The 111,100-nt window shown below is 43.8% G+C and overlaps 1 protein-coding gene across 1 annotated transcript; it reads right to left on the bottom strand.

Annotated features, from left to right (window-relative positions):
- Positions 1 to 28,000: 28,000 nt before the first annotated feature.
- Positions 28,001 to 110,674, bottom strand: SPNS3 (sphingolipid transporter 3 (putative)). Its single transcript, XM_029614030.1, has 12 exons — positions 110,392 to 110,674; positions 102,103 to 102,168; positions 100,823 to 100,959; positions 99,518 to 99,669; positions 99,242 to 99,308; positions 97,919 to 98,061; positions 88,449 to 88,598; positions 76,675 to 76,864; positions 66,531 to 66,596; positions 39,893 to 39,991; positions 31,630 to 31,801; positions 28,001 to 28,528 (listed from the first exon to the last, which is right to left on the bottom strand). The coding sequence occupies exons 1-12, from the start codon at positions 110,597 to 110,599 to the stop codon at positions 28,464 to 28,466; spliced, it is 1,515 nt and encodes a 504-aa protein (XP_029469890.1). The 5' UTR covers positions 110,600 to 110,674; the 3' UTR covers positions 28,001 to 28,463.
- Between the last annotated feature and the right edge of the window lie 426 nt (positions 110,675 to 111,100).

The raw sequence follows: 111,100 nt of genomic DNA, 5'->3' as shown, positions 1-111,100 counted from the left end.
GAGATCAACAGGATATTAAGGAAAGCACCTTAAATATAACTGAGTTACTGGGGACCTCATTCGAATCTCAAGTAGAAGGAAGGGGCACCTTGCTTATAAATTTTGTGTTACCCCTAGAAAGGGATAACATATTATAATGAAATAATTTCTTCAAAAGAGAAGCTCCCCATACTTGGGGCAGAGAATTTAGGTGAACCCAGATGTGGCTAAAGAGACACAGAGAAGAAGAAAAAGGTTTCTGGGCCTAGTTGCTCAAGCGAGGCAGATGGGGGCACAGATAATAATACGTTTCCCATGTAAATGTGTTATGAAAGTAGAAGGAGTTAGATATGTTTTCTATGATCCAGTACAACTTGAAAAATATTTGGAATCACATCAAAGGACTTTAGAACGCGTTTGATAATAGATCGTCGGTTAGATATATAGTCTGCCTTACTCTCTTAAATATTCCTTGAAGTATTGGGGCAGATTTTCAAAGCCTACACTCGCCAAGCCTATTTTGCATAGGCCCGGCGATGCGCGCAAGCCCCGGGGCGTGTGTAAGTCCCGGGGCTCGAAAAAATGGGCAGGGCGTGGGCAGGGCATGGGCGGGGCTAGAGGCCTCTCCACTACTGCTGGGCCTGGGGATCGCGCGCCGGCACTTGGCCGGTGTGCGCAACCTACGCCTACCCAAAGGCAGGCGTAAATAACAAAACAAAGGTGGGGGGGATTTAGGTAGGGCTGGGGGGGGGCGGGTTAGATAAGGGTAGGGAGGGGAAGGTGGGGAAGGAACGGGGAAAGCCATCGGGGCTCCCTAGGGCTCGGCGCGCGCAAGGTGCATAAGTGTGCACCCCCTTGCACGCGCCAACCCTGGATTTTATAACATGCGTGCAGCTGTGCACGCATGTTATAAAATTGGGCGTAGATATTAAAATCCGGCCCATTATGTTAAAATTTCTGCTCAGATGTATTCTTAGGTTTCCCTATTGTTGAGTAACCAAGGTAGAAGGTTAAAAAATATTTTGAAAAGGAAATTGTATGAGTAGAAGTGTGTGTATTGTATCTACCTAATTTTCTACTGACATTTTTTTTTATGTCTGCAAAATTGAAATTGAGAAATAAAAAATTATATAAATAAATAGGTAGTCAGAAAATCAGGCAATAAACAGAAGTTTGTGTATTTGTATTTCCCAACCCTCCCATCCCTCTCTCACCCACCTCTAGCTCATCCTTTAATTTATAGGCAGGTGTCACTTTCACACTTAAAAAGAAATTTAAAAAAAAATCAGCCTTTTAACTTAAACTCAGAAATTCCGCACACCTTATCAAGAGTTTGATCATTCCCTTGTAGGTCATTAACAGATATATAGTGAATAATACACTAATACATTTAAAGGACTCTAATCGTATGCAATCCTACACCCAGTCCAGCAGGAAGAGGGGGACCTCCCAGTCTTTTGCATCGAGTGTCACATGTGTGATTTTTTTACCCGCCAGTGAGAAGTTGTATGTGCGCACCCGATGCAAAGAGCTCCTATCTCTCAGAGAATGAGTCCGATCTCTGGAGGCTAGAGTGAAGCCTGGGAGGAGCTGAGGCAGACAGAGCGGTATATAGATGAGACCTTCAGGGACATAGTAGCCAAGTCTCAACTCCAGTCTGGCATCCCTGGTGCTGCCTTGGAGGAGGAAGGTCTCATGATCAGAGAGCATCAACCTGGTGCAGCAGGAAATGATCCTGTAGCAAGGACCTACTCTCCAGGTGGTGCATTGTCCTCTCGCTCCAAGGATGTGTCTCCCAGGGCTTCTTCCAAGAAGGGAAGGGTTAGGTCGGCCGACATAGTTGGTGATTCAATTATTAGAAATGTAGACAGCTGGGTGGCTGGTGGGCGTGAGGACTGCCTGGTGACATGCCTACTTGGTGCGAAGGTGGCAGACCTCATGCATCACCTAGATAGGAGTTTAGACAGTGCTAAGGAGGAGCCGGCTCTCATGGTACATGTAGGCACCAACGACATAGGAAAATGTGGGAGGGAGGTTCTGGTAGCCAAATTTAGGCTCTTAGGTAGAAAACTGAAATCCAGAACCCCTAGGGAACCAAGAGACATTATAGTTTGCTTCTTCAGATACTCTGTGAAAGAAAAAATCTACTTAGCAGCTAGAAAAAAACCAAATTGGGAATGTAAGTCCTACACTATCATGATCTTCGCCGACATCTCCCCTATAACTTTGCGAAAGAGATTGGACTTTAAAGATATTACTATGGTCTTAAGAAAAGAGGGGATACGGTATTGTTGGCTCTTCCCATTTGGTATTGCCATAACTATCCAAGGTACCCCAACAAAGGCCAAGTCTTTGGAGGAGGCGGCTACCATTCTGAAAGAAGCTGGGCACATGGTGGAAATTGCGCTACCTGGCAAGCAACACCCCTCAGCAGCTCCAGTGGACACCCCAAGATGGCAGAGAGTCCTTGATGGCGGCAAGCGGCTATGGAGAAATCATGAGAATGTCATATTAGAATAGGATAAAGGAAAGGGATGATCATACCTGACTTAGAACTTACAATGGATATTTAAGTATCAGGTCTGGAGAGTCTGTTCGGAGGAGTGGTTTCGATTTGGCTATAACCAAAATTTAACAGAGGTTCCAATTAGGTTTTATATGTTTTTCTGTGCACCCTTTTCTGTGCACCCTCTGACTTAATATCATGGCGATATTAAGTCGGAGGCCCCCAAAGTTAAAAAAAAATTAAAAAAAAAAAGTTAAAATGGGCCAGTGGCTCGCGGGTTGAAAACCGGATACTCAATTTTGCCGGTATCCGGTTTCCGCACCCGTGGCTGTCAGCGGGTTTGAGAACCGACGCCGGCAAAATTGAGCGTCGGCTGTCAAACTCGCTGACAGCCGCCGCTTCTGTCAAAAAAGAGGCTCTAGGGACGCACTAGTGTCCCTAGCGCCTCTTTTTACCGCGGGCCCTAATTTAAATAAATTAACTTTCTGAATCGCGCATAGAGGAGAGTGGCCTGTGCGTGCGCCAGGAGAGCGGGCGCTCACTCGCTCTCCCGCGTGGTTTACTGTATCGGCCCGTAAGTTGATAACTGTATTGATGGAGATTCCAGCAGGCAGAAGTAGTTGGATTGCAGGCACCAAGGCAGGGAGAGCTGGCCCTCGAGGAACGAGTTCCTGGTATCCCAGATAGAAACCTGAAAGTAAGCAAAGGGCCCCCGAGGAGCGGGTGCACAGGTTAGATGAATAACCCCAAAGGGTAGAGAGAGCTTCCAGCAGCAGCATGGAAGCGACACAGTAGCTTAGACCGGAGACATTTCAATCCTTGCTAACTCGAGTTGTTAGCAAATGAAGGGCAGGCTAAATACCCGTATGGCGTTACGTCACTCGAGGGGGACGCCCCCGAGATTCCCGCCATGACGTGGATAAAGACGTGGGTGGCGTGCGCGTGCGCACCCTAGGAGACTCTCAGGAGAAACATGGTGGATAGCCTTGCCATAGCCGTTCTGGGGATACCGGAGAGCGCGGCATGAAGACGTGGCGGTAGCCATCTTTTCAAGGCTAGAGGAGAGAGCAGGAAGAAAGGTGAGGCACAAAGGATGAAGCCGTCTGAGACCGGACGCAACAATACCCCCCTTCAAAGGGCCCCCTCCAGACCCCCTACCTGGTCTTGGTTTTTGAGGATGCGATCGGTGGAATTGATGAAGCATCTCTTTGTCCATGATATTAGCCAAAGGTTCCCAAGAGTTTCTTCAGGTCCATAACCCTCCCATGACAGGAGGTATTCCCAAACTCTGCCTCTCTTTCTTACATCAAGGATGGCATCAACCTTGTACTCAATGTCTTCTTCTGCAATAACAGGAGTAGGTTCAGGTGTCTTGGTGGAATACTAGCTAAAAACAAGCGGTTTCAGCAGCGAAACATGGAACGCATTATGAATCTTCATTGCTGGAGGAATTTTCAGACTGTAAGTGAGCACACCCTATCGTCAGAGGATATGAAAGGGTACGACAAAGCGTGGAGCAAATCGAGCTGATGGTAGTTTGAATCTCAGATGTTTGGTAGACAGCCAGACTTTGTCACCAGGCTGGAATTCAGGAGCCTTGCTATGGAGAGCGTCATAGCCCTTCTTAGCTCTTTGTCCAGCTTTTTGGAGCATCTCTTTAGTCTTTCTCCAGATTTGTTGGATATCTTTGGCAGTGGATTGAGCTGCCGGGGACGACACTGAAAGTGGAAGTGGTAAAGGTGGTAAGGGTTGTCATTCATAGATCACTTCAAAAGGTGTAGATCCAGTAGATGATGCTGGATGTGAGTTGATGGCGAATTCAGCCCACGGCAACAGTTCAGCCCAGTCATTCTGATGTGACCCAACATAGGCACAAAGGAAACTGCTTGAGGGGTCTATTCATTCTCTCAGTTTGGCCATTCGACTGAAGATGGTATGCAGAGGTGAAGTCAAGTGTGATGTCAAACTTCTTACACAACGCCTTCCAGAACTTTGCTGTGAATTGAACTCCTTTGTCAGAAACAATGTGTTTAGGCATACCATGTAGGCGAAAGTTGTGTCTGATGAATAGTTTAGCGAGCTCCATGGCTGAAGGCAAGCCAGGGAGAGCCATGAATTGAGCCATCTTCGAGAAACGATTCATTGTAACCCAGATGGTATTGTTACCTCCAGAAAGTGGTAAGTCCACCACAAAGTCTGTAGCAATGTGGGTCCAGGGCTCATCTGGAACTGGTAAAGGATGAAGCCGGCCCCAAGGACATCTGGGCGGAGGTTTCTGCCTGGCACAATTGGAACAAGAAGCTACGTATGCAAAATTGTCTTCCTTCATGGTGGGCCATCAGTAGTACTTCTGTAGCTTAGCCAGAGCTCTTCATTGACCAGGATGTCCAGCCAGTTTCGAATCGTGAGCCCATAATAACAGTTTCTTTCTTAGATTACAGGGTACAATGGTCTTGCCCGGAGGTACCAGATGTGTAGCTATCAGAATAACTCTCTTCAGGTCAATGATATGCTGAGGTTCATCAGGTACGTCTTCAGAGAGAAAAGAATGAGATAGTGCATCTGCTCTAACGTTCTTATCTCCAGGGCGATATTTCAGCACAAAGTCAAATCTGTTGAAGGACAGGGACCACCTCGCCTGTCTATGGTTAAGGCAGTGGGCATGACGGAGGTACTCCAGATTTTTGTGATCAGTGTAAACAGTGATCTGATGTTGTGCATCTTCAAGCCAGGGGCACCACTCTTCAAATGCCATCTTTATCAACAGTAGTTCTTTATCCCCAATACCGTAGTTCTTCTCCGCTGGTGAGAAACGTCGGGAGAAGAAAGAACATGGATGTAAGATTTTAGAGTCACTGGTCTGGCTTAGCATGGCTCCTACGCCTACATCCGAGGCATCGACTTTCACAAAGAAGGGCCATGCAGGGTCCGGATGGTGGAGGCATGGCTTACTTGAGAAGGCATCTTTTAGCTTCTGAAATGCTGTCACAGCTTCTGTAGACCAACTGGCGATGTTGGCACCTTTTTTAATCATCGCTGTTAATGGAACAGTCAGTGAAGAGTAATTCTTGATGAAGGTTCTGTAGTAGTTGGTAAATCCCAGAAATCATCTAAGAGTTTTTAGACCAGTGGGTTGTGTCCATTTTTGAATACTCTCAAGCTTCTGAGGGTCCATCTGGAACCCTTTGTTCGAAACAATGTACCCTAAGAAGGGCACAGATTCCTTGTGGAATTTGCATTTAGACAACTTGGCGTATAGACAATTCTCGCGAAGTCTCTGCAGCACTCTTTTGACATCTTCAAGATGGGTATTCAGGTCCTTGGAAAATATCAAGATGTCGTCTAAGTACACAATGACACATTGGTAGGGTAGATCACGCAGAATGTCGTTCATCATGTTTTGGAAGACAGCTGGGGCGCTGCACAGGCCGAAGGGCATCACTAGGTATTCAAAGTGCCCATCCCGGGTATTAAAAGCCGTCTTCCATTCATCGCCAGAGCGACAACCCTCTGGCACTTGACCTTGGACTTCTTCCGGACTACCGTCTCCAAGGGCCCGCCTAAGTCCCAGCGGTCCGGATCCCTACGGGCTCCTCCCAGGGGGACCGCGGGCTTCCAGTACGAAGCTCCAGTCAGCCCTTGCACCGATACCTTGACCTCCCAAAGGTCCACCTAAGTCCCAGCAGTCTGGGTCCCTACGGGCTCCTCCTGGGGGGATCGCAGACTTCCAGTGACGAAGACACAGGTCCTCTTCTCGTCTCTTCATCTGCCTCCGCAGTCGCCTCAGTCTCCAGTGCCGAGGGTCAGCTGGTCTCGTCTTCTGCTCTGCCTCGCCACCCGACGAGAGAACCTACGGATCTTCCGCAAGGTATACCATCCTCCCGTCGGCCCAAGGGTTCACAAGCCTGAGCTTAACTCTAAGAAAACTAAAAAGTCATAGGATAGGAGGTGATGTCCTTTTGTGGATTGCAAGTTGGTTAAAAGACAGGAAACAGAGAGTAGGATTAAATGGTCAGTTTTTACAGTGGAAAAAGGGAAACAGTGGAGTGCTTAAGAACATAAGAACATAAGAAATTGCCATGCTGTGTCAGGCCAAGGGTCCATCAAGTTCAGCATCCTGTTTCCAACAAAGGCCAAACCAGGCCACAAGAACCTGGCAAGTACCCAAACACCAAGAAGATCCCATGCTACTGATGCAATTAATAGCAGTGGCTATTCCCTAAGTAAACTTGATTAATAGCCGTTAATGGACTTCTCCTCCAAGAATTATCCAAACCTTTTTTGAACCCAGCTACACTAACTGCACTAACCACATCCTCTGGCAACAAATTCCAGAGCTTTATTGTGCGTTGAGTGAAAAAGAATTTTCTCCGATTAGTCTTAAATGTGTTACTTGCTAACTTCATGGAATGCCCCTTAGTCCTTCTATTATTCGAAAGTGTAAATAACCGAGTCACATCTACTCGTACTTGGACCGGTGCTTTTTAATATATTTATAAATGATCTGGAAAGGGGTACAATGAGAGAGGTGATCAAATTTGCAGATGACAAAAAATTATGCAGAGTAGTTAAATCTCAAACGGATTGTGATGAATTGCAGGAGGATCTTGTGAGACTGGAAGATTGGGCTTCCAAATGGCAGATGAAAATTAATGTGGACAAGTGCAAAGTGATGCATATAGGGAAAAATAATGCTTGCTGTAGTTACACAATGTTAGGTTTTATCTTAGGAGTTACCACCCAGGAAAGAAATCTAGGTGTCATAGTGGATAATACATTGAAATCATCAGCTCAGTGTGCTGTGGTGATCAAAAAAGCAAACAGAATGTTAGGAATTATTAAGAAAGGAATGGAAAATAAAACAGAGGATGTCATAATGCCTCTGTATCGCTCCATGGTGAGGCCACACCTTGAATACTGTGTGCAGTTCTGGTCACTGCAACTCAAAAAGGATATAGTTGCAATGGAGAAGGTACAGAGAAGGGCAACCAAAATGATAATGGGCATGGAATGGCTCCCCTATGTGGAAAGGCTAAAGAAGTTAGGGCTGTTCAGTTTGGAGAAGAGACGACTGAAGGGGGATATGATAGAAGTCTACAAAGTCATGAAAGGACTTGAACAAGTTAATGTAAATCGGTTATTTACTCTCTCAGATAATAGAAGGACTAGGGGGTACTCCATGAAGTTAGAAAGTAACTCATTTAAAACAAATCGAATAAAATTCTTTTTCACTCAATGCATAGTAAGCTCTGGAATTCATTGCCAGAGGATGTGGTTACAGCAGTTAGTGTAACTGGTTTTAGAAAAGGTTTGGATAAGTTCCTAGAGGATAAATCCATAAACTGCTATTACGGTAATTAATAAGCAATAGTAGTTTGTGATCTATCTAATGTTTGGGTACTTGCCAGGTGTTATTGTTTGTAAGGTTGTGGGTGGACCCTTGGACACTGTGGCAGATGACCACGCCCACAGGGTGAAGTCCCGTGAGGGGCCACAGGTCAGGCTCAGCTTTAGGACACACAACACAGAATTATCTTTTATTAAACAGAGTTGAGAAGCCACCAGAGATGGCAGTAGTGAGTAGAGATGAAGCCCGGCTGGGCTTGAGGTCCCTCAGAACACTGGAACAGCGATCCCTCAATAGCTGTGCTGTAGTGGAGAGAAACTGAGATAGTGAGTACAGTGGAGCATACACAGGGTTCTGGTATAGAGCCTCGTTGGTTGATTACTCACACAGCGGTCTCTCCCGGAAGGTAACACAGAAGCTGGAATAGAGGCAGGACCTCAAGGAGCGAGCACCTGGTTCCTGGGAGCAGCTCTGAGAGAATATAGATGGTAACTCACTGATGGTGTAGGCAGCGGTTTCTTCCAAGCAGAAGTGAGCTCAGGCAGCAAGTCCGGGAACATGGGCCCTCAAGGAGCGAGTACCCGTCCCACCAGGTCTGTTAACAAAGGAACCCTGCAAGTGCCCTCTCTAAAAATAGCACATCTCACCTCCACCAGGGATAGAGCTCTTTCTATAGCAGGCCCTATGCGATGGGATTCCATGCCCATGACGCTCAGATTAGAATCCTGCCCAATCAAATTTAGATCTAAACTAAAGACTTGGCTTTTCCATCAAGCCTACACTGACTAATCTAACTCCCTTGGTTAATCCCAGAACTGCCTTTGTATAATACACCTTTCCTTGTATAATACACCTTTACCTGACTCCCTGTATAGCATTAAATTCTTGCCCCCCTCCATTCGAGTATGTAATTCAACATTGTTGTTTGAACTTATTTTTATCCATATTTATTAGTTGCCAGTTGTTGTTGAACATTCATGTTTTACATTCTTGTTTACATTTCTATTTTTCTTGCCTCTGCCTTAGTTATTATATTCAACCCTCTTCCCTTCCCCTGTTACAATGTATTTTCTTTGCTTTTGTTAATATGTGAACCGGCATGATGTGCCTTTCTAATGTCGGTATATAAAAATTACTAAATAAATAAATACCGGTTCCAGACAGCAATCTGAAAGAAAAGAGAGAGGCCCCCGAGGAGCGGGTACCCCAATAGAGTAAGTCCAATTAAGGAGAGGCAGAGTAGCTAGGTACGGAGAGCGAATCCCATCTGTAAGGAGCCTCTTGCTAACTCAAATAGCTAGCAAACAGAATAGGCTTTTGTATCTGGGATGCGTGACATCATCACAGGGGGACGCCCCTGAGGTTCACACCAAAGAAGGAATAAGAAGCAGGGCCGCACGCGCGCCCTATGGTAGCTGAACATCATGGCGGGATGCAGCGCCCAAACCGGATCGGGGATTCCGGAGAGGACGGCAGGCAGACGCCGCGGCAGCCAGACATCCATCAACCGCGGGAGGAGTCGCCAAAGAGATAAGGAGGGCGGAGTGGAGACATCGGGCAGCGACAGTCGTAACACCAGGTACGTGTGACTTGGATTGGCCACTGTTGGAAACAGGATACTGGGCTTGATGGACCCTTGGTCTGAACCAGTATGGCATATCTTATGTTCTTATGTTATGTTTTGGTAACATGATTAGATTGCAACCACTGCCAAAGAGAAAAAAATATATTTTTAGGAGTTCATGAGGGCTTTTTCAGTTGGCAGTTTGCTCCTGCTTCTTTTAGGATGCCAGTTCAATTGGAACCTGCCTCAATTAGGTCAACAGTGCCTTCATTCACAGGTAGCCAGAGGTTTCACCCATTTCTCTTCTCTCGCCTGCCTTTCTCCATAATTCAGCTATTGCAGTAACATCCTTTAGGAAGTGGTCACAGATTTTGGCTCTCTTTGGGCTCTGGCAAATGCGCACCCTAAATCCCATCCATAGGTTTTGGCTGCTGTACGATAGCTGGGCACAGCCGCCCCAGCTGCTGCCTGCCCCCAACGAACAGAGGCTGAGGCTATGCAGGTCTCTCCCATGCCAACATGCACTGCTACCACACTAAGCTATCGGGCTGGCCCAGGTCTTCATGTTAATCACTTAAACAAACACCTGCTTTGTTATTGCGATTTCTCAATTTTTTCCTGTTTTGAGAGGGACCAGCGAAGTTCTTGAAAACTTAGATTCAGAATTGCTTAGAAACCCAAACCAGCAAATTGTAAGTGGTTTTATGGAAAAATAAATATGCATTTTCTTTTTTCTTCTGTGGGTGGGGGGGGGGAGGGGGTCAGAAAAATGGTTCAGATCAATAACAGAATAATAATATTCAAAGTGTAAAAACAAATGTATATTGGACTACTTATTTGGGATGTGTGCCCCAAGCTTTAATTTCTGCTACAGTAGCTTTCAAAATGTTGGCTGAGAGAAGCACAGCTGCTTAAATTAGTTATAATTTTGGAAAAAGTGTGAAAACTTGACATACTGTCTGGTGTCTGGAACTTCACAGACAAGAATTTCACACTAATGCCGCCTAATGATCCCAAACAAACAGCAAAAAGAATAAACACAGGATGGGTGCAAAGGCAAAGAGACACCCATTGGGGAGGCATCACGCTTTCTCCATTTCAGTGGAGAGCCCTAGACAGACAGGCCCATACAATGCCACTTTACACTTATACAGCAAAGGCCCAGAGTTATCTGGAATGATGATGTAATTATACTAGTTACCATTAAATAAAAGGATACATTTCATAAAAGCACACACACACACACACTGTATTTTATATAATTGACTATAATGTGTAAACTCCTAATCTGGTTGCATATCAAGTTGGCCATTCTTTTCCATTTGCATGGAATTTGGAAAGGGACTTAGAACACTGGAATGCGGTGGAACCCGTGTTCCTGGGCAAGAAAAGAGACCAGGAGGTCAATATTCAAAGCCATTTAGATGGATAACTTGTGAGTTATCCATCTAACAAGACATTTCTAGAAGTTAATGTTTTTTATTTGCATACAAAAATACAAAAAATATAAACACAAGACAACTGTGAAGGGACATGACCAACGAAGTGAATTGCTTCAATATATGAGCAGGGATACAATGATGATTTGTAAGTTCATCGAACAACCTCGAAGTTGGTGAACTAACTATGAGATAATCCCAGACTCTCATATTTATTTCTCATTTATCTTCTCTCACTTTGAGTGGACAACGGCCTTATAATTATAGTGAGTGATTATCTGTATATATAAACTTGTGAGCTATCCTTCTAAATGACTAGATTTGAATATTCCACATGCTAATCTGGCTAAAAGTTAGCCGCATACGTTTTTATCCAGCTGAGATTTAGCTGAATAAGAAATAGGTGTGTTGGGGGTGTTCCAGGGTGGGGCAGAGTTAGGCGAATAATCTGATATTAGGAGTTAGCCTGATAAATTATTTGACTAACACTAGACGTGCCCGGGAGCAGGTCTAAAGCTATCTAGGAACGTGGTCCTGGTTAACTTTAGTCATAACCAACTGTATTCAAAAGAATATAGCCAGTTAAGTGGTGAGGTGAAGCTTTTAATAAAAAAAAATAAATAAAGATCACAGGTCTACAGCCCTAACAGCTCCCCTTTCCTCCCTCCCACTTGAGATCCAAACTCTGTGCCTGCAGCCCCCTCCTAAACTCCCTTCATCTAATATTTTTTAAAAAATCTAATCACCGGGGCCTGTCCCAGTCTTTCCCCCTCCCCCCCCCCAACTCCCATCCCAAGTCTGGTTGAAATAAAAATAACTATGCAAGCTCCTGGCCCTCCCCCCCTTCCCCAACACCTGCCCTCCTCACCAAACCTTACCCTCCCACCCCCCTGGTATCTGAATCTCCTTTAATCTGTGGCCTACCGCTTACCTGGGCACGGCACTCCTGGCGTCATAGAGCGCCTACGCTGGAAGCTTGGGCTTTTGGCACCGCACTTTCTAGGGAGCCATGCTGGAAGTGTACGCTTCCACTCTGCCGCTTAGGAATGCCAGAAGCACCGGCTCCAGGCTGCGGCAGGCCCGCCGCCACCACAATCCAGGCCGAAGTTTAAAGGAGATTCAGGAACCAGGAGATTGGGAGGGTAAGGGTTCAGGTGAGGGGGAAGTGGGTGGGCCTGGAGCTTGCACAATTTTTTTTTTTTTTATTTTGACCGGACCGAGGAGGGAGACCAATACGGACCCCAGCAGTTAGATTTTTCAAATTTTAAATGAAGGGGGATTGGGGGGGGGGGGGAGCAGAAAGCTTCTCATTGTCACTTAACCAGCTAGCTATATTCTTTAGAATATAGCCGGTTAAGACTAATGTTATTCGGTTAATTATAGCCAGATAACTTTATATCTAACCAGCAATATTCAAAAGAATATAAGGTTAGGTTTAAAGTTATCCGGCTACCGTTAGCTGAATAACTTTAATTGGGGATATTCGGTGGGAGGTTTATCCCACTGAATATTCAGGACAAGTTATGCAGCTAACTGTACTCAGGTAACTTGTCTGCTCGCCAATTTAGAACATAAGAACGTAAGATGTGCCATACTGGGTCAGACCACCAACGGCCCATGAAGCCCAGTATCCTGTTTCCAATGGTGGCCAATCCAAGTCACAAGTACCTGGCAAGAACCCAAACATGAAATACATCCCATGCTACTAATGCTGGCAACAAGCAGCGGCTATTCCCTGAATATTATCCCCGAAATGTTTTGTCCCAGCTTATAAAAGTATTCTTAAGTCAGGGGATACAAAACAGGTCAATGATGTCATCAATAAAAAAAGAGTCCCTGTGACGGAGAGTACCAACAACTCCCTCATTCTACCTTAAGGAGCTCGGTTCAGGTATCTAACCCAGTCCCCCTTATGGCAAGGGATTCTGGGTGAAGGGAGGTTCCCTTCACACTACAGCAAGAACCCAGGCCTAGAGATCTAGAGGGGGCCTCAGTGGAGCTGGTAGGACCTCACGGGATATCCATATGCTGTACGTCTTTCGGATAATAGAAAGACTAGGGGGGGCACTCCATGAAGTTAGCATGTGGCACATTTAAAACTAATTGGAGAAAGTTCTTCTTCACTCAATGCACAATTAAACTCTGGAATTTGTTGCCAGAGGATGTGGTTAGTGCAGTTAGTATAGCTGTGTTTAAAAAAGGATTGGATAAGTTCTTGGAGGAGAAGTCCATTACCTGCTGACTTAGAAAATAGAAGTCCATTACCTGTTGACTTAGAAAATAGCCACCGCTATTACTATCATCAGTAACATGGAATAGACTTAGTTTCTGGGTACTTGCCAGGTTCTTATGGCCTGGATTGGCCACTGTTGGGAACAGGATGCTAGGCTTGATGGACCCTTGGTCTGACCCAGTATGGCATGTTCTTATGTCTACTTAACATGTGTACCTGATGCAATGTAAGCTATTACTTTGATTTATGCACTTGTGTGATGCACTGTAAATAAATAACTGCACCCAAACCAAATTAGTCAAGGCTTGTGGTATTCCTGAAACTGTTCCTGTGGCCACAGCTGGCCTGAATATGCTACAGTCCCAATCTATTAAAGAAAAGGGTCAGATTAGTCAAATTCTACTCCTGTTTGTTTGGGGTTTTGGTTTGGTTTTTTTTGCTTCTTTTCTCCAGGTTCTATTAGCAAATATCTTGAACGTTAAGAGTTTGATTTAGCAGTTTGTCCTGTTGGTACCAGAGCTGTAGAACATCCTTGATAGGTAGTGGTAAAAGGTCAACGAACCTTCTATGCTGGGTAAGTTTATGATTTCACTGCTAAGGGAGAGGATAACGGAGAAGCTTGAATCCAAGGGGGTTGTAGAATAGGAATGGGCTCTCATTTTAAAATGACAAGAAAACACCAAAGATATTTCATTTCTTATCCAAAACAACACAAAAAAAAATAATAATTTTGTTTCATGTCGTTAAGTGTTTTTTCCCTCTTTACATGTGCCAAGACAAAACCTATGGAGAAGAACATACGCAGGGAAACAAAATGATAGGAATGACCCAAAACAACCTTTTCTTTCCATGAAGGCTCCTACTGCAGGATCCAAGGCAATCTGGTTTTCTCAGAGGGAGGTCATGCCAGACGAATCTGATCGACTTCTCTAACTGGGTGACCCAGTGATAATTTTCTGGTCACAGCCGGCGGCAGCCTCCACCTCCTGCTTTTACCCAGTGGGGGAAAAGGAAGCAAAGTTCAAAAGAGTTTCAGGTCAGTGACAAACGGTTTCAGGGCTGCAGACTGGCATGACCTGGCAAAAAAAATCACCACCGGAGTGACCACAGAATGAAATCAGGGAAGACTGCTGGGGGTAATGTACTAACATTTCACGAAGGCTTTTAACGCTGCCCCATGCTTAAGTAAGCTGAGCAGCTCTAGGGGTAGATCCTAAGGTGGTAAACAGGGGTTAGAAACTAGGGATGTGCTTTTATTTCTTTTCAGTTTGTAAAGAAAGGAAAAATGAATTAATTTCATTCATGTTTCATTTACAAAAAAAGCCCTCTTCCCTACCAGGTCCATGCACTGCATTAGTTACCAAAAACCACCCCCTCCAATCTTGCCCCAACCCCTCACCCGAACCCAGACCTGGACGGAGTAAACACATCTTAAAGCTTACAAAAGAAAGCCCTCCCCCAGCCTTGCCTCCAACCTCCTAGACCACCTGCAGACCCTCTCCCTACCATCTTTTAGCACATCCATGGGGGTCAGAATGGGGAAGGGGTGATCTCCACTCACGTCTGTCTCACCAGTGTTTTCTTTCAAAATAGCACCGGTGGAAAAGGAGTGAATGAGGATCATTCTGACCCCAAGGATGTGGCAAAATGTTGGGGAGGGGGCATGGAGCATGTCCGGAGGGAGCCTAGGGGAATTGAGTCAAGCCCAGAGTATTAGGGTACCTTTACTCAGTGGGGCTGGCAGCTAGGTTTCAGAACCCATCCAGTCTGCCGTCCACATCACCTGCTCAGCTTTATGGTTCCTTCCACTGACTGAGATTCTCCGTGCTTGCACATACCAGGTCTCCAATTAAGCTCTGGAATTTGCTGCCAGAGGATGTGGTTGGTGCAATTAGTGTAGCTGGGTTTAAAAAAGGTTTGGATACATTCTTGGAGGAGAAGTCTATTAACTGCTATTAATCAAGTTGACAGGGAAAAGCCACTGCTATTATTATCATCAGTAACATGGAATATACTTAGTGTTTGGGTAATTGCCAGGTTCTTATGGCCTAGCTTAGCCACTTGTTGGAAACAGGATGCTGGGCTTGATGGACCCTTGGTCTGACTCAGTATGGCAATTTCTTATGTTCTTATGTTCATTGTGGTGATTCTGAAACTTCAGCTTGCTCTGGGGTCACCAGAATAGGTTTGGGAAGTTATAACCCAGAAAATATGTCAATAAGATTTGGAAGTACTCTGTCCTCTATACTAGCTCATGTTAAACAAGATAAAAAAATTGGAAATGAGAGATTTCTCACAGTTTAGTTGTGATTATTCTGTGTCGCAACAGAGGGAGGGAACGCCACTGCTTTCATAAGCGTTTGTAGTGTATAAGGAGAGACAGTGAGAAAAAGAAGGGAGAGAGAGCCCTGGACGTGATGGTACTGCTGATCCTTTGGAAATGTAAGCTTTTTACATCTATGTAGCAATTGTTATTATCTACCATTACTTCTTCTATACAAACTTATTTTATTTGTTCAATCCTCCTATTGCTCAAATAAACGTACTTTCTTACTTGGAATCATGATGCACTGAATCAAAGTGTGTGTGTGGCTCCTTGTGTTGGGAATTAGCTCCCAGGTATAATCTTGGTAATTGTGTGTGGCCATTTGTGTAGGGGATAACCTCCTGGGTTCAAGCCCCCAGGTATAATCCCAGTAATTGTGTGTGTTTATATGGGATAACCCCCCCCCCCCCCCCCCAGGTCAGAGCCCCTGAGCAGGATACCAGTGTGCACGGTCTGAAACCATAACAGCTATAACAGGAATACCAAGAGACATCCAATTGAATTGAATCTGCCAAAGCTATCAATTAGTACTACAGGGATTGTTCTTAATTAGAATAAAAAAAAATAGTTCCTACTAGGATGGTTTTCCGGAATTTACAGGCATTTCATAAATATTGTGAATGGGATGTACTCAATCATCTTTCTGTAGAATACCAACTTAGGGGGTCCATATTCAAAAGCTTACCCAGCTATATTTAGTCTTTATCTGGCTAAATTCTAGCCAGGTAACTAGTGGGTGTGCAAGAGGCGTTCCGAGGAGGAGCAGAGTAAGCAGCATAAGTTAAGCAGACAACTCCGATATTCAGAGTTAGCCACTTAACTTATGTGGCTAACTCTAGTTGGACCATGTGTACTCAACTCACGGGCTAAAGTACACATAACCGGCTAACCTTAAGATAGCTGGGTATATTCAGCGGCTGAAAATGGACCCCCATATTTTTATAAACGTGTTCTCTCCACCAAAGTCAAAACAGAGTGCAGTGCAATATTCTTCAATTATCCTAATTTGATCTTTTAGCAGGGTTTGTAATTGTTAAAAGAAAAAGCTCATAAGTTGTATTATGTTTGTATTGTATATACAATTACAGAAAACCTATGGGTAAAACATTATTGAATGTATATTTAATATCATTTAATTGAGACAGTAAGTCAATATTGTGATTATTGGTCATTTTTCAGGGACTATTCTTTTTGAGTGCATTTAATCCAGTTGAATACATTTCCTAGGATAACAGGCCTGAGCACTCAGTGGAGGAGTAACCTAATGGTTAGTAGTATAGTAGGCTATAAATGCAAAGGAGCCAAGGTTCAAATCCCACTGCTGTGCCTTATGACCATGGACAAGGCCATTTACTCTCCATTGCCTCAGGTACAAACTTAGGCAGTGAGCCCTCTGGGGACAGAGAAGTACCTGAATGTAGTGTGCTAAAAAGCAAAGTATAAATAATAATATGTCCAGCACACAGGCATAGCTTGGGAAACCAATTGCAGACTTCTCCATAGTATCTGCCAGCATTTCCTCAGCCTCTTTCTGGAGAGATCAACACCATGTGCACTCAAGTTTCCATTCTCCTTCAGTCCTTGCCCTCTCAGCTTGGACTGTCAGTGCCCATTAAGGCCCTTGTTTTGCTGGTATAAATAGAATACATTAGAAAAGAATAGAATATGCCTGAAGGGGGAGGTTTTCACCACATGCTATATTGAACTTGCAGATGCAGGTATTGGCTTGTGGTCAGCTAATAAGACACAATAGAATCCGTGTGATCCAGACACCAAGTAATCAGAAAAAATGCAATTTCTGGTCCTGGCAGTCTGACTGGGCTTTTGCGAGAGTTAATGTGTCTTGGGTGCTGGAGAATGCGGGATAATATAAAGGCAAGAGAGGATGGGCAAAAATCTGCCGGCAGCTGAAATAATGATGTTTGCAGGGTGTAGAAGGGACCTTTTCTCTGGGAGGTGTGATGTATTTGGTAATTTTCTAGACTTTTATAAGCTGAAAAGTTGTAAATAGTCTGGTGACTAGGAGCACCTTTTCACAGAAAACATCTGCTTCCTGCACTCTGCCCAACACGCAAATTCCTTCATAATGATTTCCGTAGCAGGGATGAGTTACAAAGACATGCCTGCATGAGACAGCCCACCTTGGAATACGAGGATTCATTTACTTTTATTCGAATCTGATAGACAATGTTTTTGATTTTCCATGTCTGTCTCAAAATTATAAACCCTAGTCTTCCCGAGGGTCTCGGTGATTCAGAAACATGCCACAAAAAAAAAAAAATAATGTGAAGTGATTTCTTCCGGCTCCGAGGGGAATAAATTTCCTTCCGGCTGTGAGCGCGTCATTGGAATGCGCACGGCATCACACCGAGGTCATCGTATTGTCAAGAAGACCAATGATGGAATTCACTGTTTGGGGCAAAGCTTAACTCGAAACAGTGATATCACTCACATCAGAAGTCTTAGCCGAGGGCTGGCCTGGTGGCTATGCTGCACCCTTCCAAGTGTAAGATCCCCTTACTAAAAACATTCTTACATTTTCATTTTCATAAATATGGTAGTTTCCTCCTGTTCCTTTGGGCCTCCAACTCAGGGGGAACCAGGGTTGGGATCTGGCATGGTTATTTTGCAACCACCTGGGAATTATTTCCCCCTATTTTAATATCCCCTCTCAAATTACTTGGGTTCAGTCATTGCAGTGAAGGTTCTGGGCTGGGGGCCATGCACCAGGGCTCCTTCTGGAACCTTGCACTTATAGGCACTAAATCTGGTCACTGGATGTTGCTATTGTGTGATGACGTGGGCTTCTTCCTCCAGGAGGATGGGAGAGCTGTGTCTACAGCATTCCCAACCCTCGTTGACCTGAAGACCAGAAGACCAGGGCCAAGAATTGAACCCAGATCCCTCTGCATGGCAGTGCTGTGCACTGCCACCGAACCATCAGGCTGGCCCCCTCCCCCATATCATTTAACAAATTCAGAAATGTATATGAATTACTTTAATGGGGCTGTCGATCCCCAGGCCTTGTACACAGTAAAAGAAACAGTGCCAGAGGGAGCTGCCAATAGCATTAATGCAACATTTCCGCTCAGGATTCTTTGTTCTACAGCTATTATGATGCTGCAAAAGGACTTTGGAGATTACGCTGGTATTTTAAACACTGGTTTGCAGCTTTTAGATCTAACAATTAGAATCTAAATACTTAAGTTCCATAACTGAACCACACATTCTAATGAGAGTAAAGTACTGGTTTGGCTAATCCTAGTGGCTTGGTGGAGCTGTTGCAACTAGTGTTCATGTGCCACATGTTTTCACAAAAATAGAAACAGACGCTTTTTAAAAGAGAAATCAATGGAAGACTGGGATAGAAAAAAAAAATACCAGTGAAGCCGTACAGCCTAAATATTCTCACTCGTAACCTCTGATTCTCACCCTCTAGAAGACAGTGTTTGAGACATACTCAGCTCATAGGCTAAACACCTAATCATGAAATGCAATTTGAACAGCAACCTTCACAAGTTATTTTGTCAATTCAGCAGCTTTTAGTTCCTTGTGATACTCCTTATTGTATTTCCAAATCATCCACGGACTTTTTCTTCTTGGTATCTGGAGATTATACTGCTTCCACAATGTGCCATGCAAGATAAGGTGGGAAAACACCAAGAAAACTGCAGATCTAGAGTTGGTTTCCACCAAATCTTGAGTCCTGTGACCAGTTTATCATCAGTGAGGGAAGCTAGGTGGGCTCTCTGCTCCATTTGTCCGGCGAGGTGCTTGTACATGTGCCCTTCTCCCCTCCATCGCCAACTCCAGACTCTACGCTTTCTGTCTTGAGGCACCATGTGACTGCAGTGGCCTTCTTGAGTTGGTGCATCTGGCTCTGTCTCTGGCCATATTCAAGTCCTGCTTAAAGATCCACCTCTGAGACTGCTTTTAAAGTCAAAAACCCCGACTCTTCCTGATCTGGGCCCTCTCGCATTAAGCAAGAATTGTACTTAAGTGATTGCTAGAAGTTATTGGAGAAGGGACGGTGTTTTATATATCTGACCAGCACTCCATATGTGTAGTAGCTCTACAGAAAGGTTAAGTAGCAGTTGCAGCACTTGGTTGGAAAGCTGGAAACCTCTTGAATCCTACCATGGCTCCACCATTGACCCTTTGTGTGATCTTGAACAAGATTCCACCATTTGTTTTGTTGCCTTCTCCTGGGTCTTCACCAACACATAAAGAGCTAACCATGGGTAGTTTTAAGAAGGATGGAATTGGAGCACTAATGTCTTTTTTTTTTTTTTCAGCCAACTAGGTACATTTTCACCTCCTTCTGTCTCAGTTGGGGAACACTTTTCATCCTTTTTAACCCAACCAGCAGGAAGGGGTAAGTGGGGGCCACAGAAGGAAGTCACCAGCATAGGTGATATCAAGCTGCCCCTCAGATGCATGAGAAACTAACGTTAAAAACAAAATCTGTGATGTCATCTTTTATGTGACCCGGGCATTAGTTCAGCTTTAATTCAGTTGCAAGTGATTGGCGATGTCTGCTCAGCCCTGTGTTCTCGTTCCTTTGCCTATTCTGCCTAGCACATTTCTGACTGTAACTGACCCAGCCCTTTGCTCCTGGAAGGCTGAGGTGCACTCGGAGATGGATTGTGAGACGCCATCTGCAGTTTTCTTAAGTCTGGTCACTTTCCTTCTTTTCTGCATTTTCTGTGCCCTTCCTTGCATGCAGCATCAAATCCTGGACGGCTCAAAGAGAAGAGATAACAGAACCACTCTTCTCCCCGGCCTCAGCCAATGGGCCTGGCTCCCCATTATCCGAGCTCTGCAGACAGATCACCCTTTTCAAAAACAATGACTCCGGCAGCAGAGAGAGATATCTCCAGATGCACCTGCAACCGCGCACTGCTGTGTTCAGAAGTCCCCCGAGCCGTGGCAGACTCCCAAGGCATAATGCAGTGCCACAGGGGAGCATCCATCAGTACTCTGAATCAGGAGGCGCCTGGGCAGTCCCGAACTGTTTCATTTCAGCTACATTTACAGAAGGATTCAGGTTGAGCTGGCTTCGGTCTCCGGCCTGTCATCTGCTTGCTTGCACTTAATAGCTCATTCAGGCATATTTTAAAAGTGCGGGGGATTCTAATGTGCAACACACATTTTCTGTTAATTGATATATATAGATTGTGTCAAACTGGAACAAGACGAAGAGATTACTGGAAGCAGGTCGGTTGCAGAACCCGGGAACAGAGTCAACGCACATTCAAATGCTTTTGTGAGTGCAGTCAAAGCCACCCTCAGTGATGCCTGTGTTTGAGAAAACTGTTGTTTGTTTCCTTGTCGACTTTTATCTCTTTCAAATTGAATTATTTAAGCATATACCCTGAAGGAAAAATAATTCTGGGACATCAAAAGCAGCGTCCTTGGTTGCAGGAAGACCTGCGTATCTGTCACTGGCTTAAAAGCCATTGAACACTTTTTTCCAATGGCTCAGAATATCAGAAGGGGTAGATACCGGTATTTCTAATCTCTTTATGTAATGATTTCTGTAAGCTTATTTGATTAGCAAACATAATCAGAGCCTTCTATTCAAAAGATCTAGGCATCTAACTTCAAAAATAAGGTGTCTAGATCTGGCCAATAGAAATGTACCCCTTACTGCGGCCCTAACTTTATGTGCCTTGAAAGTGAGCAGGGATAGGGTAAGGGCCAGGTCAGAGGAGTGAAGCTAAGAGTTCAAAAGTTAGGCCCTAGCATTTATATTCAGCCCAAGTTAATAATCCGCGTAAAACTGATGGAATAGTGGCGCATAAACCAGATGCCTACCTTAGGTCCCTAAATGTTGGTGCTGGGCATCCTCTGAAGATACTCAGGTTTGTATCATTATGAAAAGATGAATCTCATTTTTTTCTTTCCCAAGACCCTGAGTTAAAGACGCCCCACTGCAACACTCAGGGGCTGCTCTGAGATTTCCAGCAATCAAAATACTGAAAAACAGCAAAAGCACCTAAACAAAATATGAAAAAAAGGCTGGGATAAATGCTGCTTTCCACAATGGGTCTTTGGACATTTTGATTGACTGATTCTTTTGACCAAGAAATAGGGATTTCTTTTTATTTATTTCTTTTTTATTTCTATTGCTGGATTAAAGGATGTAAGTAAGGTGAAGAGTCAAAACATGGCTCAGCCTGTGCTGCCCTCATGATTTATAATTTAGGGAGTCCCAGCCAGCCCTGCCCATTTTGCAGAGAAGCAGAAACAAAGGAATGCACCTACCCAAATCAAGCCAATTGCTGTCTTCCAAGCCTACACACACACGCACAGACGCACACATGCACACATATACGCATACACACACACATGCATACACACACACACACGCACGCACATGCACACACACACACGCACACACACACACATACACGCACATACACACACGCACTTATACACACATGCACACACACACATGTCCACACACGCACATACACACGCGCACACACACACACACACGCACATACACGCGCACACACACACACGGCCTGATTCATGGAGGTCTTGTCCCATAGGTACAGAATGGAAGAAATGCCCTGGGCTGGATTTTCACAATAATTCAGCTATCCAGCTATGGACCCTTTGAAAATTCTCCCTAATCGACCAGCTAAATATAGAAAGCTGTATTCAGCTGCTCAAATTCGGGGGGTAGTGGCTTGGGCTGGAGGAGATAACTCAGCCGGCTAGCGCTGATTTCCAGAGCTAGCCGGCTAACTTGCACGGGAGAAACCTGACTTAACCAGCTAGATTCAGACAACATTTCAGCGACAACTAAGCAGGTAGGGCTGCGGACAAAAATGGCCGTAAGCTTAGCTAAAACATGGCCAGCTAAGTCGCCACTCGGCAGTTTACTGGAAATCGGCCCTTCTGTGGATCAGGCCCCCATAAGCCATAATATGAATTTGGGAATGCAATTAGTGGGAAAACAACCCAATGCAACTGACAGGCAATTTACACAGCTCTCGCACACCAGCATGTCCCCCTGGCCATGCAATTGGCGGTTTATGATTTATTTCTGAATCACCTCTTCCCGACTGCCTTCTGTTTCAGAGAAGGACCTTTATGATATCAGGCTCTGCACAACAGCAATTTCGGCTTGCAGCAGAGAGGTCTCGAAAAGTTGAAGCAGAGCTGGCTTATGGTACATCTCACAAAGTGGCAATTCGGCTTTTCCAATACCCAATCATGCTGTCCTGTGAAATTGCTAAAATGATGCAGTGTGAGGACAAGGATTATAGGACATTATGGGAGTGGCTCATTAACTGCAGGTAGTGCTAGAATTTAATTGAGAATTAAATCTGAGGAGCTCATATAGGAAACTGAAAAAAAAAATAAATTCTCTCTGTTATACTGGGAGCTTAGATAACATTTTTGCTCTGATAATGGAGTAGGTGTGGTGTTCAGTCCTCTCTGGGGAAACCCATTAACCATCTGCTTCAGTACTACCAGTTCGAACCTGAATTAATGTAGAACTCCGTGGGCAGTGCTTTTATAGCATGTTTTCTATATATCCATCCTGCTGGGTTAATGGGAAAAGGGAAAACGCCCAGGTGTCCACTCTGCACTCTTAAGATGGGCTCTTAACACAATCTGCTGAGTAAAGGATAAGGCAGCTACTCCCCATGGCTCTCATGCCAGGTGCATCTGTCAGGAAGGGCAAAAGGTTGCTTCTCTAGATGCCTAGGCTGGCTGATTGAAGAGGATTTACAGGAACAATTTGGAGGGTCATATATAAACGAAGGATATTGGAATGATGCCATTTAGCTTTGCTCCAGGGTACGGCCCCCTTGCCTTGCAAAGCTATCCCATAAAGCAGGGAATGGTACATTCCGGTTACCCCTCTGGAACGTAGGGAGATGTGCAGAGAATTGTGGGTAGTCAAGAGAGGGAAGGGGAAAGGAGAAGAGAGAGAGAGAGATCTCTCCTAAAAGGCGAAAGGAGAGGGAGCGAAGCTGGGGAAGCTGGAGGGGCCCAGGTTTGTTTGTGGACTGAGCTACCGTACATAAGACCCTGACTCATCCTCTCATAGGACCAGCGAGTAAGCTCCATAGAGCGAAGTGTGTCCGACCTAGAGGATTCTGTCAGGGGAAGAACGAGAACATTCCTGTGTTTTTCAGAGGTGGCAGGAAGATGCCACCCTCCTGGAGAAAGCCTCCTAGGGAGGACTTTGTGAGCAACCTTTCAGTGGCACCTGTTGTCAGCTATAAAAATTAAGAAAGGGTGGAAAGTCTGCCCTCAAGAGAAGAGGATCTCACTGGAAGAAGAAGAAATATTCTAGCTTGAGGCCTTTGGCTTGGAGTAGACATAAATAGATTGTTTTCTCCTACTATCTGCCGTAAAATTACTCCAAAACAAAGCAAATCCCTTGGAAACAGCAGCATATCAAGGGACGTGAAGTTACTCGTTCTTGTAGCAAGCACAGACTTTTTCCCCCGCGTTCAGTAAAAATTTTATGAGGCTGAGGCAGGCCCTGAGCCAGCCTGAAGAAAACCTGACTACGCCAGAAAAGACACCACACCCGTGCACGAAGAGGGAAAAAACAGACTTTCTACTTCTTCACTTGCAAACCCCTAACAGCTAATATTATTAGAAGAAAGTAGATTAAGCAGAGGGTAAATTGCAGGCAAATTTGTAAAAATAAATTTATACTAAATGCATCAGGATTAGATAGGCTGGATTTCAAACCTCATTCATGTACAATGGTTTCAGCAATTATGAAAGCAGTTCCCAGAGCTTCAAATCATCCATACTACTGTAAGGCAATCTGGATCTCCCTGAATGTTTCCTGGCATCCGCCCAGGGAAGACAAATTCGGCGTGGCAACAGCTCCATCCTGAATTTTGCAAGGTGTTGACAAGAGGAGCCTTGGAGAAAAGAAGAATGCTTTTGCACGTATACGTGCGCAAATCGCCGTGCGTGGTTTTACCACACTATTTTATAACCCACGTGTATCACAAAATATGCGTGTATTATAAAAAATGCGTATCTTTACCCCACCACACATGCGCGTGTGTATACTTACGCACGAATACATGCAATGCATTGCAAGGGAGTATTTCAGTGCATTGAATGCAGGTACTTTTCCTACCTATTTTTAAAATATATGTGCATAGATCTTATGCACGAAAATAAAGTGCGACTTACATAAACCGGGGTTTGCACATATATGGGGGTACATTTTACAACAGGCACGCATAAGTGAAATTACCAGTTTTACCAATTAGTCCACCAGTTCACCCAGTCCAACTCCATGTCATGGAGACCCTCCTGGTTCTTAAGCCTGATCTCTCCCCCCCCCCCCCCCCCCAGTTCACCCAGGCCTCCCACCTGGCCAATAGCTCACAATAAACAAGTCTAACATCAATGATGCCAGATAATTAGCAGGTATAAAATTATACGAGCAAGTTGCCAAATGTGTGTGTGCGTGTGTGTTTTAAAATAGCAGCTTAGGCACGTAACTGTTGGCCCCACCTTCTGAATGCCCCTGAACCATCCCCTATTTTACACACTTATATATGCACGCAAAACATATAGTACACTACGCATGTACTTTCAACGTTTATAAAATACTGACTATGCAAATGCAGGCTTCTTACATGTGTATATGCTTTTACGTTGAACTCTTTGAAAATTATCTCTGCAGTCTTCACATCTTTAATGTGCACAAATAAACAGCTACACCAAATGCTGCTTTTTACTATGCCTTTGTTTTTATTTTTGTAGTTTAGGGTTTTTTTATATTATTTTTTCAAATGCTTTGTCTCACTTTTGCCCAAATTTTTGATGGCCCGCACACGCAAATACCAGTAGTTATGGGCGTGGCTGGGCCATGCGTGCACCAAGTGCATTTTAGAAAGGGCCCAGCCACGCGCATAACCCCCGACATGCCACAAGTGCCAGGCCATCAAAAAGGGATGGGCCGGGGCGGGGAGGGGGCCGGCTGGGACAGCGGCCAGCGCGCAGAACTTACTTCATCTATTCAGATGGAGTAAGTTCCAAAATTTAAAAAAATAAAGGTAGGGGAAGGGGTTTTAGGGATCGGGGAGGAGAGGGGAAAAGGGAGGCATGTTGGTTTTGTTTTTTTTTAATTCTCCCCCCTGCGCACTCGAGTCCTGACCCGCCCGCAAATTTCTTGCGCGGATATTAAAATCCGGCACGCATGTGCGAGCGGGAACCGTATTTTATAACATGCACACGCCAGGAACCGCGCGCACATGGACGCACTTGCGCTTCTTTTAAAATCAGCCCAGTAGTGTCTACAACTTCTGACAGGACCTGAATAGCTGGCTTTCAGCTTTGTTCCCAGAATGTAGCCTGTGGTGCAGGGAACAGGAGGGAAGATGATGAGGCTGGAGTAGAGGGAGCAAATTACAGTTACTCTGCTCTCAAATCTAGTCCCTTTCTTCCTGTTGTTTTCCCCTTCCCTCCCTGCCCAAGCAGGTACATGGAACAGGAGAGGAGGGAGTGAGGCTGGAGCAGACAGAACAGAATTTCTAATGTGTGGTCTCTTATCCTGCATATGGTGAGGGTCTGTGTTCTGCATTCTGCTAATGTATAATTACTGTGAAGTTATCTGTAGCAGTCTGACTTGTTCTGTTTTTGCAATAGGAGGTGTGCTATATATGCAAGGAATGCATTTATTGCTAGGTTTTGTTTTACTTCACAGAATGCCTGCTAATGGTCTCTGGCTTCAGTTAAACTGCACCTATTAACCATCCTTTGAGACTTTTAATATTTCCCCTCATTCTCTCCAAGTACTTATTTATCTTGTCTGTCTGTCTTGACTAGGTTGTACGTTCCTTGGAGCAGAGACTGTCTCTTTGAGTTAGCAAAGAAGTCTATGAAGAGGTTCCAGGTGATTCAAAATTCAGGTGCCCGACTGGCTTTGATTGGACAGAACATATCTCTCCAAACTTGGTTGGTTGGCATTTGCTTCCAGTTTAATCCAGCATTATGTTAAAAGTGTTGACTTTGATTTACATGGTTCTCCATAATATGGGCCCACAATATCTGGTGGTTAAGTTGAAGGCTTATACCCCATGCAGAGCTTAATGCACCCAAGAAGGAAATATTTTGGAGTTGCCTTTGATTAAGAAGACGCAATCAATGAGATTTATGAATCAAGCATTTGTATTTGCCATCCCTTGTCTAAGTAAACTGGGCCTAGCTAAGCACTGCCTCTCTTTCTCTTACCTCTCCCTTTGGGTGGGACCTAAGGAGTTGAAGACGTTGTATCAGCTCAGGCTACACGCTTTCCTCCCATAGCACACCCCCTATCAATAAGTATTTTTAGTGACGAGTACCATGAGCAGTCGTGTTCCTACATGATTAACTAGAGAGGTAATAGAGAGAGGAAAGGACTAAGGGGAAAAGGCCAAAATGCAAAGAAGATACAGAGGAACAAGAAATAGACAGAAACAGAGTAACACAAGCAAGAAAAACCAATCAGAGTGATAGCTTGAAGGGCCAAGACTGGAAGGTGGTAGAATAACCACAAGGAGAGTTAACAAAGGAGGAGGCTAGGTGAGAAAAGACAGATGCATAAAAAATGATCCATAGGTAGAAAACTGGAAGGCGAAGAACTAAATAGGCAAAACAATCAAGAATCAATGGCAGAAATACTACAAACATTTGAAAAATACTTTCGTTTTTGTTTGCAGAACATGAACAGCATTAGACATTTTCAAAACTCTTTAAAAGACTGAATTTGATTAAAGAAACAAACAGGATCCTGCCCCTTGAAGCAGCGTTCCGGCTCTCATCGTGCTGGACTCCTGCCCTAACTAATACAGCTTCTGTAAGAACCAAGTGGGGTCATTAATTAAGTCAATAAAATAAATGTGTTATAAAACTACCTAGTCTGGGTGTAGTTGTTTCAAAGTTAGTCCCTTACTGCAACTACTAGAGATATATGCAGCTCTGTACAAACACACTTTGAAGACAGTCCCTGCTCTGTACAGTTTACAGTCTATTCAAAGACTAATGAGAGACTTAGGGAATTTCATTTATGATGGAAAATGGTTTAAACCAATAAGGATATGATCAGGAGAACCAGGTGGTAATATTTAAAAGAAGTCTCAAAAAGATGGGCTTTTAGCTAGGATTTGAATAAGGCCAGAGATGGACCATGACGCAACAACTCAGAAAGCCTGTTCCAGGCATACAATGCAGCAAGGTACAAAGCGTGGAGTCTATTACACATGTTAAAGTCAAAATGTTACCCCGAATGGGCACAATCATAGCTTTATCTTTGTTATGTGGCTAACCAATAGATTTCCTGCAGACTGACCCAAGGCGAACCTTGTATGTCCATCCAAATACTCTTGTGGCTCAATCTACTATTATTCTTCCTTATGTGGTAGAATGCCAACAGTGATGAGACAAATTGCATCAACTCTCAATACCTTCTTAAAGTGTAACATTTCTTTATAATTACTGTTGGGAGAATTCCTGGGTTTCCTCCCTGGCACATACTTGCTATAAATACAGTGCCGGGTTAGGTTTGAAATGCTTTCCTACATCCAAAGTGAACAGGCAGAAGGCAAAGGTATGCAATATGACAACTCAAGATGACTGTGTGTTTATTCATCTCCATATTTTTTTTCACCAACCTATGACCTCATTCCTTGACCTGACCGCAACTTCTAATGTTTACTGCTGTGATCAGAAAGGTGTGGTAATATTGTACATCCAGATGGGCAAACCAGGAACAAAAATACCTTCTTGATTGCAAAATCATAATGCCCAAAAATGACATCATTCATTCCGTAAATAGGTAGGATGATTATGAAGTCTTAGATTTAAAGTAGGATGTCTTGAGGAAAGCAAGAGAATTGACAGATGCCTCTCCTAAGTGCCTGAGGCAACAGCCCAGATTTCTCAGACAGTGGTACAGGTTCGTTCACTAGCTTTTCCGTGTAATAATGTCACCATGTCAAAAGTCTCAGCCTTTGTCTTTCTATTCCTGTACTACAGATGTTTCCGTCAGCTGTTGTAGCTTCACCAGACAGATTGTGGTCAGACTTGATTACTCTCTAGATAAGTCACCCTGAAGAGACTCTTCATGGGGAACAAAGGCCTTGTTCTCAATACCTGCAGAAAAAGGTAGAGTCTGAGGTCAGACCAGGAGTTAGGTCAACCGGGAGAGAATTTTCAGGGCAAATAAGCTTCTGCATGGAAGAAATAAAAAGGATCAATGCCAGATACATTTTGGAAAGTCTAAGAGTGAGAAGGCCGCTTTCAAATTACTACAAATAGAGCCTGCTACATTGAAATGGGGAATTCAATTCTAATTCATCTGGGGCCATCAGGTTAGGCGCATTAAAGCAGGAGAAAGGTGCTTCTTGTCGGGATACTCACCTGCAGCCAAACGGCTGCAAGGTTATAGTCAAAAGTTGTAGGTTATCCTGTAGAGCTCCTTACATCATAAGAAATCATCCTGCCTCACCTCCCAACTCAACATGCATTTACATTTCAAATGGAGCAAGACGAGGAGTTTAAAAACCCAAACCAAGGCAGAACCTTGTTTTTCCAATTATTAAACCCCAAAAAATCGAAGTTGCAAACTACAATACCTGCCCCCCACAATACACACATCCAAGATCCATCGTGAGGGCTCTTCCAGAACCCCTTAATATACTCTGTCCTTTCTCAGATTAGTATTGGACCTTTGTCTAATTTAACCTTGCTTCCTTCCCTACCTCCCTTCATTACAGCACATCTGCCTAGAACAATGGGAGACCCCCAGCCAGTCCCGTTTTCAATATATATACAATGAATATGCATGAAATTTGTGTGTTCTGCTTCCTTTGCAAGCAGTTTCCTTCATGCATATTTGTTGGGGATATCCTGATAACCTGACCGTCCAGGGGTCTCCCAGGTTTGGGAACAACCCTAGAAGATACTGCATGCTGTTGCCCACTAAAGAGATGCCATTCCCATGGACCATCTGACGACACCTGAGTTTATCTCAGGCAACTCCACTCTTTCACTGAAGCTTCCCATGTGTTGCCCACAGTTTTTCACATATTCTTTCCAAAATCTGCAACCTTAGAGTAATCTGTGCTTTTCTCACCTACTACAGCAAGTTTCTTATGGTAGTAACTGCTGCACCATCCTGGTTACCCCTAAGCCTTATGTTAAGGGCAGTAATATTAAAAATCTAAATCAAACAGCTGTCAAACCCACAATAAACTTACTGCTAGCAACGTTTTTACAGGTGAGCAGCCTTCTTGATAATTCAGACAGTGCTGCTTGAAGGAGTTTTGCTTTTGGATTTGGCCATAGAAGCAGTCCTACGCTGTTTCCCTAATGTCTGCGTATCAGTACTCTGGACCGTAAAAGTCAGGGACCAGCATTGGCTGTCGTCTGAATCCATTTCCTCTTTATTTCCCCCGCTGTCGAAGCAGAGAGCGTTAAAATCATGTAAACTAATTGGTTAAGAGTAGTAATCCCCATGCCTTCTGTTGCTCCATGCTGGGTTACTTACCATGCACCCTTTCTTTAATTTCCAACTCCAGCTTTTAGGGATCCACTGTGTTTATCCCATGCCTTTTTGAATTTGTTTAATTTTCGTCTTCACCACCTCTTTTGAAGAGCATTCCAGGCATCTACCACCCTCTCTCTGAAGAAATATTTTCTGACATTGGTTCTCAGGCGTCCCTCCTGAAGTTTCATATTGTGACCCCCTGGTTGTATTTTTTGCTTTCCTCCAGAAAATATTCGAGGGTCATGCATTATTAAAACCATTCAGGTATCTGAAGGTCTGTATCATACCTCCCCTGCACTTCCACTCTTCCAGATTCTTAAGCATTGTCCTCCGATACAGACCCCACACCATTTTGGTCTCATACTATACTGAAAACAAGAGTTTCAGTATGAGACGTTTACGATGCCAATAATTCAGTATGTGACCCAATGTAAAGGCACTCGGGCAATGAATTCTCTGGAGATAAACCTGTGAAGCATTAAAGGTGCCCAGCTGCAGAGCTGCATCATAACTTTGCTGCACAGCTAAACGCAGGTAACATGCTGCAATAACTCAGCATGCGGTTTACAGCTGCGAGGAGCAGCATGGCTCCCCTGTCACAACTTCATGGCAGTTTAGAGCGCTATATGAAATGTGCAAAGGAGGTAAATAAACACCAGGGTCCATCACATTTAACTGATGGATGGAGCAATATATTTGAAATGTGAATGCATGCGTGGTAATGTTTTTTAATTTTAATCTGCTTTCTCTTTCTTGCTCATTGAGAACCAGTGCTGGAATGCTGATACTATGAGCCTTTATTTATAGCTATCCGGGGACTTTTTTCTCCCTATTTTCACAGAAACACCTCCCCCCCCCCCCCCCTGCACTCATCATTACAGCAATTGTCCTGAGGCCGGGAATTATGCACCAGGGCTCCTTCCGGAATCCTGTATCATGGGCTCTAATCCCGGCCATCGGGTGTCACCCTTAACAATGACTAGAAATCCCTTCTCCCCCAGAGGCTGTGGTGAGGCCTGGATTTTGGGATAGGCAATGTAGGCAACTACTTATGGTGCCAAATTCTGTAGGTGCTGCCGGCATGGAGCAGAAAATAAACTGCCGGCTGTGATGGCGAGCTGGCGCTCCTCCCCTCTCAGCCAGTGCTCGCAGAAGCAGCAACAAAACAAAAAAGAAATTAAAGTCATTGCAAGGCCTGCAAACTGGTGCATTCTCACAGGCCCTGCAGCAGCCACATCCCTCAGGCAGGTTTCTATGGTAACGGATGCAGAAGAAGAGGCGGGGATATCTCACAGCCTGTGAGCACACGCCATGCCCCGCGCTGAGGTCCTTTTGTCTTGCTGCTGCTTCTGCAAACACTGACAGAGAGGTAAGGAGGGAGGATGTGTGAGGGGGAACGAGAGGAGAGGAAGATCCAGGCAGGGACACTCAGAAATGCGCCTGGGGATGCCCTATCCTCTGCCCAGGGCTTGCGGGTGCTGGAATTTTAAACCCGGCCCTGCCTGTGAATGGGGCTCAATCCCATCTTCCGCTGGCCGGGGGTGTGGATGAGCTGACCCAAGAGTTGAACTGGGGACCCCCCCCCTGAGCGGCAGCACTGCTGCCAAACTGTCTGGCCGGGCCGCATGCATGGCGACCTTTTGTTATAGTTTCTTCACCCACTGCAATGAGAGAACACAAAAGAAATATAAGAGCGAGAAGGGACCTTCAACACGCTGTTTGGCTTTCTTGCGGTCTTCCTCGATGTAGAGAGCAGTCATGAGGAAAGCACCTCCACCAAGGACACCGACGAATGGGCAGACCATAAAGCTGTACTGCAGGCTCTGGAACTCCCTTAGGTCCAAGTCTCCTTTGCTGTCTTGAATCACATCAGAGATCTGAAGGGAGAAAGGAAAGCTTCAGGGGCTGAGGCTTCACCCTATGGCATGACTGGTGGGTGATGCCATCCTGTGGTGTGAACCAACCAAGCGGTTCTTTGCGCATTAACCCCAGTCCTGTTGATCCTCTTTCAAATGGTACATAAAGTGCATTTGCTTCTTTGCATGAAAAAGGAAAGTTTTAACTGAAATGTTTTGTTTACAATTATTAAAATTGTAGTATTAATAATTTGCTGAAAAATTGTTCCTTAGTGTGCCTGTACCAAACAGGGTTCCCAGTTATTCAGTATTAATGCCCCAAGAGAGGATCATTTTCATAGGGTTATATGAGAGCAAAGATGTTTACCTGCGTAAACATGGCTTTGGAGTATTTGGCACCCTCTTCCGTGCTGGTAAAAGTGCGCACGCTGGTTCACAATGTGCAGACTTTACCCCCCAGAGGGAAGAGGGATAGGAATGTAAGCATCATGATTTCATTTTTGCATCTCCGTGTACACTTTCCCGGTGGGCACTTTTGCGCCTGCAGTGTATATGCTCTGGCAGAATTTCAAAGGGAAACTCCCTGGAGAGTTTCCCTTAACAACATAAGAAATTGGCATGCTGGGTCAGACCAAGGGTCCATCAAGCCCAGCATCCTGTTTCCAACAGAGGCCAAAACCAGGCCACAAACACCAAGAAGATCCCATGCTACTGATGCAATTAATAGCAGTGGTTATTCCCTAAGTAAACTTGATTAATAGCAGTTAATGGACCCCTCTCCTCCAAGAACTTATCCAAACCTTTTTTGAACCCAGCTTCACTAACTGCACTAACCACATCCTCTAGCAACAAATTCCGGAGCTTAATTGTGCATTGAGTGAAAAAGAATTTTCTCCGATTAGTCTTAAATGTGCAACTTGCTAACTTCATGGAATGCCCCTAATCCTTTTATTATCTGAAAGTGTAAATAACCGATTCACATCTACTCGTTCAAGACCTCTCATGATCTTAAAGACCTCTATCATAGCCCCCCTCAGCCGTCTCTTCTCCAAGCTGAACAGGCCTAACCTCTTCAGCCTTTCCTCATAGGGGAGCTGTTCCATCTCCTTTATCATTTTGGTTGCCCTTCGCTGTACCTTCTCCATCGCAACTATATCTTTTTTGAGATGCGGCAACCAGAATTGTACACAGTATTCAAGGTGCAGTCTCACCATGGAGCGATACAGAGGCATTATGACATTTTCCGTTTTATTAACCATTCCCTTCCTAATAATTCCTAACATTTTGGGGTTTTTTTACCGCTGCAGCACACTGAGCAGACGATTTTAAAGTGTTATCCACTATGATGCCTAGATCTTTTTCCTGGGTGGTAGTTCCTAATATGGAATCTAACATTGTGTAACTACAGCAAGGGTTATTTTTCCCTATATGCAACACCTTTCACTTGTCCACATTAAACTTCATCTGCCATTTGGATGCCCAATCTTCCAGTCTTGCAAGGTCCTCCTGTAATGTATCACAATCCACTTGTGATGTAGCTATTCTGAATAATTTTGTATCATCCGCAAATTTAATAACCTCACTCGTCGTATTCCTTTCCAGGTCATTTATATATATATTGAAAAGCACTGGTCCAAAAACAGATCCCAGAGGCACTCCACTGTTTACCCTTCTCCACTGAGAAAATCAACTATTTAATCCTACTCTCTGTTTCCTGTCTTTTAACCAGTTTGTAATCCACGAAAGGACATTGCCTCCTATCCCATGAGTTTTTAGTTTTCTTAGAAGCCTCTCATGAGGGACTTTGTTAAATGCCTTCTGAAAATCCAAATGCAGTAGATCTACTAGTTCACCTTTATCCACATGTTTATTAACCCCTTCAAAAAAATGAAGCAGATTTGTTAGGCAATTCTTCCCTTGGGTAAATCCATGTTGACTGTGTTCCATTAAACCATGTCTTTCTATATGCTCTATGATTTTGACCTTTAGAATAGTTTCCACTATTTTTCCCAGCACTGAAGTCAGGCTCACTGGTCTATAGTTACTGGGTTTGCCCCTGGAGCCCTTTTTATATATTGGGGTTACATTGGCCACCCTCTAGTCTTCAGGTACAATGGATGATTTTAATGATAGGTTACAAATTTTAACTAATAGAACAGAAATTTCATTTTTTAGTTCCTTCAGTACCCTAGGATGCATACCATCCAGTCCAGGTGATTTGCTACTCTTTAGTTCCTGGTTCACAGTGATTTGGTTCAGTTCATCTGACTCATCACCTTTGAAAACTTTCTCCGGAACTGGTATCTCTCCAACATCCTCCTTAGTAAACACAGAAGCAAAGAATTCATTTAGTCTTTCTGCAATGGCCTTATCTTCCCTAAGAGCCCCTTTAACCCCTCAGTCATCTAATGGTCCAACCGACTCCCTCACAGGTTTCTTGCTTCAGATATATTTTTTAAAGTTTTTATTATGAGTTTTTGCCTCTGTGGCCAACTTCATTTCAAATTCTCTCTTCGCCTGTCTTATCAATGTTTTACACTTAACTTGACAATGCTTATGTTTTATCCTATTTTTTCAGATTGATCCTTCCAATTTTTTAAGGATTTTTTTTGGCTAAAATAGCCTCTTTCACCTCACCTTTTAACCATGATGGTAATCGTTTTTCCTTCCTTCCACCTTTCTTAATGCGTGGAATACACCTGGACTGCACCTCTAGGATTGTATTTTTAAACAATGTCCATGCCTGTTGAACACTTTTAACCTTTGCTGCTGCACCTTTCAGTTTTTTTGTAACTATTTTCCTCATTTTTTCAAAGTTTCCCTTTTGAAAGTTTAGTGTTAGAACTGTAGATTAACTTATTGTCCCCCTTCCAGTTATTAGTTTAAATTTGATCATGTTATGATTACTATTGCCAAGTGGCTCCACCACCGTTACCTCTCTCACCAAATCCTGCGTTCCACTAAGAATTAAATCTAAAATAGCTCCCTCTCTTGTTGGTTCCTGAACCAATTGCTCCATGAAGCAGTCATTTATTACATCCAGGAACTTTATGTCCCTAGCAAGTCCTGATGTTACATTTACCCAGTCAATATTGGGGTAATTGAAATCTTCCATTATTATTGCACTGCCAAACTGGTTAGCTTCCCTGATTTCTCTTAGCATTTCATCATCTGTCTGACCATTTTGTCCAGGTGGACGGTAATATAATCCTATCACTATACTCTTACCCAACACACATGGGATTTCTACCCATATAGATTCTACTGAGCATTTAGTCTCTTGTATGATCTTTATCCTGTTGGACTCTATACTCTCCTGGACATAATGTGCCACACCCCCACCAAGTTGAACTTCCCTATCATTGCGATATAATTTGTACCCTGATATAGCACTGTCCCATTGGTTATCCTCCTTCCACCAAGTCTCTGCGATGCCAATTATGTCAATCTCATCATTTACTGCTATACACTCTAACTCTCCCATCTTACTTCATAGACTCCTGGCACTGGCATACAGACATTTCAAAGTGTGTTTTTTGTTTGTATTAACAACCTGCTTTTTAATTGTTAGGGATAATTTGGAAATCATTAGCTTCGGTGATTTTTTACATATAGGCACATGGACTATGTTAGCTTTTATTCGAACCTCTCTGTTGGAATGCCGTAACTCTCCTGTTTCATTAGTAGCCTTCAAGGATACATTTCTCCGAACCATGCACTGCTAAGTGACTGTCAGCTTTCCCCCTTGTTCTAGTTTAAAAGCTGCTCTATCTCCTTTTTGAAAGTTAGTGCCAGCAGCTTGGTTCCACTCTGGTTAAGGTGGAGCCCATCCTTTCGGAAAAGTCTCCCCCTTCCCCAAACGTTTCCCCAGTTCCTTCCAAAACTGAATCCCTCTTCCATGCACCATCATCTCATCCACACATTGAAACTCTGGAGCTCTGCCTGCCTCTGGGGACCTGCACGTGGAACAGGAAGCATTTCAGAGAATGCTACCCTGGAGGTTCTGGATTTCAGCTTCCTACCTAAAATCCTAAATTTGGCTTCCAGAACCTCTCTCCCACATTTTCTTATGTCGTTGGTGCCCACATGTACCATGACAGCTCCTCCCCAGCACTGTCTATAATCCTATCTAGGTGACACATGAGGTCTGCCACCTTCGCCCCAGGCAGACAAGTTACCAGGCAGTCCTCAAGTCTACCAGCCACCCTGCTATCTACATTTCTAATAAGATTTGGCTTCCAGAACCTCTCTCCCACATTTCCTATGTTGTTGGTGCCCTCTGTGAGGGCATAGGCAGCAGCAGGTGCAGGATTAGTATCATGCAGTGATTAACCATTGAAAATGCACCACACTGTGCACCTGCTCCTTCCCGGCAAAGAAAATGCTTAATAATCTAGCACAGGACTTCTCAAAATTTATCCTGATTACCCTACATCCAGCTTGGCTTTTAGGTTTACCACAATGAATATTCATGAGATAAATGTATGTATACTGGGGACCTACTATATGCAAATATATCTAATGCTTAGTCATTGTGCAGAGTGGAGGAGTAGCCTAGTAGTACAGCAGGCTAAGAACAGAGGAACCTAAAGTATATCAAAAGCAATCAAGAGCTACCGCTCTGTCGCTCTGCAATTCAATAAACCTTTGAATGAATGGTATGTGTGTTGTGAATTAATTTTAATAAAGTAAATACCTACACTATCTGTGGTGAAAACATTTTTTTCATGTGTGTAAATTTTTTTAAAAAATGTTTTATGGAGTCAGAGAAAGGTTTCATACATAGTGTAGGTGCCCCGCACCTCCGTAAGGTGAGCTTATAATCATCAAGGTTGATGATTATAAGCTCACCTTACGGAGGTGCGGGGCACCTACACTATGTATGAAACCTTTCTCTGACTCCATAAAACATTTTTTAAAAACATTTACACACATGAAAAAAATGTTTTCACCACAGATAGTGTAGGTATTTACTTTATTAAAATTAATTCACAACACACATACCATTCATTCAAAGGTTTATTGAATTGCAGAGCGACAGAGCGGTAGCTCTTGATTGTTTTTGTTTAAGAACAGAGGAAGCCAGGGTTCAAATCTCACTACTGCTCCTTGTAACCCTGGGGAAGCCATTTCACCCTCCTATTGCCTCAGGTACCTACCATACCTATATGCCTTGAGCTACTAATAAAAAAGCATGAACTAAATCTAAAATAAATAAAAATAAATTGTTGATAGCCTAGAACCATGGTTCCACCCATCAGAAGACAATCATGGGTCTGAGAGGGAATAGCAGGGTAACATCCTCCTGTATAGTACTGGCTGCATCACTTCACTATCTGGCTTTCACAAGCTGGATAGCTCAGGGGAATGGTTGCAGCTTTATAGAGCCATTCATCTCCAGGCCACTGGGCGGAGTCCTGACTCTTGTTGCCTGTATGGAATGAGAGAGTGATCTCAGTTTAGCTCCAGAGCAGAAGCATTTGTTTCATGGCTCCTGTCACATATGATAGAGGTCTTTAAAATCATGAGAGGTCTAGAACGGGTAGATGTGAATTGGTTATTTACTGTTTTGGATAATAGAAGGGCTAAGGGACACTCCATGAAGTTAGCATGTGGCACATTTAAAACTAATTGGAGAAAATTCTTTTTCACTCAATGCACAATTAAACTTTGGAATTTGTTGCCAGAGGATGTGGTTAGTGCAGTTAGGGTAGCTGGGTTTAAAAAAGGTTTGGATAAGTTCTTAGAAGTCCATTACCTGTTATTAATCAAGTTGACTTTGAAAATAGCCACTGCTATTACTAGCAATGGTAACATGGAATAGACTTAGTTTTTGGGTACTTGCCAGGTTCTTATGGCCTGGATTGGCCACTGTTGGAAACAGGATGCTGGGCTTGATGGGCCCTTGGTCTGACCCAGTATGGAAAGTTCTTATGTTCTTATTCTGCTGCACACTTCATCCCAAACTTGTGACAAGATCACAGTGAGAGAGTTGGAAAGTTACTTCCAAGCATGAAGCTTGTTGTATCTTCCTAAAGCTCCCCTTAAATTTAGTATGAAGTTAAAAAAAAAGATTAACTTTGATTTTTCAATACAGAAAGACTCTCCATCCCTCCCCCCCAATTTTTTTTTTCTATTTAACATCTTTATCTACAGGCTTAACAAATTATTCTACCTTTACGGGGTTATAGTAACAAACATAACACAGGTCTATTCATGTCATCCACCTGTCAGCAAGCTACCCCATGGGTAGACAAGGTAAGAGTACTATGATGTAGTCATATTCAGGAAAAGTTTGCCAGACTACATTTAGACTGGCTGTGAGTAGACACCATAGGGACCGTGTGGCTGCAGTACTGATCCTACTGCATTTAAATATAATGTTGGTCTACAGGACTCATATGAGGACAACAAAGTATATGGGATTATTTCCCCAGAGATTCTACTCCAGCCCTGAGCTGCCCCTTGTTAACTGTAGCACCAGTAGATATGTCACAAAAATTCCCACCAAACCGATCAATAAAAATGACCAATAAAAATAACTGGGTGAGCCAATCTCATTAGGGTAAGAAAATCAGCGAAATCCCTGGCCGTACTTCACACTGGGTTCAGTCAGTGCTAATGCTGTGTCCTTATTTGCTTCAGAATTTGAAGCAAAACTGGTCCTGAAACAATAAGTATTCAATGGGTCTCTGACTGGTTCTCTGTTTTAAGGCCAGGAAGATCCAGTCCTGGTTTTATCCCTCTGCCTTAGGGAGATCAGAACTACATGCAAAAGGGAAAAACCAGGACTGGATTAACCTATCTTGAAAGCAATGGAGCCAAGCCCTCAGGGCAGAGCTTCCCAAACCTGTCCCAGTGACCCCTCCCCCCACATCCAGTTGAAGTTCCAGGATATCCACAAAGAATATGAAAAAGAACAATTTTTATGCATTGAAGATGCAAAAGTTAGGGATTCTGGTGTTTGTGATCTTGACAAGGCAGGATGACAAATTCCAGATTACCAAGCAATTGCTCAGGACCAGCTCATGGTGTCCCAAATGGTAGGAAGTTAGTTGAGAACCATGCTCTGTGGGCGATAATGGTACATCAGTGCCAATTCCTGATACGCAATCTAACCTACAACTAGAAATAGCAATGATAGCTTAACAACTCTTTTAACACTTTCAATATGAGCACAAGCATTCTCTGCACGTGGGAGCTGATCGTACTTTAATCATGCAGACAATCAATTGAATCATTTTGATTATTGCCTCACATTTGAGATGGATTCATGGTGCTAGCTGCTTTACACTTACTGCATTTCTTGGTGGTTCATTTACTTCTTTTTCCTTTTTTTTTGCCCTCCAACTCCTTAACGACTCCTCTGTGATTTATCACCGATTGGTATCATGATAGAGTTAACCTACAAGGGGATGCTATACAGAGGGTCAAAAATAAGTGGCACTGTGGGGGAAAAGCCTGGACACAAAGAAGGCGATTACTGGAAGAAGCTTCCAGAAAATCAAGTTGTATTGTATATACTGGGGTTAACAGTAACAGTTCCTGTCTCATCAAATTACCTTCAGTCTCTTCTGTGAGTGAATGATTGATGCCCATGACAACTGGAAACTAGAGATGCGAATCGTTTTTTGTGTTCGTGTCATTCTTCATTTTTCGGCTGCCGCTGAAAATGTCATTTTTTTGCGGTTCGGGGGTTTTTTTCCGTGAAAAATCGTTTTTTGAGTTAGTGCGCGCTAACTCCCTGTTAGCGCGCACTAACAAAAACCATTAGATTTTGTTAGTTTTTGTTAGTTTTTGTTAGTGCACGCTAACGGGAGTTAGCGTGCACTAATCCAAAAAACGAATTTTCGTGAAAAAATGGGAAAATCCTGATCATTTTTCGGGGTCCCCGAAACATGCCGAATTGGACAATTTCATTGAAATGTTCCAATTCGGAAAAAACGAATGCACATCTCTACTGGAAACAAGCAAGTCTATTCTTCCTTCAAGAGCAAGGCTTGGGTGTGGACAGCTGGTCTTGCTGTCCTTACTTCATGACTATTATTGTATCTGGGTGGGAGGGGGTGCGTGGAGAAGCAGAAGGAGGGGAGGCACAGACAGAGAACTTACAGCTCCAACGAGGTAGGGGCTGACTGCATCTCCAAGCAAGTGGATGACGGTAATCTGCAGGGCTGCAGCAGAGGCTCTGCGAGTCGGTAGCACCACATACTGTAGAAAGAGAAATAAAAAAGAGAGAGATGGGAAGTGCTAAGCGTTTCATCATTTATTTTTAGAATTCAAGCAGGCCGATGGTCCCGTAGAGCTACTGGCCCTCTTGCTGATTACCAATCCATACTAACAGTCCCGGAGAATAGATTAAGGCACTTTGGCTTTGGTGACCGGGACTCTCTACTGCCACTGAGCTGCTGTTGTTGGAGAGAGAGAGAGAGAGAGACATGTGCAGATTGCAGAAATCTTAGATATTTTTACTTTCGGCTACACATTTGCACCAGTCTCCGCCACTCTGTCTGACTCTCAGACAACTAGCAAAGCAACTCACACTGCAACCTAATCTGGCTGACATTGCCCTTATGCTGGATTTATATCCAGTATTGCTTTGAATCTAACCTGTGAGCAGCCTGAGGCCCTCCTGTGCTTTTTCTGCCGGCCATGTGATGCTAGCTGTAAATATTATAACTGTATCTTGCTGTACTGAGTGTGTCCATCATTCTCTGGCTTGCACTGGCCTCTCCTGCCTGTTCAAGGATTGATTTGTTGAGTGAAGTGCCTCCTTCAGTTGGGCTGCAAGGAGGAAGTGAACACCTTCCCGGGTTTTGAATTCAGCTGTGTGCTGTGGGCATGAAACTACCTAGGGATGTAAATTAATTCTGACATTCAGTACTGCAACCAAAGAGAAGTGGCGTCACAAAGGAGACTGGAGAAGATGGATGTATCATGCTCCACGCATCTTCCTCCCCCAGAGGACAGATTCAAGAATTAAACGTGAGAATGGTGTTTCCAGTCTATCCCGCAATTTTCAGCAGAGTTAGTCAGGCTTTACATAAGAACATAAGAAAATGCCATACTGGGTCAGACCAAGGGTCCATCAAGCCCAGCATCCTGTTTCCAACAGTGGCCAATCCAGACCATAAGAACCTGGCAAGTACCCAAAAACTACGTCTATTCCATGTTACCATTGCTAATGGCAGTGGCTATTCTCTAAGGGGCGGATTTTCATACTCCGCGAATAGGCCTACTTTTGTTTGCGCTCCAGGCGCAAACAAAAGTACGCTGGATTTTAGTAGATACGCGCGGAGCCACGCGTATCTGCTAAAAACCTGGATCGGCGCGCGCAAGGCTATCGATTTTGTATAGCCGGCGCGCGCCGAGCCACGCAGCCTACCCCCGTTCCCTCCGAGGCTGCTCCGAAATCGGAGCGGCCTCGGAGGGAACTTCCTTTTGCCCTCCCCTCACCTTCCCCTCCCTTCCCCTACCTAACCCACCCACCCGGCCCTGTCTAAGCCCCCCCCTTACCTTTGTCGGGGGATTTACGCCTCCCAGAGGGAGGCGTAAATCCCCGCGCGTCAGCGGGCCTCCTGCGCGCCGGACGTGACCTAGGGGCGGGTCCGGAGGGCACGGCCACGCCCCCGGCCCCGCCCCCAGAACGCTCCCGACACGCCCCGAAAACGCCGCGCGGTTTGGGCCCACCCCCCGACACGCCCCCTCCAAAAACCCCGGGACTTACGCGAGTCCCGGGGCTCTGCGCGCGCCGGTAGGCCTATGTAAAATAGGCTTACCGGCGCGCAGGGCCCTGCTCGCCTAAATCCGCCCGGTTTTGGGCGGATTTAGGCGAACAGGGCTCTGAAAATCCGCCCCTAAGTGAACTTAATAGCAGGTAATGGACTTCTCTTCCAAGAACTTATCCAATCCTTTTTTAAACACAGCTATACTAACTGCACTAACGTCATCCTCTGGTAACAAATTCCAGAGTTTAACTGTGCGTTGAGTAAAAAAGAACTTTCTCCGATTAGTTTTAAATGTGCCCCATGCTAACTTCATGGAGTGCCCCCTAGTCTTTCTACTATCCGAAAGAGTAAATAACCGATTCACATCTACACGTTCTAGACCTCTCATGATTTTAAACACCTCTATCATATCCCCCCTCATTCGTCTCTTCTCCAAGCTGAAAAGTCCTAACCTCTTTAGTCTTTCCTCATAGGGAAGTTGTTCCATTCCCCTTATCATTTTGGTAGCCCTTCTCTGCACCTTCTCCATCGCAATTATATCTTTTTTGAGATGCGGCGACCAGAATTGTACACAGTATTCAAGGTGCGGTCTCACCATGGAGCGATACAGAGGCATTATGACATTTTCCGTTTTATTCACCATTCCCTTTCTAATAATTCCCAACATTCTGTTTGCTTTATTGACTGCCGCAGCACACTGAACCGACGATTTCAATGTGTTATCCACTATGACACCTAGATCTCTTTCTTGGGTTGTAGCACCTAATATGGAACCCAACATTGTGTAATTATAGCATGGGTTATTTTTCCTTATATGCATTACCTTGCAATTATCCACATTAAATTTCATCTGCCATTTGGATGCCCAATTTTCCAGTCTCACAAGGTCTTCCTGCAATTTATCACAATCTGCTTGTGATTTAACTACTCTGCACAATTTTGTGTCATCTGCAAATTTGATTAACTCACTCGTCGTATTTCTTTCCAGATCATTTATAAATATATTGAAAAGTAAGGGTCCCAATACAGATCCCTGAGGCACTCCACTGTCCACTCCCTTCCACTGAGAAAATTGTCCATTTAATCCTACTCTCTGTTTCCTGTCTTTTAGCCAGTTTGCAATCCACGAAAGGACATCGCCACCTATCCCATGACTTTTTACTTTTCCTAGAAGCCTCTCATGAGGAACTTTGTCAAACGCCTTCTGAAAATCCAAGTATACTATATCTACCGGTTCACCTTTATCCACATGTTTATTAACTCCTTCAAAAAAGTGAAGCAGATTTGTGAGGCAAGACTTGCCCTGGGTAAAGCCATGCTGACTTTGTTCCATTAAACCATGTCTTTCTATATGTTCTGTGATTTTGATGTTTAGAACACTTTCCACTATTTTTCCTGGCACTGAAGTCAGGCTAACCAGTCTGTAGTTTCCCGGATCGCCCCTGGAGCCCTTTTTTAAATATTGGGGTTACATTTGCTATCCTCCAGTCTTCAGGTACAATGGATGATTTTAATGATAAGTTACAAATTTTTACTAATAGGTCTGAAATTTCATTTTTTAGTTCCTTCATGACTGTGGGAGTTACATGGGTAGAGCCAGCTGACTCAAAATATATTCCCTGCTTAGCAGGAAAAGAGTATGTGCGTATTTCATAGTGTGTATATTTATCCCCATAAGACACAGGAATTCCTGGAGCAGGGGAGGAGAAAATTATGGGGTGAATTTTCAAAGATTTGCACATGTAAAAATCAGCCTATATGCACACAAGTAACCTCTGCTCGCACAGAGTCTATTTTATAAACCTCAGACATATATGCATATTTTTGCTTCCACGTGTACGTAAACGAGTGATAGAATGCGTAAGTTACTATTTTAAAAGACGTGCATGTAGATTTGCCAACTTGCATAATTTTGCTGAAGTAAGTTTTGAAATAAAAAAAAAAAAAGAAGAAAAAGGTAGGGGCAAAAGGGCGGGAGAGGTAGGGGAAGGGAAGGTGGGGTGGTGAGGTAGGGAACAGGGGAAGGTAGCACGGCTCAGAGCGGGCTCGGCGAGGTACACGACTGTGCAACCCCTTGCATGCGCCGACCCCCGCGCGCATGTTATAAAATCGGGCGTACATGTGTGCGCGCCGGGTAGTGCGTGCACTGTACGCCCGCGCGCAGGTCTTAAAATCTACCCCATGTGGGTATATCAGATTTTCAGATATATGCATGCAGTGTCTTCTGCCGAGCTCCAGGCACAGATTTAGCAGGTACAAACTATGGACACACTTTTACTCCCGCATAAGCTGTAGTTTGTTTTCAAAGAAAAGCTAGAGGAGAAAAATTCACTAAAGTTACATGAGTATAAAAGTCTACTTGTACTTTTTCTGCTGTGTGGCTTACTGAAATTTGCCCCCCTTAATACCCCAAAGCAATCACAGAATTACCTAATTACAGCTAGGAGATGCAATGGCTCTCAAAAGGTCATCAGAGGTCGGTGCCAGAATTAGGATTCTTTTTCCAGTTCCTGGCTCATGTCCCCAGTCGCTAACCACGCAACCACATTTCCTTATCCATTGCTGTGGAATACAATTGTGGTTTTTTGTTTTTTTTTCTGTTTCAGAAGACAAAGCCACCAAGAAGGCAACTTCCTTCCAGATCGACTGCTAGACAACAGGGCTGGTCCCGCAGTGCTGTTAATACCATGAGCAGCACTGTACAAGAGCCCCAGATGCAGATTCCGAAACAGACCACAAGTTCCAGAATTAAAGGGAAAAAAAAATTCACATCCTGTATCGGAAAGGAACAGCAAAGGAAGGCCACCTCAAAGAAATGTATATGCATTAAAATAAACAAAGGATCTTTACTGCTTTATGGCAGGAATTCAGTTGATTCTTGGGCAGATGATAATTCAGTAGCCTTGAAAAAATAGATTTTATAAAATAGGTTTATTTTCCTGAATCTGAAAAATAAATATAAATAAATATCTATATCTGACCTATGAAGCTGTCTTTTTTCATAAGGGATGTTTAATAGAGTTTACAGAGGTTGATTGAAAGTAATTTAGTGGAATAATCACATCAATGCACCAAATGTGATAGTGCACCGTAAAATAAACTGCCAGAATAAAACCAGTGAGGCTTCCAATTTTGCTAACAAGAACAGCAGACGTGCATCTTCCTTCATTTGGATGCTTTTCAAAAAAGAAATTCTGCATGTGAAAGTTTCAAACCAGATGGGGATAGGCAAATCATAGCTTTTATATTTGTCCTGGAAAAAAAATATGGTGACTTGAAAATTAAATGTTAAAAAAGAAAAATACAACAGATCAAGGATGATTCATCTGAGAAAACATATCAAGTTATTTTTTCACCATGAATCTGACATTTTTCAAGGTACTTTTGCTAGCTGTCTGAGAGTTAGAAAGAGTGGCAGAGGCATTGTGTGAGTGTGTGTGTGTGTGTGTTGTCACTGGTGGCATCCTTGTCCGTAGAGAGCGTCTGGACAGGGAGAGATCCAGCTCTGGTTAATCCAGGCGGCCAGGTCATATGAAGATCTGATCCATTCAGCACTTATTCACAGAAGTAGTGAATCACACAATTCTCTATTATGCCTCTGATTTGCTATTGACACCCTAATGAAGATTTGAGGCTTTTTTAGGAATTTAAACACTGCTTTTTGTTTTTTAAATAGGTGCAATACCGTAAGACATTAATAAATTAGAAATGGATTATAAAACTGCAGAGGGATTGCAAAGGTGATCTATTTTAAAATGCCCCCTTTACTACTAAAAGTTAGTTAAAAGATGCTGGGGGCTCCAAAGCTGTCTCTGCTCCCTGATGTCCTAGAGCCATTTGCCCAAATGCCTTCTTATCAGCCATTTTAGTTTTGCCCTCTCCCTAACTGCTCAGTAATTCAGGCTTTGTCCTCCTTACTTAGGGCATCACAAAATAAATCAATCAGTCAGACAATAGGCTTACAGTTCTCCGATGGTGTCATGAGCAGAGAAAGCACAGCCCGAGCAGAACAATCCATTTCCTTTGAGCAATAAAACGAGAGGGTGATTAAGAGCAAAGCTATGAAAAAAGAAAAAACCCCAAAACTGAGCCGATGTGACCCAAAGTCAGTGAACAAGAACGGACATAAAACCCAAGCTTCTCTTTTTCAGATAGTCCGCTTAGTAATCCACTTAAAAAAAAAAAAAGAGTTTAAATAATCAGCATTAAAGGTGATGCCCTATTTGGGAGGGAAGATGGTAGCCACCATGGTGGGCGAGCCCCACCGAAGCAAGAGCATCCCTGGCCTAGCAGAGGAAGTTGAGGTCACCTGGGCATGCTGTGTGGGGAACAGAGGGTTAAAAGGAGGGAAAGATTGGGGGGGGGGGGGCAGGGCAGTGCTACTCTTTGATACAGGCCTTTGATGAGCAGGATTCATAGCAAACAGGAACAAGGGGTCCCAAAGGATGCTCTGCATGCAATGTTACACCAAAACAACAAGTCTGGCTACCAGTTCAGGGTCTGCGTACCCAGAATGTGCCCCGCAGAGGCCCCCGACTTGTGCCTTGCTGCCATTTGAAAATGATACCAAAACAATTGCGACCTCTGTTGTTCCATTTCATGTCATTTTAAGAAGAAAACGACAGTCAGTTCATTATGTTTTTTTCCATTTTAGCACGAGCAAAGCCATTTAGCGTGTACTCAGCAGTTTCAGTGCATGTTTAATAGTTTACGCACGTGATTAACCAATGATATCAGACAACGCAGATTCAGGGAAGGACGCGCTCACTGTCTTTTTAGATATAAGCATGGCCTTCAGTCCCATCAACTGTGCATTACTCGTTTTTCATCATGAGGAAATTGGTCTTTCTGGTGGAGTTCTGTCATGGTTTACTTTTTATTTGTCAGGGCTCTCATTTCAGGTTGAATGTAACCATCAGGTCTCTAACCTTTGGGGTTCTACAGGGTTCCCATTCTATCCCCTTTACTCTTTAACTTATTTCTTTTGCCATGAGTCGCAGTCATTCAGAATTGTGGCTTTCGATCATTGTTTTATGCTGACGATATTCTGGTTGGTGTTTTTTGTTTTTAATACAAAACAGTCTCCTGATCTGACTGCTTTGCATCATGTCTTGATCAGGTGGCTTCCTGTTTATTGAGTCATAATTTACGAGTTAATCCGGCCAAATCTGAAGCATTCTGGTTTAGTAACAGAGCAACCATTCCAGCAATGGCTCCAATCATCCATGGCACTTTAATTCCCCTTAAACTGGTTGTTAGTACTTTGGGTGTGCAGCTTGACTCACAACTATCTATGACTCACTACAGTTCTGCCGTACTCCAGAAGTCTCAGATACATCTGCCGGCTGCATCCATTACTGGATCCTCAAGATCTGAAGTTGTTAGTCCATGCTTTTGTGATTTTCAAACTGGATTACTGCAATTCATTACTTTTTGGAGTTCCTAATATGCAGCTGAAATGTTTACAGCTAATCCAGAACACTGCCACAAGAGTAATATATGGACTTAGAAAATGTGATCACATCTCTCCTATATTACAGCAATTACAATGGCTTCCTATCACGCACTGGATTAGATTCAGGGTTTTGTGTCTAACATTTTGGGTTCTTTCCTCTGGTCTGCCACTCTACCTTACTCCCCTGCTCAAACCTTACACTCTTCCCAGTTAGGCTATCTTCATATTCCACCATTTTCAGTTATTTGCTTGGGCTGTACTAGAGAATCTACCAGGGCCCTATCCTGTGGAATTCTTTCCCGCCTGACTATTTAAAATTCAAGAAAGAGGTCACAGTTTGGTTTTTCCATTAGGCTTATAATAATGATTAGCATCCCTAGTTCGGGCACATTGTAACATGACTGAAAATAGCCTTTTTCTGGTCCAATAACCCGTCACTTTGCTTGGTATTGTTACTCTGCTAGTTAAAGTGATTATTTGTTTTATTGTTCTGTTTTGTCTTCTTTAAGTTTTATTGATATTTTATTTTATTATTTTGTGTATTGCTGTATAGTAATTTTATTTTATGTGCTTGGCTATGAAAGTGTTTTATTGTATTACCACCTGGATAACTTGCTTTTATAGGCAGGATATAAAATTTTAATAAATCAAATTTAAAAAAACAAAATAAAATAAAACATAATTAAAAAGTATGAAATAAAAGGGAAACAAAATTAAAATGTTTTCATGCACACCCTTAGCCCTGCCAGACTGCTGTCCCTAGAGGGCCTTAAAGCATCTCTCTATGGATAAAGAATGGGGCAATAGGAAAGCAGAGGAGATTCCTTATTAACATTTCCTAGCTTTCTTACAGGGACAGTAACTTTCAAACTGGCACATGGGCGCACATTGGCGCATTTGCACTAACATGCGCCCAGGGATGCGGTGATTTTCTAACTTGCGCATACATATGTGCGCATGTTATAAAATACGTAGGCATATGCCATTGTGCGCCCAGTTTTAAATGGGCACCCACCTAGACACAAAAATGCCGCTTCTATCGCACAAGTCGGAATTTTAAAAGGCGCACGCGCATGCCCTTGCTAGTTTCACCAGTTCCCCAATTCACCCAATTAGGACTTAGGTCCTCCAAATCTCCCTAGTTTAATACCCTGCATGTCCCCCAGTTACCCCAGACCTTTTAAACCCCTCCAAAACAGCTGGTATTTTTCTAACTTACACCTCCTCCATAGCAGAAGTAAAGGACACATGATAGGAGACCTTGGTGTGTCCAGAAACAAATCTGTAGAGATGCGCACATCTCTTGGCCCTGCCCATACCCTGCCCATTCTTGAAACTTAGTGAGATGTGCCCACAGCCTGAGATGCATGGCATCTCCGAGTTTTGAAAGTAGGGTGGGCGCGTGTAAGCCCAGTTTGTGCACGCATCCCTTAATAGATGCACCCGCAGGGCTCTCAAAATTCACCTTCAAGCATTTCCCCCGTAGAATCAAAATAAGAGAAAGCCTTTAGTAAACAACCCCCTCGGTTTGCAGATGTTTCGGCCAAAATCTTTATTTGATTTTCAGTAGTTCCATGCAGCTGTCACTCAGATCTGGCTCTCCTAACTCCTAACCCAACCAAACCTGATCCAATCTTTTCAAGAATAAGAGCATTCAAAGGGGGAAATTTTCACAAGGATTTATGCGCTTAAAGCTGGGCTTTTGAAAATTGCTTTGATATACACAGCATTTATGCACGTAAATCCTTTTGAAAATTCACACCCCCCCCCCCCAAGTGTCTAAGACACCAAATAGCATTCACAGTTCTTGAATGATAGCTGGAAGAAGGAAAAGCCCCTCGAGATTCCTGTCGTTACTGCAATGGCAAAGCGTTCATTCTGCTGCCCAAACATGATTCGGAAATAAAATTACTAGCTGGGGGAAAATCTGCTGGGAATGACTATCATTTCCTTACACCTCAAAGAGTAGCGTTAAAACAATTAAGCACTCCCAAATAACAGGCTGGGAGAAGCTCGGCAGGCATGAAGAGAAAAGGCAAAAACGAAATAGCAATGAAAGGACTCATTAAACTGAATTTTTTTTTTATTTTTTAAACTGAGCCATGATCCTTGAGGGTAATGCAATTTAGCAGATAAGCTCAAGAAAGGGGGCCTAGGTGGTCCATAATCCCTGTGTCTGGTTGGAAAGTTTGGCATCTTATTGTTGTTACACAGCTACTGACAGAAGCATTCATAATGCTTTGGAGTAAAGCAACAGCCCATGCTTGCAAGCGCTTAAATGAAAGCGCTCTTCAAACGTACAATCTTGTGAAGTTTCAATTTGTTTTTTTTTTCTCTTTAATTTACATTCAGAAAGCGTCTTTTTTTTTTTTGGATTGCATCATTTAGTGAGCAACACAGGCTAGTGCAGTCCATAGGACACAGGAGAATAACGAGGCAGTCAATTGCTACAAACTCCCTCACACACAAAGTGTTGACTCTAATTTTTAGCTCACCTTTCTAATTGATGCTCAAGGCAGCTTACAGCATTACTAGAAGTCTGGTGCAACAAGTCCACCTGCCTCAAAGGCTCTGTCATCTTAAGTGGGCACAGCTAAAGCAACAGGAGATATCATGACTTGCCTAAGGTGGGTCAGTGGGGGGGAGCAGGATTTGAACCCAGTTTCCCTACCCATCGCACTAACCACTAGACGATCCCTTTTCCTAGATAGTGTGAATAGATCGACATTTCACACAGGTGGGACACTGAAAGTTGTCATTTGGGCATTTCTCATCTAAAAAAAACAAAAAAACCCCATGGAATTTCAGGTAAGGTGGTAGTGCCAGCAGGGCTGTCATAAGGGCTGGGCAAGAAGAGAGACTGGCCTGGCCACCATGCTGAGAAGAGGGGGGGGGGAGATACCATGCCACTTTCTTCAGTCACTCTAGGAATCTGAGTCCACAGGGAAGAGGGGGCACTGAAAGCAACCCTTGCCTTGGGTGCGGTTTTGCTCTTGCCATGGGGACTGGCAGCCTTGCGTGCCAGTCTCCTCCTGTGATGCCTGCTCTTTCAGGCGATTGCTCCTCAGCGATCTGTTCATTCTCTTCAGTTGCAGGACGAGAGAAAGGGATGGAAAATAACAGTTTTGCCGCATTAAGTATTAATATGCTTCTCATGACTACAGGATTGGTCCATCACCTTAGGACATCTCATAAAGTATTTAAGGTAAAGGTTGACGCCTGAATTTTCAACCCAGAGGGAAGCAGCAAGAGATTGCATTTTGTCCTCTGAAAAGCATGCAGCATGTTGTATGCATCTTGTATAGCACAGCGGCAAGCGGGTAATGCTGGTCTGGATGAAGCAGCGTCTAAGGTTCATTAGAATACTACAGTTCAATGCTAATTATTAATATCACTATTATTACAGTCCATTAACAAATTCTCTTCTTTGACTGAGCTCACTTTCACTTTTCACAGCCCAGGTACCCCATTCTTGCACATATTCTCAAGAGGCAGTACTAAGTTATTCATTGCTGTTCTCTAGCAATGTGGACAAGTGCAAAGTGATGCATACAGGGAAAAATAACCCTTGCTGTAGTTACACAATGTTAGAATCCATCTTAGGAGTTACCACCCAGGAAAAAGATCTAGGCATCCTAGTGGATAATACATTGAAATCGTCGGCTCAGTGTGCTGTGGCGATCAAAAAAGCAAACAGAATTTTGGGAACTAAAGTCGAGCGGCGAGGGCGATACAGAGCCGCAACAATAACATGGGGGCAACCGCACGAGTGATGCAGGCACAGAGAAGCAGGGGGAGGGGATAGTGAAGCAGGCAAGAAAGTGTGGGAAAATGAGGGGGAGGAGATGGGGGAAGGGCGGTTTATGAGGCAGAGATATTATCTACATTCAAAAGAGAGCAAGAGATTGGTTAAAGGCAGTGACGTAGGAGATTGCAGGCAGCAGTTCAAGAGCAAGACGAGCAGGGTAGGAGCAGGAGCGTTGTTATGCGGTAGGCCCGACGGCTAAAGCATGAGGCAAGGGGGCAGGAGAGGCAGGAAGGGAACTGGAAAAACGCTAGCGAAGCCGCACAGCAGAGGTGAGCAGGAGCAGGAGACGACCACCGCAGCGGTGCCGGAGCCGGCTGGCACGGCGCGGGGGGAGGCGCTCCAATCAGGGCCATGTAGAGACCACAGCTCGGGAGAGAGCGGCCCGGAAGTGGAGGAGAGAGATCCCAGGAGCGAGAGGGCAGCAGGCTAGAGCTACGTATCGTTGCGAGAGGCAGCGAGAAGAGGGGGCTCCAGGATTGATGGGAGATGTCTCAGGAACCAGGATGTACAGACCGGAAGCAGGTAAAGTAGGGGATGCGCAGGCAGACAAGCCGAGCCAGAAGAAAGAGAAACGCCACCGAGAATCTTCTTCTAGCGTTACTACCAGTAGCAGCTCTTCCACGGAGTCCTCCTCCGACTCCAGCGTTGAAAGGCAGGATATGAGGTGGAGTGATCTAGGGCTGCAGCAGGGTATGGGGCACCCAGCGCTAACTTCGTTAACAGAATTATGGGAAAGCGTACCCAGTCATTTGCATAGGAAAATAAGGAAGCGTAGATATGTCAACATTTTCCAATTACTCGCAGGCAGGAGGGGGAACAAACGGCGGAAGAAGAAGAATAGCAAGCGATCCCAGGAAAGTGAGCCCAGGAATAGCGGAGCCAAGAATATACTCAACTGGATGCAAGGTTTCTTAAGATTAGCTAGAGTGGTAGGGCACTATCAGCCAGAATTGCATGGAGTGCTGCTCTCTTATTGCGACAGCATACTTGGAGCTTACAAGGATTACGAGGGTTGGGCCTGGCTCAACTATGATGAGAAGTTCCGGGAGAAAATGGCGGGCAATAAGTTCATGAGTTGGGGGGCACAGGATATCAACCTATGGCTTACCCAGATGACGAAGAAGGGGGCCTTGCAGGGGAGAGCTACCGAAGGGGCGAGAATAGGAGCCCTAGCAGAGGTGGGTGGGAGGAGGAATGAGTGCAGGGGGGGACAAGGGTGGGGGGGAGGAACAGCAGCCCTTCGGGAGGATAGGATGTTAGGGGGCAGCAAGGACATGCTGGAGGTACAACCGAGCCACGTGTCTGTTTCCGGATTGTAAATTCCGACACGTGTGTGCGACATGTAATGGCGCTCATCCCAGCACGAAATGTTCGCAGGCGTTATCCAAAGCAGCGTTAGCAGGGACCAAATAAAAAAAAAAAAAATCAAAGGAATACGCGGGAGGAGGGGGGAAGGGGGGGAGAGCAGGGAGGTGCAAGAAAGATGGGGAGCAAAAAAAAAAAAATAAGAAGAAGAAGGGGATGATAGGGTGAGGGAAAATAGGCAGTATCGTGTAAGTAAGCAAGATGTGTTCACATTTCCCTTTCCCGAAAGGATGGGTAGCTGCAAGGCGCTTGTCTGGAGCGGCGAACAGGTCGAAGAACATGGATGAAGAGGAATGGGCTCTAATTCGGAGTTCAGTAGCACCCAACACATGGGCAGCTTACGTTAAAGGAAATCAGATAGTTACAGGGTACTTACGACAGATGGGGTGGGGGGAAGGGCCAGTGTCGGAGGACATGTTAATCAGATTCGTGTTGCAGGCGAAAAGAGATGGGTACACAGTGGGATTGGTGAATGCCTACTTGGCCGGCTTTACCTTTTTTCAGAAACTAGTATAAGGTGGAAGACAGGTGCACAGCTTTAGGGTTAAGAAAGTGTTACACGGATGGAAAAGAGGTTTAGGTGAAATCAGAGATAAGAGGTTGCCGATAAGATATCACGATTTGGTGAATTTTTCTTCTAGTTTATCAAAAGTTTGTTGGTCAAGTTTCGAAGTTGCGTTATTTCGGGTAGCCTTCTCTTGGGCATTTTTCGGGGCAATGTGTATTGGGGAGATGATAGCGAAATCCAGGAAGGGTACACGGGTTGTGGGCGCACAGTGTGCAGATTCCAGCGGGAGAAGTTATACTATTCTTGCGCAGGTCAAAAATGGACCAGGTGGGTAGAGGACAATACATACAGTTATTACCGGTTTCGGATGAAGTAGTTTGTCCTGTTCGGACAGCTTGGAATTACATTTGGCGGAGGCCGGAGGGGCACGGGCCTTTCCTAATACATGAGGATGGCTCGGGGTTGGCCCAATATCAATTTTCACAGGTATTGCGTTACGTAGTGCGGGAAGAGGGTAGAGAGCCGGGGTTATACAGTTCCCACTCCTTTCGGATTGGAGCGGCGACCTCAGCGGCAGAGGCAGGAGTACCGGTCGAAGGGATTAAGAGGTTGGGAAGATGGAGTTCGGACGCATACAAGGGTTACATTAGGAAGGTCGCAGAATAGAGGTAGAGAATCAGCACAAGGGAAGGGTTTTGGTAGGGGGGGTATCGAATAAGGGGGTGGCGGGAAGTAGAGGGAAAGGCAGCGTTTAATAGGTATGTCTTCTCTTACAGAGAGCATGGGGAGGAGGCATGGGATGGGATGTGCCTAGATCGTGGGCCATTCCTTCATCCACAGAGCTCAATGGCGTGCATTGAAACGCCCATACGGAGAAAGTCTGGAGCTGGAGCGGTTCGGGTGGAAGCTGGCCTGGTTCAGCAAGAGAGGCATGCAGTGGGACGAGCTGCAATCTTTCGTGAGGGACAGAATCGAGATGTGAGGGATGCCGAACATATTAGTTATTCATCTGGGTGGTAATGATATAGGCTTCAAAACATGCCGCTCTCTGCTAACTTGTATTAAAAAGGATTTAGCCCAGTTCATGAGTAGATGGCCTCGCATGCGTATAGGATGGTCGGACATAATAGTCCGGTTAAAAAACAAGGAAGAAATAATATGGAACACAGGGGTTAAGAAATTGAACCAGCAAATGCACAAGTGGATGGGGTGGGAAGGGGGTTTTTGAATCAGACACAGATGGTCATGGGAGTGCGAGGCTGGACTTTTCAGTGGGGATGGAATACATTTGTCAGAGATCGACATGGACTTGTTCAATAATGAGTTACAAGAGGGGTTGGAAAAGGAAATTAGAAAGTGGTGGTAGTCGCAGTTTGGGGGGAACAAACCAACCCTAAGTCGGTCGTTTGTGGTGGTAAACCCGAGCCCAGTTTATGTGTTACATGTTTAAAGGGGGAGTTAGGGGGAGGGAGAGGGGGTGTGCCCTGTGTAGCCGAGGGGGGCTGCTACGCTGGATGACGTGAACCTTGGGGCGAAAGGTTCATAGTGGAACCCGCTCTCGTTGGCACGTGGCGGAGAAGGCGAAGAAGAGGGGGGAGGGGCCTCTCCACCATTGGGGTTTTAAGGTGGTGGAGAACCGGGGTGGGGTGGGGGGAAGGCAAAGGGGGAAGTTGAGGGACAGTTTATGTTTGTACGGGCTCGGGTTATGTTTGCAAATAAACTGAGGCCGATTTAAAGCCACCCAGGTGTTGTGTGTTGATTGGGGGGCTAAATGGGACAGCAAACGAGCGCAGGTGTTGCATCCCATGTTATTAGAAAGGGAATGGTGAATAAAACGGAAAATGTCATAATGCCTCTATATTGCTCCATGGTGAAACCGCACCTTGAGTAACGTGTACAATTCTGGTCACCGCATCTCAAAAAAGATATAGTTGCACTGGAGAAGGTACAGAGAAGGGCGACCAAAATGATTATGGGAATGGAACAGCTCCCCTATGAGGAAAGGCTGAAGAGGTTAAGGCTATTCAGCTTGGAGAAGAGACGGCTGAGGGGGGATATGATTTAGGTCTTTAAAATCATGAGAAGTCTAGAACGAGTAAATGTGAATCGGTTATTTACTCTTTCAGATAATAGAAGGACTAGAGAGCACTCCATGAAGTTAGCAAGTAGCACATTTAAAACTAATCGGAGAAAATTCTTTTTCACTCAATGCACAATTAAGCTCTGGAATTTGTTGCCAAAGGATGTGGTTAGTGCAGTTAGTGTAGCTGGGTTTAAAAAAGGTTTGGATAAGTTCTTGGAGGAGAAGTCCATTAACTGCTCAGTAACCCACATTCCAGTGGGAACACTGAGAGGAGAGGATCACCTTGCTGGTGGCTGAAAGGAATCAGTAAGTTTTTGCTTGGGACATTGTCTTTTTTAAAAGTATTGGGGCAAAGTTAACTATTTGGGAACATTATTTAGTGTGTTTGTGCCTTTAATAGTCAGAAAGGCAGTGAATAAACAAGTTAGACTGTATTTTTAAATAGTCAATAAGGTAGCTAGTAAGCAGTAGGTAGTGTGTTTATTTTTAAAAGTCTGCAGAACTGAGTGTTCTGCAGACTTTAGAGTGTTTGTGTTTGAAAAAAAAACCCACAAAAAACCCCCAAACAAACCCAAAAAGTAGCCAGAAGCTAGAAATAAGCTAGGAGCAGTGTATACTTAAGTAAAAAAGTTGACTAGTTCAGCTCAGTTACTCACCTTGGAAAGGTGTTGAGGTAGTGTGATTGGGTTTGAATAGGGACCAACATTTGTTAATCAAGAGAGCAGTGAGTCACTCAGGAAAACTAACTGAAGTGTAAATCTCTAAAGGAACTGTTTTGTACTAATTTACCTTAGAAGCACATTATAAATTAGAAGGGAAGAGCTCAGTAACCCACATTCCAGTGGGAACACTGAGAGGAGAGGATCACCTTGCTGGTGGCTGAAAGGAATCAGTAAGTTTTTGCTTGGGACATTGTCTTTTTTAAAAGTATTGGGGCAAAGTTAACTATTTGGGAATATTATTTAGTGTGTTTGTGCCTTTAATAGTCAAAAAGGCAGTGAATAAACAAGTTAGACTGTTTGTATTTTTAAATAGTCAGTCAATAAGGTAGCTAGTAAGCAGTAGGTAGTGTGTTTATTTTTAAAAGTCTGCAGAACTGAGTGTTCTGCAGACTTTTAAAGGACTGAGTGTTTGTATTTAATACAAACAGTGTTTGTATTGAAAAAAAAAACCCCACAAAAAAAACAAACCCAAAAAGAAGCCAGAAGCTAGAAATAAGCTAGGAGCAGTGTATACCTAAGTAAAAAAGTTGAATAGTTCAGCTCAGTTACTCACCTTGGAAAGGTGTTGAGGTAGTGTGATTGGGTTTGAATAGGGACCAACATTTGTTAATCAAAAGAGCAGTGAGTCACTCTGGCTAACTAACTGAAGTTAGACTGTTTGGATTTCCCAACCCTTCCACCCACCCCTAGCTCATCCCTTAATTTATAGGCAGATGCCACTTTCACAAAAAAAAAAAAAAACCATCAACAAAAACTTTATTGAGAATTCGATCAGACCCCGGTAGGCCACTACCAGACACATAGTGAATTCACTAATACATTTAAAGGACATTAGACACATTCCTACTCCCATAGCAACCTAAAACTTAACTAGGAACTGATCAAAATTGAGATGAAGGCAGCAGTCCAGCAGCAAGAGGGGGGCTTTCCAGTCTTTTGCATAGAGTGTCACATGTATGATTTTTTACCCACCGGTGAGAAGTTGTACATATGCATGCGATGCAAAGAGCTACAGGCTCTCAGAGAACGAGTCCGATCTCTGGAGGCTAGAGTGGCAGACCTGGAGGAGCTGAGGCAGACAGAGAGGTATATAGATGAGACCTTCAGGGACATAGTAGTCAAGTCCCAACTTCAGACTGGCAGCCCTGGTGCTGTCTTGGAGGAAGAAGGTCTCATGATAGGAGAGTACCAACCAGGTGCAGCAGGAAAGGATCCTGTAGCAAGGACCTGCTCTCCAGGTGATGCACTGTCCTTTCGCACTGAGGATATCTCCCCAAGGCCTACTGCCCAGGAGAGGAGGGTTAGGTCGGCCGTCATAGTTGGTGATTCGATTATTAGGAATGTAGACAGCTGGGTGGCTGGTGGGCATGAGGATCGCCTGGTAACATGCCTACCTGGTGCGAAGGTGGCGGACCTCACGCGTCACCTAGATAGGATTTTAGACAGTGCTGGGGAGAAGCCGGCTGTCGTGGTACATGTGGGCACCAACGACATAGGAAAATGTGGGAGGGAGATTCTGGAAGCCAAATTTAGGCTCTTAGGTAGAAAGCTTAAATCCAGAACCTCCAGGGTAGCATTCTCTGAAATGCTCCCTGTTCCACACACAGGTCACCAGAGGCAGGCAGAGCTCCAGAGTCTCAATGCGTGGATGAGACGATGGTGCAAGGAAGAGGAATTCAGTTTTGTTAGGAACTGGGGAAACTTTTGGGGAAGGGGGAGTCTCTTCCGAAGGGATGGGCTCCACCTTAACCAGGGTGGAACCAGACTGCTGGCGCTAACCTTTAAAAAGGAGATAGAGCAGCTTTTAAACTAGAACAAAGGGGAAAGCCGACAGTCGCTCAGCAGCGCATGGTTCGGAGAGAGGTATCTTCAAAGGATATTAATGATGCATTAGAATTAGGGCATCCCGACAGTGAGGTTCCAATAATTAGAAAATTAGTCCAAGTGCCTGTAACTAAAAACTCACCTGAGCTAAAAAATTCTAACTTATCCCTATCAATTAAAAAGCGGAATGAAAATACAAACAAAAAACAAACTTTGAAATCTTTGTATGGTAATGCCAGAAGTCTAAGAAGTAAGATGGGAGAATTAGAATGTATAACAGTGAATGATGACATAGACTTAATTGGCATCTCAGAGACATGGTGGAAAGAGGACAACCAATGGGACAGTGCTATACCGGGCTACAAATTATATCGCAATGACAGACAGAGAGGAGCACCCGGGAGGAGGTGTGGCGCTTTATGTCCGGGATGGCATAGAGTCCAACAGGATAAACATCCTGCATGAGACTAAATACAAAATTTAATCTTTATGGATAGAAATCCCTTGTGTGTCGGGGAAGACTATAGTGATAGGGGTATACTACCGTCCACCTGGTCAGGATGGTGAGACGGACAGTGAAATGCTAAGAGAAATTAGGGAAGCTAACCAAATTGGTAGTGCAGTAATAATGGGAGACTTCAATTACCCCAATATTGACTGGGTAAATGTCTCATCGGGACACGCTAGAGAGATAACGTTCCTGGATGGAATAAATGATAGCTTTATGGAGCAATTGGTTCAGGAACCGACGAGAGAGGGAGCAATTTTAGATCTAATTCTCAGTGGAGCACAGGACTTGGTGAGAGAGGTAACGGTGGTGGGGCCGCTTGGCAATAGTGATCATAATATGATCAGATTTGATTTAATGACTGGAAGAGGAACAGTGTGCAAATCCAAGGCTCTCGTGCTAAACTTTCAAAAGGGAAACTTTGATAAAATGAGAAAAATTGTTAGAAAAAAACTGAAAGGAGCAGCTACAAAAGTAAAAAATGTCCAAGAGGCGTGGTCATTGTTAAAAAATACCATTCTAGAAGCAGAGTCTAGATGTATTCCACACATTAAGAAAGGTGGAAAGAAGGCAAAACGATTACCGGCATGGTTGAAAGGGGAGGTGAAAGAAGCTATTTTAGCCAAAAGATCTTCATTCAAAAATTGGAAGAAGGATCCAACAGAAGAAAATAGGATAAAGCATAAACGTTGGCAAGTTAAATGTAAGTCATTGATAAGACAGGCTAAGAGAGAATTTGAAAAGAAGTTGGCTGTAGAGGCAAAAACTCACAGTAAAAACTTTTTAAAATATATCCGAAGCAGAAAGCCTGTGAGGGAGTCAGTTGGACCGTTAGATGATCGAGGGGTTAAAGGGGTACTTAGAGAAGATAAGGCCATCGTGGAAAGATTAAATGATTTCTTTGCTTCGGTGTTTACTGAAGAGGATGTTGGGGAGGTACCTGTAATGGAGAAGATTTTCATGGGTAATGATTCAGATGACTGAATCAAATCACGGTGAACCTAGAAGATGTGGTAGGCCTGATTGACAAACTGAAGAGTAGGAAATCACCTGGACCAGATGGTATACACCCCAGAGTTCTGAAGGAACTAAAAAATGAAATTTCAGACCTATTAGTAAAAATTTGTAACCTATCATTAAAATCATCCATTGTACCTGAAGACTGGAGGATAGCAAATGTAACACCAATATTTAAAAAGGGCTCCAGGGGCGATCTGGGAAACTACAGACCAGTTAGCCTGACTTCAGTGCCAGGAAAAATAGTGGAAAGTGTTCTAAACATCAAAATCACAGAACATATAGAAAGACCTGGTTTAATGGAACAAAGTCAGCATGGCTTTACCCAGGGCAAGTCTTGCCTCACAAATCTGCTTCACTTTTTTGAAGGAGTTAATAAACATGTGGATAAAGGTGAACCGGTAGATGTAGTATGCTTGGATTTTCAGAAGGTATTTGACAAAGTTCCTCATGAGAGGCTTCTAGGAAAAGTAAAAAGTCATGGGATAGGTGGCGATGTCCTTTCGTGGATTGCAAACTGGCTAAAAGACAGGAAACAGAGAGTAGGATTAAATGGACAATTTTCTCAGTGGAAGGGCGTGGACAGTGGAGTGCCTCAGGGATCTGTATTGGGACCCTTACTTTTCAATATATTTATAAATGATCTGGAAAGAAATACGACAAGTGAGATAATCAAATTTGCAGATGACACAAAATTGTTCAGAGTAGTTAAATCACAAGCAGATTGTGATAAATTGCAGGAAGACCTTGTGAGACTGGAAAATTGGGCATCCAAATGGCAGATGAAATTTAATGTGGATAAGTGCAAGGTGATGATATAGGGAAAAATAACCCATGCTATAATTATTAATTACACAATGTTGGGTTCCATATTAGGTGCTACAACCCAAGAAAGAGATCTAGGCGTCATAGTGGATAACACATTGAAATCATCGGTTCAGTGTGCTGCGGCAGTCAAAAAAGCAAACAGAATGTTGGGAATTATTAGAAAGGGAATGATGAATAAAACGGAAAATGTCATAATGCCTCTGTATCGCTCCATGAATACTGTGAATACTGTGCACAATTCTGGTTGCCGCATCTCAAAAAAGATATAATTGCGATGGAGAAGGTACAGAGAAGGACTACCAAAATGATAAGGGGAATGTAACAGCTCCCCTATGAGGAAAGACTAAAGAGGTTAGGACTTTTCAGCTTGGAGAAGAGACGGCTGAGGGGGGATATGATAGAGATGTTTAAAATTATGAGAGGTCTAGAACGGGTAGATGTGAATCGGTTATTTACTCTTTCGGATAATAGAAAGACTAGGGGGCACTCCATGAAGTTAGCATGGGGCACATTTAAAACTAATCGGAGAAAGTTCTTTTTTACTCAACGCACAATTAAACTCTGGAATTTGTTGCCAGAGGATGTGGTTAGTGCAGTTAGTATAGTGTTTAAAAAAGGATTGGGTAAGTTCTTGGAGGAGAAATCTATTACCTGCTATTAAGTTCACTTAGAGAATAGCCACTGCCATTAGCAATGGTAACATGGAATAGACGTAGTTTTTGGGTACTTGCCAGGTTCTTATGGCCTGGATTGGCCACTGTTGGAAACAGGATGCTGGGCTTGATGGGCCCTTGGTCTGACCCAGTATGGGTATTTCTTATGTTCTTATGTTCACAGAAATGACCGTCTGACTGGAATGCTGCAGTACAGAGACCCTGGTGGTACTGATAATATTTTACAGCAATGCTTACCTAAAATCAAGCTATAGCTATGGCCAAAAGAGCTATGCTTGTCTGCTAAATTTGAATATCCTATGTGCTTGAGACTAAGGCAATTGAATTCCTTGCCCAGGGAAAGGGCTCCCTATAGATCAGAGAACTCTGCCAGAGATTGGAAATCTTCAGCTGACATGCATTGTGCTGTAAATTTTCAAAAGCTTACTCAGGATCTACACCTATAAAATTAGGAGTTATGTTTTAGCTCATAAATGTGTCTTGCTTAAGTGAGGCAGATCACATTTTGTGGCACTCCCTTTTATTAGAGGAAGTGCAGATGTATAAAATACCAGATGCTCTAATAGAATGCTGTAATACTCCGAAATAAGGTAGGTGTGTGTGGAAAGTTATGCATACACAGAATTTGAATCCACCGACAACTCAACAGAAAAATGATGTCTATAGATTACGACAGACCAACTGGAAATTCAGATGAAACCATGTCACATGGAAACACAACTGATGAGCTGTCTCTGATGGATAAATACATGTTTGAATGGGTAGAGGGGTCGAAAGAAAAACTCGAGATGTAGGCTGTGAAGCACTGCTCTATTGATTTACTTCAACAACTAATTCTTTTATCATACTACATGGCATCATGTTGACTGATCTGTAACTTGTGTCTTGCCAATAAATAAATATTTTTAAGAAAAAGGAGTCGCGCATGCAGATTGGCTGAATGCATGCAGGTGGATGTTTTAGCCATCTAGAACGATGCCGGCACCCTCATTCAGGTGATTTTTCAAAGGAATTATGAGAGCAAATGTAACATACTATCATAGCAAGTTTCAAAAGCCATTTAGCACGTAAAGTGCACTTACATGAGTAAATCCTATGGACAATTCAATGGCATATATTGCAGCAATTTTCAGAAGCCAATTTACATGGGTAAAGGGCATTTACAAATGTAAAATCCAGTTTTATGCATTAAATGATTTTGAAAATCAGGCCCATTATGAGTGCAGAATGGGCTGCATGAAAACAAGGTGGACTTATATCTGGCTAATGCATAATTAAGCTCTGGAATTCGTTGCCAGAGGATGTGATGATAGCTATTAGTGTAGCTGTGTTTAAAAAAGATTTGGACAAGCTGCTAGAGGAAAAGCCAATTAACTAATATTAAGGTAGAGTTGCAGAAATCCACTACTTATTCTTGGGATTAGCAGCTTGGACTCTCTCTACCCCTTGGGATCCTGCCAGGTACCTGTGACCTGGATTATGTCATAATGACTGGGCTTGATGGACCTTTGGACTGACTAGTATGGCAAATCTTATGTTCTTATGTAGATGTCTCTCTTAATTAATGAGTGCGGCTCCTCCCCCCTCCCCTCCCCCCCAATCCTGGGGCTGTGAACACGCCCTCCAAGCCCCAGCTAACCCAGGCAGCAGAGGACCACACCTGGGAATGAAACAGGGAACTTCTGCATGGCAGTGCACAGCACTTGCCACTGGGCCCGCCCCATATGTGGCAACGTTAACACATTTCGGTTTTCCACTTAAATATTAGGTGCAAGGCATCCTGAAAATCAATTTGGTGATATAATAGGGTATATGCACATATAGAGGTAGAGATATAGGAAATAGCTCTATATTTATACTGGCTAGCACCCGCTGAAACTTCACCGGAGAATGTTTTAGTCGTGTGAGGGATTGTTCACCGATGATGGGGTGATAAGCAGATGAGACGCACGGTTGTGCGGGCCTCTGAAAGTTGCCTGGCACTGTGGCAAGGCAGACGCCGGCTGTGGGTGTCTCAAAGTTCCAGGAACTGTGTGGGGGCCTCTGGGGCAGCACGGGGGGGGGGGGGGAGAGACCCTATCCAACAGTACCCACTGAGAGGCTGTCTGGGGATTTGGCTCGGCTGGAAGCGGACCTCCGGCCCAATCGCTCTTCCTAGCAGGAGCAGCACTGCAAGGACCGTAACGTAACCTCTTTCACAAGAGCAAAACGTCAGGCATTTGCTTTGCGTGAGTAGGGCATAAGCAAAGCGACTCTCGCAGCGCCTCCTAGCGGGCTAAACAGTAACGGTGCTCGCACCCAGCAGTCCTCGACAGGCAGACGCCAGGGATCAAGCATATTATAGATACGAATATAGCTCTATAGTGTATAAATAGGAGGTACTAGTCCACCTTAATTTTCCTAAATTTTGCATCATAGCTCCTTTCATGCCTGCCCCTTTGCTTTTGAGCTTTTCCTTTGCTGTGCATGGCCTGTGCTAAAAGGATAACTAAACACCAATAATCCCAAAAAGCTGAAAGAGTAAAGAGATAAATGATGCATGAGGAGCAGCACAATCAGTTTGACAATGAGGAGCTTTTTCTGCTTCTCCAGAGGGCACACGAGTTTAGAGAAGCCAAAATGTGTCGCATGAATAGTCGCCTTTGACAACAACACTCCCCCTCCCCCCCCGCCATTTTTGTTTCCTTGTAGATTTGAAATATTTAATCTTGAGACTCTGTTATTGCACCTGAATTCGGAGGGGTCGGACCTGTTGCAAATGAGAAAAATGAACTGCTAGCCCCAGCCAATCGGCAGGAGCCAACTGGCAATAACAGAAAAGCAGAATTTGGCAACTGATTCAATGGTTAATGAGCACTTGGAAACATTTAAAGTGATCCTTTTTTTAAAACTCTTTAAATATCACTCTGTGATAGCGATAATGACCTTGGTACTATCGGATTATTACTTTTGCCACATTGACAGAATTTCTGATTTTTGCTGCAGCACATCTGGCTGCAGGGGCAGGCAATGGCAATACTGTTTCCATGCGACCATCCCCAGGCTTGGATTGAGGCACAGACAATATGCCTAGGGCCCCAGAATCTGAAGGCGCCAAATATCTGAGATGACCCACCTGATTCAAAGGGGTGCCCACCATGGCACTTTGTCCTCTCCCACCCTTGCTCTCTGATCATGGATATTCCTTCCTCTCCGTCTCTGGTGCTGCCTATGGGCACCACAGTCTTACATCCAGCCCTCTCTGAGAAAGCTGTTGTAGTGACCCTATCACAACCTACCAGTCTCAATGGGAGACCATCAGAACGGATCAGACCAATGCAATGCTACTGAACTTAGAGGAATAGACCCCCTATTACAACTTACCAGTATCAATGGGAGATCATCAGAACGGATCAGACCAATGCAACCCTACCGAACTTAGAGGAATAGACCCCCTATCACAACCTACCAGTATCAATGGGAGATCATCAGAACAGATCAGACCAATGCAACGCTACTGAACTTAGAGGAATAGACCCCCTTTCACAACCTACCAGTATCAATGGGAGATCATCAGAACGGATCAGACCAATGCAACGCTACTGAACTTAGAGGAATAGACCCCCTTTCACAACCTACCAGTCTCAATGGGAGATCATCAGAACGGATCAGACCAATGCAACCTTACTGAACTTAGATGAATACTGAACACATGAGCTGCCATATGATGGTATGGAGGCTCCTTTATAAGGAATAGCCTCAGCTTTGTAGAAGATCCTACTTCTCTTGTGCCATAAGTTGCCTTTTTATTGCTCCCACACACAAGAGCACACTCAGTACAAAGAAGAACAGGTAGGAGGGTGTCAGTCAGCCAAGCAATTTAATTAGGGATGCACAGCCTGATTCACCGAACACACATTTATACTGCTGTTGTAGGTGGGAGAGTAGATTTCTCTGCATCTGACACATCGACAGGGCCCGGATTTAGGCATAGGCAATCTAGGCAACTGCCTCTGGCATCAACTTTGTATAAGGTGCCAGGAATGCTTTGACTTGGCTTGCCGCCAATCCAGGCCTGAGGCTGCACCACTGTCCTCCATACAGGTGCTGGCCCTGGAGAAGCGGCAACTTCAGGAACCAAATTCAGGCAAGGGCCTGCAAGCCCTCGTAAGCTCAGAGGCCCTGCGGCACCCTGCTCCTTGCACGGGTTTCCATGGTAACAGGATGGTGAGAAAATCAAAAGTACGTGCAGAAATTATTTTCTTGCCCCTCCCCCCCCCCCACTCCATCCCCAGGAATGCCTCTTTGCAGTGCATGGAAAATTGCTTCCACTCAGACTTTTATGACTACAAACATCTAGCAATTTTCAAAAAGTCATTTTAAATGCTTTTGAAAATGACCCCCCCCCCCCCCCCTTAACAGTGTTGGCCACCCAGCACCTAGTTGCTGGAAGAAAATCAAGAGAAGGAGCTCCTTTCGCAGGCTCCAAGCTACCTCTGTTTACCATAATAACCATGTACGGAACAAATGGCAGTCTGAAACTTGCGAGCAGTAGCATCAGTCACCAAGGGCTGGGCCTTCCCTACTTGGTCATTTGCTGATCTTTCAGAAGCATTTACAGCTTAAATCACTTTCTCGCACAGCCCCTGCACTATCCAGTCCCGCCATGCTTACATGGGGGGTGGCTCCCTCTTCTAGCACAGATTGCACTGGGAGATGTGGATATCAGCAGGGAGGGGAGGTTGAAGAGAAGATAATATTCCTGTGGGGGGAAGGTATAGGGGGAGAAAGCACACATGCTCTAACGCAACCATTTGCTGCCAGGTGTCCAATGCATCTCGATAATAACTAATAATAGCTCCTAATTGCGTAGTTTGAGATTCTGCATCAACAAGATATATGCATGTCAAACATATATCAATATTACTGCAGGCATTAGGACTTCTCTGCATTCTCTAGAGGAGTTGGTCATCATCCCATATATTTAAGAGATATAAGCTTGAAGGTAAGGCATACGAGGTTGAAATAAATCTATGCAGTTGAAATCATCTTACATGACCAGCAGATAACACTGAAACTGATAAAGCTTCAGATGAAAAGCTTCTTTCAAGGATTGATACAACATTTTATGTCACAGAGCCGAGAATGAGGATAAACTGTGCTTCTGGCATTCACAGCCGCTGCGTCTCCCGACTCAGCTGACTCTCCAGGGTGACCCATATTTATATATTTATTTTATAAGATTTATGCATCGTCTGCCCGAACCAAAAAGTGCTGCCCAAAGCGGGGCATAAGTCATAGAAATAATAACATAAGACCAAGACACAGACAAATCGAACCTATAGGTCACAGCAGTGACCCCTCCCACACACCTTCAAGCCTACCCAATTAACTTAGCCACTAAAATGCCCTGTCACCAAATTTTTAAAAAGTCTTTACTCTTCTACGAAAGAAGAAATAATCTGACTCCTGATGTATCTCCAAGGGCAGACGGCTCCACAGCTGGAGGGTGCTGCCGCCGAGAAAGCCCTAGCTCTATTAAGGGTCAACCTCATCTCCCAAAATGCCCCCTTGACTCGAGTGGAGCTCACCGGTTTGGCACACAACGCTGCGGTCTGGTGAATAAATGAGGGGACGCCCCCCTCCCCCTTACCTCTCATCGCATGAAATGTAAATGTGAGCAGTTTTAAATTGCCAACGTAATTCGTGAAGCAAAGGGACCGAAATGGCTCCTCTAGCATTATCTATTGCCAACCTGGCCACCACATTTTGTAAGATTTTCCTCTCATGGGTCAGTTTAGCCGGCCAAACAAACGTATAATGCGTTGCAATAGTCAAATATGATTTATCAACAATGAATGCATTAACTGTTTTTAAAGACTGTTGATCCAGAAATGATCTTAACTGTCTAATCTGTCTCAATTTAAAGTAAGCCACACCCCCCCACCAAACTACTGACTGCAAGGATCTGCTAGAATCCAATCTCTGAGGTCCCCATACCGTGGGCCTCCCTAGTTTTCAGTGGTTTCATCCCCACTTACATTGGATCGGACTGGTAAACAGCTGTACAGTTTCTAACCACTGTTCAAAAATCATCCTGGAAGGGAAATCAGCAGGGTGAAACGCTTGCCGTGGCTTGGTGGAGTATTCCTTAGAAAGCAAATGAGCCCTTGTGCACACACTACCTGCAACCGGCTCCTTTCCAGGCTAAGAAAAATCAGTAAGGCTGGGGAAGAATGCAGCCTACTTACCAGCAGTATGTCAGTCACAATGGCCCAGTTAAAGGATAAAAAGAGTTCTCCCAGTGCAATAAAAACCTACAATTTTTAAAAGAAGAACAAAACCAGTTTAGCTTAGGACCTACAGGAATGACAGTGCAACACGGGGTTGCCAACCGGTTCCATTGTTTTTTTTTCAGAACAGGTTGATCCGGTCCTGGTCTTCTCCCATTGCAGTTTGGGAATTGTAGTTCAGATTTGCCTATTGATTTCCCTGACAGAAATACAAATCTGTGCATTCGGTGGGATAAAACCAGGACCTGATCAGCCTGTCCTGAAGGAAATGGAGCCAGCTAGCAATCCTCTTGTCATGTCTGGCCTTCATTGCACCTCCCACACACACACACACACATACACCAAACACGCACATTTTTAGCATCAGAGGAATCCCATGCAGGAACTGTTGGAAGAATGGCAGAATGGATAGTGGTGCATATACAGAAAGTTCGCCAGGTTCAAGAAGCTGCAGGCGTAATCATTTCAAACTTAAACCACAGGAGTGAAGGGAACATTTTCTCTGCTAGGCAAAACGTGAGACGGGCACACTCTGTGAGGGAGCGAGAAGTGGCCTCACTTGTCCAAGTTCTGATGTTTCCCTTTCAAGCTATTACAAAACTAAAGTAAGTTTTTAAGCTGCTCCATTGCAGTTCCCCGACTCCTGGAGTGGCCACATTAGCAAAAACAAACAAAAAAATGTTTTTAAGTTGGAAATTGCTGTGCCATTTTCATGCATTTAATTGGCTTTACTGAGAGGGTGGTAGATGCATGCAACAACATTCCAGTGGAGGTAGTGGAGATGAGGACAGGATTGAATTCAAGAGAGCAGGGGTCAAGCACATGGGATCTGGGAGGGAGAGGAAGGCAGTGGCATCGCAGGGGGGCCAAGGACCTCGGGCGCCAGGCTGTAAGGGGGACGCCAGTGAGACAGGGTATCCCATCCTGCCCATAGAAAAAAAGGCTCTATGGCCGCTGGGGGGAGGGGGCCTATCTCATCCTGCAGCAGAGCTGAAGGAGGCCTGCAGCCTAACTGAAGGAGAGAGACTGGAGCCAGAGCTGCATGCATGTGGAGGAGAGGGAATGGAGCCAGTGTGTGTGTGTATGGAGGAGAGGGAGTGGAACCAGCGTGTGTGTGTGAGTGAAGGAGAGGGAGGGGAGCCAGGGTGTGTGAGTGTGTGTGTGTGAGAGTGTGTGAGAGTGTGTGTGTGTGTGTGAAGAAGAGGGAGTGGAGCCAGCACCTGTGTGCGTGTGTGAGTGAAGGACAGGGAGTGGAGCCAGGGTGCGTGTGTGTGTGTGTGTGTGTGTGTGAAGGAAAGGGAGTGGAGCCAGGGTGTGTGTGTGTGTGTGAAGAAGAGGGAGTGGAGCCAGCACCTGTGTGTGTGTGTGAGTGAAGGACGGGGAGTGGAGCCAGGGTGCGTGTGTGTGTGTGTGTGTGTGTGTGTGTGTGTGAAGGAAAGGGAGTGGAGCCAGGGTGTGTGTGTGTGTTTGTGTGTGAGTGAGTGAAGGAGAGGGAGTGGAGCCAGGGTGTGTGTGTGTGTGTGTGTGTGTGAAGAAGAGGGAGTGGAGCCAGCACCTGTGTGTGTGTGTGAGTGAAGGACGGGGAGTGGAGCCAGGGTGCGTGTGTGTGTGTGTGTGTGTGTGTGTGTGTGTGTGTGTGAAGGAAAGGGAGTGGAGCCAGGGTGTGTGTGTGTGTTTGTGTGTGAGTGAGTGAAGGAGAGGGAGTGGAGCCAGGGTGTGTGTGTGTGTGTGTGTGTGTGTGTGTGTGTGTGTGTGTGAAGAAGAGGGAATGGAACCAGCACCTGTGTGTGTGTGTGTGAGTGAGGGAGAGGGAGTGGAGCCAGTGTGCATGTGCCCAAGAGAGTAAGCCAGTGTGTCTGTGTGCCTGAGAGAGAAGAAGCCAGCCAGCTTGTGTGTGTCTGTGAGCAGGTGTGAGTTTTGAAAGAGTGCTTATGTATGTCAGTGTGAGCATGAGGAAGAATGTGTGTGTATATGAAGTAGAGGAAAGTTTGTGCACCTCCCTTCCCCTCTCGCTACACCATGACAATCTCAGGTTGACCGGAAGACAAACGTTTCCAGGTATGGAGAATGAGTGAGTTTTTTAAAACCTTATTAATTTAAATTAATTGGGTGTTATTTGATGTGTGTGCTGTTTTGAAATTTTGTATTGTTTAGAAAATTAAAAAAAATAAGTGAGTTTTTAATTATTGGATGTTATTCTGTTCATCTGCTGTTCTGAAATATTAATTCTTTTTATTAGTATGGTTTAACTATTATGATTCATGCTTATCTTTCTTGATTTTATTGTTTGATGCTTTCTGAGGAAGGATGATGCTTTAGTTTTTCCATAGGAGCACTATGTACTGAGTTTGTGATTTGTTGCGGTTTCCAGTTCAGTTTATGTCTGTACTTTTCCATTTATTCTTTATGGTCACATTATTCTATATTTGGCGACGGTTTATCTGTGTTCTCCATTTGTGATTGAGGTTAAGTATTCTGCTAATGTGTCATTTCTATGTAGGGATCTATAGAAGCTTGGGTTGTCCTGTTTTCCTAATACGAGTATTTAGTGGGTGCGGATTTGATGAATGCGCAGCTGAGGCGTGTTGGACAAGGATGCCGACAACGCTATGAGGAAGTTTGGTATAATTAGTGGTAAAGAGGAAAAGTAAGTAGAGTACGTCTTTATGGTGGATATTATATTGAGGTGTGGTGTGGTTTTAGATGTTGTATTGTGAGAGCCTTTAGTATTGATATATTATGATCTTTTTTTGCTTTGAATAGAGGTCGCGGCAGGAAAGTTTATTCTATTTTCAGGTTGGAGATGAAGCTTGTTGAGCCTGGGATGAATATGTACGTAAATAATATGCTGAACAATATTGGAGGTAAGTGGCAGTGTCAATGGGGTTTTTGTGTTGTGGAGTATGTTATGTAATTAGATGTGACCAGGTAATGTGTTGTTTGAGTATTGATTAATTAGTATTGGAAGAGATTTGGTGAGCTTATTAAATAAAGTTTTTTGATAGTATTGCTTAATGAACAAATGAGATATTAATTTAAGGATGTTATAAGGAGTTGTTGTTTACTATGTATTTTCTGTTGTGAGAACAGAATTTCGAAATGACTTGTAGTGAGCAACTGGATGTGAATCTGGATTTTTCCCTACATGAATATGTGGTGATTCGCCTAGATGATGCAAGTTAATCCCTTGATGAAACTGATGGTGAAACAAGAGTCTCTTGTCGGGAATATTTAGGAGAAGAGGAAGAAGAATATAAGGGAATATTGGAAAATTTAGAAAAAGTAGAAGATAAATGTAAAAGGTTCTTTTAGGAACAGGAAAAGGGAGGAATATATGGGTTGTGATATTCCTTGTATGGAATTGTAAATGAATGGTTTTATTTGAAACTTTTGTGCAATATGTATTGTAATGTACTGTGTAGTTTGGTATGAATGTGTGGTATGACTGGTATTTGATATATGTATTTTGATATAAATATTTGAGATATATATATATATGTTATTTGTTTTAGAAATAATCTTTTGCTATAAATAAATTTTGAATAAGATACACACAGATATATGTTATATGGTATATGTTATCTACAGATTATAATACCTATGGTTGACCCTTATGTGTATGTTCGTAATGTTTGCAGTATCACCTTTTCATGGGGTAGTATTCTGTATTTGGTGAGGGTCTATCTGTGTTCTGCTTGTGAGATTGAGGTTAAGTATTCTGCTAATGTGTCATTTCTATGTAGGGATCTTTAGGGATGTGAATCGTTTTTTAACGATTTAAATTATCGTCCGATAATTTTAAAATCGTCATTAATCAGTAAGGGACTCGATACAATAGGAATTCCCTCGATTTATCGTGAAAAATTGTTAAATCGAGTATGGGAATTATTTGGGGGGAGGGCGGGAAAACCGGCACACCAAAACAACCCCTAAACCCACCCCGACCCTTTAAAACCAATCCTTTACCCTCCCCCACCCTCCCGAACCCCCCAAAAATGTTAAATTACCTGGTGGTCCAGTGGGGGGGGGGGGGGGTCCGGGCGTGATCTCCTGCTCTCGGGCCATCGGCGCCATTTTGGCTACCACTGATAAAAATGGCGCCGATGGCCCGATAAAAAAAAACCCACCCGACCCTTTACAAATTACCCCTTTGCTTCTCCCACCCTCCCGACCCCCCCAAAAACCTTTTACATGTACCTGGTGGTCTAGCAGGGGGTCCGGGAGCCATCCCTTCAATCATACCCTCGGTGCCGGTGCTGTACTGGTTTCAAAATGGCGCCAATCGCCTTTGCCCTCACTATGTCACAGGGAGCGACGGTCGCTCCCTGTGACAAAGTGAGGGCAAAGGCAATCGACTGCCAGTATGGCGCCGATCGCCATACTGGCAGTTACCACCTTTTCATAGGGTGGTAACTGTTTTGAGTGCTGGCAGTTAGCGCTGTTTTGGAATGGGAGGTTTATTATATTGTAATTGTAATTTAGGCCTGGATTTAGTAACACCGCCAGGCTCTCTGAATCCCTCGGTACAGGGGGGCAGGTGGGCGAAACGGGGGGGGGGCAGTCCTGCGATAGCTGGCAGCGATCGTATCTCCACGGTGCGATCGCTGCCGGCGTCACACCGAATAACTACACCATAAAAGGTGTGGTTATTCGGCGCAAAATAGGCAGCGATACAGAAGCTTACCATTTCACCGTCTTCGCGGCATCCGCCCCAGTGCCACCCCGACTCCTCCTCTTCCTGCCTTGATGCCGCCCACATTTAGTGATCGCCGCCCACATTTAGTGATCACACGCGATCGTTTTAGTAAATGACCCCCTTAGTTTGCTCATGGCTTTCTGGGGACCAAGCCCACACCCAACAATATGTGTTCCAAGTGTCTTTTTGGCTTTTATATAGGTTTTTCTGGTTGACACTACAGCAGTACCTGTAAATATAATATAGATGCAGTTGTGATTTTTTTTTCAAAAGACTGTACTTTGAGTGTCCTTTTTCATGTAAAATCTTTTATTTTAAGTGCATAATTTGAAATTGTGTGTGGAGAGGGCCGTGGTGGGGGGAAAGCTGGGCATAAAGCTGTAAGATTCACTTAGGGTGCCTAATAACCTTTGCACTGACCCTGATTAGTAAAAGAATACAAATAAAATGTAAAAAAACAAAACAAAAACAGAATGAGGAAGGGCCAGCACTGTAATTGTTTGCACAGGGCTGCAAAAAATGTTAGCACTGGCCCTGCACGATGGCGCCCTGTGGTGACGTGCTGGCCCTTCCCCAATGAAAAGAGACCCCCACATGTGGTCATGAGCTGGCGGGTGATGGTGGGGGGGGGGCGCAGGGGAGACAACACAAATGCATTGGACCCCTGCCGCCGAAGACCCCAGCTACGTTTCTGGAGGAAGGGGCCGTACTATCTTTTATCTGCACTTAACATTCTCCATTTCTGCGTTTCTGCGTGACGCCATTGATACCGTTGTTTTTACTATGCAGCTGGATACAACGCGCATTGGGGGAGGGGTGTGGAAGGCATTTTTCGCTTATGAAAATTGCCAGAAGGTAGGCGGGCACAAAAAGCATGCGCCTACTTTGCCACTAGGTGGCTTATGAAAATTGCTCCCTCCAAGCCCGAGTTCAGACTGCCTGCAATCGGCAAACTCCACCTGCTGCTGCGAGGAAGCTAGATGGAGGTTGGGGGAGGGGGGGGGTTCCAGATCACAATTCAGATTTATTTTTTTTCTTGCCCCCTGTCTAATGGCGTCAGCTCCAAAGTCCATCCCAATAAGCCCAATTTAGAAAAAAAAAATCAAATAGCTTTTTTTTTTTAATTTCAGTAAAGACAGATTTTCACGTTTGTTGTAATCATTTACCTTCATCTATTGCATTTAAGCTTCCTGAACCTTTTTAGAAGGCATTGCTGCAGGTGTTTGTCCTTTTTTCTTGCTAAAGTGATGCGGCATTATTGTCCATCTGCAGAATTCATTAAACTCCACTACAGTTTCATAAGGGCATCCTGCTGCAGCGTACAAAAGCCCGGAGAACTGTAGGGATATAAAACTAGCAAAAGCATGACAAGTTTACAGCTAACTAAAACAATTTAGCCATTTCAGTTTGCCCTTTAGTTATCTACTGCCAGCGCAGGTTCTGGCTGCTCTGTCTGAAGTTCATTAAAGTTTCATAAAAATGGTTTTGTTTTTGGTTTTTTTTGTTTTAAGTTTTGAACCGGTGCAACCCACCGTGCAAGCCGTTTGCTTACACAGAGCAGCAGCTGCAAGGGGACAGCGGTCTAGGCCACCTGCAGCTAAAATGGAGCAAAGGCCGCGAGGTCGCCCGGCGCACTCCACTCCACCGATGGCCGAAGTAAAGGAAAGGCCGCAGACCACCCGTGGCATAAGAGCCGCTACAGGAGGCTTGCCAGTTCAGATTTACTTATGGGATTGGGCAGGGGTAACCCAACCCCTGCCTGACCCGATGCAGTAATATGCAGAGCCCCCTGCATGAGATGGCAGCAGGTCCGCAGCAGCAGCAGCAGCGTTTAAATGACGTCATCTCCTGCTGCCATGGGGCCAATCTCGCCAGAGGAGCAGTGAGAGTAATAAGCTGCACCAGAGAGCGGGAGGAGAAAGAGGTTAGGAGTGACTGGGTGAGGGGGAGGGAAAAATACGAAGGGGAAAGTATAGGAAGGGGTGAGAAGAGTGGGGGAAAGAGCCTGTAGAGGAAGGGAGAGGGGGTAAAGAGGGAAAAGGCTGAGGTAATGAGGAAAGAAGGCGAGAAGGGGGAAAAGCTGAGATAGTGACTCACTAACGGGGGGAGAAGAATCTCTAAAAGGCAGGGATGGGGGAATAACTGAGGTAGTGTAAAAAGGGGGAAATATCTAGAGGCAGGGAAGGAAGGAAGAGCCTCTGGATGAAAAGTGGATGAAAAGTGGATGAAAGGGATGAAAAGTGGGGGAAATAGCAAGATAGTGAGGGAAAGGCGAGGAAGAGCTGAGATAGTTAGGGAAGGGGATAAGAAGTGAGGGAAAGAGCTGAGGTAGTGAGGTTGGAGGCCGTCCCGTGGACCCCCATCCCATCCACTGATGGCCTTAGAAAAGAGGCTGCGGGCTGCCGGAGGACCCCCATCTCATCAGCAACAGAAGTGGAATGGATCAGTGGAGGCCACCTTGCGATTCCAACCCAGAGGAAGCCAAAGTGAAGAGGCGGGACCAAGGCTGCTAGGAGAGCAAGTGAAAGAAAAGAAGGTGAAGCCCATGTGTGGGAGAAAGAATGTGCATGTGTGTATATATGAGAGGGAGTGAGAGGGTGTGTGTGTGCGTGAGAGACAGAAGAAGCATGTGAGCGAGTTAGTATTACTATGTGGGAGCATGTGTCTGTGTGTGTGAGCTTATGTGTGAAAGGGAGCATGTGTGTGTGTGTGTGTGTGTGTGTGTGTATGTGCACGAGCACATGGGAGAGATGGACTGTGTGCAACTGAGAAAGGAAGCATGACTATGTGAGCATGACTGTGTGAGCATGAGAGAAAGAAAGTGTGTGTGCATATTTGAGAGAGAGAGAGGAGAAAGTTTGTGTGCCTTCCTATATCTACTAATCCACAACAATCTCAGGGTGACTGGAAACCAAAAGTTCCTAAGTATGAAGAGCGGGATATTTTATTTTTATCCTTATTAGTTTTAAATATTGGGTGTAATTTGATATGTCTGCTGTATTGAAATATTTTACTGGTTTTTGGAAAATTTAAAAAACAATTTATGAGTTTTTAATTATTGGATGTTTATTCTTTAGCTATCTTGAAATATGTATTGTCATTAATAATATGGTTTTACTATTATGATTGATGTTTTATATGTTTGATTTTATTGTTTTATGTTTTATGACGAATGATGATGTTTCTGTTACACTGTATACAGAGTCTACCTTTTTGCGGTTTCCAGTTCACATTTTGTCTGCACATTTCTATTTATGGTCTCTTTTTATTCTGTATTTATGATGGACTGTCTGTGTTCTGCATGTATGACTGAGGTGAGGTACTCTAGCATGTAGCTTCTGTGTAGGGATGTATAGTAGCCTGGTTTGTTCTGTTTTCCTAATAGGAAGTGTATTGGCATTTTAGGAGCTAGTGTTATATTTGCAGTGTTACTTTTTCATAGGTAAGATTGTTATAGTTTGAGTGCTGGCAGTTAGTGCTATTTTGGTATGGGAGACAGGCCCGGCGCCACTGGGAATACAAACCGTGTAATTGCACAGAGCAGCACACCTGGGGGGCAGCTTCGGGAACAGAGAGAGGCCCATATGGTCACCAGTGGACCCGATCCCACTGATGGCAGCAGCAGAAGAAGACCCGCCTGGCCGCCAGTGGGATTGGTGTGTGAATGGGAGTTTGCCTGGAGGTGGGGGGCTGAATAGGTTGTGTATGTGTGAGAAAGAAAGAGAGCTGCCTGGGTTGTGTGTGTGTGTGTGTGTGTGTGTGTGTGTGAGAGAGAGAGAGAAAAAAGAGGAGGGTCTAGGGCTACTGGCAAATCCCAACCAAAGAAAAGCTGGAGACACCTGGGAGTGTGCGATAGAGGAAGCATGTGTGTGTGAGCTCTTGTATAAGAAAGAGAGGAGAAAGTTTGTGCACCCCACTTTCACTAATCCACAACAATCTCAGGGTGACTAGAAATCAAAGGTTCCCAGGAATGGAGACCATGAATTTTCAAAATCCTTTTTAGTTTTATTTTTCAGGTATTATTTGATGCGTCTGCTGTTTTGATATATTTTATTGGTGTTTGGGACATTTAAAAAAATTGTATTTGAGTTTTTAATTATTTGATCTTTTGTCGTGTTTTTAAAATATTTTTATTAGTATGTTTTTACTATTAAGATTATGATATTTCTTGATTTTGTTTGGTGTTTGAGGAATGGTGATGGTTCTGTTTTTTTATTGTTGCACTACACAGAGTTTGCCTTCTTGTGGTTTCCAGTTCAGGTTTTGTCACTTTTATATTTCTACTTTATGGTTGCTCTATTCTGTATTTGGTGAGGGTCTGTTTATGTTCTGCATGTGTGACTGAGAGGAGACAGTCTCCTAATAGGAAGTGTATTAGTGTTTTAGGGCTTTTGGAGGGTCAAGACCACACACAACCCCATATTGGTTCCAACTGTTTGTTTTTTTTGGAGGGATTTCTGGTTGGCATCACAGCAGTGCATGTAAATATAATGTAAGTGATATTTTTACCCTAGAATACTGTACTTTGACATTTTTCATGTAAAATGTTGTTATAAATGCATAACTCTTAACTGTGTGTGGAGCAGTCCGGGGGTGCATTGTGCACGGCTATAAGGTTCGCCTAGGGCATCTAATACCTTTGGAGTGGCCATGGATTCCAGTGCAGGAAGTGAAGACCCAGGGGATGGGGGAAATGTCAGTTTTTAGAGTGTGTATCGCTGGAGGGAGCTGGGCTTTTTTTTTTTGTTGTGGGCCCGGGACCGAGTCTGAATGAACCGGGGGGGGGTGGGGGGGGGGGGACAGCATAGTAATTGTTCACACAGGGCAGCAAAAAAGCTAGCACTGGCCCTGATATTGTAATTCTTTACTTAAGGCTTTCTGAGGGTCAAGCCCACATCCAACATGCGGCACAATAGGCCTAATACCATATGGATATTTTTGCAGGGTTTTCTGGTTGGCACCACAGCAGTGCATGTAAATATAATATACAGGAGGCTGTAAGTAATATTTTTACCTCGGAAGATTATACTATGAATATTCTTTTTAATGTAAAATCTGTTATTATAAATGCATAATCTTTAGTTGTACTTGCGTGCCTGCATGTGTGGGTGGGTGGGCCTTTAAAGTTCGCCTATGGCATCTAATACCCATGGTGATGGGTTCCAGAGGAGAGGGGGGTAGACCTGGGTAGGGAGGAATGTCAGATTTTAAAATTTAGATTACTAGAGGGAAATGAATGAACTGGGGGGGTGGGGGGCAACACAGTAATTGTTCGCACAGGGCAGGAAAAAAGCTAGCACCGGCCCTGGTTTTAGCATTGGGTAACAAGTCACCTGCCACTACTTAAGACTTTTTTTTTTTTTGGGTGAAAGGGGGGCTTCTTTTCAGACCAGATTTATTACTTACATATGCGGCCAGGATGCTTTGCTGAGCTAGCACGATAGCCAGATACAAGCACGGGGAGGAAATGAACATTCCAACAGCACTGATAATTGCATCACCCCTCGGATTTATCTTTCTGTATCTTCTGGCAATCTCCGCCCCAATGATCACCCCAAGGATTCCGGTCACAACGGTTATGATTCCAAATATTAGGCTGTACCAAAAAGAATCATAAAAAAAGAGGGGAAGAAGAATCCATGTTAAAAACTGTAGCCATCATGGACTGTACAACATTGATTCTTGAACCAGTGAGTTTGCTGGAAAACACCCAGTAATGTCATCACCAGTGCATCTCCATGGACTATTGTACTAAATAGCCACACAGGTGGGCAACGTCATCTGATGGCACTATCACAGATTTAGCCTTGTCTATCAAAGCTCTGAAAAGCATAGAAGAACTTTTAGAGCATGCTCAATAGTTCCCGCGCCTTCACTATCACACGAGATTCCCTCAGTCTAATGCATCTGCTCTCCCAGTGTTTTCTTCAAAGTGATCCTTTTATTTTACTTTTACTTTCTTTTTTCAAGTTTTTCCTTCACAACTTTCCTCAGTCTATATATATAAAAAAATCCTCTTCAAAAATATTTTAGTTTTCCTAGCTTTTATCTTTGATTATGGCGGACAGCAATGGCAAGGTTCCATTTAAAAAATGTCAGAAATATTAAAAAAAGATGGGAGCTCAAGATCTCCATGATGTATTGTATGTATATATGTTTAAGGCCCGATCATGATTCCACAGTGTGTGGACCATGTGGCTACTTATCACCAAGAGCCTATAAATAAAGGTTCCTGAAATTATCCATGGAACTTAATGATGAAAGAGAAAGGTCAAGAATATCGGGTCATTCTCAAAAAAAGAAACTTAAAAGTCCACTGGGAGGGATCAAGTGATATGAAAAGACATAAACTGTGAGATTCAAATAAAGTTAAAAATACTAAAAAAAAAAGCTCTGCAATACTCCTCTTCCAAGGAGGAAATAACATTACATCATAAGCAAAGCTCATCGGCGCAATCTTCTAAGGCATCAGTTCTCGCATACAGTATATAAAGGAAAAGTCTACATGGGCAAAAGCACATAGAATAGCATCATCAACTATGATGGTGCAGTCTTGTATGTTGGAGTCAGTGGAATGGATGGAGCAGAAGACACCTCTGTGCAATACGGCGCCATTGCCATTGTCAGAGTGATCATCTTCGGCGCCATAACTAGTTCCAAAGTCAGCGCCATCTCTGGGGTAGGTACCAGCATCATCATGCTGTCCTCACCAGATTCAATGGCACCAAAGTCAAGGAAACAATCAGCATATGTGTCACAAATTCATCACTTATTCTCATCTTCTTCTTCACCATCACTAGTCATGATGGATAAAAGAAAATTTTAAGATAATCCTGTATATGATTGTTTAGCTTTGAGATATTCAAAGTCATCAACAGCAAAAAAAGAAAACTTTCCCACACCGAGTCCTACTATTTCATCTGAGGAATGAACAACCAGAAAATACAAGATGCATAAACACCATCATTCTTCAGAGTAAATCACTACCAATACTTTCACCAGAAGAAAAATTAACAGCGGATACGTGTTATCCTCAAAATCACTATCAGAAACGTTCATCAAAAAGATGTGGGAGGACTGTGCAAAAAAGTATGACTATTTACATTCCACAAGGACATATTTCTTCTAGTCACCATGGTCCATGCTCATCAAGAGCATTGAAACATATGAAATCCAAGCAATCTTCACCTAAAAATGTATCAGATGATGATAATGGAGGATATTCTCCACAATTTCATTCTGACACAGAAGACTTTGACATACCTCCTAATGATTCTCCAAAAAGCAACAAAGACTATCCATCACCACAAGACCAATCGTATGCAATGTTTATCCAACAAATGTCTGTAACAGTGCCATTCATATTATAAGACTCTGAGTTATCTTAGAAGACCTTCCGAGAGTTCTAAACTGCATTTAGACTATATCCAAAATGAAGGCAGTCCTGGTACACAAATCATTGCAGAATCTCCAAATGCGTATATGGAGAACACCATATTCCAGGCAGCCTATGTTGAAGAGCATTGACTTAAAATACAGAATCCAGTAAGCACTGAAACATCAAAAAGTCCAATTGCCTCAAGAGTCAGTGATGGTGGAATCAACATTAAAGAAAACAAAAAAGACCAAAATTTATGCTTCAATTCCATCACCTAAAGATCCTCACCTTATGGATTCCTTAGGCAAGAGACATTTCCATGCAGCCATGCTGACTGCATATAGCGGCACATCAACCACACATGGTACAATATCAGTTCAATACTATTAAAGAAATACATCATCTCTTGGAAGAAGATCAAAAGAAGATAACTAAATGGATACCAGAGATAGAAAAGTGTCCAAAGCATACGACTCGATCGGTATATGATGTATATGACACGTCATCTCAATCACCAGAGATATGCACCTAGACACCTAGCTTGGCTAAAGACTTCAAATTTGCAAGAAAACATTTTTTTATCACATTGCGGATGTGCCATGCTTAGGGGACAACCTGTTTGGATCGAGGGTGCTGGAAACAGTGAATGTTATAAAAGAACATTATACAGCCATAAAGACTCTGGCTTCCATCTCCAATGATCAAAATGAACAGTATAGGTTTGCACCAGCTTATTATAGATGCCCTTACAGATGTTACTCAAGAAAAAAATGTTCATACTAGCCTAATTACAGGCAAAGGCTTTATAAACAGCCATAATACCAGACTCATCAGACTCAGAACATAACCCAGGTCAGAGGAAGGGGCCACAAACAGCAGAGAAGCACCCAGCCACTTCTGCAAAAAGCACACAGGCTTTTTGACCAGTTACACCCAAATCATCTAATAGGGGAAAGACTGCACTGGTAAGTCCAAAACTGGAGCAAGATCCCTATGGATTCATGAGTAATTTCCATCATGCAAAGAGCATATTTCCTCAATTTCAAACAAGATCCCTCAATGCAACTTCAAGATCCCAGTGGAGCTATCTCCACATCATAGCAATATTTTAAATGCAGAGACAGAAACTCTTCTTCAGAAAAGAACTATAGAGAGTCCCAAAAAGCCAGGAAAGGAAGGGTTCTATTCCAGATATTTCATAATACCAAAAAAATCTGGGGTTCTTCATCCAATATTAGATCTCAGAGACCCAAATGTGTGCAAGACAAATTCACCAGGGACTATCCTTCCATTTATCTACAGAAACAACTGGTTAGCATACTTACACATCCCCATACATATAAAGCACAGGAAATATCTTTCATTTGGAAAATAATCTCTTAGAATACATAGTACTTCCATTCGGCCTTTCGGCAGCACCAAGAGTATTCACAAAGTGCCTAGACATAGTAGTGACATATCTAAGGCTGAAGAGAATTGTGCTCTTCCCTTAAGAATATAAAAACATAAGAAGTTGCCATACTAGATCAGACTGAAGGTCCATCAAGCCTAGAATCCTGTTTTCAACAGTGGCAATCCTAGCAAGTACCCAAACAATAAATAAATTCCATTTTACTAATGCTGGTAATAAACAGTGGCTATTCTCTAAGTAAACTTGATTAATAACAGTTTAAGGAATTCTGCTCCAAAAACTTGTCAAACTTTTCTAAACCAAGCTATGTTAACTGCCTTTACCACATCCTCTGGCAATGAATTCTAGAGCTTAATTGTGTGTTGAGTGAATCGGTAGATGTAGTGTATTTGGATTTTCAGAAGGCGTTTTACAAAGTCCCTCATGAGAGGCTTCTAAGAAAACTAAAAGGTCATGGGATAGGAGGGGATGTCCTTTCGTGGATTAAAAACTAGAGATGTGAATCGTGTCCTCGATCGTCTTAACGATCGATTTCGGCTGGGAGGGGGAGGGAATCGTATTGTTGCCGTTTGGGGGGGTAAAATATCGTGAAAAATCGTGAAAAATCGTAAAAAATCGAAAAAACGTAAAATCGCAAAACCGGCACATTAAAACCCCCTAAAACCCACCCCCGACCCTTTAAATTAAATCCCCCACCCTCCCGAACCCCCCCCCCAAATGACTTAAATAACCTGCGGGTCCAGCGGCGGTCCGGAACGGCAGCGGTCTGGAACGGGCTCCTGCTACTGAATCTTGTTGTCTTCGGCCGGCGCCATTTTCCAAAATGGCGCCGAAAAATGGCGGCGGCCATAGACGAACACGATTGGACGGCAGGAGGTCCTTCCGGACCCCCGCTGGACTTTTGACAAGTCTTGTGGGGGTCAGGAGGCCCCCCCCAAGCTGGCCAAAAGTTCCTGGAGGTCCAGCGGGGGTCAGGGAGCGATTTCCCGCCGCGAATCGTTTTCGTACGGAAAATGGCGCCGGCAGGAGATCGACTGCAGGAGGTCGTTCAGCGAGGCGCCGGAACCCTCGCTGAACGACCTCCTGCAGTCGATCTCCTGCCGGCGCCATTTTCCGTACGAAAACGATTCGCGGCGGGAAATCGCTCCCTGACCCCCGCTGGACCTCCAGGAACTTTTGGCCAGCTTGGGGGGGGCCTCCTGACCCCCACAAGACTTGCCAAAAGTCCAGCGGGGGTCCGGAAGGACCTCCTGCCGTCCAATCGTGTTCGTCTATGGCCGCCGCCATTTTTCGGCGCCATTTTGGAAAATGGCGCCGGCCGAAGACAACAAGATTCAGTAGCAGGAGCCCGTTCCGGACCGCTGCCGTTCCGGACCGCCGCTGGACCCGCAGGTTATTTAAGTCATTTGGGGGGGGGTTCGGGAGGGTGGGGGATTTAATTTAAAGGGTCGGGGGTGGGTTTTAGGGGGTTTTAGTGTGCCGGCTCACGATTCTAACGATTTATAACGATAAATCGTTAGAATCTCTATTGTATTGTGTTCCATAACGGTTTAAGACGATATTAAAATTATCGGACGATAATTTTAATCGTCCTAAAACGATTCACATCCCTATTAAAAACTGGTTAAAAGACAGGAAACAGAGAGTAGGGTTAAATGGTCAATTTTCTCAGTGGAAAAGGGTAAACAGTGGAGTGCCTCAGGGATCTGTACTTGGAACGGTGCTTTTCAATATATATATATATATATATATATATATATATAAATGATCTGGAAAGGAATATGATGAGTGAGGTTATCAAATTTGCAGATGATACAAAATTATTCAGAGTAGTTAAATCACAAGTGGATTGTGAAACACTACAGGAGGATTTTGCAAGACTGGAAGATTGAACATCTAAATGGCAGATGAAATTTAATGTGGACAAGTGCAAGGTGTTGCATATAGGGAAAAATAACCCTTGCTGTAGTTACACGATGTTAGGTTCCATATTAGGAACTACTACCCAGGAAAAAGATCTAGGCATCATAGTGGATAATACTTTAAAATCGTCGGCTCAGTGTGCTGCGGCAGTCAAAAAAGCAAATAGAATGTTAGGAATTATTAGGAAGGAAATGGTTAATAAAACGGAAAATGTCATAACGCCTCTGTATCGCTCCATGGTGAGACCACACCTTGAATACTGTGTACAGTTCTGGTCGCCGCATTTCAAAAAAAGATATAGTTGCGATGGAGAAGGTACAGAGAAGGGCAACAAAAATGATAAAGGGGTTGGAACAGCTCCCCTATGAGGAAAGGCTGAAGAGGTTAGGGCTGATCAGCTTGGAGAAGAGACAGCTGAGAGGGACATGATAGAGGTCTGTAAGATCATGAGAGGTCTTGAACGAGTAGATGTGAATCGGTTATTTACACTTTCGAATAATAGAAGGACTAGGGGGCATTCCATGAAGTTAGCAAGTAGCACATTTAAGACTAATCGGAGAAAATTCTTTTTCACTCAACGCACAATAAAGCTCTGGAATTTGTTGCCAGAGGATGTGGTTAGTGCAGTTAGTGTAGCTGGGTTCAAAAAAGGTTTGGATAAATTCTTGGAGGAGAAGTCCATTAACAGCTATTAATCAAATTTACTTAGGGAATAGCCACTGCTATGAATTGCATCAGTAGCATGGGATCTTCTTAATGTTTGGGTAATTGCCAGGTTCGCAGAGGCCTGGTTTGGCCTCTGTTGGATAGAGGATGCTGGGCTTGATGGACCCTTGGTCTGACCCAGTATGGCAATTTCTTATGTTCTTATGATCTTATGTAAGAATTTTCTCCAATTTGTTTTAAATGTGCTACTTACTAATGTCATGGAGTGCCCCTTAGTCCTTGTATTATCTGAAAGATTAAATAACAAATTCATATCTACCTGTTCTAGACCTCTCATGATTTTATAGACCTCTATCATATCCCCTCTCAGCACCATTTCTTCTCCAAGCTGAACAGCCCTAACCTCTTTAGCCTTTCCTCATAGGGGAGCTGTTCCACCCCCTTTATTATACTGGTCGCCCTTCTCTGTACCTTTTCTATTGCAACTATATCTTTTTTGAGATGCAGTGACCAGATTTGCACACAGTATTCAAGGTGTACCACTGAGTGATACAGAGGCATTATGACATTCTCATTTTTATTCACCATTCCTTTGCTAATAATTCCTAGCATTGTTTGCTTTTTAACCACTGCAGCAAACTGAGCCAACAATTTCAATATATTATCCACTATAACACCTAGATCTTTTTCTAGAGTGGTAATTCCTAATATGTAACTTAATATTGTGCAACTACAAAGTGGGTTATTTTTCCCTATATGCATAACTTTGTATTTGTCCACATTAAATTTAATTTGCCATTTGGATGCCCAGTATTCTAGTCTCACAAGATCATCCTGCAATTTATCACAATCCAGTGTGATTTAACAACTTTGAATAATTTGGTGTCGTCTTCAAATTGATCACCTCATTCATGATTCCTCTTTGAAGATCATAAATATAATGAAAAGCACCGGTCCAAGTACCAGTCCTTGAGGAACTCCACTATTTACCTTTTTCCACTGAGAAAACTGACCATTTAATCTTACTCTCTGTTTCCTGTCTTTTAACCAGTTTGCAATCCATGAAAGGACATCACCTCCTATTCCATTAAATTTTTGTTTTCTTAGAAGCCTCTCATGAGGGACTTTGTCAAATGCCTTCTGAAAATCCAAATGCACTACATCTACCGGTTCACCTTTATCCACATGTTTATTAACCCCTTGTGAGGGAGTATATAGGAGACTCCCTCAGTCTATCTTAAAGGACTGGGCACAGCTGTCCCGCCCGGTCCTCTTTAAGGGTGAAACCTGCAGGGAATCCTGGGTGAAGGGAGGAGCCCTTCACCAGAACATAAGACCTCAGGGCCTAGAAGGCTTAGGGTGGCCCTGGGGAGCATGGGGAGGGTTTCCATATGCTAAAACTTGCTATGTCTTAAGACTAACTGTTCCCTCAAGCAAAAGTAAGCTGTACTACTGTTTTGAGATCGCAGTTAAGCTGAGAGTGTGAAAATGCTCGTACGAAAGGATCTGATCCTTTCGTACGAGCATCTGATGAAGGGAATCCAAACTGACTATGATAAAGTAGTGACCCTGGAATGTATTCACAGGGACCATCAACAATACACCTGAAGACCCCGCCAGCCAAGAAATGGTGGAAGTGGGGGTATTCCCTTGGCTTCCATTCCTGGTGATTTTTGGATGGGAGTATGCACATTTCAAGTCTCTTTTGACTCAGCCTTTGGCAAGTGTGTCCAGTCATGACACTGAAGACTTGGAGTTCCCAGAGCTCTTACCATTCAAGGACCCAAATCTTTTTCATACAGATTCTAAGACTCCTAAGTCCTGGAGGCAACACCGACAGGACAAATCCACCTACACTTGCAATCTTGCAAGCAATAATTTTTTCAAAACTAGATTATTGCAACTCTTTACTATTAGGCCTCCCAGCCTCTTATATCAAACCCCTACAAATGGTTCAGAACTCCACAGCCAGAGTCCTTTCAAATTCCAGGAAAATGGACCACATCTCCCCTATCCTCCAAAAACTCCATTGGCTACCAATCCACTATAGAATCATGTATAAATCCATCAACATCATATACAAGACCATCAACCAACTCACGCAACTCGATCTTCAAATACCATTTAAAAAATACACTTCTGCCAGACCTATCAGGGAATACTACAAAGAGTCACTCCAAATTCCAAATGCCAAAACCTATCAACATAAATCTTTGAGTCTCAGAGCCTTCTCTACAGCAGGTCCAGTTCTGTGGAACTCTATACCACCTGATCTAAGACAAGAGCCATGCGCTCTAACATTTAGGAAAAGACTAAAAACTTGGCTCTTCAAAAAAGCATTTCCAAGCCTTGAATAAAACGCACTCAGCAACACAAACTCCTATGTAACCTCTGGATCCAAATAAGTATCCACCTATCACAATCTTATCACTATTACGTTTTGAGTTTTATCATATCATCACCATGCACTACTGTGTCATATTTATTCTCTTGTTTATTTATATTACCGCTCATATGTATGTACCGTCACATTCATTCAAATAGGCTTATTTACTTACTCTGCTACACTATCACTTTAATTGTATTAAATGTAAATATTGCATTGTTTAACCTTTCCCCTCTTCCAGTTCCAAGTTAATTTTCCCTGTTTTATTGTAACTTTCACACCTTTTAATTGATTCTCTGTATTTAAAGTTCAAATTTTTATTGGAAATATTTATTACGTTACGCTATACTTTGCACACATTGTTATTTGTAAACCGGGTTGATGTGATCCCTATCATGAAACTCGGTATAATAAAAATAATAAATAAATAAATAAATAAAAATAAATACACTGCATGAGGTTGGCAGCTCCCACAGACTACAGGTGAGTCCCATGGACTTGAGGTGCTGGACAGTGTCTGACGGGGAAAGGCATAGGTGGTCCTCCTGCTGATCTTAGAGAATGCACTGGTGATCACCATCTGTCTCGGCTTAACAAGCACACTGGCCGATTCAGTAAACGTCCGTGGGAGAGCGGACGAATGCCTGCTCTCCCAGCGCGCACACAGGCGCGCACACAGGCGCGCTGGGTAGGCACTAATTTCTTAAAGTAAAATGTGCAGCTTGGCTGCACATTTTACTTTCTGTATCCCGCGCGCATACCTAATAGGGCCATCAACATGCATTTGCATGTTGAGGGTGCTATTAGGTGCCACGGGTTGGACGCACGTTTTCCTCCCCTTACTGAATAACGGGTATCGGCCTGACAGTGAGAATAATGGATCTGACATCTCTGTTTCAGATTAACAGATGCATAAATTGTGCATGTGTAGTTGGGCTTTTTTTCATAAGTGTTTTGCCATAGGTATAGAATAGGAGAAACCCTCTTCAGAATAAAAGCTCAGTATGTCCTACGCTGGTTGGCAGATTGATTCTGTTGGGCTGGGGTATTAGGGTCCAGATTTCTGGGAATGCTTCCTAGTTCCTCTTATCGGACATGACAACCTTGTCTTTCCGGAGTGTGTGAGGCACACGTGATGCCAGAATAGATCCCTAAATCTAAATAGTTGACCTTTACCCTCCATGGGGGCAATTCTCAAAGAATCTGTTGTGCTACAAAGCCCACAGCTACTTCCATCTCATGGAATCTGCACCAGATTTCAAAATGAAAGCATACGTGTGCTTTACTTTTGCACCTACTTTTTGCATGAGTAGATTTGAGAATACAGTCTTCACGTGTTATTTTCTGATGCTACCCAAGATGCACCCCTTATCCCCCCACCTCCCTCCCAACCCAGAATGCCTTCACCAACCGCAGCTAAAAGCGCACAGACTGTGGAACCCAGGGAGCACCTTTAGCAAGGACTGAGTGAGGGCAGCTTTCAGATTGCCAGTCTATCCGGGCAAATTGCCATTTACCTGCGTTGCGAATGGCTTTGAACGTGGCTTTCAGTGGGGGTGGGGGAAGGTAATTTTGCAACAGCCCAGGCAAGGAAGCCAGTGAACACGTGCAGAAGTTCCACCAGCTTTAAAAGCGAACTTATGTATGTAAGTCTGCTTTGAAAATTGTCCCACCAAGACTTCCCCTGCCGCCATTGCTAATCTGCACACATAAAATCTTTTGTGGGAAAATTTCTAATCGTGCTTTTGAAAGGGCAAATGAATGTGCGTAATTACAAACCCTTCGCCCACCTGGAAGGCCTCTGCTCAGCCCAGGCAGACATATGCAACGTAACTTTCTCAGCTTGTTCTATGTAAACCGATGTGATAACATGCGTTGAATGTCGGTATAGAAAAACAAACAAATACATAAAAATATGCGTGCGATTTTACCTGCCCATCGGGCGGGCAATTTTATAACGAGGAATTTCTGCAGGTAAAGCAGATCAAATACTGCATCTCATGGCTAAGAATTTAAGAACGTCTTTTAGCGCCCTTCTCCTTGCACAGTCTGGGGGCGCAACACCCATCACGTCTGGCTGATCTTGGAGAAGGTTTCTTGTTACATCATTAATAAACAATCATTTTGACATGCTGTCGAGCAGAGATTCACGTGTCCTCACCAAATCAGGTGGCCTAACACCTCAAGCCTCGGCTGCACAGGGCTTATTAACCTCAAGGACTCTGCAGCTCACAGTGAGGTCTGCATCCAGAAGAGCAAAAGTACAAAGTGACTGTAAATTATAGGCATTAATTAATTAAATAAAATGGATCTCTATATTAAGCATGTGCAGAGCAGACATTTGGTCTGCAAGAACTCATCTGCTTATTTAGATCTTCTGCTATCCCGTACCCTTATCTCCTCTTGTGGCAGCCTAGCAAAACTGTGTTCAAGGTTTTCACCGTTTTTAAACATTTGTACTTTCAAAAGATGCTAATGCTTGTCAATGAACTAGCTACATTACCCTGGGAGACAGGCTGGCTAGTGGCATCATTCCTACTTGCAGGCAGCATGCATGCCCTGTGACTTATACACTACTTCTAAGCATCCCTTGTATGCTGATGCCAGAGAATGGATGCTGGGCCGAATGGAACTTTGGTCTGATCTTGTATGATCTCATGTTCCAGCTTCAGGAACTGGAAAAAGCACAGACCCTGGGAACCCAGAGAACCCCGTCTGCCACTCACTGTGTGACCTTGATCATTCCTACTTCATTAATTCCTAAAGATATCGGTGGGTGATTTTCAAAGGCACTTCTGCAGTGTTTTATGCACGGAAATGTCCTGCTATATAAAATTGCCAGCCCAACAGTTCTTACACGTGTGCATGTCAGTTTACGTGCATACTTGGGGAGGCATTCCCTGGGGGGCAGAATTGGGGAGGAGTTTGGACTTCAGCATGAACTTGTTCATTTTCAAAAGGTACACAGGTAAAATTTCCCTAAAACTTCCTGCGCACATAACATTTGGGGCAATTGAGTGTGGGTAGTTTTGATGGGATCAGTTTCAAAATGAACTTATACATGTAAGTTTGCTTTGAAAATTGGTGTAACTTTTACCTGAAATTTCCATCTAATTTGTGCGCACTGGTTCAAAACGACCCCTATGAGGACAGTTAGGAAAGGAATCTAGCTAGGTAACTCAAACGTTAGGTGCGATTAGCAGGTGCAAGGGACATGGATACATTTGTATCCTTGTACCCATTACAAAATTTTCAAACGGAAACTGTTCACGTAGCTTCCTTTTAAAAATTCACTGCAAGGAACTGGGATACGAATGCACTTTGCACCTAGGCAGGCCCCTCAGAATTGGCCCCAGTTGGTTCCCTGAGGTGTTTTGGGTTTTGTTTTGTTTTTCGCAACATGCACATAGTCTCACCTGTCTGAGGTGCTGCAAGGCTCCTGCGTGCAGAAGACTGAACCATGTACAGCCCGAGCCCGGGAAAGAAACTCAGGGGCCCAGAATCCCAGTGCACCGATCACGAATACCATGGCTGTCACTCCCAGTGAGGACCAGACGAAACTCCGGCTGTGGAGAGCAGGAAGGATTACAACAACAAGAAGAAGAGTAAAAGCATCTGTAAGAAGGTTCTGCATATGTTCCCCTGAGCACACAGAGCCAACATCTCATTAAGAGCTAACATCTAAAACACATCTAAAAAAAAACCCAAAAAACTAGAGACATGAAACTTCAACGCATGCTGCCTTTTTTAAACACCGCAGAAGTCAATTTAATGGTATGTTCTCTGTCTATTGTACTAAAACTGCACTTTTATGCTTGGGGTTTCATGATGTTGCCATCTCAGTCCATTTGGATATGAGAAAATAAAGATTTAAAAAATCCAAACAAACCCCAAGTCGTAGGTGAGACCTTTTTTATTGGACAAACTTAACACATCTGTGACTAGTTGTGGGGAGCCCTGCACCCGTTCATCAGGTCAGTGCATAGGGAAATAAGGATCATATTAAATGGGACAGGGTTTCCTCATCTATGATCAGACTGTCATTTAGCTGTAAATTGCTCTGTTTGTCTCCATCTGTTTTCTTACCCCATCCTTTTAGTTCACAACCCTTTGTACCCTTGAAAAAAAACCCATCCCCATCATCATGCAAACTGGCAGAATTTGCCAAAGCTTGTCACCGATGGACTAGGTTAGTCCAATCAACAGGCATCACCTACAAGCGATAGTTGACATTTACTTCTACTTAAGTGTAGGGGGACTCCCTCCCCTCGCTGTCCCACTGAGTTTGACAGCTGAAGGTATTCTGAGTGGGGGAGACCCTTGGATTTTCAGAGCTTAAAGTTTTATGTTGTTCCAAATGTCTGAATCTGTAATATTTATTTTATTTATTTATTTATTTATTTAATTTTATATACCGGCAACCATTTGCACATCGTGCCGGTTTACAATTAACTTACAACAAGGATATATAGGTAAAGCCTTTACAAGAAACAGTGTATAACATAAGCTCAGAAACGGAGCAAATAACTAGATAACTTGTGGAAGGAGGGGGTGGGGTGATCGAGACAGAGGAGGGGGCAGGGGAGGGTGAAAACTGGTACATAAGGAAAAAATATGTACAGGGGTCGAGTGATTATTGACATATACATATGTTATATACAAAATTGTATAAGCGCGTAGAGGCTCAGTACTTGAGGTGAGGAAGTGTGTACGGTTGCGTTAAGTGACAAATATTATGTGCTGGAGGTTAGGTGTGGGGTTTGTATTTCCTTAGAGGGTGTGGGTGTAGGTCCTGTGGAGGGGGTGTTAGTACGAGAGGGTGGTAGGGTTAGGGTGTTAGTAGGTGATGATGATGATTGGGGGTATGCTTGGAGGAAGAGCCAGGTTTTGAGTTTCTTTTTGAAGGTGGGTGTGGAGGTTTCAGAGCGTAAGTCAAGAGGCATGGAGTTCCAAAGGGAAGGGCCTGCAAGGGAAAGGGCCCTATTGGTGGTGGAGATGAGTCTAGTGGATTTTATGGAAGGAGGAATGAGAGTTCCACGGAGAGAGGAGCGGGTGGGTCTTGTGGAGGTACGAGGGAGGAAGGGTGGGTTTAGCCAGTTGTAGTGTTCGTTGATTATGCTTTTGTGGATGAGGGTAAGGGTCTTGTATACAATTCGTGAGTGGATAGGAAGCCAGTGGAGATTAAAGAGGGTGGGGGTGATGTGGTCTTTCTTTTTGGCATTGGTGAGGATGCGTGCAGTAGCGTTTTGAAGGAGTTGTAGAGGTTTGATGTAGGTAGCAGGGAGTCCCAGTAGGAGTGCGTTACAGTAATCAATTTTTGAAAAGATTATGGATTGGAGTACAGTATGGAAATCAGAGAAGTAGAGGAGGGGTTTGAGTTTTTTGAGGGTTTGTAGTTTGAAGTAGCAGCTGCTAAGGATAGATTTGATATATGGTTTGAAAGTTAGTTGGTTGTCAAGTATGACACCTAGGTTTCTTGTGTCAGAGAGAAAGTTAGAGGGTTGGAGGGTGGGGGGGGGGGGAGGGGGGGAGGGTGTGGGTGCATGTCTAGAGGAGATGAGGAGGAGTTCAGTTTTTTGCGGGTTAAGAGCTAGGTGCATGTCAGTGAGGAGTTGGTTTATGGAAGTGAGAATGGTGTTCCATTTTTGGAGAGCAGTGAGAACAGAATTTGTGAAAGGAATGAGGATTTGCACATCATCTGCGTAGATGAAGTGTGTAATCCCAAAGTTGGAGAGGAAGTTTGTAAGGGGGAGCATGTAAATGTTAAACAAGGTGGAAGAGAGGGAGGATCCTTGGGGGACGCCACAGTCGAGATTAATAGGGGGGGACGTGAAATTGTTGGTGAGGACTGTGTAGGTACGGTTTTGGAGGAAGGATTTTATCCAGGAGAGGGCAGTACCTGAGATTCCTATGCTGATGAGAGTGTTGATGAGGATGTTGTGATCTACAGTGTCGAAAGCGGCGGAGATATCTAGCATGGCGATGAGATAGGAGTTGCCAGCGTCCATACCTTTGATGATGGTGTCTGTGAGGGAGAGGAGTAGGGATTCGGTGCTGAGGTGCTTTCGGAAACCATATTGTGTGGGTGGGAGTATGTTGGATTGTTCTAGGTAGTCGGAGAGGTGGGAGTTTACTAGTTTCTCAATGATTTTGGAGAGGAAAGGGAGGCTGGAGATGGGACGGAGATTGGAAAGGTTGGAGGGGTCAAGGAAGGGTTTTTTTAAGATGGGTTTGACCACGGCTTGTTTCAGGGAGATAGGTACTAGGTCGTGTTCCAGGGAGCAGTTAACGATTTTGGAGAGTGAAGTGGCTATGGTTTTGGGGATAGCGAGGAGTAGTTTGGTAGGGATAGTTTCTGAGGGGTGGGAGGAGGGTCTCATCTTTTTTAATATGTTTTCTATTTCTAGAGATGAGGAAGGTTCAAAAGATGAGAGGGTAGTGAGTGTCTGTGGGGTGGGGGGGGGGTGATGCAATTAGTGATGGGGGAGTTTTTGGTATTTGGGGTAAATTTGGTGGTGATGTTGGATATGGCAATTTCATTGCATCGGGTTTGTGTGGAGGGGATTTGGGATGTAGGCACTTTGGATTTGGTAAGATTTGAGACTAGAGTGAATAGTGCTTTAGGGTTGAGTTGGAGGTGATGAATTTTCTTGGCATAGTATTTTTTTTTTGTTGTTTGAATGGCGTTTCTATAAGCATGCATGAGTTGGTAGTAGGTGGTTTTTGTGGCAGTAGAGGGATGTTTGCGCCAGTGTCTTTCTGCTGCTCTAAGCTGGATTTTTTGGGTTTTGAGTGTCTGGGAGTACCAGGGTTTTTTGGATGATTTGGTTTGTGTGATTGTTTTGTGAATGATTGGGCATAAATTGTTAGCGATTTTCTGAGTTGTTTCTGTCCAGGAGGATATAGCCCTGTCTGCTGTCTCCAGGTCAATGTGATTTGGGATGTTGGAGCAGGCGGTGGCGAGGGTATCTATAGGGCAGGTTTTACAAAATTGGAAGGATTTAGGCTGAGAAGGAGAGGAGGTGGATGGGGTTTGTAGAGAGAGGGTTGTGTTAATGATCGAGTGATCAGACCAGGGGACAGGGAGGCATGTAGGGGAGCGGATGACGTTGATAAGTGCGTTGGTGAAAATGAGGTCAAGAGTATGACCTGCTTTGTGGGTTGGGGAGTGGATAAGTTGGGTAAGGCCCATGGCATCTAAGGATGAAATGAAGGCTTCGCATGATGGGGATTGAGGGGTGGAATCGACATGCAGGTTGAAGTCGCCAAGGAGTATCGTGGGGATGTCGGGAGAGAGGGAGACGGTGAGGAGTTCGATGAGGGGGGAGGGGTCTTTTTCTAATAGACCAGGAGGGGTATATATAAGGCAGATTTGTAGAGATTGTGATTTGAAAAGGCCTACTTCGTATTGGTTGGGAATATTGCAGGTATACTAATATATATATATAATATATATAATATATAATATATATACTAATAGGTATACTAATATATATACTAATAGGTATACTAATATATATATATAATATATATATATATATAATATAATATATATATATTATATATATATATAATAATACAGCTGAATGTCCACTAGATGGCATTTGGCATGGGGAAGATCAATGTGAGTTTTTAATGTTGGAATGAGGGTGAGGGGTCTCTGTCCCCTTAAGAGTGGTGGGCTGATGTGATTAGTGGAAGATGTATCCCGGGGAAATATAATTACTGCAGCATTTGGCGGGAGTTTGCCCTTTCTAGTTTTGAGTCTGAGAGAGAAGGACCTCTCGGATGCAGTCGCCATGGAGTAGCCGGTCTGTGAGATGCTGGGCCACAGTGACCCTCTCTGGTACTGAGTGGGCCCTGTGGGGGGGAGGGGGCTCTTCCAGTGGCCATGGAGTGGGAGCGGTGTGCTGCGATTCCTTCCTTTGAGGAACTGGCTGGAACAGTGGAATGGAAGGCGAAACATCTCCTTCCACTGAGGAAGAGAGTGTGGTGCGAGTACCTGGAAGAGGAGATGGAGGGGAGAGTCCTGAGGAGAAGTTTCAAGCTGGAGTGGGGAGGAGACCAGGGAATCCTGCACATGGTCCAAGCAAGAGGCCCTGGATGAAGAGAAGGAGAGTCCTGAGGTCACGGTGTTGAGAGTAACCCTGGGGGGGGGGGGGGGTCCTGGTGTGAGTGCTCACAGGGATATTCAGGGATATTACCTCCTCTGTCCGAAGAAAGGTGATGAGAGGCAGGAATAATAATGGGAGTGGAGGTATGCGGTTTCATGGAAGAGGTACTGGGAGGTGAGTCCATGTACCTCGGTTTTGAGTTTGTTGTTTAAAAAGGAGGAGAAATCTGAGGTTCAGCGACCTCTGTCCCTGGGTGAACTGGGAGCTGGTAATTTTGGGAAAACCCCATGGGAACGGAGTATTAAGGTATGTAAGCTATATCGTCCTTCAAATGGTATAGATGTGAAACAAAAAGGGGACTGGAAAATATAATCAGTGTTCAAGTGAAAACTGAGTGACTGGTGCCTTAGTCTTTGGGGTGCCAGACAGGGATAGTGGAGTGTATGTTTCACTCTTTCTGTGTGTCGCATGAACTCTGAGTATTCGGTACTGGAAATAAAGGTGAGCGTTTTGGTTTTACCTAAGAGTGATATGACTGTTTTCGAGGCTTCATGTGGCCAGCACTAATGGACAACTATAGGGATGGGGTTCATGGATGGGAAAGAGGCAATGCTCGCCTTGATAGATTCCATTGGGGTCCATGTCGCCATCTGCACGACTCACATTTTGAACCCACTAAATACATTTCTGAGTCTATCCTCTCTCATGCAGGGACAGTACCTCTGTGCCCGGGAGCTGGGGGCTCAAAAGACTGTTATATAATTTGCTCCTACTGACAGGGCCTTTCAAACAGTTAGGAGCAGACAATTGGTTGAGAGTCCCAAGAAGTTTCATAGTAGCAGCCTAGATCTAAGTTAAATGCTTGAAAATGAAGATGAGGGAATTGGATAAAAGCCAAAAACAGTTATCAAAGGAAGGGCCAAGCAATAAACAACTTTTGCACTAGAAAATAATAAGTTTACATTTTATATCTTTGCATGACTTTTCATTTAGTGTTTTATCATCTTTGTCAACAGTGAACCTTTAGCTTAAAAGGTCTGCCACCCCCACTGGGAACTTCTGATTGATTGGCTCAAATGTTTGGTGTCTTTTTATGGTCTATTGTATGAACATATGAACATAAGAACATAAGAACATGCCATACTGGGTCAGGCCATGGGTCCATAAAGCCCAGTATCCTGTTTCCATCAGTGGCCAATCCAGGCTATAAGAACCTGGCAATTACCCAAACACTAAGTAGATCCCATGCTACTTATGCCAGTAATAGCAATGGCTATTCCCTAAGCAAACTTGATTAATAGCGGTTAATGGACTTCTCCTCCAATAATTATCCAAACCTTTTTCAAACCCAGCTACACTAACTGCACTAACCACATCCTCTGGCAACAAATTCCAGAGCTTAATTGTGCGTTGAGTAAAAAAGAATTGTCTCCGATTAGTTTTAAATGTGCTACTTGCTAACTTCATGGAGTGCCCCCTAGTCCTTCTATTACCCAAAAATGTAAATAACCGATTCACATCTACTCGTTCAAGACCTCTCATGATCTTAAAGACCTCTATCATATCCTCCCTCAGCTTTCTCTTTTCCAAGCTGAAAAACCCTAACCTCTTCAGCCTTTCCTCACAGGGGAGCTGTTCCATCCTCTTTATCATTTTGATCACCCTTCTCTGTACCTTCTCCACTGCAACTATATCTTTTTTGAGATGCGGCAACCAGAATTGTACACAGTATTCAAGGTGCAGTCTCACCATGGAACGATACAGAGGCATTATGACATTTTCCGTTTTATTAACCATTCCCTTCCTAATAATTCCTAACATTCTATTTGCTTTTTTAAACTGCTGCAGCACACTGAGCCAACAATTTTAAAGTATTATCCACTATGATGCTTTTTCCTGGGTGGTAGCTCCTAATATGGAACCTACCATCGTGTAACTATAACATGGGTTATTTTTCCCTATATGCAACACCTTGCACTTGTCCACATTAAATTTCATCTGCCATTTGGATGCCCAATCTTCCAGTCTCACAAGGTCCTCCTGCAATGTATCACAATTCACTTGTGATTTAACTACTCTGAATAATTTTGTATCATCTGTAAATTTGATAACCTCACTCATCATATTCCTTTCTAGATCATTTATATATATATTGAAAAGCACTGGTCCAAGTACAGATCCCTGAGGCACTTCACTGTTTACCCTTTTCCACTGAGAAAATTGACCATTTAATCCTACTCTCTGTTTTCTGTCTTTTAACCAGTTTGTAATCCATGAAAGAACATCACCTCCTATTCCATGACTTTTTAGTTTTCGTAGAAGCCTCTCATGAGGGACTTTGTCAAACGCCTTCTGAAAATCTAAATACACTACATCTACCGGTTCACCTTTATCCACATGTTTATTAACCCCTTCATAAAAATGAAGCAGATTTGTAAGGCAAGACTTGCCTTGGGTAAATCCATGTTGACTTTGTTCCATTAAACCAAGTCTTTCTATATGCTCTGTGATTTTGATCTTGAGAATAGTTTCCACTATTTTTCCCGGCACCTGAAATCAGGCTCATTGGTTTATAGTTTCCTAGATCACCCCTGGAGCCCTTTTTAAATATTGGGGTTACTTTGGCCACCCTCCAGTCTTCAGGTACAATGGATGATTTTAATGATAGGTTACAAATTTTAACTAATACATCAGAAATTTCATTTCTGAGTTGCTTTCAGCTATCAAAAAAAAAAGCTTTTCTATAAATAAAAAATGTTATAGTAACTTGATAAGATGATTACTGTCTCCAGCCCAAACCAGCCTCTGGTTTGCAGGCATGTGAGTCCTACTGAGACAAAGAGGACTACACATCCCAGAAGACTTTGGGATAGAAATTGAATGGAGGAAGCTGTCATAGCATTGATGATGTCCTCTGGTTACCACAGTGTACAGGCTGAATATTGTCTGAAAGGCTGCCAGACTAAAGGTTACTGTACAGTGCTCCCAGTGCTAATTTTCTTTAAAAAAAAAAAAAAAAAAAAAAAAAAAGGTACCAAGAGGCCCCACTTTCCGCTGCAGCTGCAAAGGAAGCAAATTTAAATAGGTTCCAGGTCAGCGACGAAAGGCTCCAGCTCAGTGACCTGGCAGAAAATCGCCACCGGCACCGAGTGTACCTTAGAACATTGTAATTTCTTCACGTTAGGAATCATCATGCAACACAAGAAGCTAAACTGTCCTCTGCCTCCCTCCCACCCACCATCAGCAAAGAATGAGGAAGCAGTGACACAAGACTGCACGCTTTCATAGACTCATCAAGAGATGTGGGTACCCATTCGGCCCCTCTTGAAATAAAATCCAATTGAGCATCAATCTGCCCTTGCTGCTACTGGTCTTAGCCCTTCTGCAAACCTGAGCAACAGCTGCGTTTTTCCACCACTCCATTTAAAAACCTTTACGCAAATCACACTGACTACTACTTTTATTTTCCTGATGTTCATGCTGAATTATTTATTGTCATAGCACAAAAGGCTTTTATTTATTAATATTTAACTTGTGCTTGTGAGATCTGCATTCATTATCCAAATTCACTATTTGTTGAAACCAATTTCTGGATATTTCTGGACTTTGCAAAGAAATAAATGTCAACAAACAAAACAAATATATAATATATAAGGTGAGATCTTTTTAGAGGATTAATATAAAAGTGTGACTAGCTTTTGGGAGTAACTTTACTTATGCTGTCATGCTTTGCAATTTTTTTTTTTAATTTCACCCTTTACCATTAAGTTTTCTGAATATTTATTTATTTATTTATTTATTTAGTGATTTTTTATATACCGCGGCACGTTAAAAACATCACCTCGGTTTACAATAAACAATAACACAGCAATAAGCTTTACATTCAACAGGAAATACAGTGTACAAAATGGTTCAATTATTAACAAGAATTTAAAACAAGTACAATAAACCAATGAACGAATGCAAAGAACAGTTCAATGTTAAATAGTAACATTGAACTGTTACTAAGTTTCAAGAATATATTCTTGAAACTTAGAGGCCCTCTGAGCTTTGGCCCCTGATACAGCTCTACCCTCTTTATCCCCCTCTTTATCAAGCTCAAAATCTGTTGACAATATCTCGGTCCTTTCAGATTTCAATGGAGAGAATAATTCACGCAAGTTAGCAGTGACACTCTGTGGACATATAAAGTAATTCTATTGTGGGGCTTGATGAACTGCTACATTACCCTCTCACAGGCAATGACAGAATAGCAGTGAGTAGACAGGCAGAAAACAGCTCCCCTTTTAAACAGAATTGACAGTATCCAATTCTGTTTAAAAGGGGAAAAGCAAACAAAATTTGTATTACCAATATGCCAGCACTAATATTTATTGCAGGGTAAGAGAGGGCATGGACCAGAGGCAAGATAGGCAGCATCTGTAGCAGCAGAGCAATCTCTACCGGTGGGCAGATTGGATGGACATTGTCTTGTTCTATTACAGAGTGGAACCCAGGGCATACAGTACCAAGCAAAATCCATCACAGAGTTACAAGGCCATCTAGCAAAGGTTACAGGTTGGCAGTCTGTCAAACATCCTGTGCCAATAGAAAAACATATTTGAAAAATTAGGCTTGGAAGTTAAGCACCATGTGGTTTCATGACTTGTTCAGTAATACCTGGTGACAGACTGAACAGGACATGGTGACAGACTGAACAGGAAGTCGGGTTTTGTAGCTCTTTGCTGTCATCGATAGGTTTGAAAATGGTGTTATAATTCTTAGCCACCTACTTTTTGAGAAGGTGTTTGACATCCTCGCACCAGGTTGTCCTAGCCATAGTCTGAATGTTGTGATCCTCTGCTGCACCCCGGGGTGGATCAGGGACTGAAAGAATCAGGAGAAGCAGGCCAGCTGCTGCCAGGCAGGGTGTTACCTGTGGAGAGAAGGGCCAGCCTCAGCTTACACGTTTCCTACATCAAGGAGCTGTCAGGATCAACTTGTAATGATCATTCACAAGTTTCAGGGGAAAGACTCTCTCCTGTTTTGTCAGTTTTGGAACAGTGCGGGCAGGTTACTTTGATGAGGCATGAACAGAACCTTCTAAGGCTTCCAATGGACTTTTCAACGAGAGCCTGGAGTTTAGATAGCAGAACTCTGATTTCTCTGGTGAGTCGATTCTCACGCCAGTGATTCCCATGTTTTCTCTTTATGAGAACCACCCTGGAACTCTTATAAAATCACCCGGTACTTATCATCACATCATTCCACACCTAATACATGATGTAAAATCACAACTCCTCATTCAGCTTTTCTACTTTTCACCCTTCGTTTTCTTGTTCTGCTTGACTTTCTGGTCCCACAATCACTTTTTAGCTTGCTTTCCAAAGGGAGAATGCAGTGTATGTGTGTAGTGTGTATCTGTGTGTGTGTCCTTAATAAATATTGTGCTTAGTGCAGTATCCACACTTAATTTTCAATACATGTTAGGGGACTCCAAGGCAATCTTGACAGGAGTATTTTTTTTTATCCACTTATATGCATGGATGTACATACACATGCATTTTGGAAAGTCAGAGGGCCCAAGGCGATCCTGATAGTAGTATTTTTTTTTTTTGTATCCACTTGTATGTGTTGGATGTGCACACACGTGCATTCTGGAAAGTAACTTTCATTAGTCCTGAGTGAGACTCCTTATAATGGATTGGATCTGCCCTCATTAAAGTTTGAGAACCCACTGGTGTTAGAGGATCTTATCTGTTCTTTGGCATCAACTATTAGAGCTGCAAGCAGCCCTAGATCACTCAATGAATCTCCACAAAATATTGTGTCAGGTTTTTCTTCCTGAAATTGCACATAATATCTTATTCTATTCAGCAATCAGATCAGAAAATGTTTACATGGGCCTAAAAATGTCTCAGGACTGAGCAAAATGAAAATGATCTGCCAGTGGGTCCCCTTTTATGCAACTGATCTTCATATAGAAGGGCAATATGATTTGTTGTGGGGGGAGGGAATATATCTATATATATATATATTTGTTGCCGAATGGAAAGGCATCAGAATTTCCAAGTATTCTAGAAAAAGAAAGGAATAGCTTAGGATAAGAGACTTACTCTGAGTGCCCATTGCCAGTGTCCAGTAAATTCTGCCATAGTGGATCCTATGATATATCCTAAGCCACTGTAACAAAGAATTTAGACTGATATGTCGCTCTTCGGAATATTCACAGATACGAGGAGTATTTAACATTCCAATGATATTCTTTATTTCTACCAGCCAGAAGAACAGATGAACACAATGAAACCCCTTCCATCCTTCTCATTAATTCATCCCTAATCTGCCATTAGCAGAATGGGATCCGTACAAAATACGCAGTAATATGCACCAACCTTCCGACTGGACTGAAGATATAAAAGACACCCAACATCCAGCTCCTTCTGTCTTTTACAAAGAGATCCGCTATGATTGTGGGAGCAACGGTGGAGTGACTGGCCTCACCTACACCCACCAATCCTCTTGCAAGTAAGAACAGCCAGTAGTACTGAGGGAAAGGATTAAAAAAAAAAAGGAGTATTATTCATCAGGAACAAATAAAATGAAGACCTCAGACAGAGGTGTGTTTCACAGGCCATGCACAGTCATTTCTGTTCACGTTCAAATAGCACAATTAGAATTGACAATTTAAGATTAAAAAAAACAAAACAGTGATGCATGCTGGCTACATGACTTTCTGGAAAGTTTATCCTGTTTAGAAAGCAGTGACCTCATCATGGATACATGGGGATTAAGAAATACAAATTCTATTTGAGCATCTATAAATTTTGCAGCTAGCAGTTCTTCATGGGTGGCTGCAGTCATAGTAATTCCTTCCCCATCTATGGTCTGGGATAATTATAACCACTGATATCCATTTTTTGTGGGTTCATGTGACTGTAAATGGAGTCAAAGACTTGACTCATAACCAGTTTTCAACAATTCTTAACCTGGTCCTCAAGAGTTGTTTCAATTTTCAGACTATCCATAATGAATATCAGTGGTGGATTCCCGAGGAAGACCGGCCCGGGGATTCACCGCCCAGGCCGGCCCAGGACACATCACGTGGTCTGCTGAGCGCGATTCCGTCACGGCCGCACACGGCAGACCACGTGACTGGAGCGACCGGCCCACCGGGGAATGCCCGATCCCCCGATAGGCCAATCCGCCCCTGATGAATATGTATGAGATGTGATTGCATATATTGGGTCTAGAATCAAGTTATTTGTGTGTAAGGATACCTCATACCACTGGACACTAGACCTGTTAGGGTGCTCCTGAACACCAGGTTGAGAATCACTGGTCTCGTTACCATCAGTTATGGTCAAGCAATCTTTCTGCCAATGTGGGCTTGGCGGTATTCCTGCATGGCTAATCTGAGGATCAAACACAGTTCAGGCACAATTATTCAGGTGGGCTGAGCAGGTTATGCATGCTTAAAATGTCCAGACCAGCTTCTCCTTTGCTAAAGCATCACATTATCAACGCCCAGGCCTATGGGATTAGATGATGCTTTGAGCCATTGTGTCTTTTATAAGCATGAAGACCAAAATGTGAAGGGCAGAATAACTCTTGGTGAGGTCACGCCAATACCATTCTTAAACTTTAGAAAACAATCAAACGACAGGTGGGAAGAGATGTAGAGGAAGATGAAACCTTACCCCTTCTGTGATGAAGGAGCTTCCAAGTGCCACGCTGGACCAGAGCACTACCCCAGCACCCATGATGGCTTTCCGGCTGTGGCGGTCGCCGAGGTAACCAAAGAGAGGTGCCGACAGCAAGAAACAGGCAATAAAGACTGCAATTGTAAAATAAAGAAAGAAATATGATCATTCTCCCTTTTGTTTGTGACTCTACTCTCTTCCTTCTGGCAGGGTGCTTTAATTATTATGTGGCTTCCTCTCTCTCTCTCTCTCTGGGGAGATTTGTTATTGCACTGAGCAAAGGTTTGCCCCCCCCCCCCCCCAAAAAAAAAGTGATATGCTTCCAGATGTTTAGTCATGAATCAACATCTGGAAGCAGATGTCTAATCTGATGACAAGGGTGTCACAAAGGGGTGGCAATCCCCCTGAAAATGGGTCTGCCCCTGTTAGACACAGCTGATGTAGTTGGTAAAATTGGTACCCCCACAGCCCTTCTTTCCCTACCTTGCCCCACCTCCCCTTCTGGCCCCATCGTCTGGGAATAAGCCCGGCTGCCCAGCTGGGAAAACCTGAGCTCATCCCTTCCTGGAGATGTCTGGGAAGCACTGGGTGAAACTGGGAGGAGATGGGTTATATTAAAGAGGCTGAGAGGGCTGTAACTCTGTGCGAAGGTCTGCCCGATGTCATGGACAGACCAGCAAATGGGTTTGGACAAGTGAGAGTACACCATACAGGGAAGGGTAAGCACCAAGATATGCAAGAAACAGTGGTGCGAATAATTTTTGAGCACTAAACAACAGAGCTTCAAATTTTCATATTCAGAAGGGATCTTTTATGCTCATTGTTTTATGTTGTATGTTTAAGCTGTGTTTATGTATTGGTTTAAGCAGACCCATTTTATTTCTCCTACTCTAGATGGAGTGGTTGTTTAACATTTTATCTGTTACATTATGATGATTGTATTGTTTATTTTTCCTGTTATTCACGTTGATTATATAATTTGTTGGGAGCAGTTAGCTATATGAATTAAAAAGCACTTTCTCACCTTCACAATCATTGTCTCTAAAGATCTAGTATTATTTTGTATCTTTTAATTATGTAGTATGCATACAAAAATCACTAATTTCAAGAAAGCATCATCTTTGTATATTGGTTTAATTACTTCAAACATCAAATGATAATTTAAAGCATGCGTCCCTTCATTTGATCAGTAAAAAGTCACTGTGGCTATGCTGGGCCTGATGTCTTCCATAATCTGACACGCTCCATGCCTGTATGAGACATTGTAGTTCCTTTACCTGTCTGAAGAAGGCCTGTTGTGCTGTCTCTGACACCGAAATACCTCTGTATATCTGTCAGAATTCCTTCAACAGAGAAAATAAAGATGCTTAAAGGTGATCCTGTTCTAGTACTTAAGATGATGTGACCAAAGGTCCACTTCACTTTTACATTTTGCAAATCAATACATTTTCTGCTTTAGAGCTGTGAGAGTATCCTCCTGCCGCTGGAAGCCAAAATAGCTAAAACTAAAATAAAAGATACTTTGGAAGCAACTTCATTAATCGGGGATTCAATTCACTGTAAGTTTTCCATTATCTGTGTTTTCCAGGGAAGAGATTAGTTGAAAGTAGGAGATGGATAAGCGCTTTAAAATTTCTCCTGTTTTTTGATAGCTTCCTCCTGCTTCCTGGGTTTTCCAGCTCAGTAGGAACCAGGGCTGGATCCAGTGCCAGGAGCCTTCATTCACACACACCTGGGGATTTTTTCACCCATGTTATAATCCCACCTCAGCCAGAGACCATTCTCCAGGGCTCCATCCAGAACCTAAATCCAGTCAGTAGGTGTCACTCTTGTGTAATGACAGCAACTCCTTCCCCAGGAGGCTGTGAACATTGCTTCTGCAGCATCCCCAGTCTTGGTTGACCTGGGGAGCAGAAGACTCAATCCTGGAATCAAATCAAGGTCCTTCCTCGTGGCAGTGCATAGCACCGCCACTGAGCTACCAGGCTAGCCCATACTCACATGGGCCCTCACACATTAGGCTGCAGCAACTGGAAGAAGTGCAGCATGCTGTTAGCTAATGTCCATTGGCATGTCCATGTTGTGCCCACCAATTCTAGTCTCCCTCACAAAATTGAGACAAGCATTTCTGGTTGCAGAACTGTTCTGCCAGGCCACCTACAGCAGAAGTGATGGCGTGTGTGTTTCTGACATATTACATTGTATTTGTATTATATGCTCGAATAAGAGATACTGCACTAAGATATTATCATTGCATGCTAAAAATTACATTTATTCATGAATATTGCCAGCTGGATAAATAAAGGTTTGCACATGCAGAAGCCACACAGCTCCTCTGCTTACAAGTGTTATACCCAGATGCACACATAGAGAAAACACCAGCCCTGGCTGAGGTAAAGACAAACTGACAATGGCTCAGAATAAATTGCTTTGAAACCCTAAAAACCACAACTTCTCCATTGTTCTCTGCAAAGCCCCTACTCTTGTTACAGTGCCTGTGGAAAATGGTGTTACAGCCTGCAATAAACCTCGCCAGTGGAACACAGACTAAAGTTGGCCGTTCTCACACTCAGCAAAAAAAACCAGACCCATGTTTTTTTTCTCTCTCTAGCACATGAATGCCCTCTGATACAGATCATATTGCCTGTCTTCAAACAAGCAGGCCTGAAAGTAATAATCATTTTTTTATATTTATGTTCTGCAAAATTTCCACACTCAAGGTCTCCACACAGCAGACACCCAACAAAGGTGCAGAGAGCCAGTGTGGGATGTCCCTGAGAACAAGACCAAAAATATCATCACAAGTGCCACAAATTAAAGGGCCTTCTGTAACAAGGCTTTTGAGAGTTGGAATTTGGACTCAAGTTTTTCCCACCTGATAGTCAGATGTGGAGAACTGGGTAAAATCAGTTCATGGGTTCAGCTTGGTTCCCAAGTGAACCGGTAACCACATGACAGAAGTCCCAGCAGGCTCGGCACTAATTAGCAGACACCCTAGGAGCCGCTCTTAGAAAACGGGCAAAAAAAATGCAAGGGGGATGGAAGGTGGCCTTGTCCCTGCGGATTGCAGATGTGTGAGGTCTTTTCCCATAGACACAGAACAGGGAAAAAGCCTGAACGAAGCGGGCCCTAGCTGCAGAAAATGGGACAACTGAAATATTTGCTCTTTTCAAATTTTGGTCCAAATTCATTAAGGCTTTTCTCCCATTTTGTGTCTATGGGGAAAACACTGACAGGCCGATACAGTACAGTGTGCTCCGATGGAGCGCACTGTTAACCTGCCCTTGGACGTGCGTTTTCCCTTACCCCTTATTCAGTAAGAGGAGGAAAACGCGCGTCCAACCCGCGGCACCTAATAGCAAATGCAAGTTGAGGGCCCTATTAGGTAGGCGTGCGGGATACAGTAAGTAAAATGTGCAGCCAAGCTGCACATTTTACTTTAAGAAATTAGCGCCTACCCAAAGTAAAAACTGCTTTTCTGTGCACCCTCTGACTTAATATCATGGCGATATTAAGTCAGAGGTACCGAAGAGTAAAAAAAGTTTAAAAAAAATTTTAAATGGGCCGGCGGCTGTTGGGCTGAAAACTGGATGCTCAATTTTGCCGGCGTCCGGTTTCCAAGCCCATGGCTGTCAGCGGGCTCGAGAACCGACACTGGCAAAATTGAGCATCGGCTGTCAAACCCGCTGACAGCCACTGCTCCGGGCTAAAAGGAGGCGCTAGGGATGCACTAGTGTCCCTAGGGCCTCCTTTTGCCTGTTTCTACCGCACCACCTAATTTAAATACTGAATTGCGCGCACCGGCGAGTGGCCGGTGCATGGGCTGGGAGAGCGGGCGTTCGTCCGCTCTCCCGCAGACTTTACTGAATCGGCCTGTGAGTGAATCAGGTACTATATGTAAAAAAAAAAGAGCTTTTTTTTGTCTTGATTTTTTTTTTTAACCCAGGCCCACAGATGTGTATTATCATCAATGACCAATTGATTTTGCAGTCTGTTTGATATTGCTGTTGGCAGTTTCGCCATTTCTCCTACACATTCCTCTCCTGGGCGTTTGCCTTTTTTTGCGAAAGCTCACTCCATATTCTAACTGTTTGCAAAGCAGATTTTTGCATGAGATCCCACACTGACAGCTTTCCTGACGCGGCAAGGATGACTGCCTCCTCGTGGGATGATGCACAAAGTGGGAACTTGGCTTTTTGCGTACTTTCACTCCAGATTACTGAAGCTGAAGCACAATGGCACAGGGGCGGCTAGCAAAGCGTGCATCGCCGCAGCCTGGGTGCACTGCTGCACTTACAGCACCTCTCAGGTCAGTACAGAGAGATGGTTAGAAGACCGACAGTCTGAGACCTTCCTTTTTTTTATTACTTTTTTTCTTTTCTTTTAAATTGCTTATGGATTTGCTTTGTCTGTCTGTCTGTGTATGCATTATCTCCTGAACCGTTCGACCTATAGCAACCAAATTTTCTGGATATATAGATCTAGAAAGAAGCTAGAAACCAAACTACCATATTCTCATAAAACTTATGGATCTCATCCAAAACTGAAAAAAGGAAATAAAAAGCACTTCTACGAATTGCCCTGTGATTCTTACATGTTTTTTTTTTAAAGTTTGACCCTGCAGTCTCTTCCCGCTCTTTTAGGGATTGTATCTCAATCGGAACCAGGGCTGAGAACTGGAGCCTCCAGCCTTGAGCTTTCTTTCCCGCTATTTTTATATTCCCTCCCAACTTCCTTTAGTAATGTACATGGGCAGAATCGGATTTTCAAACCTGCATCCACTCATTTCCTCCCTTTACTCCACCCACAGGAAAAAAAGAAGTGCAAAGTCCATGAGTACTTTGGTCACTTGCAGGCCGATACACAGATCGATACTCTAAGGCCGCGGTAGAAAGAGTGCGGCAGTGCCAGGCGCACCCTCGTTCCCCGCACGCACAGTTCTCTTCACCTAGCGCTCGATACTCTCTTCTAATTGCATGCAAATGCATGCTGCGGCTGCGAAGCCTTAGGCAAGCGTTAGGCCCGCGCAACCCATTTTACTGTATAGAGCGCCTATACAGTATCCTGGGTTCGCGGGCCTAACGCTTCACGGCCGCGCTGGTATCTGTCATTTCAAATGACATTTGAAATGACAGGTACCAGGAAGTGGACAGTTATGTTCCCCGATGCTCGGCAAACTTTCCCCCAGCCCCCGCTCACCTGCCCTGGCCCCGTCCGGTCTCCGGTGCAGCCCCAGTCTGTCTCCTCCTCCCGAGGCAAAAAAAAAACGAAAAAGTAGCAAGGCTCGGGCCTGCTACGATAGTCCCTTCTCCTCTCCTCCCGATTTCGGCACTCAAGGCGGCCGGGTGGGCGTGCATTCATCCAGGCAGAGGGAGCCGGCGGCGAAAGCGGCCTCCGGCTCCCTCTGCCTGGATGAATGCACGGCCCCCGCCGGCAGTGAATGAATGCCCGTGCGATTTCGGCGCTCATGCCTTGAGCGCCGAAATCGCACGGGCATTCATTCATGCATCAAATTCCTTATAGGAAAACCTCTTTCTAACAAATAAGTTGATCTCCAGCCTTTTTTTTTTTTTTTTAAATCAGAAAAAGACCACTGAACCCTAGTCATAATGAAAATAACTTTGGCTCCTGAATGGGCAACCGATTAGACTGGGATAAACAGAAACAATGCCCGTGCGCCCTATGGTACCTTGGAGGACCATGGCGGGAGGCAGCCCCAAAGCCGGTCCGGAGACGCCGGAGAGGACGGCAAACAGACGCTGCAGCAGCCAGTAGTCTGAGGTGAGTGGGAGGAGCCGCAAGTAGTGAGAGGTAGGCAGGGCGAAGCCATCAAAGACCGACGGTCGCAACAGTGTTAGGGCCCTAATGCGTTTTGATTAATGACCAGTTAGAGCCAGAGAGTGTAGTGAACAGGCACATGGGCAAGGGCAAGCTTGTCCCAACTGGAAAAGGAAATCCAATCACACCTGTTTCCCCTCTGTGACCCCTTCTGCCTGCTCCCCTATTTCTTCTTGTTCTGATACCAGCCTCTCAATGCACCCACACCGTGAGCCAAAGTAGGGTCACACACACCAAAGTATTATTAACAAAATGTAACTTTTACTTCTGGGGTTTCCAGGAGTCAGAAATATGCAAAATAGTAAAAGGTATCAGAAGATGTGGATTTAATCAGGTTTCCATAGCAAGGCTGCAACTTTAGCAATATCGCAATAAACATTAAGCAAATGCTGTAATATGTGCAGCCAGGACCAATATCCCCTCCCCCCCCCCCGGCTCCTCACAGGCTCATATTATCAATAACAACACTCATCAACCAGACTGGAATTTAAAACAAGGCCGCAGCTTTATTCACAACATTCAACAACAAACACCAGAGCCAAATGATCAAGAACAATTATTATCCCCCACCCCCTCACATTGAGTCCTCTGCAGGCCACCAGACCTGCAATATCCAGCGGCCTCCCGCCACTAACCGGGATCCCCACCACAGCCCCCAGCAAGGGGTCCCTGCCAAGTGGCTGACCTCAGTCACATGACATAAGTCACAAGGAGACCCGCCACCTAGCGGTTCCTTGCTCTAAACCCCACCCCCATATTAGTCATGGCTCTGGTACTCCGCTGAAACCCCCCAAGCTGCGACAACAATAATTACCCCACAACATAATTCTTAGGGAGGGAGGGAGGGGATCGCCAGCTGCAGAGAGGAAAGGAGGCAGGGAGGAAGGCACCGCCCCCTTTTGTTTCCCTCCCCTAATGACATCACGACTTCCCCTGGTGCACCGGGGCCGGCCAACCCGACCAGCGGGTCTTAAAGGTTCGGCCCATGGCACCAATAAGATTGAATCTCCGGCCGCTCCGAAGGGGAGGGTGTGAGGGAGGGGGGGTGTCAGAGGAAAGGCCAATGGTCCTGCCCCCGAACCCCCCCCCCCCCCCCACCATGCCCGATCGCGCATGCTGGTCGGAGGAGACAGCCTGGTGCCCACATTACCACTGGCCTCCCATTATATCAGCGGAATACTTCTTCCCCTGTGTTAGGAAAATCACCCACACATGCTCCTTAAGCCTCCAATCTAGCAGACTATGTTGCTCCCTATTGTCGCATGATCACTTCATTCAACTTAGCTCTCTCCTGTAGTAGACCATGTTACTCACATAAGCGCATCAGCTTTAGTTACATTAGTATTCACTCACCGGACTCAGTGTAACTATTCTCATTTCACCCAAAAAAAAAAATGGTATCCTTCCCATACTGGCTCCAGACTCTTCTTTTAGGCAGTAGCAAGAAATGTACCTGGCATTCCAAACTCACACCCCTCCAAAACCTCTCCATCTCCAAGTCTTCCTCGGACTGTAGGGCCTCAGAGCACTCCTACACTTTCAGGACCCAGGTTGAGTTGAAACACCTCTCAAGCCTGGTGGGGAAAAGCTGCTGCTGCAGAGCCCTCTCCTTAAGGAGGAGAAGAACCCCCGGGCACCCAATCCTTCTTATGCGTCCGCCCAACTCCTGCCAATCTTCGAACATAACACTGTCTAGAGAGGATCCTATTCCCAGACACGCCGTTAAAAACTCAGAGGAACTTCTAGTCCCACATACCCCATTGGTTAATGTACTTCATAGCCTTCTCTCATATATTCTGCCATCTAGTGGCCATTCACAGTCATTGTCAGCATCAATGTTTTCCCATCAAGATTAATTCTCAATCAACATTCCAAAACATTAACAATCATTTCAACAACTTCCAGAAAAGATTCCATGGGATTCACCTACTCAGACTCTCTCCAAGGATATACTCCAATGACACAGGCCCATTTCGGGGACTTGTCACGCAAATTTTCCAAAGGAAAACTATGCACATACTTTTATTTGAAAACTGCCTACCAGGTCCGTAGATTCAAACCTTCCCACAGACTTTGCACCTTAAGCAGGCTAGAAAATCAGCTCCTTTATTGCATAAATAAGTCCCTTTTACATGCCAGATCCATCAAACATCCTGGAAAGGCTGAAACTGTTATCATGCCCAGATCAAACAAAAGAGACCTAGTTAATGGAAATTCCAGGTATTCAACAAGGTTAAAGTCTGACCAGTAACAATGTTTCTCTGGTTTGGGAGCAATGAATTGCTAACATTTGGAACAATGTTTCAAAGAACAAAAAGTATTGTTGCATTTTGATAGTTACAGAATTGTGAAGTTGTTGATATCATCAACACAAGATCTAGGTGATAAAGAGGAGATTAGAGTTGTTGCATTCATTTTTCTGAGTGGTGTTTTACACACATAAAATTAGATTTTATATTTGCACATATAATTTATGTGCATAAACTCCACGTTTAGGTGTCTAAAACAGCATTTACCCATATAAACTCTGAAATTAAATGAACTGAACAGAAAAAAACATGCCAAAATAATGGAAGCACCAATAATAATAATTCTTTGACATTCAGACTACTTCCTTCACAACCCCAATGACTACTTTACTAGCTTGCACCCAATATCTTTCACAAATGAATGTGATAGGGGAGATGGAGAAACTGAAAACAGATTGCAAATATTTTTAATTTCCATGTTGAGGCAATGATAAGTGAGCTGTGGGACAGCTGGTTTGGTAGCAGCAGGTTACAGCTCCTCAGAGAGGTTTCCTTTGAAAATGTGCTTGCCTAGTAGCCACTGGCCTGCAAGCTCTTCATGGGTTTTGATTGTTTCCCTCCTGGTGGGAGTAAATCTCTCTCATGCATACGCACTGCGGATATCCTGAAAACCAAGCTGGTTAGGTGAGCACCTAGGGCTGGGTAAGAAAACGCTAGTGCTCAGCCCCATTCCCATTTGGTTTTCTTGTATGCTCCCATCTGTGCCTTCAGTTACCTTCCTTTGTGCAACATCTCCGTTACTGTTCACTTTAAAAAAAAAAAACAACAGTTGAACACTCCCCTCTATCCTGTCTCCATTTCTGTCAACAATGAACACAATTTTGCCAAAGGAGGGCTAATGCTCCTTTCAGCTTAAATGAAAGTGTTATGCCTGTTTATATACTGGCTTGCTCATAAATTTAAAAAATAATAATGCTGTGAAACATTGTATTAGTGAGTTCAGTTTTTAATGTAGGATTCAAAAAACACACACCGTTCTACATCTTTATTTTATTAGATATCGTTTCCCATGTTTATCTATTACTGTATTGTCTGTTAATTGCATGAAATCCCTAAGGTCTTCCCCAGGCAGAGTCTGTGAGGCACGATGAAAACTACAGCAGTCATGAGACCTAAGGCACTTAACATAATGGTCAGCGATGTCACCATTCAGTCAGTGCATCCCTAAACCATGACAGCTGGAAAATGGACGAGGCCAAGACAGGGTTGGACTATTCTACACATGTTTGATTTCTAATAATATGCTTTGTCAAGCTTGCCACTGCTGCTTGCCCCCTCACAGACAGAACACTGGGCAAAATGGACTTTGGGGAGGCATTGAAAAATAGGGTCCAGGATGACTAATTTCCCCAATGTAAATATATACTCCAAATGTGCCAATAAAATAACAACTTATGCCAGGAAGAATATGTGTCTTACCTGCTATGATAAACCATTCCATAGAATTTACCAAGTTAATGTAGCAGAGCACTCCAACTACCAAGTAAGATCTCTTAATGGAAACAGTTGCACCCACTGGTGCAGAGGGCTCTACCCCTTGACTTGATTCAGTTGCTCGGTAGTGCTGGAAAGCAGGAAGGCCAAGGGAGGTCGTCAGTTGCGTCATCTCACTAACTTCAGCTGCCATGTTCCGAAAGACATGTACCTTGGATCCACTTGATCTACTGACCTTCTCAGCTGCTTCTGACAGCGAAAAGCAGTACCCTGGGATTTACATTCAGCCAAAGAGGAAGTTTCTGCTCAACACTGTCATTTCCTTCAGCATCACCATTCACCCACAGGATCAACCACTGTTTTCTCCCAGTGCTTATTTATTTTATATTCTTATTAACAGTTTCCCCCACATCACCCAAAATGGTGAACAAAGCATAGTTTAAAAACATAAAAAAACCCAAAAATATAAGGCAGCAGTTGACTAGTAAAACAACGTGAACATATCCTTATAAACTCAACCAAACTAGACATTCTTTTATTGTGTGACAAAATATTATCTTCCCATGATTTCCCTCCAAATTAAAGGTAGTTTTTCACTAGCCCACCTAGATGCAAAGTGCCTATGCATGTTTAATGCTCTTACAATGCAACTAATTTCAAAGGAAGACTACCTTGCATAAAGCATGCTTGCTAA

Source organism: Rhinatrema bivittatum, chromosome 8 (assembly GCF_901001135.1).
Source record: "Rhinatrema bivittatum chromosome 8, aRhiBiv1.1, whole genome shotgun sequence".
Classification (NCBI taxonomy): domain Eukaryota; kingdom Metazoa; phylum Chordata; class Amphibia; order Gymnophiona; family Rhinatrematidae; genus Rhinatrema; species Rhinatrema bivittatum.
Note: the sequence above shows the minus strand (reverse complement) of the source record. Positions and strands in the feature narration are given on the sequence as shown.

What these genes read in the sequence shown, in the direction of transcription:
- SPNS3 (XM_029614030.1), bottom strand. Translation starts at nt 110,599, where the DNA reads ATGGCAGCTGAAGTTAGTGAGATGACGCAACTGACGACCTCCCTTGGC. An exon ending in TTGTGACTGACATACTGCTG is followed by an intron (nt 39,992 to 66,530) that starts GTAAGTAGGCTG and finishes CTCTTTCTACAG; the next exon opens with TATGTGGTGCTACCGACTCG. An exon ending in GCCCCTACCTCGTTGGAGCT is followed by an intron (nt 31,802 to 39,892) that starts GTAAGTTCTCTG and finishes TTCTCCCTTCAG; the next exon opens with ATCTCTGATGTGATTCAAGA.